General features: G+C 41.9%; 2 protein-coding genes, 1 long non-coding RNA gene and 1 other non-coding gene across 6 annotated transcripts; 2 read left to right on the top strand and 2 right to left on the bottom strand.

The window, feature by feature from the left end:
• Window positions 1-24,383: 24,383 nt before the first annotated feature.
• On the top strand, window positions 24,384-24,490 carry LOC136401862 (U6 spliceosomal RNA). The gene has a single exon (XR_010750788.1). It is a non-coding gene; the product is annotated as a U6 spliceosomal RNA (small nuclear RNA).
• A 3,412-nt stretch (window positions 24,491-27,902) lies between these two features.
• On the bottom strand, window positions 27,903-31,175 carry SLC35D3 (solute carrier family 35 member D3). Its single transcript, XM_066371755.1, has 2 exons — window positions 30,639-31,175; window positions 27,903-29,654 (listed from the first exon to the last, which is right to left on the bottom strand). The coding sequence occupies exons 1-2, from the start codon at window positions 31,075-31,077 to the stop codon at window positions 28,825-28,827; spliced, it is 1,269 nt and encodes a 422-aa protein (XP_066227852.1). The 5' UTR covers window positions 31,078-31,175; the 3' UTR covers window positions 27,903-28,824.
• Window positions 31,176-39,539: 8,364 nt separating this feature from the next.
• Window positions 39,540-121,155, bottom strand: PEX7 (peroxisomal biogenesis factor 7). The gene is made up of 10 exons (XM_066371756.1): window positions 120,919-121,155; window positions 119,303-119,360; window positions 118,293-118,443; window positions 102,350-102,427; window positions 101,858-101,966; window positions 90,668-90,774; window positions 87,548-87,661; window positions 86,045-86,100; window positions 61,142-61,241; window positions 39,540-40,006 (listed from the first exon to the last, which is right to left on the bottom strand). Exons 1-10 carry the CDS (start codon window positions 121,046-121,048, stop codon window positions 39,938-39,940), a joined length of 972 nt encoding a protein of 323 aa, XP_066227853.1. The 5' UTR covers window positions 121,049-121,155; the 3' UTR covers window positions 39,540-39,937.
• Window positions 76,374-79,381, top strand: LOC136397185 (uncharacterized). Of its 3 annotated transcripts, XR_010749849.1 has the most exons (4): window positions 76,374-76,404; window positions 76,458-76,626; window positions 76,680-76,946; window positions 77,470-78,824. It is a non-coding gene; the product is annotated as an uncharacterized lncRNA (long non-coding RNA). The 3 variants fall into 3 exon arrangements; XR_010749850.1 differs by lacking the exons at window positions 76,374-76,404; window positions 76,458-76,626 and adding an exon at window positions 78,949-79,381 and having other exon boundaries at window positions 76,639-76,946; window positions 77,470-78,908; XR_010749851.1 differs by lacking the exons at window positions 76,374-76,404; window positions 76,458-76,626 and having other exon boundaries at window positions 76,639-76,946; window positions 77,470-78,488; window positions 78,592-78,824.
• Window positions 121,156-121,896: the final 741 nt, after the last annotated feature.

The raw sequence follows: 121,896 nt of genomic DNA on the forward strand, positions 1-121,896 counted from the left end.
CTAGTATCCAAAAAGTCATTTTTAGAGAAAATATTAAAAATGTGCAGGGAGGGTTGGGTGCAATAAGTAATTTTGTGAGAAGCCTAGTGAAGACTTGATAAGTCTTCTTCTCATGCCCTGCCTTGGTCCCCTCAGACTGCCTAATCAGAAGTGCCGCAGACTGGGTAGCTTTTTATAAACAGGACACTGACTTCTCACAGCTCTGGAGGCTGGGAAGTCCAAGATCAAAACACCAGCAGATTCAGTGTCTGGTGAAAGCCCGTTTCCTCGTCCACAGACTGAATCTTCTGGCTGTCACCTCACATGGTAGAAGGGGAAAAAGGAAGCTCTCTGGGGTGTCTTTTCTAAGGGCAATATTCCATTTATGAGGGCTGTACCCTAATGGCTTAAACACCTCCCAAAGTTCCTACCTCCTAATACCATCACATCAAACATCAGGTTTCAACATATAAATTCTGGGGGGATACCAACTTTATCCAATCAGAGCACTGCCCACTGTTAGGGTCTACCTATCGGGCCTGGCTCCTCCAACATCCAGTTACCAACACTCAGTGTGGGTCACGTGAGGCAAGTCCCAGGGCTGCACTGAACGCAGAGATGAGCAAACATAATGCTCACTGTTTATCAGCTTAAAATCGAAAAGATATATTTGATTTCTCCTCTTTTCTGATTATTTTCTAACCTCACAACACCAAAACTGATATTTTTGTCTGTTCACAAACAATAATATATTGAGTCACGCCCAGGGTCCCAGAGACACTAATGTTCATTCAACCCTTCTGTGTAAGATAACGTTATTCACTCAAATATTTATTCATTAACAAATATTTTGAAATGCCAGGTGTATGCCCGGCAACAGTGTGGGTGTAGAGGGTACAGTGGAAACAGAGTATTAGAAAGAAATCTCTGTTCTCAAGATTTTGGAGGTTTTTTTGAGGGAAGTGGAATAAAGGAAGTGTCACTCATAATAAATTAGAATCCAAACCCTCAAGGGTTAGGGAGCCAGGGAGGGCCAGCTTCTGCCCTCAGCCAGCGGCACCTTGCACTCCGTTATTATTTTTGTTTACAGATGGTTCTGTACACATTCTCCTGGAGAATGTATAAATTACCTGAGGAAAGCACACCAACCGATAGAAAGTAATTTGAGAACAATATGAGAAAAGTCCATAACTAAGCCTAGGTATGAACGGAGCTGCTGAGAGGTCTGGAAGCGAAGCGTGGTCCGAGGAGCAGGAGAGAGCGGCAGGGAAGGCTCGTCTAAGGAGTGGGGCTTGGGCGAACGTGGGATAAGAACGGACAGGGACGGCCGTGTTCCTGCGAGGACCTCTGCGACCACCTTGCCTCCTCCCAGTATCTCCCCTCTCCGTTATCTTCCCCCTGGTAAATGATGTCTATATCAGCGGCCACAGCAGCAGGTGACTGACCACAGCCGCTGAGGCACTGATGGCTGTGTTTACTGGGGGAAAAGTGTGTGTGTGGGGGGGGGGGGGGGGGAATTTCAGGAAATCTTAACCCTGTAGAGAAAATGAGGCTTTGGGTGAGCAGGGATGAGCAGCAGTTTGCTTGCATAATCACTCTTTCATTCCCATTTTATAAGTAAAACACTCACTAAATATGAAACAACAGTAAATAGTACTCGAAGAGGCTTGCTTTCACTAGGACAAAACAAATCTCCGTAATTGTACGGTAGCTGCTTAGGGATGTTGATTTCCACGAAAGTACAAAACTCCTCAGTGTTGCATGCTCCCCCTACCCCCAGCTCAATAACTGTGTTTTAACTGTGATTTCCCTTCACCACAAGGCCAGGGAATATATATTCCTTTCCTTTTCAGTTAAGTTGCTCGAGCCTTTGATGTGAAATAACAATGAAGAGGCTTCTTAATAAAGATAAGATTAAGTTTCACCATTTGCCTTTGGATTTTAATCTTCTATTCTCTACTTGTATTTCTGAAGGAAAACAGAGGAGGTCAAAAACATAACTGGCACTGATTCTCCTTCAAAGGAACAAAATTTTTGTTTCTGTGAGATTGTTGGGTCCCTGCTCCGCATCAAGTTCATTCTAATGGACACTCCATTTTCTGTTTTACAATTTACATATGAATTCCAAATATTTTGCTTTGATGCATTTCCAAAGAAAGCTTCATGCAGATTGCCTTCTTTTCCCTTTTAAGTGTAATATTAAAACCGCATTTATATACCACTCCTCTAGCCGCCTCATTAAAATTTTAAAGTCATCACCTTTGTTCTATCCACGGAGGTTTATTCGAGGAGGGGGAGGTTAGAACAAGATAAAGGAGATGTTTTCATCAGAGGAAAATTGTTCCAGGATGAAAAAGCTCGCAGGAATATATAATGTGTTTCAGAGGAATCAAGGAGGAAAAAGCCAAGTTTGGGAGGAATCTGATCCTGTGGATGTCAGACCCAAGAGAGAGACTGCTCCCGCCTGACGTGTTTCAGATCGTTTGACACGGTCATGCAAGCAACAGAAAGCTATATGGTTTTTAGTCTTCAGGTAGCGGTGAAATGATAATGTGGGTGGATCAAGGAGGAAAATGAACTCATTTTTCATTTAAATGACTTCTGAGCTAGTTCTAGACCGTGGAGGAGTTGCTAAGCCACACAGCGCCACCCTCCCCACTCCTCCACAGTCACACCAAACTTTTCCACAGACTCACTCTGGCCAACTCATTCACTCAAATTGCATTGATGGAGAAACTGGTCCATGTGGGCATTGTGCTGTGCCCTGGGAAAACAGATGAAAGAACGTATTTCCTGCCTCTAATGCAAATGTCAGACAAGTAGACAAACAACCACAACCGGAATGGGACATGCTCATACTACCGCTGTGAGCAGGATGCTATGAGTCGGGTACCCAGCCCAGCTGGGGATGGGGTGTGGAGAGGGAAGCCTTCCCAGAGGATGCGACAGTTGACTGTGTTTTGAAAGAGAGTCAAATTTTTTCAGAAAAGGGGAGGGACTTTTTTAACAATTCCAGCAGCGTTGTACCAGGATATAAGACATGGAATGGAAAAGTTAAGTTTGAAAAAGAAAGCAGGGACAATCACAAAAGGTTTGTAAGGCTATACTAAGAGTTTGAACTTCATTCTGAAGTATGGGATGACTAGGATTTTTAAGAAGGAAATAATCAGATCCACATTCACAGCATCAGTATTGTACTTAGGGTGTCACCTCCTCTCTTAATAACTCAAATGAGGAAAGCCAATAAGGATAAAAAGCAGGGCAAGAACAATGAGCCAGGAGGACAAAAAAAAAATACATGTGATTCAAGAGTATTTGTAAGAAAGAGACATGCCCAATGTGTTGATGGACAGAACGCCTACAGAGAGAGAGCTAAGGCAACTGCACAGATCATAGCACAGTACGTAGTATATAGTACATAGTACAGATCGTAGCCCAGTACATAGTATACAGATCATAGCACAGTACATAGTATATAGTACATAGTACAGATCATAGCCCAGTACATAGTATATAGTACATAGTACAGATCATAGCACAGTACATAGTGTACAGATCATAGCACAGTACATAGTATATAGTACATAGTACAGATCGTAGCACAGTACGTAGTATATAGTACATAGTACAGATCATAGCACAGTACATAGTATATAGTACATAGTAAAGATCATAGTACAGTTCATAGTATATAGTACATAGTACAGTACATAGTATATAGTACATAGTACAGATCATAGCACAGTACGTAGTATATAGTACATAGTAAAGATCATAGCACAGTACATAGTATATAGTACATAATACAGTACATAGTATATAGTACATAGTACAGTACATAGTATATAGTACATAGTACAGATCATAGCACAGTACATAGTATATAGTACATAGTACAGATCATAGCACAGTACATAGTATATAGTACATAGTACAGATCGTAGCACAGTACATAGTGTACAGATCATAGCACAGTACATAGTATATAGTACATAGTACAGATCGTAGCACAGTACGTAGTATATAGTACATAGTACAGATCATAGCACAGTACATAGTATATAGTACATAGTAAAGATCATAGTACAGTTCATAGTATATAGTACATAGTACAGTACATAGTATATAGTACATAGTACAGATCATAGCACAGTACATATATATAGTACATAGTACAGATCATAGCACAGTACATAGTATATAGTACATAATACAGTACATAGTATATAGTACATAGCACAGTACATAGTATATAGTACATAGTACAGATCATAGCACAGTACATAGTATATAGTACATAGTACAGATCATAGCACAGTACATAGTATATAGTACATAGTACAGATCATAGCACAGTACATAGTATATAGTACATAGTACAGATCATAGCACAGTACATAGTATATAGTACATAGTACAGATCATAGTACAGTACATAGTATATAGTACATAGTACAGATCATAGCACAGTACATAGTATATAGTACATAGTGTACAGATCATAGCACAGTACATAGTATATAAGACATAGTACAGATCATAGCACAGTACATAGTATATAGTACATAGTACAGATCATAGCACAGTACATAGTATATAGTACATAGTACAGATCATAGTATATAGTACATAGTGCAGATCATAGCACAGTACGTAGTATATAATACATAGTGCAGATCATAGTACAGTACATAGTATATAGTACATAGTACAGATCATAGCACAGTACATAGTATATAGTACATAGTAAAGATCATAGCACAGTACATAGTATATAGTACATAGTACAGATCATAGCACAGTACATAGTATATAGTACATAGTACAGATCATAGTATATAGTATATAGTGCAGATCATAGCACAGTACAAAGTATATAGTACATAGTACAGCTCATAGTATATAGTATATAGTGCAGATCATAGCACAGTACAAAGTATATAGTACATAGTACAGATCATAGCACAGTACATAGTATATAGTACATAGTACAGATCATAGTACAATACATAGTATATAGTACATAGTACAGATCATAGCACAGTACATAGTATATAGCACATAGTACAGATCATAGTACAATACATAGTATATAGTACATAGTACAGATCATAGCACAGTACATAGTATATAGCACATAGTACAGATCATAGTACAGTACATAGTATATAGTACATAATACAGTACATAGTATATAGTACATAGTACAGATCATAGCACAGTACATAGTATATAGCACATAGTACAGATCATAGCACAGTACATAGTATATAGTACATAGTACAGATCATAGCCCAGTACATAGTATATAGTACATAGTACAGATCATAGCACAGTACATAGTGTACAGATCATAGCACAGTACATAGTATATAGTACATAGTACAGATCGTAGCACAGTACGTAGTATATAGTACATAGTACAGATCATAGCACAGTACATAGTATATAGTACATAGTAAAGATCATAGTACAGTTCATAGTATATAGTACATAGTACAGTACATAGTATATAGTACATAGTACAGATCATAGCACAGTACATATATATAGTACATAGTACAGATCATAGCACAGTACATAGTATATAGTACATAATACAGTACATAGTATATAGTACATAGCACAGTACATAGTATATAGTACATAGTACAGATCATAGCACAGTACATAGTATATAGTACATAGTACAGATCGTAGCACAGTACGTAGTATATAGTACATAGTACAGATCGTAGCACAGTACATAGTGTACAGATCATAGCACAGTACATAGTATATAGTACATAGTACAGATCGTAGCACAGTACGTAGTATATAGTACATAGTACAGATCATAGCACAGTACATAGTATATAGTACATAGTAAAGATCATAGTACAGTTCATAGTATATAGTACATAGTACAGTACATAGTATATAGTACATAGTACAGATCATAGCACAGTACATATATATAGTACATAGTACAGATCATAGCACAGTACATAGTATATAGTACATAATACAGTACATAGTATATAGTACATAGCACAGTACATAGTATATAGTACATAGTACAGATCATAGCACAGTACATAGTATATAGTACATAGTACAGATCATAGCACAGTACATAGTATATAGTACATAGTACAGATCATAGCACAGTACATAGTATATAGTACATAGTACAGATCATAGCACAGTACATAGTATATAGTACATAGTACAGATCATAGTACAGTACATAGTATATAGTACATAGTACAGATCATAGCACAGTACATAGTATATAGTACATAGTGTACAGATCATAGCACAGTACATAGTATATAAGACATAGTACAGATCATAGCACAGTACATAGTATATAGTACATAGTACAGATCATAGCACAGTACATAGTATATAGTACATAGTACAGATCATAGTATATAGTACATAGTGCAGATCATAGCACAGTACGTAGTATATAATACATAGTGCAGATCATAGTACAGTACATAGTATATAGTACATAGTACAGATCATAGCACAGTACATAGTATATAGTACATAGTAAAGATCATAGCACAGTACATAGTATATAGTACATAGTACAGATCATAGCACAGTACATAGTATATAGTACATAGTGCAGATCATAGTATATAGTATATAGTGCAGATCATAGCACAGTACAAAGTATATAGTACATAGTACAGCTCATAGTATATAGTATATAGTGCAGATCATAGCACAGTACAAAGTATATAGTACATAGTACAGATCATAGCACAGTACATAGTATATAGTACATAGTACAGATCATAGTATATAGTACATAGTATATAAGACATAGTACAGATCATAGCACAGTACATAGTATATAGTACATAGTACAGATCATAGTACAATACATAGTATATAGTACATAGTAGAGATCATAGCACAGTACATAGTATATAGCACATAGTACAGATCATAGTACAGTACATAGTATATAGTACATAATACAGTACATAGTATATAGTACATAGTACAGATCATAGCACAGTACATAGTATATAGCACACAGTATAGATCATAGTACAGTACATAGTATATAGTACATAATACAGTACATAGTATATAGTACATAGTGCAGATCATAGCACAGACGTAGTATATAATACATAGTACAGATCATAGCACAGTACGTAGTATATAATACATAGTGCAGATCATAGTACAGTACATAGTATATAAGACATAGTACAGATCATAGCACAGTACGTAGTATATAGTACATAGTACAGATCATAGCACAGTACGTAGTACATAGTACATAGTACAGATCATAGCACAGTACGTAGTATATAGTGCATAGTACAGATCATAGCACAGTACATAGTATATAGTACATAGTACAGATCATAGCACAGTACATAGTATATAGTACATAGTGCAGATCATAGCACAGTACATAGTATATAGTACATAGTGCAGATCATAGCACAGTACGTAGTATATAGTACATAGTATAGATCATAGCACAGTACATAGTATATAGTACATAGTACAGATCATAGCACAGTACATAGTATATAGTACATAATACAGTACATAGTATATAGTACATAGTACAGTATATAGTATATAGTATATAGTATATAGTATATAGTATATAGTATATAGTACATAGTACAGATCATAGCACAGTACATAGTATATAGTACATAGTACAGATCATAGTACAGTTCAGGGCTCAGGAATAAGGGACCTTCACAGGAGGAGGAAGGGGGGGCAGCAGCAAAGGTGGGAATCGTTCATTGAGCTGAGTTTAATCAGTGGAAATAGCTCATGGGCAATTGCTATAGAGATCTAGAGCTCAAGAAACAGGGCAGGGTAGAAAGAGACATTGGAGTACCATTCAGAAGGTAGAAGAAGTCACAGGTGAGGATGAGATGGTCAAAGAGAGACAAGGATCCCGGTGAACAGCTGCATTGAAGGGGCCCTGAAAAAGAGTCTGAGAAGGAATATGCAGTTGGGCAGAGTGATAACCATACAAGCCACGTAAAAACCAAGGAGAGGGATGTTTTGGAGACAGAGTGATCAAATGCCGCAGGAAAGGAATAACATCAAGCTGAAGGAGGGACTTGGGTTTGAAAGCATGACATCCCAGGTTTAGTGGAGTGGCCTGGGTAGAACCCAGATCTCAGAGACAGGCTAACTGGGAGGAGGGGAGCCAAAACAGCAGTCCAGACTCAAATTTCAAGCGGCTTGGCTTTAAAAGCAAGTATGAAGAAGAGACAGAAAACAGAAAGTCAAAGGAGTGTGTGTGTGTGTGTGTGTGAGAGAGAGAGAGAGAGAGAGAGAGAGAGAGAGAACCTCAAGCTTTGCTTTAACAATGTGCCATCTTTTATTTTCTGCCTGGTGAGAACTCTGGGACTAATCTAATTCAATTCTCAGGTTTGAAATTAAAAAAAAAAAAAAAAAAGATGGTGTGCACGGTGCAGAAATTTTGTAAAACACTTACTTCATGTAAGAAGCTTTGTTTTTTTTTCTCTTTCCTCACCATAGCAGTTTAGCAGTTTTACAACACAAACATTATTAGCTGTCTCCCTTTCAACTGTTGAGGAAACTGAGTCAGAAAGGTTGACTGGTTTACCTCAGCCCATTGTATATAAACAGTAGAGTTGGAGTTTGATTCCAGGTCTATCTGAATCTAAAGCACTGAGGTCCCGGGAGTGAGAGAGGCAGTGCTCTAGTAATTTTACCCCTGGGAGACTGCTGCACTCTCTGTGAAATGAAACCTTTGGACTGCGAGGTGCCAATCACAACGTGCTTACTCTCTCTGGTGCACCATGGCGTCTGAACCTAAGTGTTCCATTGAGGAAGCAAACCATTCAGTAAGCAAGCCATGTGAAAACTCAGCTATTTACCTTCTCGCCACCTTAAATCCCATCAACACACCTGAGCACACAATTCTATTATTTTCAAGCTCTAGTTTAAGTATAGAAGGAGTAGGGTTAGTTTTAGCATCTTAATGGCTGGCTCAGCATAATGAAGGCCCATTACACTAAACACAAATGTCCTTCCTGGGTAATTTCAGAAGAGCTAGTCTGATAAGGCAGTCGTTCTTTATATATTTTTAAATCGTTCTTTATATATTTTTAATGTGAACTTTTAAGTGCTATTTAATATACATTCACTGTAGTGCACACACCCTACGTATTTCGTATTTTACAAGATGGACATCCATGCAACTGGCACCCAGATGGCTGAATCTTTTTAAAATTATTTGTTCTTTGTTTTCACAGTTATAAAGCTTACTTCACGTTGCTGACTAAAGTCTCTATGTTTTGGTTATTCAACTCTCTACCTCACACTGAATTTAGAAGGGCTAGCTAATTATAGATTTAACTGTAAAACACTTTGACAAACTCAAAGTAGTTAGAGAGCTGCTTAAATTGATTATACTGTCACATGGTTGCTACTTAAATTATTTTCACCTGAGAGAATGTCAAACTGTCCTCATTAACAGATCATGAGAGAGATGTGTTTGAAATTTAATTGAATGGAGATTTGTGAATTTTTTAAACTATTGGCAGATTGCAACCTGAAATATTCCTGTCTCAGCTCTCCAAGTCAGCCTCCTTCTTTCCCCATAACTGTTTCTAATTCTTTTTTCTTGTAGCAATGGGAAATTTTGGGTTTGAAAGTAATCGTCACCAAACCTGCATGCATTACAAGTTGGTCATATGATTGGCTGTCACTGTTTCTCAGCCTCAGTTCCTGGTTTCCAAGCATGGTTCATGATGCTTCGCACAGGCCACATTTCAGAGTCTCATCTTATTCTAAGTCATTTCTAATCTGGAGGGGCACGGTTTGAAACGGTTCAAGTGGACTCATCTCAGTGTGGGAGGGGTAAGCAGGCAAGCTACTGGTCTCTTTTGAGGACTGTGTTTCTACCTATGTGAGAGGAAGCAGGAAGGTAGAACTCTCTATGTGATAATCTAGAATGATGGTGAAATCTAAAGAATCCCAGAATGAGAAGCAAGAAAAAAGGTTGAGCCTGACCAGGCAGTGGCGCAGTGGATAGAGCGTCAGACTGGGATGCAGAGGACCCAGGTTTGAGACCCCCGAGGTCGCCAGCTTGAGCGCGGGCTCATCTGGTTTGAGCAAAGCTCACCAGCTTGGACCCAAGGTCGCTGGCTTGAGCAAGGGGTTACTCAGTCTGCTGAAGGCCCGCGGTCAAGGCACATATGAGAAAGCAATCAATGAACAACTAAGGTATCACAATGAAAAACTGATGGTTGATGCTTCTCATCTCTCTCCGTTCCTGTCTGTCTATCCCTATCTATCCCTCTCTCTGACTTTCTATCTGTCCCTGTAAAAAAGAAAAAAGGTTGACTAAAATGCACAATATTTTGGTCCCAGAAAGTCTCTATGTCATTCCACAATGACACAATCCAAAGAATAATAATGTTTCTCGTAACTTGTGAAAAGAGATCTCCTTAATATTACTTGCATTTATTCATGCTTTATGTCCAGTCATTCCAGCATGACTGGGAATTGCTGGAATCATTGGTCTCCTTTCCAATAATTATTTCAATAAACCCAGTCATTTATATCATCTCTGGGAAATGAGTTGTTTTTTCCACTTGTTATCTATCTGAAAGATTTGGCTCACAATCTAGATTTGTACTAGCTGTATGTAGACAGATAGTTCTCATTCCCAAATTATATGCTTCCAATCTTTCAAGCTTAGAGACTCACCAAGGAAGTAGAATTTAACCCATTTTTGGTAGTTACCAACTTTATTCTGCCTTGGAGCAAACGTGTACAGCTTGCAAATTAAAGATCTGTTTTTTGGTTTTTGTTTTGTTGGTTGTTTATTATTATCTTAGATTATTAGGACACATGCCATGTATACATGTCTTATCTTTCCAAGGAGAATGTTAACTCCTTGAGAGCAAAAACTAAGTCTTATATTTCTTTGCATGCCCAAAGTGGCTTACATTATACATGTTATTTGGATGGTTTGTCAAGCTAAAAAGAAAAAGTTTAACAGACCATATTTAAATTTTTATTTGTCATAATAGTTTTAAAAATTCAACAAAATCTTTCCTTTAAAATGTTGCAGACAAATTAGCCATATGGTAAGGTAGAGTATCACTCAGAGATATTAACACCTTTTCTTTGATAATTCTAAAAATAGCTTCAGATGAGGACTGATCATAACCCATCTTAGAAAAGGTAAGACTTTTTCCCCATAAGCAGCTAACAAAACCATCACAATGAGCTAAAAGCTCCCATACAAAATGTTTCAAATTATATTCATATTCTTAGCTTTACCAATTTGTATCGTCTCAAAAATCATCATTTTACTTATCTGACAATGAAAATTATTCTCAGCAAAATGCAACACCCCTCTTAAGCAAATTCATAAGAATGGCATGAATAGAAGGAAATTAAAAAGTTACTTTGGGATGATAGTAATTGAACAATGTAGGGATTCCATTGACCTTCTCAGAGAAGACAGTCTTTATTCCACTTGAACAGTGGTATAATTAAGTATTTCAAATGCAAAATGTGAATATATCTGTTTTGCTAATTAAGATGTCTTTTTAACATAAGTATTTGGCACCTCATTAAATAATTATCTAGTAGGGTATATTGCACTTCTGTGTTGTATATTAAGGGTGTTCAATCAAGAGCAATTTTAGCCTGCTTAGGAATGTTGGTTAATTAAAAGATTTGGAGATTTAAATGGAGTACCTCCAGCTTTGGGAAAATCCTTAAAGTAAAGCCAATAAAAATCACAGCTCCTATTGTTCATCCAGAACTAATAACATGTTCTAGCAGGCATTTGAACGAAGTAATGCGATCAAACAAGCTACTTTTAGAAATTCATCTTTACTGTCCTTGCATAGCTGGACTCTTCCCGCTTGTCCAGTTTTGCTAGTCTCCTATATGCCCAGTAGTTGCGGCCATCGCCACTGCTGTCGCTGCCAGGCAGGTACAGGTAAAGATTTGATTCAGACAGACAGTAAAGAAACGGCGGAGCCAAAAACTGGTGGGCCATGCCTTTATTCTAGCCTCGCAACCGGCTGTCAAGTAAACAGAAACACACAGAGGGCTCCAAAACCCACTCGACATTCTCCGGTTCCACAACCAGGAGAATCTTTTCCAGTTTTTCCTAGAATCAAAGGCCCCTCTAGTCTAAGTCACTTCTGGTTCCCCATCTGCACATCTTCTCCCTCCTCATCTCTGCACAAACTGGCTTCTCCTTCAGCACCCTGCCATCTTAGCTGCTTCTTCTTCAGCACTCTTCCTCCCTGCTCTCACTCTGCAAAAACATGGCCTCCTTCCTCCTCCTTCTTCTTCTCTTCTTAAAACTTTTTGGCGCAAAACCCCTCCTCCAGCAACATTAGCATAACAACGGCCCTTCCCAAGCAGGAAGGTAATTAGCGGTTTCACAGATCACATATCTGGGCAGTGACCATTTTTAACAATAAAAGTGAGAAAAATAAAATAACACAAATTTTACAAACTTATTTGCCGACATCTCCCCAAGGATCTTTTTCCATTCTTGAACCTAAAAACAAAATAAAGGTTTTTTTGTCTCTAATGGTCTAGCTCACATAATAATAATTTGCCCAGGTTTGAGGATAACATAATTTGCAAGTAAGAGATGAATGGCCAACATAAAAAAAAAAAGAGAGAGAGAAGCAGAATTAACTGAATGTCCACAGTATAACTTGGTTTTCGTATTTTGACAGCAACACAATAGCAGGAAATTTAGGGAGGTTTTTCAGTGGGTCATCTCTTTCTCAAGGCCTGCCATTAAAGGGCCAGTGAATCCCTCCATTATGAACGTTTCTCTGATTTGCATGTAAATGCATGTTTGGAATTTAGTTTATTTTTAAAAAACAGTTTCAATACGCCAAAACCTAATTTCAGTGCACCGGAAGAGATTCATGAATTAAGCAAGCACTGACTAAACGCCTACTAGGCACTCGAACAGGGGTCCCCAAACTTTTTACACAGGGGGCCAGTTCACTGTCCCTCAGACCGTTGGAGGGCCGGACTATAAAAAAAACTATGAACAAATCCCTATGCATACTGCACATATCTTATTCTAAAGTAAAAACACCAAAATGGGAACAAGTACAATATTTAAAATAAAGAACAAGTAAATTTAAATCAATAAACTGACCAGTATTTCAATGGGAACTATGGACCTGCTTTTGGCTAATGAGATGGTCAATGTCCAGTTCTGTATTTGTCACTGCTAGCCGTAACAAGTGATATGACGCGCTTCTGGAGCCGTGATGCATGCGTCCCACATCACCGGAAGTAGTACTGTATGTGAGTGACGCCGCGCTTTGCGGCACTGCCACATACAGTACTCCAGGAGCACAGGATGCGGATGCATCCTATGCTCCTCTCACTGACCACCAATGAAAGAGGTGCCCCTTCCGGAAGTGCAGCAGGGGCCAGATAAATGGCCTCAGGGGGCCGCATGCAGCCCGCGGGCCATAGTTTGGGGACCCCTGCACTAGAAATCAGTTATAAGGAACACAAAAGATGAACAAATCCAAGCCCTGTTCCATAGTAAGCTCTGTCTGGTGAAGACACAAACACACAAACAAATAAAACTACAACACAGAGCAAAGTGCTTTAACAGGTGTTGAAGCAGACCCTTCTAGGGTCAGCTTGAGGAAGTGGGACAGGCTCCTCACCTATGGTAACTTCCTACCTAAATAAACTGTTTTGAATATTTCTGTAGAGCAAATCATTTATTTTTTTGTTAGTTTCATTTTCATATATTCAGCTTTAAAAAATTACCAGGGGTGTACTCATCATTCCTAAAACAAAACAAAAAAACAACAACAAAAAAAAAAAACCCTTATTCCTGAAGCTCTTTGATCATTCCAATTTTTAAAGAGAAAAACTGAGGTCACCCTGAATAATAATGGGGACCTGCTGCAAAATGTATGTTCACAGCTTACTGTTCTTCATACAGCTGTTTATCTTCCTGCTAACATAACTGGAGGACTTGCTAATTGAATCTGGTTTCTATTTCAGCAATTAGTCAACTGTCTTCTAAAGCAAAAGACGTCCTTAATTTTTCTTATTGAAACATTAAACTTAAAAATGCTCCTAGTCCCAGGACTTCTATTGGAGTCTTAATTCCTTTAATCATATGTGCTCTTCCCCTTGCCTTTGAGTGGGTGACTACATATTTTCTCTTTATCACTGTGTTTTAATTGGAGGTTCCCTTGGATTTGACTTAGCACTACATATATACCCTGTAGCTCTGTTGCCCCTTCAGTGCATCTTAGATGTCTTCACAGGCACTGGTTCACTTCCAATGCCAGAAAACTCTTCTGTTGTCCTTAAAAAGAACTCCTTTCTTAACAATAAAAAAAACAAACAACTCTGTTAAAAAATGGGCCCTGGCGAGACCTGAAGATGGCAGTGGAGTAGCCAGACGCACAGACACCCAGCTTTCACCACCAAACTGGAATACAAATCAATTTAGGAAAAATCAGCATGAAAAACCAACTCTGGACTACAAGAACAGCTCTCAAAAACCAAGGAGCAAAGAAGAAGCCACAACAAACCTGGTAGAGAGCGCCTGAATCTCCCCTGCTTACAGAAACGGAGGGGGGGGGTGAGGCTGAGAGCCCAGAGGGGATCTCATCCCAGGGAAAAGAGCAGAAAATACTGCTCACAGACACTTGCCTGGCAACCAGGGAGCGAGGTGTGTTGAAAAGACCAGCTTATCTCCCAAGTGGAAAGGAAAAAGAGAGGGACAGACTGTGAGGGGCTAAGAAATGCAAGAGACGATCTAAAAAAAGCTGACTCATCCATGCTGGAGATGGCCATAGCTGGGGGAGGAACTGATCCTTCCCCACAAAACAGTACTGAATTGCTTCCGGATCAGTGATCTCCAGACATCTCTCTAGCTCCAATCAGCGCAACAAGACACAGCTGAAAACAAGAAGTGAGGAGGAGGGGTAGTAACTCAGGTCTCCATGGAGATCTAAGATACACCTTCCCCTTCTGAAGCTAAGAAAACACCCTGCCCCCAGAGAGATTAGTTGGTGGAAGAGACCTTCAGAGTCTCAGGTTACACCCACCACATTCCTGGATATAGTTTCAAGGAAGCCCCCTGCTGAGATCAGTAAACAAGACTATTGCCTGTTAAGAAAACAAACAAATCAAAACTTCAAAGCTGCCCAAATCTGAAAGTGGATTACAAATAATAGCTGATACCAACCCAAGAAGACCTAAAAATAACACAACTGAAAACTGGAGGCAGACAACACCAAGCCTAGACTCAACCAACTCTACAAACAAAACACAGACAATGAGAAGACAAAGAAGTGCAATCCAAATGAAACCTTCAGGAGATGAACTGAGTGATATGGAAATAATCGAACTTTCAGATGCGGAGCTCAAAATAATGATTGTAAGGATGCTTAGGGATCTTAGAACAACAATGGATGGTCATTATGAACACCTAAATAAAGAAATAGCAAGTATAAAAAAGAATCAGTCGGAAATGACAAATACAATATCAGAAATAAAGACCACAATGGAAGGAGTTAAAAAATGGGCCCTGGCCAGTTGGCTCAGCAGTAGAGCATCGGCCCAGTGTGTGGAAGTCTCGGGTTTGATTCCTGGTCAAGGCACACAGGAGAGGAACCCATCTGCTTCTCCACCCTTCTTCCTCTCCTTTCTCTCTAACTCTTTCTTCCTCTTCCGCAGCCAAGGCTCCATTGGAGCAAAGTTGGCCCGGGCACTGAGGATGACTCCATGGCCTTTGCCTCAGGCACTAGAATGGCTCCAGCTGCAATAGAGCAATGCCCCAGATGGGCTGAGCATCACCCCCTGGTGGGCATGCTGGGTGGATCCTGATGGGGCACATGCTGGAGTCTGTCTGACTGTCTCCCTGTGTCTAATTTCAGAAAAATGAAAAAAAAATGGGCCAAAGACCTTAAGAGATACCTCACGAAAGAAGATAAACAAATGGAAAATAAGCACATGAAAAGATGCTCCACATCATATGTCAAAACAGAAATGCAAATTAAAACAACAATGAGATACCTACTAGAATGGATAAAATCTGGAACACGGACAACACCAAATGCTGACAAGGATGTGGAGCAACAGGAACTTTCAAATGTTGCTGGTCAAAATGCAACAATGTACAGTCCCTTTGGAAGACAATTCAGCAGTTTATTACCAAACTAAACATACTCTTACCACACAATCCAGCAATTGGTATTTACCCAGAGAAGTTGAAAACTTGGGTTCACACAAAAACCTACACATAGATTATTATCACCTTGTATTCATAATTGCCAAGACTTGGAAGCAATCAAAATATCCTTAAGTAGGTGAATGGATAAATTGTGTTACATCCAGGCAATGGGATACTATTCAAAACTAAAAAGAAATGAGCTATCAAACCATTAAAAGACATGGAAATTTAAATGCACATTACTAAGTAAAAGAAGACAATCTAAAAATTACATACTGTATGATTTCAACTATAGTATATGATGTTCTGGAAATGGCAAACTATGAAGACAGTAAAATGATCAGTAGTTGCCAGGGGTTGGAGCGGGGATGGGAGGGAAAGGAATAAATAATAAGAGCACAGAGGATAATTGGGGCAATGAAAATACTCTGTATGATACCATAGTGACGGATATATATCATTAGACATTTGTTCACACTCAGAATGTATAATGCCAAAAATGAACCCTAATCTAATCTATGGACTTTGGGTGATGATGACATGTCAATATAGGTTCAGCAACTGGAATAAATGGACCAGCTTGGTGAGAGATAATGACAGTGAGGGGCGGCTATGGCTGTGTGGGGGCAGGGAGAATACAAAAAAATCTCTGTACCTTCCTCTCCGTTTTGCTGTGAACCTAAAACTGCCCTAAAATATAGTTCTGTTTTACAAAGAGGGGACACTTCTCTGTTCTCTGCTCATTCACCCTCTGCTATGGCTCCTTCTTCCCTTGTTCTCTTGTTCACTTTCTTGCTGTGCCTTTCTTTCACTTAGTGTTATCTGTGGATATTGACCGGCTTCTCTAAGATAACTCAGTGCTACCCTAGTAGCTGCTAACTTCTGTCCAGACCCATGTTTCTCCAAACTCTGCATAACGGGCAACACAGGATGTCCTCCTACAGGGCCCCATTAGGGAGAGGGCTGGCTGCCACTGGCCTCAGTCTAGTCATTTCCTATTTATTAGTTATATCGATTACCACCCCCAGAGGGATGACAGAAATCCTGGCTCAGATATTAACTCCCACAATACAGAACAAATTTGTTCATCTGCCAGGAGCTCTTTCAAATGCTGTTCAGAAGATTAAAGAAAGGGCCAGGACAACTTCACCCTTTATTTCTTTGTCTGACCTATTTTCTCCTTCCCTGTCTAGATTGTTAAAAAATGTTCTATGTTATTTTTCAAGACAAGCATCTTAGCCAAAAAACAAAAAAGTTTCTTATGAACATTTTTATTGGATTTAGGCAGAGCAAGTCTCCTGAAATCTGACTGCACAGAGCCCCGGGGCACCCAGGGTGCTGGGCCAAGCTCTCCTCGCTGAGGAGACATCCCAGCAGCCCACACCAAGCATCCTGCCTCTCTGCCTTTGCAGAGACTACACAGCCCCATCCCTTAACCGGCAAATTCAATTTATGGCATTTTATTTTCCAAGAATGGCACTATAGGGAAATCAGGCTAACCTATCAGACCATCTTAAAAGGAGTTTATAATCCAATGTATTTCCAGTTGAATGAGAAAACTGAAGTTGTGCTTTGATTGCAGGACTTGAATTTCTTCGGTCAGTCAATCAGCAAACATTTATTGAGTGCTAGACCACATTCAAGGCACAGTGCTGGGCAAGGGAAAGTAGGAGAGCAGATAAGACAGAGGAATGCTTGCTTTCGTATGGTGAACTGTCCAGCCTCCTGTCTCCCTTTCTGCAATCATCCCTCCATATGGTTATGGAATTAAAGGGGATGGTATTTGTTTACAAAGTCATTCATTAAATGTAAAAGGTAGTGCCATCCTATGATTACAGCAGTGCTCTGGAAGGCTTAAGTAATACTAGGCAAAGTGAATTTCCCTTTGTACCATTGCAGTGACAGTTAAGTGCCTACAGAAATGGCCGCTCACCAAGTCAGTAATAACATTTATAAAATACACTGCAGATTTTGGAAGACAGCCACTAAATGAATTGCAAAATGTAAAACTTTTCCCTATTTGCCTACCCAATTCATCTGAAAATTGAACATTATTCCTTAACAATTTGAACTGAGTTGCTTATTATGGGCTGCTTTAAGGGTAACTTGGCACGGAGATTATTGATGAGAAAGAATGGTAGCCCTCCAGAGAATTGGGCAATCAGTGTGAAAGCACTCCGCACCAGCCAGAAATTCTGAATTTCAGTCATGACCTGTGTTAACTCCCACTCCTCCAAGGCAAGGGTGCCATCCACCAGAGATTTATAATTGGTGGTGTTTTATTAAATCATACAATAGATGAACACCCTATACTCATCATAATTGTATGGAACGCTAAGACCAACAGCACCTCTCATTTATTAAGAGATCTTGATACAAGGAAATACACACACTTGTGCACGCACACACACACACACAATAACACACACACAGAGTCTATATGAAGCCCATTAGCCAAACTTAAAGCAAGAAGTTTAGTTCACTGTCCAGATATCTCTAAATTTGGAACTCTGAATTGAGGTACAAAACCATCAAAGATGATTGGGCTTTCTAAATTTTTCAACCAGGTGTTTTGGCACATTATGTTTACAATCAAAGTTTCTCTTTTCTATCACATCAAAGGAAAAGGTTGCTCCAGAGGCAGAAATGAAACAAACACATTTGGAATTACATCACATGCAGGAAGGGACACAATCAAAGGCCTTTTGCTAATAAGTAATTATTACTTATTTCTGTTGCATCAAGCTTATTTCATGGGTTAGTTTAAGAACATATCACTGACGTGAATCTATTGGTACATTCTTGCAAGCTTCAAAGATCTACTAAACTAGTTTACAATATGGGGGGATTTGAGAAAAATGATGGCTTCTATCCCTTTGTTCTCATGTTCTAAAATCTTTTCTGTAGTGCCCTGACTGGGTACTACAATTGGTCAGATCAGGGGTAGTCAACCTTTTTATACCCATTGCCCACTTTTGTATCTCTGTTAGTGGTAAAATTTTCTAACTGCCCACCGGTTCCACAGTAATGGTGATTTATAAAGTAGGGAAGTAACTTTACTTTATAAAATTTATAAAGCAGAGTTACAGCAAGTTAAAGCATATAATAATAATTACTTACCAAGTACTTTATGTCAGATTTTCACTAAGTTTGGCAGAATAAATCTTTATAAAACAACTTACTATAGTTAAATCTATCTTTTTATTTATACTTTGGTTGCTACACTACCGCCCACCATGAAAGCTGGAATGCCCACTAGTGGGCAGTAGGGACCAGGTTGACTACCACTGGGTCAGATCATTGTCCTGATATGCCAAGGTTTTGAGTTTGATCCCTAGTCAGGGTACGTACAAGAATCAGCCAATAAATGCATAAATAAATGGAACAACAAATCAATGTTTCTCTCTCTCTCCCTGTTCCTCTCTCTCTTTCTAAAATCAATAAAAAAAATATTTTTTAATCTTTTCTGTAGTGAAATAAAAGAAGTAAATGACAAATAGGCATCATTCAGATGGCTTGGGAATGTATTGATTTTGCTCTTTTGAATACAGTTGATATATTAAATCGACTCTCAGAATAAACCACAAACTGATTTTTGAGTTCTAGTATAGAATATTGTAACTCATTGAAATTCTACCAGCTGTTAATGAAATCAGTGAAAAAATTGAATGGCCATAGCTTACTCTTATATAGAGTATATGGTGCTTTCAGCAGTTCTGTAAATTAAAGGCAAAATTATGCAGCCGTACAGGGAGTATGGAGCCCTGGGTATCACTGGTCACAGGCTGAGTGCCAGTCTGGATAAGGAAGAAGAAGAGTAGAAAAAAGAGGGCAGGAAGAAGCCCCTAGTCCCTGTTGCATGTTTTTCAAAATCACTCTTCCTCAGATGAGTGTTTTGGTCTGAATACTGGCTAAGCGACTAAAATACAAAGAGCCCTGAGTACAAAAGCTGAACACACCAAGTGCATTCTGTCTCACGATAGCCTGGAAGCAGGGGTGGGGCTGGAAGGACAGAAAGCCCGATTCACAGCACTCTTCTGTATGTGCTCTGACAGTCCTGAGTGTAGTCCTAGCTGGTCAGCGCCACGTCCACAGGGGAGCCCTGGGACTGGAGAGAGAGGGAAGAAAGGATAACACGTTCCTTTTACTTTCTTTAAAACGGTGTTATTGAGCTATAATTTATACACTGCACAATCCACCCATTTAAAGTGTACAATTCAATGAGCTTTGGTACATTACATTATCAGGGTTTTTTTAATTGGGGTAAAATATATTACTATGAACTGAATGTGTACCCCTAAATTTCTTATGTTGAGGCCTAAACCCCATTGGGCTTTGGGGAGGGAACTGAATTTGGACAAGGTCATGGTGGTGGAGGCCCATATGGGATTGGTGGCCATATAAGGGCAGGAAGAGACCAGAGCTCTCTCTAGGCCATGCAAGGACACAGCTAGAAGGTGACTGTCTTTAAGACAGAAAATGGGTCCTCACCAGAACCCAGCCAAGCTGCCACCCTCATCTTGGACTTCCTGGGTCCAGGCCTATATAAGCCACTTTTACAGCATGTTGTTATAGAAGCCTGAGCAGACTAAAACATATATACTACAACATAAAATTTGCCATTTTAACCATTTTAAGTGTACGATTCAATAGCATTAATTACATTCACAATGTGGGGTAACCATCACTACCATTTCTAAAATGTTTTCATCAACAAATTAGATTCTTTTAAATAAGTGGTATGGGCATTGTCCACATCTGTTCCATTCACCTTCCGCGGGCCACAGCCACCTGCAGGAGACCTGGGAGTGGAGCTGAGGCTGGCAGCCAGGTGCCCAGCGGCGGGACAGGCACTCCAGTACTAAAAGGATGAAGGGAGAAGGAATGCCTAGGAAGACTGCAGTTCCCACCAAAGATATGTATCTAAAAACCCTTTCTTACTCCTATTGGGCATCTATAACAAAATGTCCCAGACTGTGTAGCTTAAAAATAACAGATATTTATGTCTCACAATTCTGGAGGCTGGAAATCCAAGATCAAGGTGCCAGTGCAGCCCAGGGCCAGTGAGGGCCTCTTCCTGGTTTTCAGATGACCGTGTCCTTTTTGTATCCTCACGTGACGGAAAGCAGAAAGAAGAGGCTAGCTTACGGGTCTCATCATATGAAGGCACTTATCCTATTTATGGAGGCTTCATCCTGATGACCTAATTGTCTCTCAAAGGCACCATCTCCAAATACCATTGCATTGGGGGTTAGGATTTCCACATATGAATTTAAAAGGGACAGAAATATTCTAGGCAGTCGTGAAGATGACTGCCCTTTTGTTTTAGAGAACAGTGTTATACCCCTTCCAGTTACTCTTTGAGTAAAATATTGAAAAAATAAGGAACCGAGGGATGGAGTTGGGCTTACATCTACAGTAAAGGTGACTACAAAAAAAGAGGACTGTTCTGAATAGGAAAAGGCCCTGCCCCATAGCAGCAGCCGGGGCCCAAGGAGAAAGGGGCACACTCAGAGACTCCAAGAGCCCGGACGTCTGATGCAGACATTCAGGTGTTCCTCTTCTACACTAATATGCCCTTATAATAGGGAGCGTCAAGCACCCAGTAAATCTTGTCAACAGCACCCCATTGTCAACTATATGTGACATATGCAATACCTTGCATTTCAAAGAGAGTGCAGGAGCAAGTTAGGAAGAGCAGTCTGAGAAAGCACTTTTAGGACAGCAAGAAGCATCAGGCAGGAACCAGCAAATCCACAGAGGCTGAAAACAGGTTAGTGATGATCAGGGCTGGGATTGGGGAGAAACGGACAGTGACTTCTCGTTCATACAAGATTTCCTTTCAAACTTTTAATTTTATTTTTTACTTATTGATTTTAGAGAGAGGAAAGAGCTAGAGAGAGAAAGGAAAGGGAGAGGAATGAGAAGCATCAACATTTAGTAGTAGTAGCTTCTCGTATGTGCCTTGACCAAGCAAGCCCAAGGTCTCCAACTGGCGACCTCAGTGTTCCAGATCAATGCTTTATCTACTGCACCACCACAGATCAGGCAAGATTTCCTTTTGAAATGATGGAAACATTTTAAGTTTAGACAATGGTAATGGGTGCACAATTCTATAACTATATGAAATATATTAAAGATTACTGTGCATCTGAAATGAGTAAATGTTGTGGCATGTAAATTATATTTCAATAAAGCTGTTTATTAAATCAGATCAACACAGCTGCTGGGAGTAAGAAGTACTCAGCAACACTGAGCATGCTCAGTGAATCCTCAGAAACGCTAGTAAAGTTCTGTACTTTCTCAAGTTATTTAAGGTGAAGAAGTAAATTATTTTCTTTGAATACTAAAAGATACTGACCCAAAAGGGTGGATAGTGTGGGGATACTTTTTCTACTGCGCTTGTTCAAGCCGCCTCAACTGTTTTCCAGGTCCCTGAGGGCTCACAAACAGAAAACTATTCAAACATACACATATGTATAGGTTGTTTCTAGAAATAAAGCTGTATCCTTTTCCTCTTTGAGAACAGCAGAAAGGAATGGTGGCTGCAGCCTGGGTCCTCACTGAGCTGCAGAATGAACAAGAACCAGAGCTGCCTATGACTTCATCACCTCCCACCTGTGGTGTCCGACTGAGTGCTTCCTCCAGGAAGCAGACTAGCAGCACGTCAGATCCCAGATCTACAGGTTACCTACCAGCTCTGAGACCAGGGCAAGTTACTTAGCCTCTTCAGACCTCAGTTTACCACTTGTAGGATTGGGATAATATTCATGCCAACCTGTAGGAATGTTCTGATACACATCCATCACCCAGGGTATTTTTTAAATAGATGCGGGACAACGTGAGCTGGCTGTATCTATCTTGAAGTCACGGAGTGAAATTTCTGTTTTCTAGTCTCTAAAAATATGAGTTTGTATGTTCTGCGAATAAATACATGAATTTTTTTTAAATTACGTGAATTAGTATACATAGAAAACCCTGAGAACTGCACATAGCAAGCACTATAATAACAAGCTCTGGGTATTATTATTTGCAGTAGTGTGCAATACATGACATTCCTTCAACAGCTAGTGAATTTCTGAAGCACGAATGAAGGAATCAACTGAGTTGTAAACTGAAGAGAAAGATAATAGGTGAAACTATGGGTTGTTTAAGACCATGGATGATATACACTAGATGGTAATTTGCAGAGACCAAGGAGGGGCATATCTAATCCCTACTTGGGTGCAGGGGAAAAACAGCTTGTGTGTAAAAAATAAAAAACAAACAAAACCCCTCATTTAGTCCTTCACCCCATACCGCTGGCTGAAAACATTACTTATGTTTGTGTCACTTGGGATTCCTTGGGTTGCAGTCAGCAGACATCCCAACTCAAAATGCCTCAAGTAAATAACAACAACAAAAGATTTTGTTCCCTGTAATTGACAGTCTGAGGGAGAATGCTAAGATGAGTGAAAATCAGCTTAATACTAGGGCCATGTGAGGTCACCAGGGCTCAATTTCTCTCTCTCTCCCTCCCTCCCTCGCTGGTCCACCTGTCTGTGTTGTTTCCTTTCTAATACATTTTTCCCCGGTGCCGTATGGCAACGGCACATCTGTCCCACTCCACCTCATCCTCCTAGGTTCAAGTCCAGTAAGAAAATAATACGCAACTTAAGTCTTGTCAGAGTATCATAGCACCTCATTAACTATAACCAGGTCCAATGGTCATGCCTGAACTAATCAAGTTACTAAGCGGAAGAAATGCTTTGGTTGGACTGAATAAAGTCAAACACTGAGGGAACAAGGATAGAGTCAATACCATTTGAACACAAAGACTCAGAAATGGGGAGGGGATGGTTCCCCAAGGAGGAGCTGGGATTGCATTTTACTAGTTGTGCATCCTGCTATTTTATGTTCTACTCTATTCTGTTCACTGGCTCTCTTCTGAACCCTGCGGTTTTATCTTAGGAGCAGGGCAAAGCAGATGCAGAGAAGAGTATATCAGACATGCTTGTTATGTGTGTAAGGGCCGGGGGCTCATGGGCAGAGAATGCCCAGGGGGAGGGTACAGCTTCAGCAGGTGCTGTGATGAAGTCCAGCCTGGCTGACCTGTAAAGGGAACAAGCGATGGAGTCCACAGGTGAGTCAGGTCAGCAGTCATCATTGGAAGGTGACATAAAATTTAGAAGTGTCATAGCAGGTGCTCGCTTTGGCAGCACATATACTAAAATTGGAATGATACAGAGAAGATTAGCATGGCCCCTGCACAAGGATGACACGCAAATTCGTGAAGCGTTCCATATTTTTAAATTGTTTAGCCCTGGCCAGTTGGCTCAGTGGTGGAGCGTCGGCCTGGCGTGCAGAAGTCCCGGGTTCGATTCCCTGCCAGGAGAGGCGCCCATCTGCTTCTCCACCCCTCCCCGTCTCCTTCCTCTCTGTCTCTCTCTTCCCCTCCCGCAGCCAAGGCTCCATTGGAGCAGGGATGGCCCAGGCGCTGGGGATGGCTCTGTGGCCTCTGCCTCGGGCGCTAGAATGGCTCTGGTCGCGGCATAGCGACGCCCAGGATGGGCAGAGCGTCGACCCCTGGTGGGCAGAACGTAGCCCCTGGTGGGCGTGCCGGGTGGATCCCGGTCAGGCGTATGCGGGAGTCTGTCTGACTGTCTCTCCCCGTTTCCGGCTTCAGAAAAATACAAAAATAAAAAAATAAAAAGTGTCATAGCAGGCAGTTGGAACATGGCAAAAGAATATCCACAAGTAGAAAAGATTTCTGTTATGCAGGAGTGAAGTGCCCAAGATAGAGAAAGGGAGATTGATACTAATGACATCCACCATGGCACACCAGTCTCAGTGTGCGTTGACTCTTGCTCACAATGCACTTGAATTCAAAAGTTGCCTACACTTACCCGTGTATATCACCACACTTGAGTGCTGGAGCCGCCAACACCTGACATGAGGTGTGGGCAGGCAGGAGTTACAAGAAGGTCAAGTAGCTTTCGGTGCTTGTATTTTCTTTTGGAAACTTTCTTAGGAATGTCTAGCTTCCCTTCACAACTTTTTTATAGAAATCGAGCTGGCTCTTCAAAAGTCTTCAGCCAGGACCTCTAGTTCCAGCTTCAGCTTGGAAATTGTTATTCCTATTCTTACAAGAAGAAAAAGATAAATTAACTGAAAATAAGCAACTAACTCTTCTAAGACTCATAAGAGAATTGAGATTAAAAGGCAACATATGCCCCTCCCTCACTACCAAATCCGGTAAGCAGGCATATCCAGAAACTTACAGCAAAGACCTTCTTATCGAAACAGAAGCCACTGAAGCCATTCATTGGAATAAACACTCAGATGGAAAATCTGATACATTTCTGAACGCTGACTATGGACTGTCATGAGAGTGAGAAACTCCTGGGGGCACCCACATTTCCACAAGTTGACTTCCAGGAAACCTTGGCGCTCTGGGAAAGGGTCATCACTGTGAGATGTATGTAGAGGGTTCTCCTTAACAAAGACCTACACTCCAGGGGCACTGCCTTCCCAGGGCCTTTCCCCAGCACAAGGGAGGGGCATTTCTACCACTCTAGGCTCCTCTGGTCTTCCTGTCCCATCGGAGGGGAGAAAAAAGAAAGCTAAGAAACACTTGAGAAAGTCACAGCTCAGGGACACAGGCCACTAAAACACTGGGAAGTAGTAAGATTGTAGAACCCTTTCCTCTCCTACTCTCCAGGAAACTAAAAGCTCCGGTATAACGAGTGGATCACAGCTGAAAGAGATGCAGTGTGTCAAACTCTATCTAAGCCAGGGGTCCCCAAACTACGGCCCGCGGGCCACATGCGGCCCCTGAGGCCATTTATCCGGCCCCCGCCACACTTCCGGAAGGGGCACCTCTTTCATAGGTGGTCAGTGGAAGAGCATAGTTCCCATTGAAATACTGGTCAGTTTGTTGATTTAAATTTACTTGTTTGTTATTTTAAATATTGTATTTCTTCCTGTTTTGTTTTTTTACTTTAAAATAAGATATGTGCAGTGTGCATAGGAATTTGTTCATAGTTTTTTTTATAGTCCGGCCCTCCAACGGTCTGAGGGACGGTGAACTGGACCCCTGTGTAAAAAGTTTGGGGACCCCTGATCTAAGCAGTAGTTCCTTTTTTGTTTTTTTAAGTAGGGGGGGAGATAGAGAGCCTGACTCCTTCATACAGCCCAACTGGGATTCACCCAGCAACCTGTCTAGGCCTGAGTCTCTAACCCAGGGGTTTCCAAACTAAGGTGGCCAGCGGGGCTCATGCAGCCCCCTGAGGCCATTTATCTGCCCCCCCACACTTCCGGAAGGGGCACCTCTTTCATCGGTAGTCAGTGAGAGGAGCACATTGACCATCTCATTAGCCAAAAGCAGGCCTATAGTTCCCATTGAAATACTGGTCAGTTTGTTGATTTAAATTTACTTGTTCTTTATTTTAAATATTGTATTTGTTCCCGTTATTTATTTTTTTTTTTTTACTTTAAAATAAGATATGTGCAGTGAGCATAAGGATTTGTTCATAGCTTTTTTATAGTCCGGCCTCCAACGGTCTAAGGGACAGTGAACTGGCCCCCTGTGTAAAAAGTTTGGGGACCCCTGCTCTAACCAATCAACAATCGAGCCACTGGCTGTGGGAGTGGAAGAGGGAGAGAAGGGGGAGAGGGAGGAAGAAAAACAGATGGTCACTTCTCACGTGTGCACTGACCAAAGATCGAACTCGGGACATCCGCCTGCACACCAGGTCAACGCTCTGTCCATTGAGCCAACTGGCCAGGGACAAGAGTTCTTAAAGAAGCCCAATCTTCTTGGTTCTGCTTTTCTGGAAAACTCTAGCTGATCCAGTGCCTGTACTTGTTTGTTGACAGGAAGGAGTTAATCTTTTCTCAACAAATACAAACCCACAGTTTTAACCAAAAGAGATATTTTTCAGTGAAGAACAATTATTCTTTTCATATTCCTGATAATGTTATTAACAAAAATATATATAGATATACTTCAACTTTGCTGCTTTTCATTAATTCTCATTAATTTCATTAATTAACATAATGCTTATTCTAAAAGAAGTCATTGTAACCCTATTCAGCCAGTTCTAACTGGAGTCATATGAGGGAGAGTTTCTACATCATAAATGGCTTGTAGAGGTACCTATAGAAACGATCAATTGCTCCTGAAAACCAGTAAACTGGACCAATCACACCCCACTCCAACTACACTTGCTTACCGTAGGCTTATAGAGTCAAACGGATGGAGCTGCAACTTCATCTTTGTGTCTGCCTTTTTGTTTGTTTGTTTTGATTTTTGGAAAATAAAGAAAAATAGAGGATGTTACCACCTGAGAGTCTCAGGAACATACTGGCAGATAATAAGAGTGCTTTTATTGTCAAGATACCTCTCCTGGATGGGGCTGACAAGGATACTCTACAGTGTCTCAGACTCCACACTAACTGAAGACAGCTGCGGATGGCTCTCATCCTGCAACAAGAGGCCATGTTTCATTTCATCTTATGACTGACAGTTTCCTTGGCTGAAAAAGGAATGTTTTCTGTTGTATTAAACTAAACCACCATGCTAATTTAGGAAGTTCCCAAGGGGGTGGCCCCTACATACCAGATACACAGGGAAGGCAAAGAGGAGCCACCCAGAAGCGATAGAACATAGATGTGTCTTAAATAGCTAACAATGTGTCTTTTTGCAGATAGACTCATACTTTATTTTGACAAATTTAAGATAGAAAAATATCAAGTGACGTAAGCAGTTGCTCTTTTTGTAACATGGTTTGGGATGTGCAATGTGATTTGCAAGGACTAGCTTAACAGGAAGGTTTCACTTGTATTTGGGTTTCTTAATACTGAATTCTATTTCAGCCATTACATTTGCTTGAAAGAATATTGGACACAGTAAAACTGGTTTTTAAAAAGGTCATGGCATTCAGTAATAAATATTATAAAGCAGCGAACCAAAACAACTTTTAAAATATTTTTATAGTAATTACTAAAAGCCAAAGTTAAACTTCATGATTAAAACTAAGAACTCATATTTCAAAATAGCTTTGAAATTTCTTACCAATATATAATAGAATAGTAGAGCACTTTTTTGAAAAAACAAGTGAAGAAAAATTAGAGGACACGTATTTCAGACTATACACAGTAAACATCAATTCAATGTATTTATATGTCTTCTCAATAATATACTCTTTGTCCAGCTGTCCATAAAAAACTGTAGTTCAATCATCAAAAATGTGCCCCTGGGTGTGTAATCCTTGAGCTTATGACATGCTGCCATTACTTCTACACTCCATCTTTGGAAGGGGTGGTTGAGAGACTCAGTACATGCAGATGTTTGCTCATGGTTATAATGTCAAAAAAACAATGTGCTAGGAGTCTGCAGCTGAAACCGCTGTCTTGCTTTGTTAAGCACCTTCACATTCTTTTGTCTTTGTGATGCCTCGGGTAAATGGATGTTTAATAATTCACACTGGTGCTAATTTTGTTGCTGTCCATTTCTGATTCTTTCTTTGCTTCCCGCCCCCACTTCTCAAAGAATAAAACTGAGTGGCCTCTCATTAAAATATGTTATCTCTAACATACAAAATAAGTATATATGTACATATATACATACATGTGCTTCCTTTTCAAGGACTGGGTAACTCCTCATTTTCTATCAGATAATCCTTCTTCATATACTTGGTTCCTCTGACTAACCTCCACACTACCAGGTAAGCATCCTTTAAGGACCTCTTGCTCGCTTCTTCAGGATTGTCTGAGATCTGCCAGCTACCAGCCCCCAGTGAGACTCCTCTGGAGCTGCCCCTTGCATCTTCTCCTCTTTGCTGAGCGGAGCCACTTGCTGCCTTCCCACCTTCTGACCCGCCATTTCCACCCTCCTCAGGCAGCTCCTCCATGACGAAGGGCAGCTGGTTTCCACCTGGCTGCTCCTCCTCTCCCCGGGGCTGTGTCTCCAGGTCCTCATAGTTGCTTTGCTTTCTGGTCTCCAAAAATTTGGCCACACAGTAAATGATGGAACCCAGAGTGTTCACCACGACGCCGGCAATGAACAGAGAGGTGGGCTCCACGTCGCTGAAGGCCACCATGCCCACCGTGATGGTGGCGATGCTCTTCACCACGCCCACGAAGCTGGTGGTCACCGCGGAGTTGATGTAGGTGCAGTGCAGAGTGGTGAAGTTCATGGCGCAGCCGATCAGGACGCAGGCCATGAAGATGCAGACCATCGTCGGGTCCTTCCAGCCCGGGAAGGCCCAGGCTTGGATCGAGTCGGTGGTGGTGAAGGAGAGGACGACTAGCAGCGGGGTGGCGGAGACGGCGATGACGTACTGCGCGGTGAGCGGCCCGTGCTCTGTGTCCGCGCTCGCCTTCTGGATGAGCACCAGGTAGGCGGCATGCACCAGCACCGCCAGCACCCCGGTTACGTAGCCCATGGGGTCGCCAGTCAGGTCTCCGGCTCCTGTTGCGCACAAGGACCGCAAAACCAGGACAGGAAAGAAAAAGAGAAGATACCAGGTTGGCGTGGGTAGCGGCCCACTGGGGAGACGCCTCGGGTTGGACAGTAGACGGGGTTCCTACCCCAGCTCTGCCCACCGGTATGAAACGGTCAGTCAGTGCCCACTGCGAGGCAGGACAGGCGCCCTCCCAGCCACATCCCCGGGGCACCCTGTCTACCTCTGTCCAGGACAGAGGCCCGGCAGAGCGCAGGTGCCCTCGGGGTGGGCACCGTGGCTTCTGGAGCTGGCATGGAGATCACCCAGGGGCCTGGTATCCTTGCCCCCTCCGTGGGGTGCCAGAAGGGGAAGGGGTCCCTAACTAGTAGCTACTAACCCCGGCAAGCTAGGCGCGGGGCGAAAACCGACTCCCCTTACCCCCCAAATGTTTCCCATTCCCACTGGCTCCCATCTCACTCAATGGACCAAATCCACGTGTCTCCAACCAGCCCCTTCTGCCTCTGACCCGCAGCCCCCGCGCGGCGCGGGAGACCTAAACCTAGCCCTAGCGGCCCAAGCGTCACTCCCATCGCCCCCTCCCCCAACTCCAGCCCCGCGTGACCCACAGAAGTTAAGGCGGCCTCCTTCCGGCGTGGTCTGGGGATTCCACCCCCCCCCCCCCCGGCTCCGGTGGCTCTCCCACTCCTCCCGAGGAAGGAAGGGGAGAGGGGGGACGGGGCTGGCGGGGAGAACGGCACAGGGCGCGGCGGGGGAGGGGGTCGAAAGCAGGGATGGGGTGGGGTGGGGGGGCCCGCCGGAGGAGGCCGGAGAGCTGGGGGAGCCTCCTCTGGGTCTCAGAAGTCGCGTTTTCGAGCCGAGCGACCACATTCAAAGCTCTCCTTCTGTGTGTCTCAGTCTCCCCACCTGGAAGTGAGGACGTTGCACGAGCCACCCCTGCGGTCTCTGCCCGTGGGCGGGGGTGGGCTGGGGGCGGCGGGGGTCCCGCTCACCTGCCAGGGCGGCGCCGCAGGTGGTGATGAGCACGGCCGCCAGCACTCCGGGCGAAGGCGCGCCGTTCTTGAGCACCAGGACGCCGATGAGCATGGTGACCAGGGGCAGGCAGCGCTTGAAGACCACGTACATGGGCAGGCTGAGGCCGCGCAGAGACCAGAGCGTGAGGCTGGACTGCAGCGTGGAGAGCACGGCGACCCCCGCGAAGGAGCGCGCCAGGCTCAGGCCGAAGGGCGGCACGGCGATGAGCCCCAGGCGCCGCAGCAGCTCCAGGCTCAGCGCCGCCGTGGAGCTGGTCAGGCACTGCACCAGCGTCAGGAAGGAGAACTGGTAGCGGCTGATGAGGAACTTGAGCAGGATGTTGAGGGAGCCCGAGAAGACCCCGTGCGCGATGGCCACCGAGATGCCCAGCAAGCGGCCCCGGCACAGCTGCCGCATCGCGCCGGCCGCGCCACACCCGGCGGCGGAGGAGCTCCGGGAACCTGCGGGAGGAGAGCGAGGAGGAGAGCCGCGAGGAGCGGGGCGAGGGCGGCGGGGGTGCCCGCCCCACGCCGCGGGCGAAGGGCAGGGGGCGCCGGCTCAGCGGCGGAGGGCGGCTCCGGCCGGGCTTCCGCGCGGCTCGGCGGCTCCGCGTCCGACTGCCCCGCAGCTCCGGGGAAGCAGTGGCGGGGGCGGGAGACTCCGAAAAGTGGCAGGGCTGGGGGGGGGGGGCCGGTCTGAGAGGAGTGGCGGGAATCCTAGCGACGGCGATTTGTAAGTAGGTGACGAGCTGCGGTGGGCTGTGTCCTGCGCGGTCTCACCGTCAGGAAGAGCGCTGGAGCGGGCGCCCGGGCAGCTGCTGCCGGCGGGACCAGACCAGTGCCCCTCCGGCCCCGGCGCCCCCCCGGGCGGGCTCTCGAGGCGCGCGAACCCCCTCTCCGCCCTCGCTGCCAGCTACTCCGGCTGCCCCTTCCTCCCGGCTCCGAGCTCAGAGAACCAGGTTGGGAGATCCTGGGCGCAGCTAAAGGAGGTTTTAGAAACAGCGCCCAAGGGTCGAGCACCGTTTATTAGCTGCAACAAGTGACTGCGCCTCGGCTCCCCGCCTCCCCTCCTGCGCCGCCTGGGCTTTAACCACTCCCCGCACAACCGCGGGTCCTAGTCCAGGTGCGGGTCGGGGAGCGGGAAACGTGGGTGTCAGCAGACTGCGGAGGGAGCTCCCTGATGCTCTCGATTCGGGCGCTGACGCCCAGACACGGAAGGAAAACCCACGGCCCCAGGACACCGTCCCCGCGTGCCATAGGGCGCGAAGGCTGGCGGGATCCTGGCCGGGGCCCCGCGCACCCGGTCCACGCGCTTTTCGTGGGGGCGGGGGCTGGAATTACGCGCGCGGCTCTGGGGTATCTTCCGGGCGCGCAGTGGCCTCGAGTGGCTGTGGAGCCCGGGGACGAGGGCGGGGGCACGTGTTCCCAGGGAGGCAACGATGTGAAATGAGCGAAAGAGCTCGTCCCTACAGCGAGCAGTCTCTAGGTTCCAGAGGAGCGCCAGAGCGCCCGTGCCCCGGGGTGGGCGGGGAGAGGCCGGTCGCGTCTGTGTGGGGGTGGGGAGAGAGGGCGTGTGTGTGGTAGGGACAGGAACTGGTACCGAGACCGAGCTGAGACTTAGGTGTAGCTTTCTCTGGGTCCCCGGAGCGTACCCCAACCTGTGGCCCGTGGTGAGACGCTTTGGTGAGCAGGACAACCCCTACCTCCTACCTTCCGGGCCCGGGCACCTCTGTGCCCCGCAAGACTTGTGAACTGCTTACTTCTCATTTGGCTAAGAAAAAAAAAATTCTTTTCTACAGTGCAAAACTTTTATGATCCTTTTATCTAGAATTTTGTTCCCTAGAAAGTAACGCTCAGATCCCTAAACTCAGCACTAAACAAGTTCGCTCAGCCGACATCACTTAAGAGCCAGACACAGTTTTGTTTTCACGCTGGTTAAAAATGATGGACTTGGTCGGAGATTGGGTGTGAGGCAGAAAGCTCCGAGATCGCTGTGCTCCACCTCTCCTTTCGTTCACCTCTCTCCTCCACACACCCCCACCGGCATCCCAACCTCCTAACCTTTAAATGCTGCACCACATTGCCCTAATACACACAAGCCATTTCTCTTGGTTCTTTCGCTTCCTCCTCCATATTTCCACCTCTATGCGGAACGCGGCACTTCCAGCCCAGATGGAAGCTGCGATTATTACCGCAGCAGAAAAATGACAGTTTTCATCTGGGATTGGCAGCATCACTGCTGTCCTTCCTTTGGGCCACCTCACTGCTGTCCTTCCTTTGGGATATATATATATATATATATATATATATATATATATATATATATATGCTGGGAGCTCACTTTGGTGACAGAAAGCTTGATCTCAACCAAACCTCCTCTAGTGCCTGTGCTGAGTGCCCAGTAGGGAACCTCGCCCCCCCCCCCCCACAGGTGGGCATTCAAGAAAATGTTTGCCAATGGTCCACTATGCCAGCTTTCCAGGAAAAAACTGGAAAGCATTATACCAAAACCCGTACTTCTGGTGCCCTGTGGAACTTTTGATTTTTGTTGCTAAAAGTTCTGGTTACCCATTCGCTGTTTCAAGGACTCTGTGTTTTTCCAGTGTTGATGTTCTTTCTTTAGGAAATAATGAAGTCTGAAGCAACAGTTCAAAGTGTGTGTGTGTGTGTGTGTGTGTGTGTGTGTGTGTGTGTGTGTGTGTGTGTGTTATAAGCACACATTCAAAGTACACTCAGATAAAAAAAAAAGCTCTCTGGAAATTAACTTTTTAAAGCCATCAGCAAATAACATCTCTGCTTCCGGGGACCACTGCAATTAAAGGATGGTTACTTTAAGCCATATTAGGTGAATATAATAAAGAATTGTCTGCACAGACCCAGTTTTGGAATGATTCATTTCTGCCAGCAATTATAATTGCTTCCATTTGTGATATGAACATTAGGTAAAAGATTTGGGGCTGATTCAGCTATCTTACCTTTCTCATTTAGGCAAGAATATTTAGCTTAATATTTGAAACCTACATTGACATGAAACAGAGTACATTTTCTCTACTTTATTGCATATAATTCTTTTCCATTAGGGCTTTCATTTTCTTTAAAAATAAATTAACACCATCTCCCACACCAGTTGCTAGATAAACTCCCAAAGAAAAATGAGATATAAGACTACTGTGTTTGGCAAGGATAATTGAACAAGAATGTAGATCTGAAATGAAGGTCAAAAAGCTATTTGGTGGACTGGTATCAAGGCATCAAGGGTCTAGATTCCAGTTTGATTATCTTTGGAGCTACTCAATAAATATTGATGGCTTTAGATAAATTCATTCATTGAATAAACATACAGAGCCAGTATTTTGTGCTGTGCAGTCTGGTAGCCGCAGAAGATTCCAAGATGAGCACTCCGCTTAGTCCTCAGGATCCACGGGTGGAGCAGAGGCCACACGGCAATGCTCCTGCGACCCAGGGTCTTGTGGCAGGAACAGGAGAGAACAAGGAAGGCAATCAAGTCAGCTTGACGGTATCACAGAACCACAGAAGCCTTCCTGCAGAAGGAAATACGGTCTTACTTCATTAGGTTTAATTATAAAAATAATAACTCATACATTATATAAAAGAAAAACAAATTTTATAAGTAAGTGAACATGCTATTTTCAATATTCCCCACCCCCAACTCCATACCCCTGCTACGCGGAGCTGGCTACTGTTCAGTTTGGTGTGAACCATTCAGTTTTCCTGTTGAAAAAAATAAAATTAAAATATAATAGACATGTGTCTGTTAATATGCTATTTTTAAAAGCATATTGCGGTAACTATCCCTCAAGTTAGTCTCCGAAGATCTCCCCCACTTCTGGATATTCACAGCCTTGGGTAACCCCTCGCCCGTTGTACAGGGTCAGTCTGTGTAACCAACAGCAGAAGAGATGGTGTCACTCCTGAGATTGGGTAATGAAAGACTGAGGCTTCCAGCTTGGATTTTCTTTTTTTCTTGTATCACTCAGTCTGGGAGAAGCCAGATGCCACGTTGTAGGGGCACTCAGCCTATTGAGGTTCCCACACAGCGGGTATCTGAGGCCTGAGGCCTGCTGCCAACCAAGTGAGTGACTTTGGAAGCTGATCCTTTACCCCGGTAGAGCTTCAGATGTCTGTAGACCCAGGTGACAGCTTATCTGCAATGTCACAAAGAAACTTTAGCCAGAACAACTCAGCTGTGCCACTACTGAATTCCTGACCTGTAGAAACTGCAAAGATAGCTTTGTTTTAAGCTGCTAAATTTTGGAGTGATTTGTTACAGAGAAGTAGATAATACACATATCAATAGCAATGTTATCTTTTCATGTTAGGCCACATAGTTCTACTTTATTCTTTTAAGTGACTGCTCTATAGTATAACCTTTCTTCTATTGACAGATGCTAGATTTTACCAAACAATGATGTAGTGAATATCCTTGGACATTTGGACTTACTACTTCTGTAATTACTTGTGGGGGTGAGGGGGGGAGAGAGGAAGGGCAGGAGAAGGCAGCACGGGCAGGGAACCCTAAAAATGGAACTGTTGGGTCAACAGAGAATTTTAAACCTTATACAGTATATCAAATTGTCTTGCAGAAAAGTATATGCCAGTGCTTTTACTTAAACCACAATTGGATATTATTACTATTTTATGTTTGCCAAACTGATAAGCAAAAATGGGGTTTCATTTTAATTTCCCTTTCTTTGTCATCAATAAGACAAAGTCTGAATATCTCTTTGAAGTATATTAAACATTTGCACTTCTACATCTGTGATTCGTCTGTTGATAAAAGTGGACAAACTTTTATGTTTGCTGATCTTCTTAGTGATTTTGAAGAGCTCTGTATTAATTCTGGATGACCATTTATTATATATGCTGCAAATCTATCCTTCCAATATGTCTTCTTTTAGCTTTGCTAATGACATATTTTACTATTTTAATTTTTGGACATTATCAATCTTTTTCTTTAGTTATTTCACACGACTTTCAAATAATGGGTAATAATTTGCCAAACCAAGAGCCATTTGGTGTGAGCCCTTCAGTTTTGCATACTACACACACACACACACACACACACACACACACATCCCCTTTAAAAAAATAAAATTACAGTACATATATGTCTCTTAATATGCTATTTTTAGGCACATGGACCAGCTTGAGCAAAGAGAGAAACGAAACGTGCATTAAGGACATGGGGAGTTTGGGAGCACACTGGTGTGTGACAATGTGGGCAGAAGCAATCCTGCAGAGAAGGGCGGGAGCTCACCCCAAAGGACCTTGGCTGTCTACTTAATGAGCTTCAACTTTTTCTTTTTTTTTTTTTTTCATTTTTCTGAAGCTGGAAACAGGGAGAGACAGTCAGACAGACTCCCGCATGCGCCCGACCGGGATCCACCCGGCACGCCCACCAGGGGCGACGCTCTGCCCACCAGGGGGCGATGCTCTGCCCATCCTGGGCATCGCCATATTGCGACCAGAGCCACTCTAGCGCCTGGGGCAGAGGCCACAGAGCCATCCCCAGCGCCCGGGCCATCTTTGCTCCAATGGAGCCTTGGCTGCGGGAGGGGAAGAGAGAGACAGAGAGGAAAGCGCGGCGGAGGGGTGGAGAAGCAAATGGGCACTTCTCCTGTGTGCCCTGGCCGGGAATCAAACCCGGGTCCTCCGCACGCTAGGCCGACGCTCTACCGCTGAGCCAACCGGCCAGGGCTCAACTTTTTCTCATAGGCAAGCCTATCAGCAGACAAAGGTTTGACACTGAAATTGGCGTAATCAGATTGCATTTTAGATCTGTTTCCAGCAGCTGTGTTAAAGAGGGTGGCTCAGAGGGGACAGAACGAGAAACAGATGTGTCACGTAGGAAGCTGCAGTGAGAAAAACTAATGATGGCTTGAACTGGGGCAGTGGTGGTGGGACGGAGGGTGGGAGACAGAATGAAACAAAAGGGACAGGACTGGACTTAGTGGCCCATCTGATGTGCCTCGGAGAAGTGCGAAAAAGGGTAGGAACACAGATGGCACTTAGACCTTGAGGGCCCCGGTGGACAGTATTGGCAATAAAAGAAAAAGCATGTGCAGAAGCACGTTTAGTGAGTAAGATGAGTTTGGTTAGAAAAACATGAGTGCAAAGGCTTGTGGGAGACTCAGGTGGAGAAGACAGGAAGTGACCCGTTAAATAAGAAACTAATGAGTCCCTTTTTGGAGGAGCCAAATCATATCTAAGATGTGCAGATAGAAAGTGCCAAAGGAGGTGACAGACTTTGTGAGAGTCACTCCAGACTAGGAAACTCAATTTTGTCAGTTCTCTCAAAAATGATCAGGATCTAGCCACCAGGGAGTTCCACGTCTTTACTATATATTTCCCAGTGGGCCCATTTCTGCTATCCTGAGGCCATGTGGCAGGCCCACGGGCTTGGATCCAGTCATAGCAGATTTCAAATTCCAGCTCCGCACTTCCTGAGTATTACGACTCCTGAGAGCCTTCGTTTCCTTGTCTGGAGAACCGGGAGGGCTTCCTTGCAGGGAGGTTATAAAGAGTAACAGGACATCTCACAAAGCACACAGGCCACAAGAGATGTTCTGTGACCTGTGTCCCCTTCTCCTGCACTGACTCTTCAGTGCTGTGCTATCCCTGCAGGCGCAGAAGGAACCCAGGGAGGCAGACAGGGCAAAAGCTAAGAGCTCAGTGGCCAGGAGACAAATGCACTTTCCCAGCTTGGAGGCAATAACTCTTGCCCTCTTAAAAATCAGAGGCGTCTCGGCTTGTGAACTGCCAAGAACTCCAAAACCTTGCCCATTCTCTTTTTTGGAGAGAATCTAGCTCCTTTTCTTCTAGTTTTCCAATCTTATCTCTAAGGAACCCACTGGATAAATGTTCTCCCATGCTCATTTATACTAAGAGACTCCAAGAACCTGAGTTAAATATGATGAAGTCAGTATTCTAAATATCTATTACATCCCCAAAATAGAGGGAAAAAATTAATCAAGAAAAGGCATCAGCTTCTAAATCACAAATATTTGTCTCAAAAGATACATGGTAGGTTATTTTAATAAAATCTCTTGCATGCTAAAAGGAAAATAAGTAATTTCAATTAATTATAAGTATGATCTGGGTTAGGTATTTTTGCAGGTCTATTATAAATTCTGCTGATACAGAGAACACCCACTGTGAACCTGCTTTTATTGAACTGCACTTGGTGTGATGCCATTAGTTCTTGTGGAGGGAAGCAACAAGAAACAGCTCTATGAATCTCATCGCCGTGACAGCTCTAAGGATATGTTTGAGCTCCTTCTTCCTTACAATATATTCATGATAAGCAGTGTCCTCTTTATGGGGCTTCTCGAAAACAATTAGCATTGATTTGTCTAAGCACTAAAAAGAGTTGTACTTTCCCTGACTCCAGTCATTCATTTAACCAATATTTATCCAGCATCTTCTATGTGCTAGGCATGATGCTAAGGCCAAGCCCAGGCCTGGGACAGTTCTTGCCCTCAGGCCTTCGATAGTTAGTTGCATACTTGACCAGGCTTCCCATTCATGCTGCCAGGAGCCACCGTCTAGCACTCTGAGACATAGATCTTCAAGTTCTACTCCCGGGGCCTCTTTGTCTCCCTTTGTTTTATCTTTTATGTGATCTTGGGTTTTTTTGGTTTTCTTTGTGTTTTTTTTTTAATTTTATAAGCGGTCTTAATTGTTTCCTGGAACAAGTAAACAAAGAAATATATAAATTAGACAGTATACATGTATTTTAAATTATGTATTTTTGTTCTAAATACTATATTTTGCTCTGTAAAAATTCTCAAAAACTTGTTCAAAATTTAATGACAGTTTTTGCCAGTTATGACACATTTTATTTTAACGTTATATAAAGGTTATGCAAAGTTGTTTGCTTTACTAATTTTTCCCTTTTAACCTACATTTTTACAGCTCAACACCTGGAAATTTTTTGAGGAGACTTGGGGAGGTAGTGAGGAAGGTTTATAGCATTGTTTAGGGCTCATTTCAAGGATAACTGATTGAAACCATAGTAGGACCTAAGACTTTTGCTCAGTAACCAGTTTTGTTTGTTTCTGTTTTTGTTGTTGTTTAACATTTGAGAGTAGGAAAGTAGGGAAGAGAAAAATATAGGGTCGGTCATGCATACAATATCTAAAAATATTTGAATAACTTTTTTTTTTTTGTATTTTTCTGAAGCTGGAAACGGGGAGAGACAGTCAGACTCCTGCATGCGCCCAACCGGGATCCACCCGGCACGCCCACCAGGGGCGGTGCTCTGCCCACCAGGGGGCGATGCTCTGCCCCTCCAGGGCATCGCTCTGCCATGACCAGAGCCACTCTAGCGCCTGGGGCAGAGGCCAAGGAGCCATCCCCAGCGCCCGGGCCATCTTTGCTCCAATGGAGCCTTGGCTGCGGGAGGGGAAGAGAGAGACAGAGAGGAAGGAGGGGGGCGGTGGAGAAGCAAATGGGTGCTTCTCCTGTGTGCCCTGGCTGGAAATCGAACCCGGGTTCCCCACACGCCAGGCCGACGCTCTACTGCTGAGCCAACCAGCCAGGGCTTGAATAACTTTTAAAAAAAGTAAGCTCAATTCGTAGCAGTGCATGGCTTCAAGCATGGTGACAGTCCTCAAGAGAACCATTCAGTCTATGTGCCAAGTACATAGTAGACATACAATAAATAACTGTTAAATAAATTTAATCTGTACTAGAGCCCTGTTACTAAATCAAAGATATACTTGCATTATATATAGTATTTATTTATTTATTTATTTATTTATATATACACACACATACACACACACACACACACACACACACACACACATACTACGTTAGAAAAACGCGATCCTGCTGGGGTTGTCATAAAACAGTAAGTGATCAAGAGATGCAGTTTATTTTGATTTTTATCAATAGCAGTGATTATATTTTACATCAAAAATTACAAAAATGAAATATATCACTATCTATATAATGTATGGATCTCACATATTTTCATCCATTTTATAGTACAGAGGTTACATTTTAATAGATAATATAAGATACACCATAATATCAATATTCCTTAAAATTTAAAAAAATATGGCTTAGGTATCAGGCTTAAATGGTGATCCAAAGTCTTCATCAGCTGTCTCAAACCTGATTCAAGGTAAATTGTTAAAATTTGATATCTAAATAGCATATAAAGGCATAATGACTATGTTATCAATAGTTAATTTATTTCCTGTTAAGTAGTTCTTTAGCCAATATTCTTTGCTTCTGACCAGAGTTATGTCTCAAGCAGGCACAGTAAGACAAACAGGATCATAGATCTTTATCGTTTCGTCCCAAGCACAGTCAGCCACCTAGAAAACAAAAAGAGAAAACATAATTTATAGAAATTCAAATCTGAGTACCAAAGTCTGAGTCACTTGGAGTGTAACAGACCATTGCTAGTAAACCTATCCTTAAATAGGAAGAACACAGAGGATGTCTTTGATAAAGGTCCATTTTCCCTAAGACATACTTCAGGGCTTGTTTCCAATTGACTAACATTGCCTATAAGAATTTTCTCCTCCCCTGCTCTACCCCACTCCAGAGCTACCTAATTCTCTGTGCCTTCTGAGATAACTGTTGGAAAGATGTACTACTCCCTGGTGAATAAAGGTACCATGAGAGGTAGTGTGAGGACGAAACAGAGATCAAGTACAGCTCCTGACATCAAAGAGTAGCCCATTCAAGACTTAAAGTGAAAAATGCTCTAATAGAGACTTTTCTAGGGAGAAATATATAAATCCAAGTGTGAAGTCAGAAGCCTTCACAAATGCTATGGCATTCTCACTGGCTCTCTTTGGGGCAGACATCAGAGACAAGGACATTCAGGTTAAAAAGCCCATGAGGAAACAAAGTCTATGGTACTCAGAACTGTATGTTAAAAGCTTAGTGGGTGTAGCATTGTGTCAGGGTGTAAGTTTGATAAATAAAATTAATTATATTTCTATACACTAGCAGGAAAAAAGTTTTTAATAAATTTTTAAATCCATGTACAATAGCACCAAATAACAAAATACTTAGTAAAATACATTTAACAAAAGATATGCAAATTGTCCACATTAAAAACTAAAACATTGTGGATAGAAATTAAAGAAGAAATATGGGGAAATATATATATATCTGTATCTATCATGCTTATGGTTTCAATATTAAGAAATTAATTCTCCCCCAGATCATTTAAAATGCATAATCATAGTAGGCTTCTTAATGAAAATGAATGGGGTGATTTTAAAGTTTATGTAGAATGCAGAGGACCTAGAATAGCCAGAAGAATCCTGGACAATAACAAGAAAATTATACTAGCTACACTACCCATCTCAAGACTAACTGTAGTAATCAAGACAGTGCAAGTTGATATAAGGACACACAAGTAGATCAAAGGAACAGAATGGAATTCAGGAATAAACCCCACACTTAAACAACTGCTTTTCAACAAATGTACCAAAACAAGTCTTTTCAACAAATGTACCAAACAAGGAAAAAAAGTCTTTTCGAGAAAAGGTTCTAGAATTGGATATCTGTATGGAAGAAAATGAACCTCAACTCCAACTTCACACCTAAACAAAAGTTAATTTGAGGTGGATGGGCCATAGTCCTAAATATATATATAAGCTAAAGGTACAAAGCTTTTAGAAGAAAACTTAGGAGAATATATTCTCAATATGAAGGCATATAAAATTTTCTTACACAGGACACAGAAAGGTACAACCAAAAATTATGATAACTCAGATTCAATCAAAAATAAAACTCTTATAAGCATCTTAGAAGAAAACATAGGCAGTAAGCTCTCCGACATCTCTTACAGCAATATATTTGCTGATTTATCTTCATGCGCAAGGGAAATAAAGGACAGGATGAACAAATGGGACTATATCAAACTAAAAGGCTTTTGCACAGCAAAAACAATAAGGACAGAATAAAAAGGCAACCCACACAATGGAAGAACATATTCAACAATACGACTGATAAGGGGTTAATAACCAAAATTTGTAAAGAACTTGTAAAACTCAACACCAGGAAGACAAACAATCCAATCAAAAAATGGGCAAAAGAAATGAACAGACACTTCTCCAAAGAGGACATACATATGGCCATTAGGCATATGAAAAAATGCTCAACATCACTAATCATTAGAGAAATGCAAATTAAAACCACAATGAGATGTCACCTCACACCAGTCAGAATGGTGCTCATCAACAAACAACACAGAATAAGTGCTGGCGAGGATGTGGAGAAAAGGGAACCCTCCTGCACTGCTGATGAGAATGCAGACTGGTGCAGCTACTGTGGAAAACAGTATGGAGATTCCTCAAAAAATTAAAAACGGAACTGCCTTTTGATCCAGCTATCCCACTTTGAGGAATATACCCCAAGAACACCATAGCACTGTTTCAAAAGGAGAAATGCACCCCCATGTTTATAGCAGCATTGTTTACAATAGCAAAGATCTGAAAACAGCCCAAGTGTCCGTCAGTGAATGAGTGGATTAAAAAGCAGTGGTACATATATACAATGGAATTCTATGGGGCCACGAAATATAAGGAAATCTTACCTTTTGCGAAAACATGGATGGATATGGAAATTATTATGATAAGTGAAATAAGCCAGGCAGAAAAAGAAAAATATCATATGACCTCACTCATTTGAGGAATCCAATGAACAAGGTGAACTGAGGAACGGAATTGAGACAGAGGAGAGATCAAAGGGACCAGAGGAAAAGAGGACAGAGGGAAAGGAGATGATAGGATGGGATAAACCTGAAGGGAAGGGGGGGAGGGAGCTATGGGGATGGGGGCAAGGGAGATGTTGAGGGGAATACGGGGGAGGGGGGAAGCATTCGGGGTGACACTAGAATCTATGTAAACACAGTAAATTAAAATCAATAAAACTCTTCCTCATCAAAATCCATTACTGAAAAGATGAACAGGCAAACCACAGATTAGGAGAAAATATTTACAAAACATACATCTGACAAAGAACTTGTATCTACACTATAGGAAGAATTACTATAATTCAATAATCAAAAGACAACACAATTATAAATGGACAAAAGACTTTATTACCAGATAAACCAAGATACACAAATGACCAATAAGCACATGAAAAAATGTTCAACATCATCAGGCATCAGGGAAATGCAAATAAAAACCACAATGAGATACTACTACATGCTCATGAGAATGGCTGAACTTAAAGATAGACAATGTCAAATGCGAGCAGAGAGATCAGCTATATTGCTCATACACTGCTGGTACAACCACTTTGGAAAACTGGCCATTTCTTTTAAGGTTAAATATATACCAATCCTTAGACCCAACAAACATGAAAAGCATGTTTATGAAACAGTATATACAAGAAAGTTCACAGTAACTTCATTCACAATAGCACAAAATTAGAAACAACCTATAGTGTAAGCCCTGACAGCTGGCTTTTCTACTGGTAATGTCAAGTGCCTGACAAGCTTTGATGAGAAAGCTTCCATTTCAAAGAGGTATGTGCTCTCAACAAAGGCTATCTCAAATAAAGACACTGCCAGCCACACAGCTAGATATGTGTAACCCCTGAAGTGCCTTGTCTATTTTAGGTACTATAAGTAATAAGCTCTTTCACTTATTGCTGAAGCGCATACTGCAACCATAATTAAAAACCACTAGGTCGGTCAGGTCACACACTGGTTTAGAAAGGGAAGACCTCTGTGGGAAGCTCCCACAAGCCCAGGTGGGTGCCCCCAGGCGTTTCTAGCCGATCACACTGATCACATTGCTGTTCCGAGGCTGCGACTGGCACAAAACACAACCAAAATGTCCCTTGACAAAAGAATGGGTAACAAATTGTAATAAATTCGTACGACAGAATGCTGCTCAGCAATACAACAAAGGGAACTTCTGATCAGCTCAACAATACAGATGAATCTCAGGTAATGAGCTGAAGTGCAAGAAGCCAGAAACAAAAGAGTACATACAAGAGATTCCATTCTGTAAGTTCTAAAACAGACAAAACTAATCTCGGGTTAAAAAAAATAGGAGAGAGAGAGAGTGTGTTTCCAGCTGGAGGTTAGGTGGGAACGGGGAGGGACCGGAAAAGAGAAAGGGAATTTTGGAGGGAGACACAAATGTCTTCTACTGCGATGGGATATAGATCACACAGGTGTATCTGTCAAACATCTATCTAAGATTCGTACATTTCAAAGTTTGTAAACTTTACCTTAAAATAGTAAGAACAATAATGACAATAAAAATAATTGAACAAGGGGTGGGAAGGGAGTAGAGGAATAAATATAACAAGAATATTATCATTGTTGAAGCTGAATAATTGACATCTGTAACCCTATTATGCTTACTTTAACACATTTCAAATATTCCACCATAAAAAAGAAGGAAAAATGTAAACAGTAACATGAAGCAGCAAGAGAGTAATTTTGGCCAAAGTCATTTGCACTCTATTTCCCACCTCTTCATGGTTACAAAGGCCGAAAGTTATACAAGGAAACCTGCCATATCCGTCAGTCTAATATCTGCCTGTCACTGACTGTGAATACAAGAATAAATCAGAATATATTAGCTCTTATGATCTATCAATAATATTTTAGACCAGAATCTAAGCTAGATAAAACAGTAGAGACCATTTAGTCAAAAAAAATTTTAATTAAATGTATTGAGGTTACATTGGTTAATAATATTTTATAAATTTCAAGTGTATAACATATGCATATCCTTTCATGCGCCCGCCCACCCAGAGTCTAGTTTCCTTTCATTACCATATATTTGACCCCCTTTATGCATTTTGCCCTCCCCTGCTGCCCCATCTTCTCTGGTAATTTAAGCATTAAAAACCAGACACTTCAATAGTTGGTTGCTATCTATGTCTTTATTTCTCACTGCATCAGGCTCACACTCAAAGCCAGGCACCCTATTCATGCCTCTGAACTCTTGTCCTTCTACTGAGCTCCTCCCTGAATAACCTCTCTGCTCCCTCTGAGCTCCTCTCCCTCTGCTTCTAGTCCTTGTCCTGCCTAGAGATGATGCCTTCCTTTTAAAGAATCAGCCTAAACTTCCCTTCCTCCAAGAAGTCATTCACAGTACCCATAATACTCAGCTGCACTTACTTACTGGCATGTGTGTCTCAGCTCTTTGAGGGCCTGGACTATGTATTCCTATAACATAACACTGTCTCAATAGATATTAGCTCACAGAACATATTTTATAGATGAAGACCTCAGAGATTAACTTTTTCTCACATTTACACTAGAGTAGCAGCATTGGAACCAGAAGCTAAATCTGTTGACTCTATCCTCTAGAAATAGTGCCTCATAGACAGCAAACTAACATCTGTTACTGGTCTAATCCTGCAGTTAGGATTATATCCTGAGGTGCTAAGGTTTTCTACCTTGGGGCACGAAGATCATTATATTAAGCTATCCCTGTTTCACATGTGTGTTTTTTCAAGGGCTGGGCCTCTCTATATTGTCATCTGTTATAGAGAAGAGAATCAGAGAAGACTTAGGTTTCTAATATAAAATATCCATAAATTATGTTTCAGAATCCTTATTCAGCACTGTTCAATCCAGCTTCTTATTTAATCAGAACTGATAACTAACAAATGTCAAGGACACTGAGTGAGTAAATGTTCATAAACCTACACTTAATTGGTAATACAAGAAAGAACTAAAACTGCAACGATACAGAACTGTGAATGGAGAGTCAAATGAATGCAAATAATATTTCTCCATTTACTAATTAATTAAACTCCATCTACTTCTAAAAGTTTTTAAAAGTTTACAATAAAAATAATAAGGTTAGAAAAAAGTTCTTTACTGAAACTAACGAAGAGGCTCAGCTTCTCCAAGGTAGGCACCGTGGAGACGGCCTGGGAAGCAAAGACGACTGTGGTCCCCAGGGGGTCTGGGGGTGGGGCAGGACTCTCACCAATGACCATTGCCACCCTGTCACCCTGGCGGTGGCCTGGGAAGCAAGAACGACTGTGGTCCCCAGGGGGCCTGGGGGTAGGGCAGGACTCTCACCAATGACCATCGCCACCCTGTCACCCCGGCGGTGGCCTGGGAAGCAAGAACGACTGTGGTCCCCAGGGGGTCTGGGGGAGGGGCAGGACTCTCACCACTACCATCGCCACCCTGTCACCCCGGTGGTGTCTGGAGACACTGCTTCCCACTTCATTCTGTGACTAAGAGCAAACACAGGGCTCTTTTTCCATGTCCCCCTTTACACACCTGAGAACAGCCTAAAAGGCACTGGGAAAAAGACTTTGTTAAAAATAAGGGTTAACAACAACAAATTAAAAAAAATAAATTTAATTTAAAAATAAAAAATAAATAAAAACATAAAAAAAAGAATAAGGCTTAACAAAAAGACCACACACACTGAAAAAATATGTGTCAAGTGAATGACATGAAAACAATCTGCCTTACAGGATGAGACCCACTCATTCCTTAGCTTGTCAAACACAGAAAGGACTCTCACTTAGCTCCCACCCTGCTTCTTCAGGACAAAAGCCATCTTTCCCTCCCATGCCCAGGAATACACTCCTGGCCATGAAGACTGCTTCAAGGCCAGACTCAGGATAGCGATAATAGGATATCTCCCTTCTCATCTACCGAAGATCCTCTTTCTCAGTTTCAGTCTCCTCCATGAGGACTCACTTCTTTGTCCATTACCTTGCTGTCAGGAAAAACTGTAAAAGATTGCAATCAGCAAAAAAATTGCAGGGGTGCTCTTTCAGTGGAAGGCGGGCTTTGTCCTAGGGCCCCACAGGGTTACCTGATTCTAGGGGTCTATGCCTTTCACTGTCTTTGACTGGATTATTTTACAACTCTGAAAGCTATAGAAAACTGATAGTAATCAAATGATTCTCATCCATTAAAGTTGCAAATGAGTGTTGTCCTATGAAGATGCAGCTGATGTCTCCCTTGCTGCCCATGAGATGATTCCGAACATTACATTTTATTGCCCCATGGATATTCACCAGTTTTGTACATAGTACTGAATTCATTTCAGCACTCAGTGACTACCTGTTCTTTGGTTCCTTTGAGCTAGTTGTAAAATCTTTCATGAGTTGCATAAAGTTTTTGACACATGTTCATGCTATATTTGTATGAGTCATGATTGCCATTTTGAAAATTATCCTTTAACATGGCCACATACAGGAATATAGCTTATTTGCTTAACAATTATTTTTCTGGAACATAATAACCCTTGCTTTCTCATAGGAGATAGCACAGTAACAGAAAAGCCATTTCACTAAAAGAACAAACATGACATGTGGGGAAGGGACAAGTAATTATATTGGAAAGAGACTAAGAATAATGGCTAAAATTTGACATGAAATTGAGCTTTACACCTCCGGGCAGCAAAGGTAAAAAGGCAAACAAACAATGATATAAGATATGTACATGTCATAATCAATCTGCCGTTTCATCAGCAGAGATCAAGTTTTTCCCAGTACTTGACTATGAGAGAAATATATAGTATTTCTCCATTACGAAAATTATTCAATGCAAAAAGAGTGGTTTTACAAAAGAAATGTAGTCATTCATCAGATGACTAATTTGGAAATAAACAGCTCAACCCTCAAATAACCAAAAGCATAGAATTAAACCGTAGCTCCCTGGTGGCACTTCTATAGGGCAGAGATTCTCAAGCTTTATCGGGCATTAGAATCACCTTTAGACACAGATGGGCTTAAGACACAGATGACTGGTCCCCATTGTTCTCAAAGAAGGGTCCTCGGATCCGCTTCATGGACATCACAGCCTGGGGTCTGTAAACCAGGGTTCACAGGTGGGCTTCAGAAAGTCCATGAATGCAACATTTTGTGTGTATTTATCATTGTTGGAGGAGGGGAGAGAAAAAATCAAACATTTCCTTCGGATTCTCAACCCCTGACCCAAAAAGTTAATCCAGGGGTTTCTCTGCTGAGCATTATAATCACCTAGGGGACATTCTAATATGCAGCCAGAACTGAGACCCTCTGGTGTTTATCAATTTTCTTAATTGGACTTTTGTCATGTGCACTGTCCTGGAGTTCTTTGGGAGTATGTTATGTGTAACAATTTTTGTTGTTGACCGAAAAGAAATTCAAAATTTAAGAGGATTCAAGTGTTCTTCTTAAGGAAGGAAGGATTCTCTTCCTTTTCTGAGGAGAAAAACAAGATTAATTTGCCACTATTAAAATGTGGTAGGAAGATAGCAAATTGGGAGGAGGATTAGAAAAAAGAAGAAATGTGACTGGACTGTCTTAAAGAAAAACACTAGCTCTGCCTAAAACATTTCTAAAGCAAAAATGTATGCAGCTTCCAGATCCTATTCTTCATATGCCAATATCAGGAATTTCTAATTAAACACCTGAAAAATTTCTGTTATTCACTTGAATTACAGTTAATAGCAATATTTTTATTTTAACCTTGTTGAGGTTTAAACGGGGTGAAATGGTCTATAGATTAATCCAGAGAGCCAAACAAAGAAAAATACAGATTTGAAAAAAAAATCTGATCCAAATGGAGCAAAGCTCTCAGGCATCAGAGCTGAGCACATTCTAGCATTTGCCCAATAAATGGCTCTATGCTGTATGAAAACAAAGAAGAAAAGGAAAGCATGCTGGTGATACAGTTTCTGTTTTCTACCAACATACACATAATGGATGTAAATGTTTTTGTACAACAAAACCTGAATAGGACCTTTTTGAGAATCAGTGATTATATATCTTGATCAAATCTGTATTTGTTGTTTTGTATATAGCAAACTTTTAGTAAATGCTTATTGAATGAATTAATAAATTAATGATCCCATATATAAGCAATGGTTTTCCTCTTCCAAAGCTTTTGTTGAGTAGAGCCTGACAGGTGGTAAAGTGCACTTAGCCAGGTGTAAGGTCAGAAATCTGGGTAAAGACAAGTTTCGTAGGATTTGGGAGATTTTTGAGTGTCATGAATATTATGTAGAGAAGTTTCACAGTGAGCTTTCTTTTATGTCCCAGGAGCTGTTAGTCAAATATTTCTTTATATTGCAAAGCTACCTAAAACATAATTCATATATATACATACTTATATTCATCCATTTATTCAACAAATATTTATTGAGCACCTCCTCTCTGTCAGAAGTATGCTGAGGATACTACAGTAACCAGGATGGCCCAGATTTCTGTCCCCACAGATCTGAAGGCCAGCAGAAAGATGGGTAAGTAACAGACACCTACCATGTAGAGTGATATGGACAATGACTGGGGAACCATGGGGTCCAGCCGATGAATAACCAAACATGGAGGAAAGTGCATGCTTCTAAGAGAAACTATTGCCTAAACTGTGGCTTACAGGAGGAGTATGCCTTAGCCAGAGGGTGTTTGTTGTTACTGTTAGTGGGGTGGGGGCATGATGGAGAGAAGGGAAGTATTCCAGGCAGTGAAAAATAAGGATAAAGGAAGAACTAAAATTTCTATCTTTAAGGCAACTAAATTGCATTATACCTCCTCTGATAAAATTCTTCATCTTTTGAGAGAGGCCTTCTTCTAACTCCTGTCTGACTCCCATCTCAGGTTTCTTGGAGGCTGGCTGCCAAAGCCTATCATGTTTGACCCACTTCCCTCACCCTGAGTGTGCACGGGGACACCGCAGTGGGAGCCTCCGGGCTCTGCCTCCTCTGCCCAAGGGTTTTCCAGTGGAGATTTTCTTTCTTAACCTGCAAGCCCCCACTGCAGCACATTTCATCCCTAGGCCTTTTAAATTTCCCTTAATCTGAGATCAAAGTGAAAATCTTCTCTTTAAAACTCAATCAAAATTATCGACATTATAGGAAAAATTTTTTGTCACACTGTTGTATTCCTTTACTGAATTAAAACTTGAAGATAGAATTAATCTTCATTATATTTTTAAAAGCTTCTATCTTCTAGGGTAGAGAAAATTAAACTAATAGGGTAAGATTTCATATAAGTTCTATTTTTAGTTATTTCATTTTCACTTTTAACAGCAAAAGAGATATTTCTAAGTTTCAGAATAAGCACACTAATTTTTCTGCTACTGTCCTAATATGACAATTTCTTTAAATTATATAATAAAGCATTCTTGAAAAACTGAATAAAAATTTATTATATATCAAAACTGTCTATCAATTTCTAAATAGAGTTACAGCATATACATCATGACATTGTCACATGTGATATGCTTGAGAAAAAATGTATTAAACAAATATTTCAGCATTTCCTATGTGCAAAAGTATTAGACTAGATCCTACAGTAGACACAAGGATATTAAAGAAACAAATCCAATCAATAAGTTGTTTATAATAAAACTTTATCTTTAGTGGATCAGATAAGACTTGTCTAACAGCCTCAACAATAATGGTCCTAGAAATGTAAATTCTGGAAAAGGAAACATCATAGGCAGAAGTGGGGGAGAGCAAGAAAAACAGTGGCAAAAACATGGAGATGACAAATAATAAAATATAACTAGTATGTAATAGGATTGCATAGGATGGTGCAAAATATAATTAGAAAACAATGCAGATTATACTGAAACTGGAAAGCAAGATTAAGAGTCCAGACTCTACCCTAAAGGTAATGGCTGCCCCTTTCAGGTTTCTGAGATGACACGAGAACAACAATTTGATTGTATAGATTTGTAAATTCAAACTTTTATGTAACTAGTATGGTTAATGGTCACAGTTGGTAAAGAGCATCATAAGAGTGGCTGACCATGAGTTTGTAATATTCGTATTAGGTGAGAAAGACCTAAAAAATGGTAGCAATGAGAAGGAAAATATGTATTCTATAGCTGAACATGTCTGTTAATTTACTCTACTCTTTTTTAAAGGTTCCTTTGTAAACATATAATTTCTTTATTTGTACCTGCACATTTAAAAATGTTTTATTCCTCTATGTGTCCTACACACACACACATACAAACACAGACAACAACACACAAGGTTGTTGCCATGTAAAGGTAACTATTCCCATTTGATTTTCTGATGACTGCTGGTATATACATAGTATTCATTTTTGTATATTTATTTTTACTAATCATATTGAGCTCTTTTATTATTTTTAATAGGGTTAAAGTTGGTATTTTTGAATTAAAACATTTGACAATCATATAAGTATAAATAACCAAAATTTCCTATATTTAAAATATTTATATTCTATTTTGTTTTCTCCTATTACTAATTGTCTATAATTTTTAGAACCATATTGATTAACAGTGGTACTAATATTAATTCTTGTTCCTGATGTCTTTAACAGGGCCAATGACTAACAAAATTAGATGTGCATTATGAAAAGCTCTCCCATGAAGTAGTGTTGAAAATCAGTGGAATGATGGAAACACCTTAGAGATCAGTGCAGTGATCCCTAGCAGAAGTACTAAATAAATGCTTATCTAAAGTCTTGGAGCCAGAAGAACAGGGTCTAGATTTCAGAGATACTGGTAAGAAAGAATTTATAAGCAACTTAATGTCCAGTGACTTTAGGGATGCAGAAAGACAAAGAAACTAGAATGACTTCCCAGGAGGTCTCTGATCAGACCTAAGTATACAATTAACTGACCAAGTTAGAAATATTGAAAGAAAAACAAGACACCCATTCAGATCACACAGTAAAGGCAATTTGATAAATGGGTCAAGCATCGTTAGCACATTATCAAATGACAGATTCAAGGGGAAGTTGCAGTATCTAATAATAGAAGACAAAAGAACCTCAAGGAAAGTTCTAGATGTCTAATAATAAAAGAGAAACAGAAGTTACTGGCCAGGAAATTGGTAGTGGCTTCAAATGAGCTTTGAAAGTAGAGGAAAGAACTAACTGAAGATCAGAAAAGCAGTGGATGTGGAAGCCAGTGATAAAATTAGGAACCTACTGGAAAGGGGGAGAAATAGAGATAGAGCATAAATATTTTGAGGGAATAGAAATGGAAGACAGTCATCCTCGGCTATTTTTAAAGTAAAGCACGAGGCAAAGGCAAATGTCCAGAGCGTTAATGATACTGTAGAAGGCTGAGAAAAAATACTGTGGAGAATGGACTAGAAAATCAAAAAGACTTTAAAGGTGAGTTGAGTAGGATCAAGAGCCCAAATATAGTTTTTTTGAAAAGTAGTTCATAGTGTGCCAAGTCAACAGTTTTGCTTGGGTTTTAGAAGCAATTCTCCATAGTCTAGAAGAGAAATGAGGAAGCAGTGGGTGATTCGGGAAGGCGAGCTCAGAGCTAAAGGCACCAGAGGCTCGGGGCCGATCGCTCTGGAAGCTCTCACTGCAAGGGCTGTCCAGGCCCTGCCCAGGGCAGCAGACACGGGCTCCGCACATCCATCCTAGGACACACCCTGACCCTGCAGGGCCGGGCCTGGGGAACGTCTCACGGCTCGGGGAAAACAAGCACTTGTGATATCATTTTAAGCTAAATATTATACAATTATGAAAGCATCAGAGAGGAAACAACAGACTCCTGCCTGAGGACAGTGGAAGCTTCTGGCATGTGTTCTTTCCAGCCCTGTGTGACGGGTACAGAAAATGCCACGTCAGGTAAAAAGTGCCCAGGACACAGATATCCTAACTACCCACAATGCTAGTCCTCTTCTAAAATCTCACTTTCCAACCATACACTGAGAAATTGAAAGTATTTTACCCATTGTCAACCTCTAACCTGTGATCTAAGATTGTGAGAATAGGGAGTTGAATCAAAACATAAGCTGAATTTTAAATGATGAATATTTTTACTAAAACACCAACAAAGCTAAAGATACCCCTTTCTCGTGTTTATTTTATTGATTTTAGAGATAGAAGAAGGGAGAAAGAGAGAGACAGGAACATCAATCTGTTCCTGTATGTGCCCTGACTGGGGATTAAATAGGCAACCTCTGTGCTTCAGGACAATGCTCCAACTAACTGAGCTATCAGGCCAGGGCAAGCCAAAGATACTTTAAAAAACATATCTAAAGCCTGACCAGGCGGTGGTGCAGTAGATAAAACACTGACCTGGGATGCTGAGAATCCAGGTTCGAAACTCTGAGGTCACCGGCTTCAGTGCAGGGATCATAGACATGACCCCATGGTTGCTGGCTTGAAGCCCAAGGTCGCTGGCTCGAGCTCAAGGTCACTGATTTGAGCAAGGGGTCACTGGCTCTGCTGGAGCTCCCCGGTCAAGACACATATGAGAAAGCAATCAATGAACAATTAAGGTGCCGCAATTATGAGTTGATGCTTCTCATCTCTCTCCCTTTCTGTCTGTCTGTCCCCCCTAAAAACAAAAACATCTAGAGAACTAGTTTAAAGCAGAATCAAATCTATGCATCTTCTACCAAACAAAATGAAAATATACAAAATTTCTTCTACTCCCTTTAAGGATGGACAGACTAGGACCATTCATAAAAGATTATGTTTACCAAGTACTTGAGGAATCCCAGAAGAAAAATTCTTATGTGTAGTGTAACTACAACTATGAAAAACAGGCACACAAACAGAGTAGTTACCTTTAGGGAGAAGCGAGGAGTAAGATTTGGGAGGAAGCATGAGGGGGCCCCTGGGATGCCGGCAGTATGTTCTGTATCTTAACTGAGTGGTGGGTACATGGGCATGGGCACTTCTTGATAATTCATTGAGCTCTACACTTAAAACATGTAGTACATTTTTCAATATGAGTATTACATGTTAATTAAAAAGATTCTTTAAGAGGGACTGAAAAGAAATACTAATATGGTATAACAGAGATTCCTTATGGAGTGCTGGGAATCTTTTTTTCTTTCTTTTATATGTAATTACCCATTTCATCATGGGAAAAAAGATAAATTTTATTAAACATAGAGAAGTAATATCTTGGAATGAACTAATAATTTCTATTTTAAAAGAGAAGTAACTATGCCCCAAAAGGAATGTGTAACAATTTGTAGACCCAGATCCAGCTCACAAATACTAGGCTTAATATCAATGAGCAGTTGAGAGAGCAGGCTCGATACTGCGGAGCACAAAGGCAAGAATTCTAAAAATACATTAGTGCAGGAAACCCCAATTATACAAAGTGGGTATATTATAGGCCGAGAATCATAGACCTAAAAAACAGAAAAACGGTATCTAATTTAGAAATAACAAGGATAAGAGAGAAAAGGGAAATGCCAGGACTGTACAAATCATGATCAAAGGGGGGAAAAATCAAAGAAAACATTTTTGAAGTGAAAGATAACGTCCACCTTGTTAACAAGAGGGCATAGAGAATTTCTCAGCAATTATTCTTAAAGAACGACCCCAGACACTTATTCATCAAGTTTTAAACCTTTAAAGGCAAGATCTTACATTCTGTCAAGAAGAAAAGAGGTATAATAGAAGAATGCTTTGGATCTCATCTTTCAGATCTCTAAGAAGGGAGAAGCTAACAAGAAAAAAAGAATTACTGAGTTCATATAAGAACTCAGATAAATTTTCTTATAAGACAGATAATATATTAAGAAGCCCTAAAGTAACATCATTAAAGTTGTACAGCTGTTCATATCAGCACAAGAGACAACACAGTTTGAAACCAGATTGAAAGATACTTACTTTCTAAAAGGTATGAGAGAAAGATATCTTATCAGGGAATAAACTATGAAAAGGTGAAATAAATTAACATGCAATCAGTAAACTTGGCCACAAACTGTGAAAATAAAGGATAAATATGTCAAAAATAAATTAAACTACTAACTATACCGACAAAAAGTTAATATGGTAAAATTTTAAATGGCTACAAATTCTTTGTGGCTACTCCATCAAGATGTGGAGTTTCTCACTCTTTGAATCTGACAGGCCTGTGACTTGCTTTGTAACAAAAGGGATATTGTGTGGCTTCCAAGGCTTGGCCTGAAGACACCTTGCAGCTTCTACTCTCACCCCCTTGGAAATCTACAACTCTAAGTGAAGCAGCCTGGACTCACCTGAAGACACCTGGTTCAGAAGACAATCAGTGCTATACCCTAGACATGTGAGTGAGGCCATATTAGAACATCCAACTCGTTAAGCCACCAGGTGACTCGAGCCACATGAGTGACCTCAGGTGAGAATAAAAGAACTACTCAGCTTAGCCCAGCCCAAATTACTCACCCACAGAATTGTGGGTAAAAGAAATTGTTAAGTCACTAACTTGTGGGGGAGTTTATTATATAGCAATAGATAATTGAAATAAAGTAAGGTGAGAGAAAATTAGGAAGATGAACCAAGAATTGACTCTTATCTCCCTTAGAAAAAAGATTAATGTTTCTTGGTAAAAATATAAATTATTAATATAAACAATACAACTGTTTGTGTTAAAATATGTTAATGTTAGGTATGTGAAAAACAATTGTTTGAATTAATCATCTTAGAAAGGAAAGAAAGTTTATAAAGTCCAAAACAGAATATAAATAAAAAGAAGAAAAATAATAAACTTTTAATGACAAATTACAGGGAGAAGTATAGTATTAACTCATCACTGAAAATATTATACACAAAGTAACCAAATCCTAGGATTTAAGAAAAAATACCAAAAATGTTCTTTTTCAAATACTCAATCCTGTAGGTCACAAAATCTTGACTTGGTGACTTTGTCAAAGTCTCATATATTTATGATTTTACTGTCTTTTAATTTGGATGTTTAGACCACTTACATTTACTATAATTGTTGAAATGGTTCAATTTAAAGGTTTCCACATATAAAATTATATCATCTGAGAATAGAGATAATTTTACTTTTTCCTTTTCAAAATACCTTTTATTTCTTTTTCTTGACTAATTGCTCTGGCCAGGACTTCCAATACTATGTGGAATAGAAGTGGTGAAAGCAAACTTCCTTGTCTTATTCCTGATCTTAGAAAAAAAATCTTTCAGTCTTTCATCATTGAGTATAATTTGAGCTGTGGGGTTTTTTTACATGCCCTTTACTATTAGTGGGAATGAGAGAAAATATTTGCAAGTTACATATCTGATGAGAAGATAACATCCAAAATCTATAAAGAACTAGTCTAACTCAGCAAATAAACAAACACCCCAAAACAAAAAACCAAACAAAATCCGATTAAAAAATAGGCAAAAGATCTGAAGTCATATTTCCAAAGAATACACACATATAGTCAATAGGTACATGAAAAGATGCTTGATATCATTAATCATAAGGGAAATGCAAATCAAATCACAATAAGGTATCATCTTATACCTGTTAGAATGGCTACCAGCAAACAAACAAAACAAAACAAAAAAACAAGAAATAACAAGTGTTGGCAAGGATGTAGAGAAAAGGGAACTCTTGTGTACTGTTGGTGAGAATGTAAAGAAGTAACAGCCACTATGGAAAATAGTACGGCGCTTCCTCGAAAAATTAAAAATAGACTACCATATGATCCAGCAGTTCTACTTTTGGGTATTTATTTGAAGAAACCAAAAATACTAATTTGAAAATATACATCTAACCCCATGTTCACTGCAGCATTATTTACAATAGCCAAGATATGGTAACAACTAAGAGTCCTTCAATGGATGAATGGATAAAGAAAATGTGATATGTGTGTGTGGTGTGTGTGTGCGTGTAAATTAAAACATTATTCAGCCATATAAGGAAGAAAATATTGCCATTTGTGATAACATGGGTGGACCTTGAGGACATTATACTAAGTAAAATAAGTCAGAGAAAGAAAGACAAATACTATATGATCTCACTTATATGTGGAATCGAAAACAAAGGAACAAAAACAAGCCCACAGAAACAGAGAAGGAATTGATGGTTCCCAGACATGGAGGGCTGGGGGTAGGCAAAATGAGTGGAGAGGGTCCAAAGGTAGAAACTTCCAGCTAATAAAATAAACTTTCAGTTAATAAAATAAACATCCAGTTAATAAAATATATGCCGTAAGGATGTAATATATAGCATGCTGATTATAATTAATCACACTGTATTGCTTTTTTGAAAGTTGCTAATAGAGTGTATCTTAAAAGTCCTCACAAGAAAAAAGAAAACTTTTTTGTAGCTATGTCTAATGATGGATGTTAACTAGACTTACTGTGATCATTTCACAATATTACAAATATTGAACCATTATCTTGCACAACTGAAACTAATTTGTCAATTATACTACAATAAAAATCTATTTCTATCATTCTGCTTTTAAATCTCCAATAGCTTCATAATGCAATTATAAGCAAATCAAACACAGTAGGGTCTACAAGGCCCTACCATCTGACCCCTACCTACCTGCTCTCACTCTTCCCCTCATTCACCAGCCTCTAGGCACACTGGCCTTCTCTCTGTCACTTAATCAAACCAAACCCATTACAATTTCAAAAACCTGACATTTGTTGTTTCCCTTGTGAAAAATATTCTTCCCTTAGATGTTTAGATGGCTAGCTCCCTATCACTATTCAGTTTTGCATCTCAAATTTTCCTTCCTCAGAGAGCCTTCCCAGACCATTCAAGCAGAAACAGCCCTTCCCCCATCTTCTCTATAAAATTGCTCCAGTTCCAAACAGCATTTACTACTTTATGAAATCATCTTATTTTTTACTTGTTTATTATTTGATTTCTCCCACAATAGTAAGCTCTGTGAGATCAAGAATATAGTCTGTTTTGCTCACTGCGTTTTTCTTAGTACTTAAAACAATGCCCAGCACTTAGTAGGCACCTGAAAAATATGTATTTATAAATAATATGATACATATCATAAATAAATGAGTGAATGCAGATTTCCCCAAAGCATCATTTGCTTCCCTCTGTTTTAACATCTATCACATTACACTGTAATATCTTGCCCCACACAGCTATAATATATATTCAATAAATACAACAGAATGAATGAATCAATGAGTATCAAGAATAGTAAAATAGTGACTATGTAATAATACTTTGAAAAGATTTAAAAATACATTCATAGTAAAAAATTCATTAAATAATAACTCTCCAAAATTTCATTTGTATGAAATAGCAAAAAATTATACATAGAAAACTAACACTGAAACAAAATTTAGTCAATAGTCTCAGCACTCCATTTTTAAAAATATGACAACAAATATATTTTCTAATTCAAATGTTGAATAATATAAATGAGGATGAAATAATTTCTTTCATTTTCAAGCACTATCCATGCACCCTCCCATCACAGGGTCTATAACATACTGTTACTTTTACCTGTTTATGCTCTATCTTCCTTCTGTCTCTTCATATAGTTAACACCTACAGATCTCAGATGATCCTCACTTTCTTACAAATTTCTTAATAGGTCAACTATCTATTCTGATTACAAACTCTTGAGGAACAACATACTTCTCCCTCAGAGGCTTGTCACAACCGTCATTTATATTCATTCGTGAAATTATACTGTTCACAAAAATTAGGGGATATTTTATATCTTCATACTCATTTTAAAATATCCCCTAATTTTTATGAGCAGTATATTTGATATAATAGTAGACTGAATACTTTATGAAGGTAGAGCCCATGGTAATTTTCATTCTCCACTGAATCCCCAGGGCCTAGTACAAGTTATGGCATATGATAATGTCTGTGGAAAGAATAAATGAAGGAGAGGGAGTGATCCTATTTCTAAGGTCCCTCTAATCCCGAGATTCTGTCCCACCTGAAGTAACTCAGTGGAGACTTCCTGCACAGTTGAACTGTACATTATGCCATTGAACCTGCTGCTTACTTAAAGCTTGAAACCCCTGCTTCTCCACTCCTATTTGCTCTCAATAGCAACTATTTTTTTAGGACACATGGAATTTGGTTGTTGAACTGAAAGAGATGGATGACCGTCACCAGACTACACACAAAATTCTTGACCTTGTAATAAATTACCTTATTATTTAAGGATGCATAAAATCTAATTACTAATCCCCTGCAAACAGGTTGTTTTTAAAAAGGTGGTGTATGTGTAGAGGATTTAGAAAGCATTTGGCCCCTCTCAGACCTGGGTGGGGACAGCAAGGTGGCACATGCGCTGCCCCAGGCCACAGTCTGGGCTCGTGGAATACAGGTTAACAGGAACATATGAGAGCGAAACGTTTTTCTAGGGTTCTTTGTTTGGTATTGCCATGTTTCAATAGGTACAGCTTAAAAAAATTTCTTTTAACTAGGAGAGCAAACAGGTATGAATATTTTATTTAAAACCATCTATAATAGATTTGTCAGGGGAAAAAACTAGCTCATTTGAAGCACATTGCATTGTATTTACATTCAGGATAATGCCATTTCACCCATCACTCTTTCAGTTTCTTCTCAGCTGCTATTTAGTCATTTTTAAACGATTATTTTAATGTCAACGAGACTATTTCAATGTCTAATGAGAATATTTTAAACTCAGAATTTTGTCTTAACTCCTAAAATATCAAACAGAAAAACTATGTATTCATTTAAATTTAAGAACACAGCCTGACCAGGTGGTGGCACCATGAATAGAGTGGACCTGGAATGCTGAGGACGCAGGTTCAAAACTCCGAGGTCGTGCCTGACCAGGAGGCGGCACAGTGGTGGAGCGTCAGACAGGGATGTGGAGGACCCAGGTTCCAGACACCGAGGTCACCAGCTTGAGCGTGGGCTCATCTGGTTTGAGCAAGGCTCACCAGCTTGAGCCCAAGGTCACTGGCTCGAGCAAGGGGTCACTTGGTCTGCTGTAGCCCCTCGGTCAAGGCACTTATGAGAAATCAATCAATGAACAACTAAGGAGCTGCAACAAAGAGATGTTTCTCATCTCTCTCCCTTCCTGTCTGTCTGTCCCTATCTGTCCCTCTCTATGACTCTCTCTGTCTCTGCCACAAAAAAACAAAACAAACAAAAAACCTCGAGGTCACCAGCTTGAGCACAAGCTCACCAGCTTGAACACAGGGTCGCCAGCTCCAGCTTGACCGTGGGATCAAAGACATGACCCCATGGTTGCTGGCTTGAGCCCAAGGTCACTGGCTTGGCTGGAGCCCCCAGTTAAGACACATGAGAAAGCAATCAATGAACAACACAAGTGCTGCAACTACGAGTTAATATTTTTCATCTCTCTCCTTTCTGGTCTTTATGCGTCTGTCTGTGTCTCTCTCTCTCGCTAAAAAAAAATTTTTTTTTTGTACTTTCTGAAGTTGGAAACGGGGAGGCAGTCAGACAGACTCCCACATTCGCCCAACCAGGATCCACCCGGCATGCCCATCAGGGGGCAATGCTCTGCCCACCAAAGGGCGATGCTCTGCCCATCTGAGGCGTTGCTCTGTTGCAACCAGAGCCATTCTAGCACCTGAGGCAGAGGCCATGGAGCCATCCTCAGCGCCTGGGCCAACTTTGCTCCAATGAAGCCTTGGCTGTGGGAGGGGAAGAGAGAGACAGAGAGGAAGGAGAGGGGGAGGGGTGGAGAAGCAGATGGGTGCTTCTCCTGTGTGCCCTGGCCGGGAATCGAACCCGGGACTCCTGCACGCCAGGCCAATGCTCTACCACTGAGCCATCCAGCCAGGGCCAAAAAAAACTTTTTTTTAATTAAGAACACAGTAATGAAAAATGGGGTCTGTTTTTTTTTCTGACTTCTAAAATTTGTCATAAGAAATTGTCATAAAAGCATAATTTCTAAGTCACTCTCTAGAATTTCCACATATTACATTGTTTCATTGATATGTTAGTGTTTTCACATAATCTGTTATAAAGTGCCTTATCATTCAACATATTCTAGCATTTCTGAGCTGAGTTTCCAAAACCAAAATAGTTAAAAAGAATAAACCTAAATATTTAAACCCTCAAGTCCTCAGAGAACAAAAAGTGGGACATATAAAGTTCATTAATTAAAACAGCAGCCATTCTCCTTTTCTTTGTCCCTGTTCTGAAGCCGCCCTTTCAACATGGGGTGCGGAGATGAGGGGGACAGTCCTGAGGGGAAATGACTTGCCCTTCATCTTACTCCTTGTGGGACAGCTGAATCAAGGACCACACACTCTGGAGTCCCACCAAACTCTGGGGACAACCCTTTCCCATTCCACTCTTCTCTTGTCACCCTTTCCACTGGGAGGGGTGTACCCAAAGCCTTCACCGTTTAAGGCACAGTACTTTGGGGGATGACTCTTTCCTCCCAGGGAAGTCAGTCTTCCAAGAGGAGAGAGGTATGTCAGGTTTCTAGATACCTTTCCTTCCCTAGTATTTCTAATGCCTTAGTATCTTAGTATTGGTTTTTTTTAATTTTTATTTATTCATTGTATAAAGTGGGGAGAGAGAGAGAAGGGGGCAGGAGTAGGAAGCATCAACTCCTTTATGTGCCTTGACCAGGCAAGCCAGGGTTTCAAACCAGTGACCTCAGCATTCCAGGTCAACGCTTTATCCACTGCGCCACCACAGGTCAGGCAACCTTAACATTTCAAATACTGCAAAGAGATAAGAATGATTAAGTAAAGGTACTTTGCTCTTCCCTAAAGGCAACACTTTTGTTCATGAAAATAACACATGACACATACAGAGACATCTGTGAACTGAATGGGAAGAAAAAACATCAGGAGATCGCAAGCCATACCTGAGTAGGACTCTGAAGACTGAAATCTAAACCACATGTAAACTCCGTATGGTGATCTACTATTTCAAGTAGAGGGTCAGGCCTCGAAAAGTTCCAGAATCTGTGAATATAAATTAAAAAAAAATTAATTTAAGTGCTAAAACTACCAAAAATTTTAACTAAGAAAAACAGATATTTAACATAGCAAAGATTTTTATCAAAATAGGTTTAACCAATTCATAGATGCATGGTCTCCTTACTGATCTACATTTTTTAAAATCTTAGAAAAAATGTACTCTATTCTATTACATTAAAAAATGAAATTATTAATCAAGCTACTCTTGTAAACAATCATTATATTCCCATTAGTATACCTTCAAGTGTGAAACTTAGCAAGTTTTAGTGAATTTTTTTTATATTACACAAAGACATTTGGATGAGAGACACTAAGCTTTTGTAGCTATTTCTAGAAGCACTTGTTGCTGTAACATGAGGATATTAGAATAAATGCACTCTAATATTTTATGATTTTAAATACTATTTCATTTTTCAATGACTGACATGAGAAGACCTTGAGTTTAATTTACATTTCAACAGCAATTCAAATTCTTTAAAAAGAATCTGTTCTCTTAAGAAAACATCTCTATAATTCTGAAACTTCCTTTCTTTTCTTTTTTTTTTTGTTTGCTTTTGAGGCACAGTCTTTCTTATACATTCAATGTAATTTCTAGAGTCAAGAAAAACTGAAATGTGTTTTCCTGGGCCAATATTAAGTAACCTATTTATCCTCTGTAGACAATGATTGGTAATATTTACCATTATATATCTGATTTCTACTGTTGGGGACTTGAACCTTATTTTCAACCCACAAAATATACGATAGTACTTTATTTATAAAGCTTTACCTGCTTATCATGGAACACAGTGAAGGGTTAGCAGATCTCTTTGAAAGAGAGTAAATACACAAAACCAACAATCAGTTTGTTTAACCTGGTGGTATTATTTTCCTAATAAATACAGAGTTGGCCTTATTAAGTTTGAAAAGGACTGTTGCTATGGATAATCTACCTTGTGGTACCAGAGAGACAATGAATAAACAGCTCATTTATCAGATTACTGAAATCTCTAAAATATTTAAGGGAGATAATTTGACTTTTGAAAATGTGCATGTTCAAACAAGTGAAGGAGCAGGTCCTTCTCAGAAATCGTAACAGTGGTCTCCACTGTCTCTGCATGTTTGTGCCTTCGGGTCTAGAGACAGTGAATTTTACTGCAATCTAATTTTCTAGATCTTAATAATGTTTATATAAGCAAAAGTAAATATGTAATTGTATAATTTCATTTCTAAAACATGGTTATACAATGATTTGAAATATCTGAAGCAACAATCAAATGATTTTGTATATGCCCACTATATTCCAAAAAAAAAATTTCAAAATGGTTTTTTAAAATATCTATTTTTAAAAACATATGGAAATACGGGGAAAAAACAAGTAAAAGGAAAAGTAAAGGTAGGAGAGTCGATTCAAACCGGCAATACTTATAAATACTTATAAAGTTGTATACACTTGACAGGGGAGGACCTCTCAAGATGCTAAGCTTTCCAGTGGCCAAAGGGCAAAGGGAGACACAGTCGGGCCCTAAATTCAGTGTCTACAATCAAATTGCCCTTGGAACTCTCGGAAGGAAATCCACCCCCAGGAGGCCGTGGAGAAGCCCAATGCTTACCTATGGAGAGCATCCTGAACGTTTCTTACGGAAACACCGAGATGCTGCCTCAAGAGCATCACCCATGAGCCACGGGCATCACCCCAAAGTGCAGGCTGGTAGACTCACTCTATGGGAAGGTCAACTTAATCCAGGGATTCAGCTCTCTGACTTCACTTGGGATTTAGATTTTCTTTTGGTAAAATGGATTGGCTAAATGCTCTTTAGACAAACCATAAAAACTGGTTTCCTTCAGCACTGTTTAAGGACAATGAAAAGCAACAAGGATTCGTTCACATTCCCGTCCAGTTCCTGGAATGCACCTTTTGTTGTTATTTTCTTATTTGAGCCAGTTAAGGATAAGGATAAGGACAAGACAGGCAGGCCTTATAAGAATTAAGATGCTTAATAAGGGCACATGTGAAAACATCCAATTTTAGCTGGAAATTGTAATAAGGGAAGTCACACATGCAGGAGGGCAGAGAGCAAATTCAAAAAGTCAATTTGAATTTGCTCTGATACATGATTACTGGGCACTCATGGCCCCATGCAGTTCAACACCATAGTCACACAGTCATAATTTTAACCTGGGAAAAACTATGAATATTTATTTGGATTTTGCAAAGAATCTATCAAATAAAATATATGCTAAAATCCTACAAATACTACTTGGTGAAGGAAAGGGTAATCCAGTGACTGGCACACAAGCACTATTGGCTATTGTTCCATTTCACAGCTCGGACATGCAATATACAAAGTATATATTCTGGTGCAAAAATTATGGGGTTAATTTGCAGCACAATAGCTGACTGGGTACCAACATTCTTCCTGAAAACAGTTAAGCTTGCCAGATAAACTACAAAAACAAACAACTGCCACAAAACTTCATAAAAGCATCCATGAGGAACACTCATGTAAAAACTAAGCGACGCCTCGAACCCAGGGCAGTACGTGGGTCAAGGAAGACGGCTTTTGCACTGGAGGATTTGCAAAAGAGGGAGAATCTAAGCTTCAATTTTCTTAATCTCAAGGGGATCAGGAACCAGTAAAATAAGAAAAAATTAATATTAATAACTTTAAAACACCTTTCTGCGAACTAAAATAGCTTATCAAAAATATCAAGTTCAATACAGTAAATTGCACAAGCTAAGTAGCTGAGAAAACCGAAAGTTAAGTAACGTGTCTATAAACTATACTTTTAAATTGCTAATGGTTTCTTAATAACAAAAGAAATGTATTTCTTTCTTCATTTGCACTCCTTAATGGCAACCGCTATTAACAGTGTGATGTATCTAGTTCCAGATTTTTCTATGGATCACCATTCCAGTTCCACCAGGAGGGCTGAGCTACAAGGAGGAAGTAACAGGAAGGAAGTGGGTGTTTCACGAGGTTTTCTCCCATTTGCAATTAGGGAATTGGCAAGGTCTCTCTTTGCAATCTTCTTCTGGACTCAAGGGTCCAGTAAGGTCTATATACCTGAGGGCCTTTGTGCGCTTATCACACAAGTAAAATGAGCGCCTTTTTATTGGGAGAAGTCAGGCTACATATATCATTATGTAGACAAATAAGGCACATTATTTTTAAGTGAGATGGTTTTCTGGTCCAGCATATATACTATGTGGTGCCTTTTTGTCTCTTTGCTGATGAAATCACTGACTATTTAAGCTCTATTATGGGAAGTAAATAAACTTTCCATGATTAAAAATATTATAGACTGTAGGAACATTTTTCATGTAAATTGGAGAGGGAGAAAGAAAAAAATTCATCACAGTGCAATGTCTTAGTTGAATCCCTTTTTGCATTCTGACTCCACATGCCTTTAGCAAAACAGGTGTGTAGCACTGTGTTAGATAAAACATCAAAACTATTTCAAGAACAAAGCTAAGGTTACTTTTTTATTTTACTAAAATGTAATTTTAAATTTCTACATTAACACTTTTAAATTTTAGCTAACAGATGAATTCACTGGAAGGTTTAAAATATTTCTCAAAGGTCTCCCTTTTTCTCTCCTGTTCTCAACTGAACAGTCAGTAATTCTTCATAAGGCTTTCCTAACTACAAGAAGATGGGGGGAAAGTCTGACTACTTTTCAATAGCTTACAGGTACATTAATTTTAGTTGTTTTTTTTTTTAATTTTTAAGCAAATTGCGACATTACAATTCCCTCTATTTGCATTGCTCGGGTGTGCAGCATTCTCTAGTGATGAGCAAAAAATGTCATGACAGCTTATTATCTCACTTAATTACTCATCCACTCAACAATCTATGAGTCCTAAAGCATGCCAGGAATTGTGCAAGGCACCAGAAGCAAGAGACACATGGCCAGCCCGCCTGCAGCTCCCAGTTCAGTGGAATAAACAGACATTTAAAAAACAAAAAACAAACAAATAAAAATACCCCACAGCCCTGGCTGGATGCTGGGTTAGTTAGAGCTTCTCCCAGAAGCGCAGAGGTTGCCGGTTCGATCCCCAGTCAGGACACATACAGGAACGGATTCATGTACCTGTCCCTCTCTCTCTCTCCCCTACTTCCTCTCTCCCTAAAGTCAATTAAAATATTTTTAACCCACAAAAACAAGTGTAACTGCAATTGACAAGTGCACCAAAAGACAACCCAGGATGATGTAGGAATTCCTTCCTGAGGAAGTGACACTGAGTTGAAATCTGAAGGTTAAGGAGCTTGCCAGCAGCGTGTCGTGTCCCTGTCAGCAAGGAGCCTGAATGGCATGTGACTGAGAGGGTCTGTGAGACTTGGGCAGGGGCGGGACAGTACTACACAAGGCCAACAGGACTGATCACACAGGTCTTATAGGAGTGAAGAATTTGGGATTTTTCTCTTAAGAGGGAACACATACACACAACATAGAGTTTTAAGCAAGAGGTTTATATACTTAGTTTGCCTCCTTAAAAAACATTTTTAAATACACATTTTTTTATTTTAGAATAGTTTCAAATTTGTAGAAAAACAGTGAAGATAGTATAGAGAATCCCCCTATAGTACGATCCCATGTAGTATGGTCAGCTTTGCCTTTACGACATCTCTGGCCCCCGAGAGAAGAATGGACTCGCGGACTCAGCACTGGGCGTGAGCCCAGTAGTCTGACAGGGATGACAATAGTGTGGATTTAAGGTAGTAACAGTGGTGATCAGGACAGGGTGATGGATTAGAGATACATTTAGGCAGAAAAATTAAGAGGACAAACAAAATCAAGATTATTAATGGAAGAGAAAATGCCAAGAATTATTCCCATGTTCCTGGCTTCTATCATAGTACTTGTAATACATCCATGCATTTCTTTATTCACTGTTTATTCATTTATCTATTTTCCTCTAAAAGCCACTAAGTTCCTTAAATTCAGGGACTGTATTCTATTCTTCTTTGTATTTCTTGCATGTAAAAAACTATCTGACAGATAGCCTGACCTGTGGTGGCGCAGTGGATAAAGCGTCGACCTGGAAATGCTGAAGTCGCCAGTTTGAAACCCTGGGCTTGCCTGGTCAAGGCACATATGGGAGTTGGTGCTTCCAGCTCCTCCCCCCCTTCTCTCTCTCTGTCTCTCCTCTCTCTCTCTCCCTCTGTCTCTCCTCTCCTCTCTAAAATGAATAAATTTTTTAAAAAATTAAAAAAAAAAACTATCTGACACATGAACATTACAAGAATGTTCCATGAATGAGTAATCAAAAAAGTTAAGTATATTAAGGACAAGATAAATAAATAATAAAGACCAACCTCACAAGTAAGGTCACTTTTAATCACCTTTAGATATGGTTCCCAAATGATGGACAAAGACTTATTATATCAGATATTCAGAAAATACAAATCCCTCAGCTTTGCTAAAATTTTTTTCCTAAAAAGTTCTGATTGAGTAGATCAGTATGGAATCCAGAAATCTCCTTCCAGGAAATGTTGGTGCTCAACCATCTAGGTTTGGGAATACCATCTAAAATAGTACTTCTCAACCTTACAGATTAGATAAATTCCCATTAGAAACAATTGTGATTTCATGAAGGGGAGAGGAAGGAAAGGGGCAATGGCTCTCAACCTTGACTACACTGAAATCAACTGAGAAACTTTCAAAAATACTGATATGTGGCCCTGGCCAGCTGGCTCAACAGTAGAGCATCAGCCCAGCATGTGGATATCCTGGGTTCGATTCCCACCAGGGCACACAGGAGAAGCTCCCATCTGCTTCTCCACCCTTCCTTCTCTCCTTTCTCTCTATCTCTCTCTTCCCCTCCCTCAGCCAAGGCTCCATTGGAGCAAAGTTGGCCCAGGCACTGAGGATGGCTCCATGTCTTCTGCCCCAAGTGTTAGAATGGCTCTGGTTGCAACAGAGCAACGCCCCAGATAGGCAGAGCATCGCCCCCTAGTGAGCTTGCTGGGTGGATCCCAGTCGGGTGCATGTGGGAGTCTGTCTCTCTGCCTCTCTGCTTCTCACTTCAGAAAAATTAAAAATAAATAAATAAATAAATAAAAATACTGATGTGTGAGTGCTCTTAAGAAATTCTAATCAGCCTGGAGTATGTCATGGGTATTGGGAAGTACCAACATTCTACGGTGACCGTAATCTGCAGCCAAGGTTGAGAACCTCTGATCTGGGTGGAGGGCATTCCCCATCACTGATCTAGACCAGCAGTTTCCAAACTTCTGTTTGCATCAGAATCACCTGAAGAGATTGCTAAAAATGAATACAGACATCTGGAACACGGCACAAGAACTTATTTTAGAAATAAGTTCCCAGGGGCTGCTCATGTTGCTAGTCCTAGGGCCACACTTTCAGAACCACTGAACCAGGCAGTTGCTACTGTTAAGAACTTATTACTACCCTGTGGCTCTAACCACTAGTGAAGGCCAAATTTTGGGACAAGACCAAATTAGAAGCAAAAGAGATAGGCAAATATTTTCACAAGAACAATAACTCTATTATTTCATATAATTTGATGAACTTAACAGACTAGGATAAAAGGCTGCTAAACAAACAACAGGACAATATCGGTGTTAGCTCCAGCTCCCCAATAATGAAGAACAAAATGAGCCAAATCTGAGGTGTTCACTGTACCCAATCCATCCTCGGCAAGACAGACTTTGACAGTTTGCACGGTCTTTCCCGTTACCTTATACTGCTTTTGCTCAGCACAATAACTTTCAAGGTAGATACAAAGGGTACACAGTATCCCACACTTCTCTTCAGCTTCGCTTTCAACAGATTTAGTTACCCGCAGTCAACCGTGGTCAGAAAATATTACATGGAAAATACCAGAAATAAACGATCCATACATTTTAAATTGTGTGCCCTTCTGAGTGATGAATTCTCACACCTTCCCCACTCTACCCCACTTGGGATGTGAACCATCCCTTTGTCCAATGTATCTACACAGAATACACTCGCCACCCATTAGTCATTTAGTAGCCCTCTGGGTTATCAGACTGACTGTCACTGTATCATAGTTGCTTGTATTCAAGTGACCCTTATTTTACTTAATAATAGCCCCAAAGTGCAAGAGTAGTAATGATGGCAATTTGGATATACCAAAAAAGAAGCCATAAAGTGCTTTCTTTGAGTAAAAAGATACCTATGCAGAGGAAAAAAACATAGTTAATATACAAGGTTCGGTACTATCTGTGGTTTCAGGCATCCACTGGGGTCTTGGAATGTATTCCCAATGGTTAAGGAAGGGGCTCCTGTAATTAGTCTCATTTCAGAAATGAGGAGAATATACTCAATGGAATATGCCACCCATGCGACATAGCTAATAAATGGCAGCCCGAAAGCACAGACTCCACTGGCATCATGTCCGGTTCCTTTTCTACTGAAAGATGCTGCCATTCACCTTTTCTCTAGATCTGGGCCAAGCCAGGGAATCTGGAATCTGGACAGGCAGGATCTGGGATTCTTCAGATAGTTTTGATTAACAACTTGAAAGTTCAAATGGACCTGAACCAAGTCAGGCTTCCCCCCCCACACTCCTCAAACTACATAGAAAATTCCATAAGCTAAAGTCCATGCCAACATTGCATTAGTGTGCTAACTTACATTCAAAACCAATCCCCTAAGGAACTTATGAATAGAATAAGTCTGCACTCCTGTGGCAAGGAGTTCAGAAATCATTCTTTCTCTCTTCTAATATATTTTTTATATGCACTTACTGCATTGTCTCATCCACTTTCTTATCTCCTTTTAACTTAGGTCCTGCTCAACTGATAGGCTCTTTTTATAACCTCAGAGATTCCCACCCTTTAAAAGTGAATCCTCTCTGAGTAAAACATGTGAGATCATGGGCTTATTACTTTATCAACTGTATTGCTTTTGGAGGGGACTAAAAATAAACATTGTAGACAAGCAAAATTTTGTAAAGAGCTATACTTTCACTCATTAACTCAAAAATATTTATTGAGAACTAAGACTCATTTATATGCATGATTGGGTTAGAGAGTTGTTTGGTTTTTGTTTCTGGAACTGGAAATAACAACACAATTTAAAACAGATAAACACTAACTGCCTGATAAATGAAGAATACAGGATTAATTTTGAAGAATTATTGAACAACTTTCAAAGATGACTTTTAGAACACTCGGCCACAAATATCCAGAAACTGTGCCATATTTACAAACTTTCAAGGTTAACTATGATACAATTCTATACTTAAGCTTCTCTAGCAAAATGAATTATTTATAATATTTCAATTAAAATGTTAATTAAATCAGTGTTGTAGAAGGGATGACTCTATTCATCACAATAAGCATTAAGTCTGAGAAGCACATTCCACAAAGCCTAGAGAACTCTGACAAATTAAAGAAAACCATTAGCTGACAGAAGGCTTATTCTGAAGCAGTGGTCAGCAAACTGTGGCTCACGAGCCACATGCGGCTCTTTGTCCCCTTGAGTGTGGCTCAAAGGCCAGCTTAGGAGTACCCTAATTAAGTTAATAACAATGTACCTACCTATATAATTTAAGTTTAAAAAATTTGGCTCTCAAAAGAAATTTTAATCATTGTAATGTTGATATTTGGCTCTCTTGACTGATGAGTTTGCCAACCAGTGTTCTGGGGGGATGGATGGCTGGGACCCACAGGGATGCAGGATGTCGTACTTTGAGGGATGTCACATCGCAACAAAAAGAAAAGAAAAAAGAAAAACCCCCATAGTGTGGTTTGCTGCTCACTGGCACAAAATGAAGAACAATGAAATGATTTTGCAATCCAGTTCCCAAGAAATATATGATTAGAAAACAAAACGGTAAGAACTTGACTCATAAAATTGTATCATTATCTCAGGGATAAGAATAGTCTATGAACACCTGAATTATAACTGACATCCAAACGTGGCTACGTAGAGCAAAAGATCATTCCACAGAAGTTCAGGCGGTGATGGGATCGGACGAGGTTGCAGCAGAACCTCGTTTGCCACCTAAATGTAGAAGAACATTACACTTATAGCAGCCGCCTGCCGTGCTTTGGTCTTTATTAGCAATGTCACCATGAAATACGTAATGTCCTCATCTCTGCAGCTGAGCATTTATGAATACACCCACTCAGGATGTCAGGTTGTGGAATGTGGGCACACTGTACAAGGACCTCTTATTAACAACTCTGCTCATCAGAGGATGGACACAGCGGTAGGGGTGCAGGGGGGAAGAGGACAGACATTGACAAAGGAGGACAGAGAAAAAGAGTCAGAGAGAAGACTAAATAAGCCTGCTTTTTTCCTGAGGACTGGATGGGAAAGCCTGGGGGGGAGGGGGAGAAGACAGTCAGTCTACAGAAAGACGAGGAATGATGAAGCAGGCTTTCAGTACGTTCCCTGGGCCCTGCTACACGACTGCCCTGGAACTTGTAGGGTGCCCACAGCCCGAGAAACATCTTCCCTTTCTCATTTAAGACGGCTTCTGTTTCAAATGTGAGCGTGCACACATGTGCACATACACGTGCATGCACACACACTTCCTAAAAGATACAGTGGAGAAAGATAAGGGACCCTGCTGAATCTTATTTAAGATAAAATAGGTGAATAATTATTGTTTTTATTCTCTGTATGGTTCATTCCGTTAGGTCAAATCTTGAAGAATTCAGTATTACAGTATTTACTTAGTGTTGCCACATTACCTAGGCTGCAGTTTCAGGACAGACCTCCAAGGTGAATGATTTGTCCCTGAGTTCGTAAGGGACAGAGCAGACTACTAACAACTGCCAGGTAATATCCTGTAAATCTAGGCTCCCTATGCATGCACATATCTAGGAGAGGGGAACTCTGAGGTTCTGCTTGATTACCTTCTTAGGAACTACAAGTGCACAGGTCTGTGTCCACCACTGCTACAAGACGTGTAACCAAGGACGCAGCTTCGCGCCACACCCGTCCTTCACCCTGGAGGCAATCACTTTAAATGCTTTAGCCATTTTCCTGATTTTTGACTCTATATTTCTAAATAATATACTCAGAGTAACTCACTGCATATGTTCATTTTCAGATATTAACTTTTACTTCCTACTGTGGAAGACGAGTCAAAGCAATATCTGCATTAGAAAATATATACAACAAAATCCACAGTTGCCTTACCAAAGCTGTACAACAGAATTTTTTTTAAAAAAATTATGATGCAAATAAACTGACAAACTCCATAAATGTTCTGTTGGGACTAATCAGCACAATTCAAAGTTCAAAGCAGTGACTTAAACTGCATTAACCTAAGGCTTAACATTCCTCTCTCCTTTTAGATCTATTTCCTCACGTGCTTGCCTTAGGCTGTGAATCAGACAGATTTGGTTTGATTCTTAAAGAACACTGTTAGTACTGAATAAGTCTGAAAATGTTCTGCAATAATAAATCAAGGTACTTCAAATCAAAAGTCTTATAGATTTCTTTATAATGAATGTATGTTGTCTCATTTTCTAGGAAATTATTTTCATTTTCACCTGGCATTTAACTTGCAAAATTATGCTTCACTTCATCAAAAGATCTTTCCAGTATGACAATAATCATCACAAGAATTTTCTAATTTAAACAAGTCAAATGGAAAAACTCTTTTGGAACATATGAAAAAACCCCAGCATATCAACAAAGTCAGGAATTGCTACTTCATACATACAAATATCTTGAAAATTAGGTATATGAAGCTCATAGAGATTTATCAGTAAATCACATGTTACAATTAGTTGTAGAAATAAAAGAATATCTATCTATATAACTTTACTTAATCAGGATATTGATACAATGGTTCCAAATGTGTTAAACAGGAAAATGTTGCAATCTAGGCAGTACTGACTTCAATAATCAAACAGCAAGTTTTCTCCTTGAAAAATACCAGTTTCTTATCCCAACAGAACTTTCTACTTCAAATTTAGTTTTATTAATAACTACTTTAAACACAAAGTGAAAGCCATATTAAAATATAACTGTTTGGAAGCTTTTATAGTCAGTGACCAAAGGGTATCATAATTTTTCATATAATTTAAATTCACTTACACTTATAAACAAATATGTTTAGTATATCCATGTCCCAGATGCTAGGGACAAAACAATGAGACAGACAAGTCCTACCATGTAATCAGGCAATGTGTTTTATTAACACAAAACATAGTCAGTAATAAAATATTCTTATAAAAATTAAATTAATATGTGAATGCAAATACTCTCATTCTTAAAAGAAAACTAAAGACAACTACATTAAGATGCTTTCCTAATATCCGTGGTGAAGTCTGGTAACCCTTGGCCACAAAGCAAAAAATGTGATAAAAGCTACCAACACATATATATATCTAAGATATCTGAAAGGCACAGAATATTAAATTGCTCTTTGATCATTTTAAGAATTCATAGTTCCTGCAAATGTTAGTATCATATCATTACTCACATAATTTCTTGTGATTTGATGAACAAATGTAAGGGAATTAAAAACACTATCTTAAAAGGTGAGGTAAAATGATCATTTGAAGCTGCATATAAGCACACCTTCGGCCACATTTCTTATCTATTTACTTTGACTGGCCTTTCTTTGTGAGGAAGGGGAAGCAGGTAGAGTTGAAATGAAAGGGTTGAGACAGAGTACATATTCAGCTATACTCTCTGTTTACTTTGCCTGACCTTTTTTTATGGGGAAGGGGAAGAAAGAGAACTATGTGCTCATGGAAATCTCTGTTAATAAACATAAGGCTCGAGTCCATCAACCATACCTAAGTTAAGACACTTACTATATAAAGACAAATCCCACGAGAGTAAATGTGACAAAGATAAGAGGTACTTCTGTATCTGCTGCTTGGTTAAGATTCCATGTCGACTACAATCCAATTCAAAACCATTTTCCTGCTTATGCAATATAATAAAGCTATTTCTCTTGTTTTACAATTAAACAATATATTAGCAAACTTATTAGAAAGTATTAGTAAGAAATATTTTCAGTGTCTTATTTTACAGAGCAAATATAGCTTATGGTTTTTATTTTGAAAATTACTAACCCACAAAAAAATTCAAAGAATATAATGAACACCCATATACTCTTTATCTAGATTTTATCAATTGTTAAAACTTTGCCAATTTCCTTTAACTTTCTCTCTCTACACATACACATACAAAATAAAATTATTGTAAATAAATTGCAGCCCTGGCCGGTTGGCTCAGAGGTAGAGCATCAGTCCAGCATGTGGAAGTCCCAGGTTCAATTCCCAGCCAGGGCACACAGGAGAAGCACCTATCTGCTTCTCCATTCTCCCACACCCCTATCTTTCTCTCTCTCTCTTTCCCCTCCCACAACCATTTTATCCTTATCAATTTATGAAAATTAGAGCTTCAGATATCTGAGAAGTATTTGCTACAATGTGGAAGAGACCAAATGTTGCTCTTCCTAATGAAAAAACATAATTACAGCAGCTTTTACTTTCTTTTGGCTGTCATACCTACCTGGTTTTCTGATTTCTGACTGTGTTTATTAAATGATCTACTTGGTAGGAAACCAAAAACACGCATTGAGAACTGAAATAATGCTTATGCATGGTTGGCAGGGCAAAAGTGCCTCAGCAGAAAAAAAGAAACTGAATAGGGAGTTTATCAGGAGCATATGCTAAAATCTATTGTGAAATATCTGTAGAAGAATAGAAATAATTTACTATGAAATATTTTAGATTTAGTCTTTCCGAGTAAAGTTCAGAAAGAATCAATGTGTAGTCTTATAAAATATTTTGTCTATCAGCTGTAAAGAGTTCTAATTATTTTATAAAGTGAAGTTTTTATTTAATTGAAACCATTCTAAATAATTTCAAATGTTATGTTGAATATTACTTTTAAGATCTGATTAATTATTCAATGAAACATAATGATCTACATACAGGTTAAGAACATAAAGCCTTTTCTCTATTAGATATGAATATATATCCACATAAAAAATATGAACCTGACATTTCATAATACTAAAATATCCATCATATCATCAGTTTAAATAATTACCACCATATAAAGTATATTAAAATGAAATTATAAGAGCTTAAGAGACTAAACAAAATTAAAAATGGGGAAGTAAGTGAAAATATATTTGAAGAGCTATATAACAAAAACTAGCCATCCAAAATCTAGAGGTGATAGCTGTATAATTACCAATACTAAAAATTAAACAGTTTACTGCTGTCTCATGTTTTAAATCTTTTTCTTTTTGTTAAAATGGCTTTGCTGGCACTCAAACTATCATCAGTCCAATGAGATTTTAATTTCTTCAGAGGATTAATCTAACCCACATCACATGGGATAAAAATCTGCCAAAAACGCACCTTTTCTGACCTTTCCAATGAGTGGTCACCACACACAGATAACGGGAGACTTAAACTCACACAAGACATCAGAACAATTCAAGTCATTCTGAATACGTTTTGAGAGTTAGAAATATGCATACATATAATATATATATTCAAAAATACATATATAAAAAACTTTAAATAGTTTTGTTTTCCTTTTCCATTTATTTTTTAATTGTGTATTTTTTTTTTACTTTTATTTATTCATTTTAGAGAGGAGAGAGAGAGAGAGAGAGGACAGAGAGACGGGGGGAGGAGCTGGAAGCATCAACTCCCATATGTGCCTTGACCAGGCATGCCCAGGGTTTTGAACCAGCAACCTCAGCATTTCCAGGTCGACGCTTTATCCACTGCGCCACCACAGGTCAGGCTCCATTTATTTTTGATAAGTCTTTTTCATCCTATATTGAAATACACAATTATTTTTCCCATGACGCAATTTGATTTAAGTTTTTTACTTCATATTGGGAAAATGTTTACCAATTTTGCAGAAAAAAATATTCCAGGTTTCAGGCTTGATTAGGGACAATATTCCAATTAATGAGACAAATAATGCAGATAAATAGGCAAGTCCAGCAGTGGGAAGGAAGGGATGTCAAAGAATTCAGTGGGAGAAGCCTGGTTAGACACTCCGGTGCCTACGGCCCACACACAGCTGAATATGCAGGCCTGAAGTTCTCAGGACGGGTCAGAGCCAGAAGGAGAAGGTTGGGAATCATCACTTGGAATACGTATGTCAACGAGCACTAAGCCAAAAACTACCAGGTTTAAGGGGAAGAGCGGGGGCTTCCATGGTGGAGCATAAAGTCAGGAGAGAATGAGAAAAACGAAGAAGACAAGGATGAAATCCCTGGGAAAGGGAATTTCAGGAAGGAAGGACTGACCTACAGTATAAACACAGCAGCGACAAGGACCAGCTCAAGTGCTGACGGTGGGCTGGAGCTGCTATCACTGCAGTCCCTGTGGCTTTGCCAGAGCAGTTTCAGTAAAGACAGAGCCTGGCGCCAGCTGTGCGTTTAGGGGTAAATGGACATGAGCCTTAAGTACTGAGGCTGGAAGTCTTCAGGACCTACAAAACACTGCAGAGCTGAAAACAAAAACTAATTTTAATTAAATATATGTGAATTAACAGTATTAATTGACAAAGTTCATATTAAGTATTTCATTCCATCTGAAAACAAAGTCTAGGTTAGAGATTTCAATTTTGCAAAAATTCCTAAGTGAGCATAATGATTGCCAAGAAAACACAGTGATAAATGAGTCATTCATTGCCAGATCGTTTCAAAAGCAAAAGTATAACAATCTTGTCAACATCATTAGCCCCACTTAATCAGGACTGTGGGTCCATTTTATAGATTCAAATAGTATGGGATGCGACCTCCCAAGGTAAGTGTTAGATTCAAGGAGTACTGACATGCTGGGGCTGCCAAGAGTGTACAAGGTCCCTGTGACGCTGAGAACAAAGAGTTCAACAACATCCTGCATTGAGTCAGAGACCCTTATCAGAAATTTATGTTTGAAATTCTCCACTGAGTAATACCCCCCCCCTGTAACTGCGCACGACCTCCCTAGCCAATGACTAACAGCCACATCAGCTTCTGTATGATGCTTGCTCATCCTAGACAGCCACCCTATAAAAAGGAGCCATTTTAGAAGCTCGGGGCTGCAGTCCCTGTGCAGGTTTGGGGGGCTGCAGTCCCTGCGCAGTTTGTTGGCTGCAGTCCCTGTGCAGGTTTGGGGGGCTGCAGTCCCTGCGTAGTTTGTTGGCTGCGCAGGTTTGGGGGGCTGCAGTCCCTGTGCAGGTTTGGGGGGCGGCAGTGCTCCCTTGCATGGGTTGCCTGCAGTCCCTGTGCAGGTTTGGGGGGCTGCAGTCCCTGCGCAGTTTGTTGGCTGCGCAGGTTTGGTTGGCTGCAGTGCTCCAGTCTCTTCGGAGGCGTGGGTTGCCTGCAGTCCCTGCTCAGGTTTGGGGGGCTGCAGTGCTCCAGTCTCTTCGGAGGCGTGGGTTGCCTGCAGTCCCTGCGCAGGTTTGGGGGAGCTGCAGTGTTCCCCTGTGTGGATTACCTGCATCCCTGTGCAGGTTTGGAGGGCTGCAGTGCTCCCTTGCATGGGTTGCCTGCAGTCCCTGTGCAGGTCTGCAATAAAACCTATAAAATTCACTTTGTGTCTGCTGTGGCCTATCTCGCTGGGATGTAACAGATGGAGGCCCCCAGTGAGATTGGCCGTGTAAGACCCCTCCTCACGGAGTGGGCTGCAGCAGACATTGGTAGCTGGCCAGCCTCCGGCAGTTGCCATTTGGAAACTGAATTTGGCTGATTTGAAACCTTTGGAGTCTTGAGACTGTTTAGTAAATAAGCTTCCTCTTTGAATATTTGGAAACAGAGCTCTGGTTAGAAAAGGGTGTAATGGAGCAGGCGGGACGCCACCTGATTTCTCCTCACCCAGTCGGGGAACGCAGGACGCTGCCTTCTCCCTTTGGTTTTGGTTTAGAAGTTTTGTTTGTTTTGTGTGCATATTTGGTTTGTTTGTCTGCTACTAGAATGGCCAACTTAAGAGCAGACTGGCCAAACCAAGGATTGCTAGATCCATAGAAAACATAGAGAATCTAGCATACTATCACCAGCACCCACCTGCAGGCAGGTGGCATGGTCAGTATGCAGCCAGCATAGTAGCAGAGGTAGAGAAAGAAAAGGCAGCCAGGCTGCAGCTGGCTGCAGGAGAAGCGGCAGGCTCCCCTCACAGTTTCAGGCACTTGCCCCTCCTCCTTGGGCACCGGCTCAAGGGCTGAGCCACTGCTTAGTCAGGCAAAAGATAGCAGTGCAGTAAGCTAGAGGTTATCTGTTGTTGTATTCCCAATTTTGCTCTCTTAGTCAAGCCCCTCAGTGAGATCTTCTGAGCATGGCTTTTAAGGTCTATAATGACCAAGGAAGTAACAGAAAAGGCAAATAAGGCCCAAAAGAAGTCAGGAAATACCAACTTTTGGCTCCAGCGCCCTAAGGCGCTTCATAGCATGTCATCAAGGTCCTGCTCCAGAGTGGAAAGAAAGGTCATTGAACTGAAGCCTGCCAGGCTTCCCGGTCCCACCGGTTGACACACCTGTGCTGTGGAAAGAGGGACATGAGAAGGTAAGCTGCCCCCTTGCTCCATGGAGGGAGGGTTCAGTCTCTTCTAGCCCTGCTCCAGCTACCTGTGACCTGACCTTGCCCAGCGTGCTGGGAATTGCCACTGAAGGCCTAAGGACATCGTTCAGGAGCCTAAGGTATTTCTTCCAAGTAGCAGATAAGCTAATCTCATTTCTTGTAAACACAAGGGCCATCTACTATGCCTTGCTTGAATATTTAAGTTTTATTTATCCCTCAAAGATCTCTACTGTGGGTATTGACAGTCTGGTTTTATTGCTTTATGTTTAGTGTATCCTTTATTTCTCTTATCTCAATGCCCCATGCCTATTATAGGCTGGGACCTGCTGCTAATTCCAGCTAGAAGCAGTGGTCACTAGGACTTAAACTCTAACTGCAAAGTGTAGAAATGTAACACCCTTTCCCTAAGTACTTACAGGTTTTATAGGTTACTCAGAAAACTGTTCAAAGACTGTCCAAGAGGCACTTCTAGCAGTACACCACCCAAGGACTGACTCCCACGTAGACGGGTTCAGACACCATGATCCTGACAACTCCCACTACTGCCAAGATAGAAGGCATACCCGCCTGGGTCGACCGCAGCCGGCTAAAGCTTGCAGTCCCAGCAGAGACACCTTTGTGGACAGCGAAGACTGACCCTGCCAACCCTTGTAAGCTGACCCTGAGAAGGACAGCATGCCCTGCTTCAGCCACAAACCAGAAGTTAACTGGTCCACGCGTGGAGACTTTGGGGAGGGAGGGAAACTAAGGTAAAGGAAAGCCAAGTAAGTCATCTTAAGGTTTGATGCATGTACTGCTATGAGTCATACAGAAAGGGGGTGTAGGTCCCTTGGCTGAGAGAGAAGCTACAAGGTAAATGAAAGTTATGTATGTGCTCATAGCTACCACTATAGAATAATCTGTGAATATTGGTCATGTGTCCAATAGGCTACTTATAAAAAGGACACCTCCAAAAAGCAATCTTTAAAAGAGGATTACTTAGTACTAACTTAGTCCTTGCTGAAGGTTAAGGTTTTTAGGAATTAAGAATTCTAATAAATTAGAAAGGAATTGTATAGTTTTGATAATAGAAAGTATAAGGTGTAGAGGTACTTTTGAAAAGGAAAGGAAAAAGCAAGTTGTTATGAAGGCCAGTTATTCCTAGATAAGAAAGTGCATAAAAGTTGAAGGTTTATGTAAGTTGCAGAAGGTTTGTGTAAGTTGCAGAAGGTTTGTGTAAGTTGCAGAAGGTTTGTGCAAGTTGTAAGAAGTTAGTACAGAGAAGAAAAATACAAGGCAGAAAGAAATTAGTCCGTAAAGCTTGTAGTACTAAGGGCACACTATCAGCGTGCCAGCACATACTAGGGAGGACCCCTGACCCAATTAGCTTATAGCTACAGCTAAAGTAGAAAATTCTCATGAGCCCCAGCCTTATACCATTCTCCCCACTGATGAAGAATCAAGGATTTGATTTATGCCCAGAAGAGATGGGGGAATGTTAGATTCAAGGAGTACTGACATGCTGGGGCTGCCAAGAGTGTACAAGGTCCCTGTGACGCTGAGAACAAAGAGTTCAGCAACATCCTGCATTGAGTCAGAGACCCTTATCAGAAGTTTATGTTTGAAATTCTCCACTGAGTAATACCCCCCCCTGTAACTGCGCACGACCTCCCTAGCCAATGACTAACAGCCACATCAGCTTCTGTATGATGCTTGCTCATCCTAGACAGCCACCCTATAAAAAGGAGCCATTTTAGAAGCTCGGGGCTGCAGTCCCTGTGCAGGTTTGGGGGGCTGCAGTCCAGGCGCAGTTTGTTGGCTGCAGTCCCTGTGCAGGTTTGGGGGGCTGCAGTCCCTGCGTAGTTTGTTGGCTGCGCAGGTTTGGGGGGCTGCAGTCCCTGTGCAGGTTTGGGGGGCTGCAGTCCCTGCGCAGTTTGTTGGCTGCGCAGGTTTGGTTGGCTGCAGTGCTCCAGTCTCTTCGGAGGCGTGGGTTGCCTGCAGTCCCTGCTCAGGTTTGGGGGAGCTGCAGTGTTCCCCTGTGTGGGTTACCTGCATCCCTGTGCAGGTTTGGAGGGCTGCAGTGCTCCCTTGCATGGGTTGCCTGCAGTCCCTGTGCAGGTCTGCAATAAAACCTATAAAATTTACTTTGCGTCTGCTGTAGTCTATCTCCTGGGATGTAACAGATGGAGGCTCCAGTGAGATTGGCCGTGGCCTATCTCGCTGGGATGTAACAGTAAGCACCCTAGGACCGCAATGGCCCTAAAATGGCCCTGGAGAATGAAGATTACGGGATACTACAAGCTAGGCCAGGAAGGAAAGAGATAGGTAACAGGGTGGTTAAAGGAAAACACACGATGAAGGAAGAAGTTACAGGCTGAAAGTCAACAGAGTCGGAGACAGATAGTACAGAAGGTAGAAGAGGTCATTCTGTTGAGAAGAGGAAACAGGAATGCATGAGATGAAGAGCATTTATGTCAAAGGTAATAAAGGAGAAACAGATGCAGATACAGATGTACAGATTTAGATAAACTGACCTGTGGTGGCGCAATAGATAAAGTATCAACCTGGAACGCTGAGGTCGTCGGTTCGAAACCCTGGGCTTGCCTAGTCAAGGCACATATAGGAGTTGATGCTTCCTGCTCCCCCCCCCCCATTTCTCTCTCTCTCTCTCTCTCTCTCTCTCTCTCTCTTTTCTCTTAAAATGATAAAAAAAAATTTTTAAGATAAATTTGCAGGCCTGCAGCAGAAATTGAGATAATTTGAGCTTGAGCCGCACTTTTTTTTTAAGAGAAAAATAAGGTCCTTTTACTTAAAGTGCAGGGAATAGGGTTGAGAAGAGAAGCAAAGGTTGGGAACAGTGAAGAATTAGCACAGTATTTCAAGTATGTCCTCTTACATAATTCTTATAATTACCTCATGAGCTTGTGAGGACAAATACACTAATCCCATTTTACATATAAAAAACCCTGCACTCTAAATTATACAGGAAAATTGCTTATTAGAATGTCTTTTTCAGCTATATGTTGAATATTTCATACTATTTCATTATAATTTATTTTTCCAAATGTTCGCAAATTCACTTTGGTCTTGTAGCATGTAACAGATCCATGATCTAAGTCATTCCTCTCTGCAGAAGCATAAACATCGACCCCCGTTCTGCAGTCTTGCTCAGGAGTCAGGAAAGAAGCAAAGACTAATACTTAAAAGTGGAGAGAAAAATAAGACTATGAACCACAAACTGAAATCATCCGAGCATGGTTAGGGACCTATAAGATTTTATAGTAGGGTAGTCCTGAGACAAATCTACATTTTAAAAAGTAAGGCTTTTTCTTTTTGTTTGTTTGTTTTGCCTGACCTGTAGTGGCACAGGGAAGAAAGCATCCACTTAGAATGCTGAGGTCACTGGTTCAAGGCCCCAGGCTTGCCTTGTCCAGGCACATATGAGAGTTGATGCTTCCTGCTCCTCCCCCTTCTCTCTCTCTCTCTCTCTCTCTCTCTCTCTCTCTCTCTCTCTCTCTCCCTCCCTCCCTCTTTCTCTCCCCTCTCTAAAAGAAATAAATAAAATGTAAAAAGAAAAGTAAGGCATTTTTCCTAACTCAGTTCAAGGATATTAAAATATATAAATAAAACAGGGAGTAGTCAGTGGGATTAAGATAATAATGATAATCCTGCAAAGAAAGGATCAGCAGTCACTAGGTCTCCGCATTTAATCAGAAACAGAACAGCGAAATGGTTTAACATGTCCCTTAATTAATGGGCTTCAAAAATCAGAAAGACCCAATTAAAATGTTCAAGGACATGAAAAAGGAGATCATGAGAAGCTCAACGGCCCGTCTCAGTTGGGCAAGTCTCTGCTGATCACCAGAAGGTCCTTGAAATGCAAGCACTAGATTCTATATCCAGAAACCCCTTTGGAGCACACAAGTGATGCTCTATAAGAGAGAATATGGAAAGGTCCCTGTCCCTCCTGCTCAGCCTGCCTGGAGCAGATACTATTAACGGCCATCTACACGTGGTTAATCCCTTTGCACCAGTTCCTGTGACACATTGCACACTCTGGGTCTCCTCCTGTTTTAGCTGGGCTGTTGTCTTCCTTTCAACATTCTTTCCTGAACATATTATCATTTTGCTCTTCTTTCACTAAACTTATCTACCTTTGATTTATTTACTCTTACAGACTGAATTATCAGTAATTTAATGGCCTTCTGTTGGGCAGATAAAATGTATTATGCTCACTTTGTTAAAGATGACGCTGCCCACGTGGAGGCCGTTGCCCAGGTGATATTAATGTGTGTTGGGGGCTGGCTGTGGGCAGGCAGAATCCTTGTAACCTGGGGCTTGGTTTTGGGATTAAGCCTTTCCCACCCCTTTTGATGTGGGGTGGTACAATCCCATCATGTCCCAGATAGGTGACTTTGTATTAGAGACTTCCCTATTTTGTATATTGGATTAAAGGTTTGGATTTCTACACTATAAAATAGGGGCAGAATGGGAGCTTGCGCTCTTGGTTCCTGAGATTAGTATTAGAGAGCAGAGAGCAGAGAAAGGCCACATGGAAGAGGCCAGGAGAAGCAGCCAAGATGGCAGAGTGTTGAGTGAGAAGCCAGTTAGTGCAGAGTTTGTGCAGGGAGAAGGAAGGAGATGGGGAACAGAGGTGAATAAGTCTGGTGAGCTAGAAACCTTTGATTCTAGAAAACTAGGATAAGTCAGTAGCTTTGTGAGCACTGAATGAGTGGGTTTTGGAGCCCAGTGTGTGTTTTTACTTGCCCGCCGGGTGCAAGCTAGAATTAAAGCTAATGGCCCACCAGTTCTTGGTTCCGTTGTTTCTTTACGGACTGTCCAAATCCAATGCGAACCTGCATGGGCCAGGTGGCCGCTTTGATGGCAGCCCTGGCTACTGGCTTTACACCTTCAAATCCACATGTAGAGCCCTAACCTCCAACCAATAATCTAGGTCCACAGTTTTAATGTAGAAACATTTGGGGTGAATGGTGAACAACTGATAACTTTTCTGCAATGTTTAACTCCCAAGCTAAAAGTTCTATGACCACTCTTTACTATTTTATATAGACTATTAAAAGAAAAACAAAAAACCTGTTATGATATTGTTTTAATTGTAACCTAGAAGCCTCAGTATGATTGTTCCCAGTTTGTCTCCCTGCTTCTATTAGATCAGACAAAAAGAAAAAAAAAAAAATTAGGGCATGTAATTTCTCTCAAGATACTGTAATTTATTCTATTAGAAATACAGTCTACATAAACAAGGTTATATAGCTTCTCCCATATCAAATACTGGCTCAGAAGTAAAGAAGAGAGAAATCCTGAGTAGTTGAGGCAATGAGATCAACAAAAAAACAATTCAAATTATACAAAACTCAGGCCTTCAACACATCCAACTTATAATTACATGGAAAAAGGAAAAGCAAACTGGAATACCAATGAGCTATCTTCCACCTCCCGGCAACAAGACTCTCTGAACAGTGAGGGCAGCTGAGGAAAAACCCAACTGAACAGAGAAGAGAGGAACAGAGACACATAAATTCTTCACCTATTAAAAAAATAAAACACTACTATAAAATTAAATTGGATAAGATAATTCAAACAATTTACCTGACAAAAGATTTGCCTCCAGAAAACAAACAGCAAAGTAGAAGAAAACTAGAATGTAACATTCTAAACCAACTTGAATACCTTTAAACAAGCATTTGGAAACAGAAAAACAAAAACAAACAAACAAAAAACCCACCTTCACTTCATCAGTGTGGTATAAGAACAGATTTCTCAGGAGGGGCTGGTCCCCAGAAAGACCAGGGGATTAGAGGGCTAGAACTTTCAACTCCAACCTCTAACCTCCAGGGAAGGGCGGGGAGCTGAAAATTAAGCTCTGTTAAAACTCTTGAATAATAAGATTAGATGAGCTTCAAGGTTGGTGAACACAGCCACATGCTGGGAGGGTGGCTCACCCAGTTCCATGGGACAGCAGCTCCGCATTTGGGACCTTTACCGACCTCTCCCTATGTGCCGCTTTATCTGTCTATCCTTATCCTTCAGAACATCTTTTAAAGTAAACTGGTAAATGTAAAAGCCATCCTAAAAAATGATCACATTTGAGAAGTTCATGGGGACCTACAGCTACAGTCTATAGGTGGTAGGTCAGAAGTGACAGCTTGTGATTGGCATCTACAGTGGGGCAGTCTTGTGGAACTGAGCCCTTAACCTGTAGGATCTGATGTTATCTCCAGATAGATGTTATCAGGGCTGTTAAATTTGCAAAATACCCAGTTGTGTCGACAGAGAACTGGAAGACTGTTTGGTGGGAAAACGCTGCAAACATCTGGTCTCAGAATATTGACAGTAGAGGACAAAAATAGAGTTTCCCCCTTACAATCAGGAATTCAGAAACAAAGAAAAGAAGTGAGATAGAGCTGAATGAACACAACAAAGAAATAAAAGAAAAAAGGCAAAATCATATCAGAAATGAAGACAAAATGATATGGTGCCTAAAAATACCTTTACAGGAAGCATAATAAGGCCACTGAAGACAGCAGAAAAACAACCAAGAGACTGAAAGTGAAATTAAAAATAAAAGTAAAAAGTAGGCCCTGGCCGGTTGGCTCAGCAGTAGAGCGTCGGCCTGGCGTGCGGGGGACCTGGGTTCAATTCCCAGCCAGGGCACATAGGAGAAGCACCCATTTGCTTCTCCACTCCCCACCCCCCCTCCTTCCTCTCTGTCTCTCTCTTCCCCTCCCGCAGCCAAGGCTCCATTGGAGCAAAGATGGCCCGGGTGCTGGGGATGGCTCCTTGGCCTCTGCCCCAGGCGCTAGAGTGGCTCTGGTCGCAGCAGAGCGACGCCCCGGAGGGGCAGAGCATCGCCCCCTGGTGGGCAGAGCGTCGCCCCTGGTGGGCGTACCGGGTGGATCCCAGTTGGGCGCATGTGGGAGTCTGTCTGACTGTCTCACCCTGTTTCCAGCTTCAGAAAAATACAAAAAAAAAAAAAAAAAAAGTAAAAAGTATCAGAGAGAAAGCATTTGATATAGAAGATAGGTAAAAGAGATTCAGTTTATGTAAGAGCCCCTATAAAAGATAAAACAATAAAACAATGGCCTGACCAGACGGTGGTGTAGTGGGTAGAGCATTGGACTGGGACTCAGAGTACCCAAGTTCGAAACCCCAAGGTTGCCGGCTTGAGTGTGGGCTCATCCAGCTTAGCATGGGCTCATGAGCTTGAGCACAGTGTTGCTGACTTGAGCATGGGATCACAGACATAACCCCATGGTCGCTGACTTGAGCCCAAAGGTCACTGGCTTGCAGCCCAAGGTCACTAGCTTGAGCAAGGGGTCACTTATTCTGCTGTAGCCCCCTGGTCAAGGCACATATGAGAAAGCAATCAATGAATAACTAAGATGCTGCAACAAAGACTTGATACTTCCCATCTCCCTTCCTGTCTGTCTGTCCCTATCTGTCCCTCTCTCTGTCTCTCTGTTTCTGTCGCAAAAATAAAAAAAGATAAAGCAATGGGTAAGAACTAATATTTCAAATTATAATCCAAAAAGTCTTTCTGAAAATAAAAGAAGACCTGAGGCTACATCACTTAAAGAACAGGCTGTATTAACCTGCAGCAGGCAAATGGAACTGTAACAATCAGAGTTGCCAGGAAAAAGGATCAAATAATTTACAAGAACAAGAGCACTAACTGCTACCGAAATTCTCAAAAACAACACAAAATGAAACAAAAACGAGGAAGCATTTTGAAAAACTGCAGGAAAGAAATGTATATTTAGGAGTTTATATTCAGTTAAGCTATCCTTTGAGTATCAAGGTTACAGAGAAACAGTTTTAAACGTGCAAGGGCTCCTAATCATCAGCCCTTCTCGAATCTACTAGCAGAAAAACTTCACCAAACCCAGAGAAGATGGGGAAATGTCAGCAAAAAATATTGATGATGAGCATTTAACATGTTTAGTTATGTATCTAAAAGCAAAACAAAGGTAGAATAAGAGTAGACTTATTTCTATTATTCTATCGTAGGACAGTGTTATATGTTATATGCTGCATGTTCTGACAAAGTACAATAGAAATAAAACAACTCAAAATGTGACGGAGGAGAGGAACAAAAGAAACTCAAGTAAATGCATTGGTTATATATGCAATCGATAGAAGTTAAAATAAATACCATTCAAAACTCACAAACCAGTGACAAACTTGCAAATGTGCCTAGCTCACACTTTTTCATATTAGTAGACAAATATATTGTTTTTCTTAAAAGTAGCAAAAATGAAAATGCTACTTGGTATTTCAAAATGAAACTTATCAAAAAATACTGTACCTTACAGTAAAGTCATAGGAGCAAGAGGCCAGTACAGAAGAATGAAATGGTGAAAACTACAAAACAAAAACAATTTTTGAAGTTAGCTATAATTATAACGTGGTCATTCCCGTGAACATTGAAATAAATTATAGGCAAGGTTGTTGCTTTAAATTATGCTTTCCTGAACCCTATATACTTTAATTCAAGGCAAAAATATTTAAGATTTCTTTTTTTTACATTCTCCAAAGAAAATCAAGCTTTTGAGAACTTATTTAGAATAAAATATTCCCAAAGTGTGGCTATTTTGGAAAAATTAAATACAATTTCATGTTGGCTATCAAAAATGACTTCTAAAAATAAATATAGGGGATTTAAGTATGTGATGGTACAAACATAAATGTATTATATCTTGCCAATTTTATAAATACATGCTATGATAGCTATAAGCACAAGTGTCGAATAAATATTTAAATGTTAAGTAAAATATCTTAAATATCATAGCTAATGAGAAATGTTATGAAGGACAAAACCTGAAAATTTAAGACAGTATCTTTTAAATAAGTAATATACAACATATTTTCATAAGCTGCCCTTTGCAATTACATTTCTTTAGTGTTTTTCTTACCAGTACTTTAATAGTTATATACACATAATAACTATATTTGCAAACTTTTTAGTTTGCAAAACACTTTCACTACAGTACCCTATTTCATTCTCAAAAGCATTGTGAAAAAAATTGAATATTTTCAACTACTAAATCTGTGTGCTATAAAAAAAGAGCACTGTGTCTCATACATTAAGTTGCAAGCAATAAAATTTAAAATACTAGTTTAATTGAAATTAAAATTTTTTGAAATAGAAATAACATAAGTGTCTTATTGAAAAGATCAATAAGGTACTTTTTACCCTTAAAGCAAAAAAGAATGAAATTCAGAGATGTGACTTAATAAGATGTTTTCCACAGTGACTTAGCAAAACCTACCTAAATAACAGCTGGGAAACTAAATTACAGTTCTTATAAGCAGACAGATTTCCTAGGAGCAGCAGAAAAAAGTTATCTCATCCTCTGCTGTTTACAGAATGGAAAATTTTCTATACCCCAAATGTTTGTGAACATTCATATATATTTTCATGTTAGGGAAAATAAGAAATGAACCATTTCTCCAATGAGTTTCAACAAAGTAAAGAGTCCTTCCCTCCGAATGGAAAATTATGAAGAATATAATACTAAAAGTAATTACTATAGTTAAGAAAAAACATTAAAAGAAATAGTAGACTGGGGATGACAATGAAAATAAAACATTTTTATTTAACTGTAAGAATAAATTAGCTACATTGTCCCAATTCATTCAATAACTCAAATATTTTACCCAATTTTAGCTTTTAATGTTCATTAACTGGATAACAAAAATACGCATAAAAAGGAATCAATAACCTCAATCTATAAGCATCTTTTATATATATTTCACTGATGATATTCATATTTTATTCTATGTATTAAGAAAAAAAGATGAAACTAACTTTCACTCTCCTGATAGCATAGCTATGACCAAGAAGTTCAAACGCTGGTTGTCGAACATTCCTCAGGTCCCAGCCTCTCAAGCTACAATCAACTGCCCCCGTCACCAGCAAATGCTGAAAACAAAGCAGAGAAAAGTAAAATGTGACATCTTTCCAATTAGGCAGTGCCCAGGCTTTCTTACTAGAAAAAATACCTATTTCTTGATAATTATTTAATCTGAACCCAGGAGTCATTCTTGAGAAATTATATAACAAGTATAGAAAGGAATCAAAATATACATTATAAAAGCAAAAATTAGTATGACTTGAGAGAAAGGAACTCCATATGCTTTATGTATGCGATGGAATACTACACACCACAGAAAAAAGGCATACTCCCAAATAGCACTGTGGGTTTCCCAATCCCCCTTTAGTATATTTCTTTTTTTTAAGATTTTATTTATTCATTATAGAAAAGAGAGAGAGAGAGAGAGAGAGAGAGAGAGAGAGAGAGAAGGGGGAGAGGAGCAGGAAGCATCAACTCCCATATGTGCCTTGACCAGGCAAGCCCAGGGTTTTGAACCGGCAACCTCAGCGTTTCCAGGTTGACGCTTTATCCACTGCACCACCACAGGTCAGGCCCTTTAGTAATATTAACAAATAAAGAATGGATTAAAAATTGTATCTGACAAATGAGCCAACCTTTCTCTTAAGCATGCTCTGAGGTTTTACCAGGCATTAAAAAGCAAAAAGCCTGTTAATTTAGGAACATTTGAAAGAGCAATGGGTAAATTAAATCTTTATATTATATATTTTTCTGAATATAAATCTGTCACTGTTCCCAACTCCCAAAGGCCATGTTTTAATGTAATATCTAATCATAACTGAAAATCTATGCAAATAACAGTGAGTCTCCTTATCCAGTCAGGTTTGCAACCTCTGTTCTCTACAGCCCAAGTGTATCCAGGGTTTCTGGCTGAATGGGCCAAGTTCTGGGTTCACACTCAGCCCCATTCCACGCCAACCAGAGCAGCAGAATTTGTTGGGCTTCAGTACAGGCTCGGTTAAAGATGAGTTTCAGTGATTTAAAAAAATGTTTTAAATCACTCTAAATATATACTGGCATCTTTTTGAGAATTCCCAAATATATAGTCCACAATTATATTTCCTATACAGAAAATGCATTATGATGAGAGAAGATGAACTACAGCTATCAGCATTAAAATTTTTATTTCAATCAAGTATGATTATTAAATAGGTACTATATTTTCTTTTAATCTATTTTATTTCTTTTTACTTAAAATACTTTACTAATGTAATGTTCTTTTAATTTTCATTCATTAATTTAAAACTGGGAAAAAATAAAGCATATATTTTACTTCTTTGTCACAGTCAATAGACCATTTCAGATACATAAATATCTATATACAGTATATCAATCAATGTATTTTTGATCCATTGATATTTCTAATTCATATGCTTCTGTGGTTAATTGAAGATTTGCAAAAAGTTACAAATGGACATTGCTACCTTCTTTTTTTTTTTTTTTTTTTTTTTTTTTTTGTCTTTTTCTGAAGTTGGAAACAGGGAGGCAGTCAGACTCCCACATATGCCCGACTGGGATCCACCCGGCATGCCCACCAGGGGGTGATGCTCTGCCCAGCTGGGGCGTTGCTCTGTTGCAACCAGAGCCATTCTAGCACTTGAGGCAGAGGCCACAGAGCCATCCTCAGTGCCCGGGCCAACTTTGCTCCAATGGAGCCTTGGCTGTGGGAGGGGAAGAGAGAGACAGAGAGGAAGGAGAGGGGGAGGGGTGGAGAAGCAGATGGGTGCTTCTCCTGTGTACCCTGGCCAGGAATCGAACCCAGGACTCCTGCATGCCAGGCCGATGCTCTACCACTGAGCCAACCAGCTAGGGCCACTGCTACCTTCTAGAAGCATGAAGCTTGGTTAGGTGTATAAGGGGAGCTAACACAGAAGATTTTAAAAACTGATAGACTGTGGCCCTGGCTGGTTGGCTCAGCGGTAGAGCATCAGCCTGGTGTGCGGGGGACCCGGGTTCGATTCCCGGCCAGGGCACATAGGAGAAGCGCCCATTTGCTTCTCCACCCCCACCTCCTTCCTCTCTGTCTCTCTCTTCCCCTCCTGCAGCCAAGGCTCCATTGGAGTAAAGATGGCCCGGGCGCTGGGGATGGCTCCTTGGCCTCTGCCCCAGGCGCTAGAGTGGCTCTGGTCGCGACAGAGCGACGCCCCAGAGGGGCAGAGCATCGCCCCCTGGTGGGCACAGCGTCCCCCCTGGTGGGTGTGCCGGGTGGATCCCAGTCGGGCGCATGCGGGAGTCTGTCTGACTGTCTCTCCCCGTTTCCAGCTTCAGAAAAATACAAAAAAAAACAAAAACAAAACTGATAGACTGTTAAATCAAAAATAAATCTAGCCTGACCAGGCAGTGGCACAGTGTTATAAAGCATCAGCCTAGGATGCCGAGGACCCACGTTAGAAACCCTGAGGTCACTGGCTTGAGCTTGGGATTGTAGACATGACCCCATGGATGCTGGCTTGAGCCCAAGGTTGCTGGCTTGAGCAAGGGGTCACTCATTCTGCTGTAACCCCCGCCCCCCCATCAAGGCACATGAGAAAGCAATCAGTGAACAACTAAGATGCCACAGCTATGAGTTCATGCTTTTCATTTCTCTCCCTTCCTGTCTGTCTATCCCTGTCTGTTCCCCCCACCTCTCTCTCTCTCTCTCATTAATAAAGAAAAAAAATTTTTTAAATAAATCTACAAATAGTTCAGCCTGATTAGCAAAGTGAACAAGAATAAAAAAAAAAATGACACAAATTGGCAGGGTTAAGAGCATCAAAGAAAAAAAATCACATAAATTACAAGGCAGTTTCCCAAACATACAAGTAAGACTGCACTGTTGAACTTGGAGAATTTCTGTTTCTTATTCTGCCTGTTTTGTGCACTTAAACCCAATTAACACTGGTGCAGGTCACTCACAATCATCCATTACAGATGAAAGTGGCTGAATTCAACTTAATGGTCCATAAACACTACCCAAGTCCACACAAACAAAGACAAAACAAAATCTAGAACATTGCAACACGGGGGAGGGCGCGGCAGGTCAGGACAGAGAATACCTCATTGTATTTACACCAGTCACAACTCAAAATTTCTGCCTGATGTGCTGGAACCACAATTCTGACTCCTGCTGTCTTCACGTCCCAAATTCTCAGCGTCTGATCACCTGGTGAAAGAGAAAGACTTGATCACTTTCTATCACAGCACCAAAGTGCTCAGTGACAGGTACTATGATGATAAATCACAGGAAACACACAGCCTTCGCTGACAGGATACTGCCATCTGTAGATCATACACACATACACATTGTTTTCATCTCTACTCAAAGTGATGAACTACAAAAAATAGCACACCATGACAATGTTTTCTAGATCTAACTCAAATTGGGAAAATCTGATTCTCACACTAAGAAAAGCACCACGGTGACTAAACCCACATCTGGTGTGTTTTTCTTTAGGTACTAAAGACCCTGAAAATCCTCGCTTCTAATAGTTAGTCCCTTGTACCAGTATATTCTATAAGAAACAAAACAATAATAATTTTACTATTAAATGGAGGCAAAGATTATCAAGCCAAAACAGAAAAATTTTAAATCTTAACCTTTACGTTTAGCGCATTTTCATTGGCCAGTCAGAGGGATTATATTTTTCCTCCTTGGAAAGAAACAAGTTGAAAAAATTTAAGAATTATACTTTGTATTATTACAAAATTGGTTTACATTGCTTAGCTGTACAAAGTCACCCCTGGTTAAATGTCTTATATGCTGTTTGCCTTGAATTTTTGTAAACTATGAAGAAACAACAAAATGATCAGATGAATAAGACCCAGTAAATATACCTCAAAAGTAAATTACAATTACTGATCATGGGAAAAAGCTAGTTCATTTTGATGACTGGAATGTGGTCTATGGCGTGGTGGCAGACATGGTCTTGAATGTCATCAGTGGTTGTGTGACGCCGCACAAGTTATACAACATCTAAAAATAGTTCCTCACGGCTAAAAAGAAAACAGAATGCCTACATACAGAGTTGTACAAGAAATTAGTGTAATAAAGTTTCTGTAAAGCACCTAGCATGCCTCCTAGCACAAAGTCGATATTTTAACATATGGTAAATAAAAGCACTACATTTTATAATTATTCTTTAATTACCTACATATATTTCCCTTTATTTCAAATTCTTTTTATTTTATTTTATTTATTCAATCTAGAGAGGTGGGGTGGGGCGAGAGTGAAAGAGAGAGAGAGAGAGAGAGAGAGAGAGAGAGAGACAAGGGGGGAGGAGCAAGAAGCATCAACTTCCATATGTGCCTTGACCAGGCAAGCCTAGAGTTTTGAACCAGAAACCTCAGCTTTCCAGGTCGACGTTTTATCCATTGCACCACCACAGGTCAGACTATTTCAAATTCTAAATCAGGTAATTTAGCTATTTTGTATAATATTTTTCTGATTTCCTTCGATGTTGCTTAAGAAAGATAGCATTAAACTGCTGATGGTAATGAAATGTAGGGGTCAAGTATGGAAGGAAACTGGAGCTCCAGAGCATGGTTCTAATCCAGTTCACTCGTTTGGTAGTTGTTGACAGGACTTTGGGTGATGGGTATACAACATAATCAGCAGTTGAAATGCTATAGAAATGTTTACCTGAAACCTATGTACTACCACTGATCAATGTCACCTTGTTAAAAGTTAATTTTCTAAAAAAAAAAAAAAAAAAAAAAAGAATATTGAGTAGGAGATTAAGTAGTAATGTTATTCTAGCAACAATATGAATGACCTCCACAAATAATGTTGAGCAAAAGAAACCAGACACAAAAGTATAAAAACAGGCAACATTAATCTATTCTATTAGAAGGCAGCACAGGGGTCAGCCCAGGGCATGGGGGGCGGTAATGACTGGAAGGATGTGAGGAGGGCCTCTGGAAGCATTCTGTTTCTTGATCTGGTTGCTGGCACACAGATGTGTTCACTGTAAAACTTCAATGCCTTACACACTGAAGATTATGCACTGTTCTGCAGGTATGGGCATTATACTCCAATAAAAGACCAAACAAAACTACAACCAAGGCTGGGTGGTTGGTTATTCTAAACTTCACTGGAACAATATTTTGGTTGCTACCTTGCTCAAGCAACATGGCCTGTCCCCTCTTTCAGTTAATTCAAAGGGCACAAAAAGTGAGAATTGCTCGGCAGGAGTTAAGAAGTCCACTTCCTTGACAGTCACTCCTGATGCACCCATTTGGCATTTCATCCTCATCACTCTGATTTCCAGGTAGAAGAGGGACCTTCTGGCCAAATGGCACAATGACTCTCTCACCTCTTTGAGCGACCCGGACATCTGTATTTGTGGTTTTTTAAATAGTATTTTCCAGATATCTGGCCTTTCACTGTGAGCCTGGTTGTTCGTCGGGGCCATGTGACAGTGCTATAGACTCACCTGAATTACCAGCGTCTCTGATCAGTTGCAGACCTGCCTCAGGCAGCAGAACCAATGAATTTAAATGCACAATGCTGAATAGGAAGTGCTGGCTGCTACTATTTCTAATTTCAAGTTGTAGCAAGTAAGAGGAAGCTGGGTAAAAAGAATGAGTGTAAATCATGAGTCTGAAACTGTGAAGTGACCTGAGTAGCAAAAGGATGCTTATTGGGCCCAAATAATTTAATTTCATTGAAATACCAGATGCCTATCAGATGTCATATGACTTTTTCTTAGAGTAGAATGAGGTTTTTTTTAAACTACTGGACCCAAAACATACACACATGGCTATCATTTATGTAATTATACAGGGTCTGTAATAATAGTAACTTAGTTTTCATGGTTCACAAGAAAGTTTATTTCACATTAATCCTCTTTCTGTAAAGAGCTCAAATATTTCTCCCTTCTAGCTCATATAATTTAGAAATATGAATTCTGTACTAATACAACTACTATGAATTAGACAAAATGCAATGTCCTTAGAGAACACTGCTATGGAGGATCAATCTAGATCTAACTCTCTAAGAACTCCCCTTCTCTGGCCTGTCATAACTTAGCCAATGATAAATTTAGTTCTAGATTTGCATATACCACACCACTTTGAAAGTTACTAAATTCTTGAAGTAATCTTTTTAAATGAACTTACTGTATAGTACACAGGTCCACTGTTTGATTTCCATCAAAGCCCTCAGAGTTATACTCATCCCTGAATGAGCAGCTATTTGAGTGAATACTGGCCCCCTAGCATGTATCCATCTACTCCACCTAACCAGGAGTCACTCTTTCCATTCTCGATGTACACAGTTTGGGTACCACTCTCCTATTTCCCGTTCCCAACTGCAGGAGCTAAGCCTGGCCCAAGCCAACCAACACATTACACACCCCTCTCCAGGCATGGTGCTTAGTTGTGGAACATCCACAGAAGACCCTTCAAAGCCAATGAAAGAAAAGGGAACTTTCCTAAACGTCTAAGAACTTCTCACTTTTTCCTACACACAAAAACCAGAAAGGATTGAGGGGTTAAAACTACTGCCATCTTGCTATCACGTGGTACCTGATACTGAAACCAATTCAACAGAAAACACAAGGGCAAGAACATCCTTTGACCCCTATAACTAGCCACGTCTCTACAAAGCCAGTTCTAATTCTGTACTTTTAAACTATGGGAGCAAATAAATTATCTTCTTCCTTAAAGCGATTTGAATCAGAATTTCTTTCAATTTCAACTAAGTCCTGGTTGAAATGACCATTATTTATTTTCATTTCTAATATAATACATGAAAGTCATGTCATTGAACAGATGGTCTCTTTTTCTATTAAAGCAAATGATCACTCTGTTGATTAAAGACTGTTTTTATACACTATTTATTTACAACAAACAAGTATTTTTAAAAGTTAAGCTTTATGATTATATTGCTAATTCTCTACACATAACTAATCCTTTTCTGTTATTCAGTCTCACACTGAACGCTCTCTGTGTGATATCCAGAGTCAACATTATGTATACCATGCTACACAAAAGGCCAATGAAAGACGAGGTGTGTGTGACTCAGCCCAAATAACAGGCTAGTATACACAATTCTACCTCATACTTAAATAAACGCAGCTGTATTAGTTCATGATTTTGTCAATGTCAGCTTTTACATTTGGTCATGGACATATAAGAATACTGATTAAAATCAAATTAAGACAATTTTAGAACTTAAAATATAAGTGAACAAAATTATATATGAATATAAAGTAAAGGAATTTTTAAAAATCTATCAGTAGTTCCAAGAGTTTTACTGATACTTTTCCAAATATGTAAGATACAACTCATGATTAATTCCAGTTCATTATGAATGATGCCAACCAGAGGTCCCCGCGGACACGGCTTCCCTGTTGCACTAGAAGGGAAGCATGTTTCAGTTCACTGAAGGTGAATCTATTCTATACCCCTAACTCCATCCAGGGTTTGAAATGCCTCCTTTCGGAGGACCCGGGTTCGATTCCCGGCCAGGGCACACAGGAGAAGCGCCCATTTGCTTCTCCACCCCTCCGCCGCACTTTCCTCTCTGTCTCTCTCTTCCCCTCCCGCAGCCAAGGCTCCATTGGAGCAAAGATGGCCCGGGCGCTGAGGATGGCTCTGTGGCCTCTGCCTCAGGCGCTAGAGTGGCTCTGGTCGCAACATGGCGACGCCCAGGATGGGCAGAGCATCGCCCCCTGGTGGGCAGAGCGTCGCCCCTGGTGGGCGTGCCGGGTGGATCCCGGTCGGGCGCATGCGGGAGTCTGTCTGACTGTCTCTCCCTGTTTCCAGCTTCAGAAAAATGAAAAAAAAAAAAAAAAAAAAAAAAAAAGAAAAGAAATGCCTCCTTTGAAACTGTAGGATGCAAGGCCAACAGGCATGCCTACTAGAAGAAAATGAGGCTAATGTCAACCTGGTTCACATCTTCATGAGAATTTTAATTTAATTGTACTAAAAGTCTCTGTGTTAGGGCTTTTCACTGAGAATAAAATTATAAAATTATAACCATTACACTGACCTTTGGTCATCTTACAGATGTGATTCACTATAAACATGAAACTCATTAGATTTATACCAAATTAAAAAGCATAAAAGATGATGAACTCAAGTTATACATGCAGGTTAAAGAGTTAATTCAAATTAAATGCATCAACATTGCTATCATTTATATAATACACACCTGGCCATATGGTTAGCTGCATAACAGAAAGGTAAAAGATCAAAGAGGAAATTTAGGCTTAGAAAAAAAAATGTGACAAGAGAAAACATATTATTCGTTCCATCCCAAAAGCCTTGGTAGTTTTTAAAAGATTCATGTCAGATTATGAATTAAAAACTATGACAATTTATAAGTCTAAAAAAATATTAGTGATAATTTTGTAAGTTGACAGAGTGTACCATCTTTATTCCAGAAAACAATGCTATTCATTTTAATCAGCAAACAAAAAAAATTTTTTTAATTAACTGCACCTCTATACACAGAAGTTACTATTATTCACTATTACCTGAGATTCAAAAAAATTACTTAATCTAAATGGACATACCTGTCTGTACACAATTTACCAGAAGGTTTTCACTCCTGAGTGTCCTCATTCTAATAATGCTTATAGAATTCAGGGACATTAAGTCATTTTGAATTTTTAGAATTAAAACTAATAAACAAAAGACAAATACCGTAAGATCTCATTTACATGTGGAATTAATAAAAATATATAGATGCAAAGAACAGATTGGTGGCTGTGAGAGGTGGGGGTGAGGTAACTAGGCTTTTGTGGGGGAAGGAGATCACCAAGTTCTACCTTCCTGTTATAAAACAAGTAAATCCTGTGAATATAATATATAGCGTGGTAACTATGGTTAATACGGTATTATTTATTTGAAAATTGCTGAGAGTAGATCTTAAAATTTTCATAAGAAGAAAAATTTATAGATTTAGCATGGTGATCATTTCAATATGTATATCCAAATATTGAATAATATTGTGGCACACCTGAAATTAATACAGGGTGGGGCAAAACTAGGTTTACAGTTGTGAGTATGTGAAACACAGAGTTTATTCTTATATTATTTATTAATTATTGTATTAGTTTCCATACAAACAAACATAAACCTTCTTTTGCCCCACATTGTATAACATTATATGTCAATTATATCTCAATACTAAAACAAATGAAAAGGATTTCTGTGACATTATATTTCTTATGAAAGCCACTTAACATAATTTGACAACTTTAGGCATTAACATGTAGTTTATTAGCAAGAAAGGAACAATTATCCTACCAATTGTCTATCTTTGGATGCTGGATAATTAAACCAGGAGACAATACCAGAAGCACTCTACCTGTTCCTGCAGCTATTGTCTTCTGCCCTCCCTTAGACAACCAAAAGAGTTTCCTTTTTTTGTGTGTGTGTATTTTTCTGAAGTTGGAAACGGAGGCAGTCAAGACAGACTCCTGCATGCGCCCGACCGGGATCCACCCGGCACACCTACCAGGGGGCGATGCTCTGCCCATCTGGGGCGTCACTCTGTTGCAACCAGAGCTATTCTAGCGCCTGAGGCAGAAGCTACAGAGCCATCCTCAGTGCCCAGGCCAACTTTGCTCCAATGCAGCCTTGGCTGCGGGAGAGGAAGAGAGAGACAGAGAGGAAGGAGAGGGGGAGGGGTGGAGAAGCAGGTGGGTGCTTCTCCTGTGTGCCCTGGCCAGGAATCGAACCTGGGACTCCTGCACACCAGGCCGACACTCTACCACTGAGCCAACCGGCCAGGGCCTAAGAGTTTCCATTTCTTTATCTTCCCGCAAGGCTCTATACCAGCAAACATTTCCTATGAAGGACTCATCTGTATTTTTGGCTTTCAGGACTATTTGTTGTCATCACTACTCAACTCTGCCACTACAGTGTGAAAGCAGCCAAAATATGATGTGAATGAATGGGCATGGCTGTGTTCCAATAAAATTTTATTTACTAAAAACTGTCAGTGGGTAGTTTTAATCTGAGTGCAGTACATCTGACCCTTGAACAACAAACTCAGGAATTAGAGGTGCCCACTATTCTGCAGTTGAAAATCTATGTACAGCTTATAACTCCTCCTGAAAAGCTTAATCATAGTTGTCTTACAGTATCCGCAGGGGGGGGGTGTCCGTTGCAGAACCCCCACCCCCCAGAACACCAAACTCCTTGGAAGCTCAAGTCCTTTATATAAAATGGCGTAGAACAATGCACACAGTCAACCTCTGCATTTGCGGATTCCCAACTGCAAATCGAAAATACTTGTTTGCCAGCCTGTGCTCTACTCAGTTTTCTTTTTTCTTTTTTTTTTTTCCTGTATTTTTCTGAAGCCGGAAACGGGGAGAGACAGTCAGACAGACTCCCGCATGCGCCCGACCGGGATCCACCCGGCACACCCACCAGGGGCGACGCTCTGTTGCGACCAGAGCCACTCTAGCGCCTGAGGCAGAGGCCAACGAGCCATCCCCAGCGCCCAGGCCATCTTTGCTCCAGTGGAGCCTCGGCTGCAGGAGGGGAAGAGAGAGACAGAGAGGAAGGAGAGGGGGAGGGGTGGAGAAGCAGATGGGCGCTTCTCCCGTGTGCCCTGGCCGGGAATCGAACCCGAGACTTCTGCACGCCAGGCCGACGCTCTACCACTGAGCCAACCAGCCAGGGCCTACTCAGTTTTCTTTTAATTAGTCTCTCCTATGTGCTCTGATTTGCTGCAATGGCTTTCATTGTTTATGAGCCAATGACACAATTTTTATTCACAAGGCCAAACTTCTCAACTCCAAACTGAATCTGCTCACTGACAGCCCCACATGTGTGAGCCACAGGCTCGACGTGTTCTAATTCAAAACTCAAGATCTCTGCCAAGCACATTTCTTATCTCGATTGACATTACCATCCACGAATTTGTTCTTGCCAGGAATCTAAGACTTATTGTTTATTCTTCTCTCTCATCTCTTCCACACCTTACAAAATCGTCTTTAGATATATACCACTTAAATCGCCTGCTTTGTTCCATCCCTTCTGCCATAGTCCTTGCACATGCTTTCCTGTCTCTCCCAACTCTCCCTGCACCCTCTCTTGCTCACCTCCAAACTATTTTCAAAGTGACAGCCGGAGTGAGAGTTTTTAGTGCAAGCCTAACCACACCACTCCCTTGCTTACACCTCTTCAATACTTTCTCACTGTCCATAGGACAAAATCCAGAATGTTGAACTCGGCCCACAAGGCATGATCTGGTCCCTGTCTGCTATCCCGGCCTCACCTTTACTACCCTTCCCCCTTGAGCAAGAGCCTGCCTGGCTTTCTCTCAGTCATTCAAATTGAGCATCCTGTTCTCCACGCCTGCGGAGTTCTCTCTCTACCAGGCAAGGCCTCCCGCTTTTCACTGAGCCAGCTCCTAGTCATCCTAAATGAAAGCCAGACACCTACAAAGCAAAAAGTTGATAGTTTCAAATACTAACAAAAATGAAGCGTTTTTACAATAAGAAATAAACTAAAGAGGTTAAAAGATAGGCCACAAAACAGAGGATGTACAGAGCTCATACATCAAGACAGAAAAACAACAAACATCCCTCAGCAGAAATGAGCCAAAGACATGAACACACAACTACCCCAACTAACTGACATATGAAAGGTCCTCACTCTCCTTAGTAATCAAATATGCAAATCAAAACCACAATTACATATTTTTCATGCATCAAACTGACAAACATTTAAAAGATTGAGAAGGTGCATCTGCTTATCTTCTGCTTTGAAATAAACATATTTACAGATGATTAGTGTCATACAAATGATACTTATGTGTACAATATAACACTGAACTCCCCAAATCATCTAATTCTTCATATTGGAATACTAGGAGCAGCCACGAGCTTACCCGTCCTGTTACGCGGCTGATGAGGCCGGGGAAGAGGCTCAGGGGGCAGCCTACAAGAGCGACTCCGCCCTTGCCTATGCTAAGTGCTGCTCACTTTGGTTTGATTTCTACATTTTTTTACAGCTTTAATGGCACTCAATAGATGACACAAATTATCTAAAAGAAAAATAAAGCAATATATATTAAAGTGTCAGAGCTTTTAGGAAGGAAATATATTTAGAAAACCTTTTTAGCCAAATGTATACTGGTAGTAGATCAAAAGAAATATGTTGCACCTCTTTTTCTTTTTAAATTTTTTAATTTAATAAATTTAAATATATAATATAAATGCATATATAATTCATAATTTATATTTGATGGATATTCTTTTCTATCAAGTTTATTCAAAACTATTGTCTAACTCTTTCTGAATGATGGTGTAATTTACCCAATTTGCTATATAATACTGGAATAAGGTTACTAAGTAATTTCCACAATCAAAAAGTGTTTTTATTAAAACAATGTTTTCAATGGGGAAAAATAATTTGGGAATCTGGGACAGGAGATTTCCTGACTCACAGTTACAAAATTATTTTCCTATACAATTTCAACAACAACAAAGATTTTATAGTTATAAGCATATAAAACCTATCATCACTGCTTGACCAGGCGGTGGCGCAGTGGATAGAGCATCAGACTGGGATGCCAAGGACCAAGGTTCGAGACCCTGAGGTCGCCAGCTTGAGTACGAGCTCATCTGCTTTGAGCAAAGCTCACCAGGTTGGACCCAAGGTCGCTGGCTCAAGCAAGGAGTTACTCAGTCTGCTGAAGGCCCCCGGTCAAGGCACATATGAGAAAGCAATCAATGAACAACTAAGGTGTTGCAATGCACAACGAAAAACTAATGATTGATGCTTCTCATCTCTCTGTTCTTGTCTGTCTGTCCCTGTCAATCCCTCTCTCTGACTCTCTCTCTGTCTCTGTAAAAAAAAACAAAAAAAAAAAACCTATCATCACTAAGCAAAGTTAGCCTTTGAAAGTATCTGAATTCTTCTTCAAGAATATTCCCCATTTATATTTTTAAAAAATTGTATCAAATATTCTAGGATAAGCAAAAGAATTTTTATGAAGGAATACAAGAAAATGTTAACAATGGGGGGAGGGAGGCTTTTACTTTTTATTTGGCATGTTTCTGTGTTGTCTGAATTTTCTTACTAATTCATGATTAGAATAGGATTATATCTGGGACACCATTTTGTTTTTTCTTTATAAATTTATTTTTTGAAAGTTATAAAAATAAAAAATAAATGTGATGATCTTACTTTGTCAATCACCACAAATATTTATGATTAATTTGCTACACATTCTTATAAGTGTTACTCTGACTTAGCAACCTTTGTTCTGATAAACAAACCAAAGACGAAAGCATTTAAGCAAAGCAGCTCAGAGGAAACAGCTAGACTGGTTCCTTCAATGCCTTTCACTGAGGCTCCCTCACTGTGGAGAACAACTCTCTCCTCTTGGCCATGTGTGGAGGGGGCGCTGCACTCTCTGTCGCAGCTTCTTCCCCGGTCACCGTCTGGGAGGACCCTGCCACTGAACTTGCTCAGGTAAAATCAGGACAGCAGAAGAGAGACAGGCTAGACTGGAGGGAAAACAAGGTAAAGGATGAACGTACAAGAGCTGTGAGGGCAGAGGTGAAGGAGTGTGGGAAGAATAAGGCTCTTGGCCAGGGAAAAGGCGCCCCCGGGCAGCTAGAAACGAGTGCGGACCAATAGCAACAGCCACCTGGAGGTGATAATGCCACTTTACATGGCACTGCAGAGTGGCCGAGCAGTCAGTGTGTCTCGACAACTGACATATAAGTTAGACTGTCCAGGCTTTATATGCTTTAGGAATTAGTCTACAAAACAAATTTGTAAATCTTTATGCAAACAGTACAAAGTGTAATTATTAGATTCTTTAAAAAGATTTTTCTCAAATAGAGACAAAAGTATCTACTTTACCATAGAACTGCTGACATAAATCAGAAGTAACATCAGAAAACAGATTATACCAGAACACATCCTTGCTATGGCTAAACAGCAATGACTTACAGAGGGTATCCCTAAAAGGAAGGTAAACATCCACGAAAGGAGAGACTGATGCCAAAGCCCTCACTTGCTCTTTGTCCTGCACCTCTTACCTCACCGAAAAGGAATATGTTATAGCAAACGGTTAGAATCATTAAAAAGTAATTCAGGCCTAATTCATGTCTAGAGCTTGGTATAGAATGAAAGTCTACAGAGCACAAAGAATTCTGTTCTGGGGTTGTTTTGTTTTTCTCGGAATAGACGGTACACAGCGCCACCTACTGGGGAAAGTAAGACTACCATTCACTACAAGTGAGACTTTTGGTAAATACCAAATTATTTACCTGAGGCTGAAGCAAAGCAACCAGGGATATGAGGAGACCAGATTGTGCTATAAATGAAACTCTCATGGCCTCTAAAGGTGCACAAAGACTTTCCAACAGTTGGGTCCCACTACAAATAAATGAAAAGATAATTATTAACAGAAGAAAATTAAAAGGTATGCTTCTATATGTATAATATATAAAAACATAGGTATATATTTATATATACACACATGATATACATACATTTCTCAAGGAATTTTTTTAATGTCTATATTTGCATAAAGCAAGATGGCATTTAAGGGACCAAAATAATCAATGCTGAGCTAATCATTGGTGTACAGCTTAAAGATTAGAAAACTTTAAATTCTATTACATGCTTTAATATATTTTTTGGAAATAAAATTAGCTATACAATTTAAAAGCTTCAGAAAATATTCTAGAAAAGGAAAAAGTCAGTGGAAGCTTTGGTTATGGGAATGTTTGTTTTTAAATACCGTGACGCCGACATACCAGTTTGACGGTCTTATCCCATGAACCAGACACCATAAGTTGTTCGCCTCTGGTTTGGCTCCAATCAACACTGTATACCTAAGAACATTTAAAAAGGTCATTTAGAAAGCATCAAGTTCAATATTATACTGCATCTTCTTATAACAGAAATAGCCAATTAGAACTAATTTACTTCGTGGAAACATGAAGTGCTACAAATCTTAACATGTGTCTGCGAAGTGGTAAGTCACTGCGTCCACTTCTCCATCCTTATTCCTTACCGATCCTACTTTAACAGATTCTACAGAATATTTCCAAATCTTCTTCACTAAAATAAATCAGACATATTTTTAACCTACCAAAAAAATCACTGTTTGCAACACCCTGAAGAAATGTCAGAGCAGATTAAAGAGTCATCTAAAAAAGCTTGCTGGGTCAAACATTTATCAGAAAGCATTAAAATTCCACTCCTCACTATCTGGCCTTTCTTAGGAAAGCGCATAGGAACAAGGTGATCCTTTCAGACCTCTGGGTAAACAGCCTTAGAGACCCAGTGCTGCTGCTCTAATCTGTGCGTTGCCGCTGGCTCTTGGTTCTTGGTGAACCATTTCAAATGAACTATTCGGAAACTTAGGGAAATATTTTTCATTCTGTCATTTTATACAACAGATTATATACAGATCACTACTATAAGCTAAGTTCAACAAAATATGTGCACAATGATACTTAATGAAAGCAGTCCTGACATGGATCTGAGTCTACATCATTAAATGTGATCAGCAGGTTACTGTGAATCTAAAAACTCGAACTACCACATCTGTGTAAGAAGCACGAGTGTCTGGGGCTTGTAGAGGTTTACGTCTGGGTTATCTGTTCTCAGCCGCCTACTGCTAAGCTGAGTCACATTGGAGCCTGATTAAAAACAAAAAAATCAGTAAAGTATTGCTGTCTTTTCCTAAAACTAACACTTTGTTAACCAGATTTTTGCATTAATTTTGATTTTTCTTACTGCCTTAAGAGATTATTTCTTTTGACTTCCAAGCTTTTGGGGTGCTCCCTTCAATCACGTACTCAAGGTGAGTGCCTCAGCGAGCTGCCCTAGTCCTGGCCCCGCAGCTGCCCACATCCATGCGAAAGAGGGAAAAGCAGTCGGAATACTACAGACATGGCAATCCCGTAACAGAGAGCAGCTCGCACAGTAAACAGAAGGGGCGGCACAAGCTGAAGACTCTATAGCCATCTGCTAGTATGGGTGGAAAAGATAGGTTTGGCAGCAATCACTGAAGATGTTGAGAGCTGAGGAGTTTGATTTTACCCTCTAGGCCAGGGCTCAGCAAGTTTCTCCTGTCAAGGGCCAAATAAATATTTTATGCTTTCTGGACCATTTGATCTCTGTAGCAACGACTAAACTCAGTCATGTAGAGCACAAGAGTAGCCATAGATGATACTTAATGAATGGGCCTGACTGTGCTCCAATAAAACTCTACATCAAACCAGACAGGGTTGGGTTTGGCCTTGGCCCGGGCATAGTAGGTTGCCAATCTTTGCTCTGGGCTGTGTCCATTCAGAATAACCACAGAAGCAAACCTTTATTGAGCACCTACTGCATGCAGGATGTTGTCATAAACACTTTGTGTATTTTATTTCATTTAATCTTTACTTCTATGAAGTAGATACTATGCCACGGCCCAGAGAGGTTCAAATTCCCGAAGCTGATAAGTAGCAGAGCTGAAATCTGAGTATGGATGGCCCAACTGCACAGCCCAGTCTCAGACCCCTCACCAGGCGGTCCCTACAGCACACTGCTCAGGGCCCAACTGCACAGCCCACCCTCAGACCCCTCGCCGGGCGGTCCCTACAGCACACTGCTCAGGGCCCAACTGCACAGCCCACCCTCAGTCCCCTCGCCGGGCAGTCCCTACAGCACACTGCTCAGGGCCCAACTGCACAGCCCACCCTCAGTCCCCTCACTGGGCGGTCCCTACAGCACACTGCTCAGGGCCCAACTGCACAGCCCACCCTCAGTCCCCTCACCAGGCGGTCCCTACAGCACACTGCTCAGGGCCCAACTGCACAGCCCACCCTCAGGCCCCTCGCCGGGCGGTCCCTACAGCACACTGCTCAGGGCCCAACTGCACAGCCCACCCTCAGGCCCCTCACCAGGCGGTCCCTACAGCACACTGCTCAGGGCCCAACTGCACAGCCCACCCTCAGACCCCTCACTGGGCGGTCCCTACAGCACACTGCTCAGGGCCCAACTGCACAGCCCACCCTCAGACCCCTCGCCGGGTGGTCCCTACAGCACACTGCTCAGGGCCCAACTGCACAGCCCACCCTCAGACCCCTCACTGGGCGGTCCCTACAGCACACTGCTCAGGGCCCAACTGCACAGCCCACCCTCAGACCCCTCACTGGGCGGTCCCTACAGCACACTGCTCAGGGCCCAACTGCACAGCCCAGTCTCAGACCCCTCGCCGGGCGGTCCCTACAGCACACTGCACAGCCCAGCCTCAGTCCCCTCGCCGGGTGGTCCCTACAGCACACTGCTCAGGGCCCAACTGCACAGCCCACCCTCAGACCCCTCACTGGGCGGTCCCTACAGCACACTGCTCAGGGCCCAACTGCACAGCCCACCCTCAGTCCCCTCACCAGGCGGTCCCTACAGCACACTGCTCAGGGCCCAACTGCACAGCCCACCCTCAGTCCCCTCGCCGGGCGGTCCCTACAGCACACTGCTCAGGGCCCAACTGCACAGCCCACCCTCAGGCCCCTCACCAGGCGGTCCCTACAGCACACTGCTCAGGGCCCAACTGCACAGCCCACCCTCAGTCCCCTCGTCGGGTGGTCCCTACAGCACACTGCTCAGGGCCCAACTGCACAGCCCAGCCTCAGTCCCCTCGCCGGGTGGTCCCTACAGCACACTGCTCAGGGCCCAACTGCACAGCCCACCCTCAGTCCCCTCGCCGGGCGGTCCCTACAGCACACTGCTCAGGGCCCAACTGCACAGCCCACCCTCAGTCCCCTCGCCGGGTGGTCCCTACAGCACACTGCTCAGGGCCCAACTGCACAGCCCAGTCTCAGACTCCTCGCCGGGCGGTCCCTACAGCACACTGCACAGCCCAGCCTCAGTCCCCTCGCCGGGTGGTCCCTACAGCACACTGCTCAGGGCCCAACTGCACAGCCCACCCTCAGACCCCTCGCCGGGTGGTCCCTACAGCACACTGCTCAGGGCCCAACTGCACAGCCCACCCTCAGACCCCTCACTGGGTGGTCCCTACAGCACACTGCTCAGGGCCCAACTGCACAGCCCACCCTCAGTCCCCTCACTGGGCGGTCCCTACAGCACACTGCTCAGGGCCCAACTGCACAGCCCAGCCTCAGTCCCCTCGCCGGGCGGTCCCTACAGCACACTGCTCAGGGCCCAACTGCACAGCCCACCCTCAGGCCCCTCACCAGGCGGTCCCTACAGCACACTGCTCAGGGCCCAACTGCACAGCCCACCCTCAGACCCCTCGCCGGGCGGTCCCTACAGCACACTGCTCAGGGCCCAACTGCACAGCCCACCCTCAGACCCCTCGCCGGGCGGTCCCTACAGCACACTGCTCAGGGCCCAACTGCACAGCCCACCCTCAGTCCCCTCGCCGGGCGGTCCCTACAGCACACTGCTCAGGGCCCAACTGCACAGCCCAGTCTCAGACCCCTCGCCGGGCGGTCCCTACAGCACACTGCTCAGGGCCCAACTGCACAGCCCACCCTCAGTCCCCTCACCGGGCGGTCCCTACAGCACACTGCTCAGGGCCCAACTGCACAGCCCACCCTCAGGCCCCTCGCCGGGCGGTCCCTACAGCACACTGCTCAGGGCCCAACTGCACAGCCCACCCTCAGGCCCCTCACCAGGCGGTCCCTACAGCACACTGCTCAGGGCCCAACTGCACAGCCCACCCTCAGACCCCTCACTGGGCGGTCCCTACAGCACACTGCTCAGGGCCCAACTGCACAGCCCACCCTCAGACCCCTCGCCGGGTGGTCCCTACAGCACACTGCTCAGGGCCCAACTGCACAGCCCACCCTCAGACCCCTCACTGGGCGGTCCCTACAGCACACTGCTCAGGGCCCAACTGCACAGCCCACCCTCAGACCCCTCACTGGGCGGTCCCTACAGCACACTGCTCAGGGCCCAACTGCACAGCCCAGTCTCAGACCCCTCGCCGGGCGGTCCCTACAGCACACTGCACAGCCCAGCCTCAGTCCCCTCGCCGGGTGGTCCCTACAGCACACTGCTCAGGGCCCAACTGCACAGCCCACCCTCAGACCCCTCACTGGGCGGTCCCTACAGCACACTGCTCAGGGCCCAACTGCACAGCCCACCCTCAGTCCCCTCACCAGGCGGTCCCTACAGCACACTGCTCAGGGCCCAACTGCACAGCCCACCCTCAGTCCCCTCGCCGGGCGGTCCCTACAGCACACTGCTCAGGGCCCAACTGCACAGCCCACCCTCAGGCCCCTCACCAGGCGGTCCCTACAGCACACTGCTCAGGGCCCAACTGCACAGCCCACCCTCAGTCCCCTCGCCGGGTGGTCCCTACAGCACACTGCTCAGGGCCCAACTGCACAGCCCAGCCTCAGTCCCCTCGCCGGGCGGTCCCTACAGCACACTGCTCAGGGCCCAACTGCACAGCCCAGCCTCAGTCCCCTCGCCGGGCGGTCCCTACAGCACACTGCTCAGGGCCCAACTGCACAGCCCACCCTCAGTCCCCTCGCCGGGCGGTCCCTACAGCACACTGCTCAGGGCCCAACTGCACAGCCCACCCTCAGTCCCCTCGCCGGGCGGTCCCTACAGCACACTGCTCAGGGCCCAACTGCACAGCCCACCCTCAGTCCCCTCGCCGGGTGGTCCCTACAGCACACTGCTCAGGGCCCAACTGCACAGCCCAGTCTCAGACCCCTCGCCGGGCGGTCCCTACAGCACACTGCACAGCCCACCCTCAGTCCCCTCGCCGGGTGGTCCCTACAGCACACTGCTCAGGGCCCAACTGCACAGCCCACCCTCAGTCCCCTCGCCGGGCGGTCCCTACAGCACACTGCACAGCCCAGCCTCAGTCCCCTCGCCGGGTGGTCCCTACAGCACACTGCTCAGGGCCCAACTGCACAGCCCAGTCTCAGACCCCTCGCCGGGCGGTCCCTACAGCACACTGCACAGGGCCCAACTGCACAGCCCACCCTCAGTCCCCTCGCCGGGCGGTCCCTACAGCACACTGCTCAGGGCCCAACTGCACAGCCCAGTCTCAGACCCCTCGCCGGGTGGTCCCTACAGCACACTGCTCAGGGCCCAACTGCACAGCCCAGCCTCAGTCCCCTCACCGGGCAGTCCCTACAGCACACTGCTCAGGGCCCAACTGCACAGCCCAGTCTCAGACCCCTCGCCGGGCGGTCCCTACAGCACACTGCTCAGGGCCCAACTGCACAGCCCACCCTCAGTCCCCTTGCCGGGCGGTCCCTACAGCACACTGCTTCAGGGCCCAACTGCACAGCCCACCCTCAGTCCCCTCGCCGGGCGGTCCCTACAGCACACTGCTCAGGGCCCAACTGCACAGCCCAGCCTCAGTCCCCTCACCAGGCGGTCCCTACAGCACACTGCTCAGGGCCCAACTGCACAGCCCAGTCTCAGACCCCTCGCCGGGCGGTCCCTACAGCACACTGCTCAGGGCCCAACTGCACAGCCCACCCTCGGGCCCCTCGCCGGGCGGTCCCTACAGCACACTGCTCAGGGCCCAACTGCACAGCCCACCCTCAGACCCCTCGCCGGGCAGTCCCTACAGCACACTGCTCAGGGCCCAACTGCACAGCCCAGTCTCAGACCCCTCGCCGGGCGGTCCCTACAGCACACTGCTTCAGGGCCCAACTGCACAGCCCACCCTCAGTCCCCTCGCCGGGCGGTCCCTACAGCACACTGCTTCAGGGCCCAACTGCACAGCCCACTCTCAGTCCCCTCGCCGGGCGGTCCCTACAGCACACTGCTCAGGGCCCAACTGCACAGCCCAGCCTCAGTCCCCTCACCAGGCGGTCCCTACAGCACACTGCTCAGGGCCCAACTGCACAGCCCAGTCTCAGACCCCTCGCCGGGCGGTCCCTACAGCACACTGCTCAGGGCCCAACTGCACAGCCCACCCTCAGTCCCCTCGCCGGGCGGTCCCTACAGCACACTGCTCAGGGCCCAACTGCACAGCCCACCCTCAGACCCCTCGCCGGGCAGTCCCTACAGCACACTGCTCAGGGCCCAACTGCACAGCCCACCCTCAGTCCCCTCGCCGGGCGGTCCCTACAGCACACTGCTCAGGGCCCAACTGCACAGCCCAGCCTCAGTCCCCTCGCCGGGCGGTCCCTACAGCACACTGCTCAGGGCCCAACTGCACAGCCCACCCTCAGACCCCTCGCCGGGCGGTCCCTACAGCACACTGCTCAGGGCCCAACTGCACAGCCCAGTCTCAGACCCCTCGCCGGGCGGTCCCTACAGCACACTGCACAGGGCCCAACTGCACAGCCCACCCTCAGTCCCCTCGCCGGGCGGTCCCTACAGCACACTGCTCAGGGCCCAACTGCACAGCCCAGTCTCAGACCCCTCGCCGGGTGGTCCCTACAGCACACTGCTCAGGGCCCAACTGCACAGCCCAGCCTCAGTCCCCTCACCGGGCAGTCCCTACAGCACACTGCTCAGGGCCCAACTGCACAGCCCAGTCTCAGACCCCTCGCCGGGCAGTCCCTACAGCACACTGCTTCAGGGCCCAACTGCACAGCCCACCCTCAGTCCCCTCGCCGGGCGGTCCCTACAGCACACTGCTCAGGGCCCAACTGCACAGCCCAGCCTCAGTCCCCTCACCAGGCGGTCCCTACAGCACACTGCTCAGGGCCCAACTGCACAGCCCAGTCTCAGACCCCTCGCCGGGCGGTCCCTACAGCACACTGCTCAGGGCCCAACTGCACAGCCCACTCTCAGTCCCCTCACCGGGCGGTCCCTACAGCACAGTGCTCAGGGCCCAACTGCACAGCCCACCCTCAGGCCCCTCGCCGGGCGGTCCCTACAGCACACTGCTCAGGGCCCAACTGCACAGCCCAGTCTCAGACCCCTCGCCGGGTGGTCCCTACAGCACACTGCTCAGGGCCCAACTGCACAGCCCAGCCTCAGTCCCCTCACCAGGCAGTCCCTACAGCACACTGCTCAGGGCCCAACTGCACAGCCCAGTCTCAGACCCCTCGCCGGGCAGTCCCTACAGCACACTGCTTCAGGGCCCAACTGCACAGCCCACCCTCAGTCCCCTCGCCAGGCGGTCCCTACAGCACACTGCTTCAGGGCCCAACTGCACAGCCCACTCTCAGTCCCCTCGCCGGGCAGTCCCTACAGCACACTGCTCAGGGCCCAACTGCACAGCCCAGCCTCAGTCCCCTCACCAGGCGGTCCCTACAGCACACTGCTCAGGGCCCAACTGCACAGCCCACCCTCAGACCCCTCACCGGGCGGTCCCTACAGCACACTGCTCAGGGCCCAACTGCACAGCCCAGTCTCAGACCCCTCGCCGGGCGGTCCCTACAGCACACTGCTCAGGGCCCAACTGCACAGCCCACCCTCGGGCCCCTCGCCGGGCGGTCCCTACAGCACACTGCTCAAGGGCACTGCTGAACTGGAACTTCTTGGTGACCTGGAGCTGCATAAAGTGCTGCCCTTGTTGGTATCACCCTTCATTGCAGCTACATTTGGGCCCATACTTATTTCACTTTGTTTTCATGAATTATACATATCCAAGAACTTAACGTCCCAGTCCACCTGGTGAACTCCTGCTCACATGTCAAGTCTTAGCCCCAGTAAGTCCCTCATGAAATCAGCCTCCCTGGACAAGGTCCTCAGTGACTTAGGCGCTTCCTCCTATGCATTCCAACAGCATCTTGTACCTACTTCGGACTCAGCATCTACCGCATTTTACTAAAATTCATGTTAAATACCTGCCATGCCTGTTCGATGGAAGACTCCTCCCAAGCAAAATCATATGATTCCATCTTATACATCTATGCTCACTGCAGTATGACTCAATGTGAATTAAAATAATTAAATCAGCTAAATTTTTCTTCCACAACCCGTAACTCTGCTAGTTACAAAGAGCTATTGTTTTCATTGTAACACGTAACCGAATAATACTAAAAGCTGACATCATGAGCTCACGTTCTACTCCCTCCACACATTTCCAGTGTGATGCAGGACCTGAAACCTCATGACTCCTCGCCTCTTAAAAGTACAGGAGCCAGGCCCTGGCTGGTTGGCTCAGCGGTAGAGCATCAGCCTAGCGTGCGGAGGAACTGGGTTTGATTCCCGGCCAGGGCACACAGGAGAAGCGCCCATTTGCTTCTCCACCCCTCCGCCACACCTTCCTCTCTGTCTCTCTCTTCCCCTCCCACAGCCAAGGCTCCATTGGAGCAAAGATGGCCCGGGCGCTGGGGATGGCTCTGTGGCCTCTGCCTCAGGCGCTAGAATGGCTCTGGTCGCAACATGGCGACGCCCAGGATGAGCAGAGCATCGCCCCCTGGTGGGCAGAGCGTCGCCCCATGGTGGGCGTGCCGGGTCGATCCCGGTCGGGCGCATGTGGGAGTCTCTCTGACTGTCTCTCCCTGTTTCCAGCTTCAGAAAAATGCAAAAAAAAAAAAAAAAAAAAAAAAAAAGTACAGGAGCCTCCACAGGCTCAGTGAGACCCAGCCTTAATGAGGAGAAAAGACAGGAGGTAGGAAAACTATGCTGACCGCAGTGTCCTGCCAGCTGTCCTATGTGACACGCAATAGCATGGCAAGCATTAGGGCTCTAGGACAAAACTGAGGCTAGGACACACATGATGAGGCAAAAAATGGAATAATAAAGAAGGAAGCAAAGATGACTCAATCAACAAATACTTCATTTGTCTTACTATGTTTAAAATATTAGGACAAAGGAAATAACTAACAGTACAAATCAGGATATTGTGTTTAAAAAAAGAAAACAAACTCTAGACATACATACAAAAGGGGCGATGGGGTGGAAGCTTCAGCTTGCTCCCCAGAGAGCTGGCTTCAAGCAGGGTTTTGGGGCCGGCTGCAATGTTAACAGCAGGAAGCAGAGGTGCACACGCTGACCAGAAACTCCACTAAAGACACATGTGGGCACGGAAAGCACCAAGAGATTAGGACTAGTGAATGCTGCGCGATAACACCAAGGTTCTGTGCCTGGGCACTGTCAGCGATGGGGCGCTAACAAACTGGAAGACGGAGGAAGGAAGATAAGGTTTAACTTTAGATACACTGGGTTTGAGGGGACAGCAAGATGGTCAAGGGGAAATGTCTAATAAGAATGGGGTTTCTGCATTAACCTCGAGCTCTGGAAAAAGTTTATAGCCTTAAGGATGTTTGAGAGACAGCCAAAAAGGGATGGTAGGATTCCATTACCCCAACCTTAAGTTAATTCACCAATCTATTTAATATTTATAAAACATCTGCAATATACAAGGCACAGACAAGACAAAGTCCCAGCCCTCATGCACCTTATATTTTAGCAGAGAAAAACAGGCAGTAAATAAATAAGTATATAATTTCAGGTTGTGATTTCTAAAAATTACAAAGCAAAATACAGCAAATAAGGACACTAGAGCACAATGATAAGAGCAGGAGATCACTTCTTAATAGTGGTCAGAAAAGACCTCTCTGAACAAAGAAGTCTATGAAGTAAAAGACAGAACTGTGCAGATTTGAGAAGAGCAGCTTTCCTTAGAAGAACAGAAGACCTGGAAGCAGCAAACAAGTGTGTCAAACAGGAAGGACAAGATCCCAAAGAGCCACAGTTATGAGTTTAGATGTAATTTCTCTTAAGAGACTAAAACCATCAGCCATAAACTACCAGCTAGACTGTAGCACCCTTCTAACTGCTCTCCCCATCCATTCTTGATCACCTCTCATCCATTATCTACACTGTATAAAAAATAACCATTATGAGACACAAATGAATGTTGCTCCCTGCAGAAAGCCATTAGGTCGCTTCATACTATGTGGCCCCTGCAATTTACAGTCCTTACTGGACACTGAGAGTCATCCATGCTGTTGCTTACTACCCAAAAATCAAAATCATGTAAAACTACGCATGACTTAGGGATGCGTACATACGTAGTAAACTAAAAGGAAATACATATGTAAGTCGAAAATTCAGAATAGCAGTTGCCCCAAGGAAGAAGGAAGGAGGAAAAAAACAGGACCAGAAATTAGGAAATAGAAGGACAGAGTCAGTAACAAGGGCTCCATGGTATCAATGAGGTTTTATTTTTTCAGCTAGATGATTAATATATGTGTTCATTATATTTTTTTACATTTCATATGGTTTTTTGGGGGGGGGTTTTGTGACAGAGACAGAGAGAGTCAGAAAGAGGGACAGACAGGAAGGGAAGGAGATGAGAAACATCAATTCTTCATTGGGGCTCCTTAGTTGTTCATTGATTGATTTCTCATAGGTGCCTTGACTGTGGCGCTACAGCAGACAGAGTGACCCCTTGCTCAAGCCAGCAACCTTGGGCTCAAGCTGGTGAGTCTTTCTTAAACCCGATGAGCCTGCGCTCAAGCTGGCAACCTCGGGGTCTCGAACCCGGGACCTCCACTTCCCAGTCCGATGCTCTATCCACTGCGCCACTGCCTGGTCAGGCTCATATGTATTTTTATATGCATGAAATATTTCACAGTAAATTATTTTAACTTGTCAATGTCTTTCCACTCACTGGTCATTTCTTTTTTTTTATTTCTTTTTTGAGGATGGCATTGGCTCTTTTTTTTTTTTTATTGAATTTTATGATTAACTGCTCTGAGCACACAGGCTCAATACTTCCCCTGCGAGCACGCACTTTCCTTTGCCCCTAACCCTGTTCTCTGACCTCTGCACCTGAATAGTCAATTCCTCCTCTCCTGTCAGACTCAAGCATGCCCTTCGGGTCCCTTCTGCAGACATGATCCGTCCTTCTCATAGCACTCTGTACATTCACTGCACTGACCATATTATAACTAAACAACAGCAGCCTAACCGTCTCTCCCACAGAGGGGCAAGGACTCCAGAGGGGCAAGGACTCTAGAAGGGCAAGGACCCCGCCTGACTTGTTAATCCTCCCCACCAAGGCCTCGTAGAGTCCTCTGTAGACAGTAGAGTCAATCCAAGTTTTTGGAATGAATGAAGGAGCAGAGAAACATCTGGATGGAAAGTACAGCTCGCACTGGTCCACTCTCCCATGTCTCCCCTGTTCCCAATTTCCCCTCCTGCACCACTCCGACGGTGGACATGGCAAATGGACAAATTAACTATAAAAAAGAAGAAAAATACATAGTTATGCTTTAAAAGCCCAGTTCTCAAAAGGCTTATCTTATGAAATTACTCTTGGCAGTGTTGAAGAAAATTAACTGAAAAACTGCAAAAAGAAAAAAAAAACCCACTGGACAAATATTTTATGCTGCTTTATGAAATCGAAACCTCATCAAAACCACAGTTTGAGAGGACAAGTTTTATTGCTGAAACCAATTCCCAAAGAGCTCATTTTTAATCTACTGTACAGTATTGCCCTTTTTAAGTTGGCCTATTTAATTAAAAATCATCAAAGAAAAACTATGTCTGAACTGTTCATACTTTCTGTATCAGTACAAAGGAAAGAAACACTGACTTTTAATTACTGAGTGATTAGAAGAAGCTACATATTTCTTTTAACACGAAATGAATTTTTTAATTTTTCACGACAGAAAAACTTTAATGTCATAAAAGTACAGAAAGCAGCATAATAAATCCCTAGGTATCCATTATATATATACCTTCTGTCTTGTTTTTTTTCTTCTTCTTCTTTTCCAAGTGAGAATAGGGGAGATAGAGAAACAGACTCCCACGTGAGCCCCAAAAAGCATCCACCCAGCAACCCCAATCTGAGGCCAATGCTCTACCCATCTGGGGCCATGCTCACAACTGAGCTATTTTTAGCACCTGAGGTGGAGGCTGCAGAGAGCCATCCTCAATGCCCCAAGGCTGACGTGCTCAAATCAATCGAGCCATGGCTGCAGGAGGGGAAAAGAGAGAGAGACAGAGACACAAAGAAGGCAGAGAGAGAGGGGTAAAGAAGCAGATGGTCACTTCTCCTGTGTGCCCTGACCGGGATTCCAACCCAGGACATCCACACACCAGGCCGATGCTCTACCACTGAGCCAACTGGCCAGGGCCTTGCCTGTCTTGTTTTATCCCATTACTGACTAATTGCTGGAGTATTTTAACAGTAGACAATTTCACTCATAAATACTTCAGTAGATAAGAAGGGTTTTCTTTTCTACATAAGCACAGGCCATTTTTCCACCTAACACAACGAAGAAAAGTTCCATACCATCTAATACTAAGTCCATATTCATATTTCCCCAATGTCTTTTTAAAGTTAATTTGAACCAGGATCCAAACAAAATCCATATTTTACACTTAGGTATTATGTCTCTGAAGTCTCTTCTAATCTAGGAAAGCCCTCCCGCCCCACCTTGCTTCTCCTGTCCCCCTCTCCCCATGACATTTATTAAATTATTTTTTATTACTAAATTCAATGGCGTAACATTGGTTAATAGAATTGTATGGGTTTCAGGGTATCTCTACGGTACATGATCAGTGTACTGCATTGTGTGCCCATCACCCAAAGCCAAACCATCTTCCGTCACCATGTATTGGCCCCCTCTACCTCCCTTTACCCCCCTCAGCCTCTTCCCTCTGGTAACCACCATACCACGTCTATGACAAGGATGCCCACTTTCACCACTTTTATTCAACAGTTGTGAAAGTCCTAGCCAGAGCAATCAAGTAAGAGAAAGAAATAAAAGGCACCCATATTGAGAAAGAAGGATTTGTACAATAATACTATCACTTTTTGTAGATGACATGATTCTGTATGTAGAAAACTTCAAAGACTCCACCAAAAAACTATATTAGGGACAATACACAAATACAGTAAAGACATTTCTTTCTTGAAGAAACAAAGTTAATGGTCTTATAGAATATCCTACATTCTGGATTTGGCTAATTATTTCCACATGGTGGTGTTTAACTTTTTCTTTTATACTTCTTAATTCCTTTAGATTGAAGTTAGATCTAGAGGCTTGATTAGATTCAGTTCAATCTTTTTATTTTTTTAGCTTCCTATTACATTGGAAGTGGTATAATTTCTGGATGATCCACTTTTAGTGATACTAAAATTGTTCAGAAGATATATCTGTCTTAAATTAATGGTTTTAGTATCCATGTATAACCTTACCTAGAGTCCTTATTTCATTAAAGGCTACTAAATGGTGACTTTTCTAACTCTGTTATTCCTACTGCATTTATTAGCTAGAATTCTGTTATAAGAAATTTTCCACATCAGCTGTTTAATTACTCCACAATAAAATTCATACAGGAAAGGCAGGGTAAATGCTTTGATTCTTTTCCTTGATTCATCAATATTCAGAATAAGTTAGTTATCCTGTTAATCTTCAATGGTGACCAGTTGGGGTTATTTTAACAAGGAGTGAAAATACACACACAAGGGTGTCTCTCTGTATATAGTGTTTCAATCCATTGCTGTCATTTCTTCTGATGTTTCTATTGTCCCAACACTGGTCAGCGAGAGCTCCCTCAGATGGTCTCTTCTAAACTTTTGACATGATCCCAGTGGCCTTCCACAACTTTCTGACACAAGATGTCTTAGATTCATCTTGTATGCTTCCTCTCTCGTCCTGGAATCAATTATTTCTCCAAAGATCCCTTTTCTTTTTAGTGGGAAAGAGTATTTAGAGGCCATAATTTGGGCACTAAGAATATTCACTGGCACTAGTTGTCACTGCATATAGGTCTTTAGTGTCTAAAGAACTAAGAAATGTATACATTTTTAGGCAGAGAAAAATAAACAAGTCTATATGGTTATTTCCTATTCAATTTTAAGATTAAATGTCTTATTCAACTTTTTATTCTCATATCACTTCTCTCTTACATTGAAACTTTTTTCTAATGACCTAATTATTGTTATGCTTTATCCTATAATATATGTGTGAGAGTTTCAAAATAACAATACTAATTTTTCTGAATGCAGTTAGAAACTTTTTTTGTAATTCTTTCTGTTTATCAGAAATATCCCATTAGGTATGTACAATTAAATAGTATGTTTTTAAATTTACTTGAAATAATTATATCAACCTTAGTTATGTATGGCTCCAATTTGATATATTACTAGATTCATTTGTTTGTTTGCAAATTTTAGCGATAACTTCTTTCTTTTTATTTACATATTTCAATTGCTCCAATGTCAAAACTATAATGCAAGCTGCATTTGGAGAAATCTTGTTTCCATCCTAGTTCCCTCTCTCCTGCCTCCTTCCCCAACCCCTTTCAAAGGTAATCATTGTTATTAGCTTTCAAATTGTCTTTCCATTGCTTATTTTTTGTTAAATATATAAAGTATACATTTATAACATGTGTTCTATAAATATATTTAAATACATATGCTTATATTCTTCCTGGTCTTAAATAAAATGTAAATTCTATATATATTTAATTAGCTATGCCAGTAATTCCTTCATAGGATATCAGCTTGTACTTAAACTAAAAAGTATTTCTAGTTTTATATGATTGAAAATTATGAAATAAGATTACATAATTCTCCTACATATGTTTCCTAATAGATTCTAAAATCGGGGATGTAGGGTTCTGATTCCTAGGTATGATTAACTCATCAACTTGCTTTAGAGACAGGCATAGAGCAAGTGTCTTTTGAGACAGTGAGAGCTGCACTGACCATATGACAAAAGACCACAAATACAGTAGCAGTTGTCATGCATGAAAGTCATTCTCTACTCGAACATATTCCATTACAGTTTCCATCTATTTAAAACTATTGTTGCCTGACCTGTGGTGGCGCAGTGGATAAAGTGTCGACCTGGAAATGCTGAGGTCGCCGGTTCAAAACCCTGGGCTTGCCTGGTCAAGGCACATATGGGAGTTGATGCTTCCTGCTCCTCCCCCCTTCTATCTCTCTCTTTCTCTCCTCTCTCTCTCCTTTCTAAAATGAATAAATAAAATAAAAATAAAATTTAAAAAAAATAAAAAAATAAAAAAAAAAAAATAAAACTATTGTTTTCTCTTCTTTACAAAAAAGCTTTAAAGCTTTGAGGTTAAAGGGACTGTGAGTTACCACTCTGCAAGGTGAATCAAATCACTCCTTTTATTAAATATTTTTTAAAATCTACCTTTTGAATCTACAACCCCCAAAATATTAGACAATACACATATCAAGGTCATTAGAATTGAATGCCACTGTTGCATACTGGATTCATCTGGAATTCTTTATATAATATCATACTAATGACTGGCTCCAACTCCAGACACTATGACCTGGGCATGAAGATTTTTAGAAGCTCATTAGGTGATTCTAATATATAACACAGTTTGGGAACCACTCAGTTAAGGCAATCATTTGTTGACTCTTGTTCATTTCAAATACCTAAGTTATAGTTTATTCCTACTTAACGTCTGAAAGGGTGGTCTAAGTGAAAATCCCTAGGAATCCTACCGAAGACCTAACAGCAATGCCGTGATGTCTCTGTGAAAACTCCCCCTACCTCAACCTGGAGACAGAGTATGGCCGCCCTATTCCTACAGCACAAGGAGAGCTATGGCCTCACCAGAGGGAGTGGTGCACCCACACGTGCTACTCCTGGCGGCACTTTTACTGACTAATGAGAAGCCTGACCTTTTCTTCTTTTCCAGCACTTCAGGCTAAGAGGTAGTGTATGTTTGAATAATCAAACAAAAAATTCTGTCTCCCATGTACAACAAACACTAAGGCTTAAACTTCCTGTTCCCTGAGGGCATTTCCCCATGTTTGCATCCAAGTGCGTTTCATCCATAGAAAACTCACAATCCCAGAAAGAGTACCTCCTGAGTGTGTTCCTTGTAGACCTGCAGTGGCCCCGCGGCTTTGGCGGTGTCCCAGAGCTGCAGCGAGCCGTCCCCACTACAGGTGACCAGGATATGCTCATTGTTCTCGCTCCAGGTCACGTCAAACAAACCATCATTCCAGTCAAAACTACACCAGGAAAAATTAAAGAAAAAAAAATCTAGTTACATAGGCAGTTGGACATAAAAGAATAATGTTAGTTTTTTTTTAAGATAATCACATTTTAACACATAATATCTCACCTGGTCTTCACAACTATGAGAAATAAGTAGAACAGGCGCTTGTCATATGCAGAAACAGGTTCAGAGAAGTTAAAAGAATAGCCCAACTCACACAGCTAGAAGACTGCAAAGCTGGATTAAAATAGGCCTCCCCACTAGAAATCCAGCACTATTTACAAGAGGGCATGCTGCCATTCTTGGGTGCTCACTGTTTTTTGTGGTTCAGGGGTGGGCCCAGCAAGCATTTTAAAATCCTAATTTAGAGCAATCATTTCAACTTTTCCCATAAATCTTTCACTGGAGCTATGAGCAGGTAGCTATTTTCTGACAGCACCTCCTTTCCCTTGTCTACCTTTGACTGCTCGGATGGAGGTGTTGAGTCAGTCATCAAGACAAGACATGCACGGAGAGCAAGCGAAAGAGGCACTAGCTAATCTACGAAATGGAAATTAGCTCCTGAACGAGTAAAGCTAAACTACGGTACCAAAACAACAAAGATAAAAATGCCACACAGCGCAATACCGAGTTTATCTTTTTTATGTTTAAGTTTTATAATTTCTAAATGGACACTAAGAAACCAGAGCTTTAGAACAAAAATCACAATCAAATTTAATTGCAAAAATAAGTTCTGTACTATGCAAATGCTGAATTATGGCAAATTTAAAAAGTAAAAAACTATGGCTAAAAAAGATTCAAAATCTAATTCTATTAAGGCTTCTATAGCAAAAGAGAATACATATAAGTTAATACCTAGAGAACCACTTTACCTTCTAAAAAGCCTAAGCCCAGACTCATTTTGATCCAATATTAGCAGGGTTCCACAGCCTAAGGAGAAAAAAAAATTGAGGTCATGCCGTTGAACCTGTCAGGGGACCATCTAAGGTCAAGGAGGAGGGATCAAGCCCTGAGTACCTAATTTTACTACCACGAATTTCTCCCTCTATTTGTTGAGGCCATGTATACAAAATGATCAGATTGTGTTCTCCATCTCTTCCCATATTGTGTTTCAATCATTCAACACTGAACTTACCATCTCACCTCTACGTGAAATCCAGACAGCCCGAACAGAGAAGATATTTAAGTTCATATTCTGTGGCCAGGCAGGTGCCAGGCACACAAACTTCCCAGATAGCTGTTATCATCCTCATTTACAGGTTACAAACCTCAAGGTTACAGACCCCTGGGACTCGGCTCCTACTACATCACATTGCCTTGCCAAGAAATCTAAAATGAGTTCAACATGGGATTTAAAAACAAAATTCTTGGTCAAATTTACCACATACTTGGTGGTAAAGTGTTGAACACAATGTATCAGTTATCTACCAAAGATGAATTATTTTACTAAGGGATCAGCATATTTTAAAAGTTATATTTGCTACAGGAATTGGGGGTGGGGGGGCTCTTTTATAATCAACATGTGTTTGTTTTTTAATACCAACTCCTTTAAAGTTTTTGTAGAGGTTTTAATTCAAAATATCACAAACTCATGGGTCTTCAACATAACTGGTGGGCAATTATTGTATATCTCAATGTGACAGCAACACGAAGTAATGATGAAAATATAATAAAGCAAATATTTCTCTCCCTCTGAGTTTTAGAAATCACGTTATTTTTCCAGCTGTAGGACCAAACAAAAACTACTACTGAAAGCTGGCATTATGTAGTGACTTGTTTCAGAGATCTTCAGTGTGTAAATAATAGCTAGGATATGAATGAAAAGAAGAAAGATTAGAATGGAACCCTCCTTCTCAACCTAGTCCAGGACAAACAATGATCTTAAACCCCAAACAAGTGCTTGCAGTTATACTATTTATATGTATTCCTCCTAGGACAACACGGTGAGGGCAGAACTGGATACATCTCATTATGGCGATTGCGAGGAGACTCCAAGCGTCAGTTCAGGGGCACTCGATTTCCACTGACAGCCCAAATGCTGACTGTGGGGAACGTGGACGAGCTAACAGGTTCCGGTGTGACCTGAGGAAGGTCTTACAAGTGCTGTGGACGTGTCGGACCGGTCGGAGGGGCCAAACAGGCTAAACTCTCTCTAGGGCGGTGTTTACTTTGGGGGGACAAAAGGAAGGGGGTAGGGGGTCAGATGGCAGTGGAATCGGAACGCTCTTAAGGACACGGGCCCCTAGGCGTCTTCCACATGCTACTTCTGCATACGGTGAAACGCAGAAAGAAACTGACACTGTCTGCAGACCAAGTCCCCACGCTGGACAAAGGAGGGAGCGGGACCGATCGGTTCCTCTGCTCCCCCTGGCGTTCAGCTGCGGCGCTGTCTACTGTCGGAGGTGCTTTCCGCCCCCCGGGGGAAGCCGGCCTTGAACTTGGCTGGAACCCGCCCCCGACCCGACGGCGCGGCCCGGCCCGGCCTCACCCGCGATTCCGTAGTGCTGCGCGGCGGCGCAGGCCAGGCGGCCGGGCAGGTACGGGGAGAACTCGGCGGCGTAGCCGTGGCGGCCCGGCACCCGCAGCGTCCGTACCGAGCCGCCCTGCGCCGCGCTCATCCCGCCTGCCGCCTCCGCACCTCGCCGCCCCCGGGCCCGACCCGCTGGGAGTCGGTGCGGACTAGCCCGGAGAAGTTAGAGACCCAGAAGACGAGGCGGAAGAAAGGACACCCGGTGCCCTGAATTCTGGCTTTCTATTGGTCCGCAAATGAAAGGGCATTGACTCCAGCGGAATTCATTTTTGTTTTGGGCAAAACAAACTGGTTTGGGCCACACATAATGAACTATGTAGCTATATAACAGGGCAGTGTGGGTTAGGTGGGAATTCTGACAACTTTTGTTTTTGCATATTATATTAATTCGTTGAACTTTTGAAAGACTGGCATCAGGAAATATATCTAATGATTACAAAACTGCAGCAAACTCTGAAATCATGCGGCGAGTCCAGAAGGCGATTGAGTGCTGTGTTGCCCAAGATAACTTGAAACAACATGAAGTCAGGCAGGAATGAAGCTAAGGAAAACTATATAATAAGCAACTAACTTTTTTTTTTAATTTCTTTTTATTTATTCATTTTTAGAGAGGAGAGAGAGGAGAGAGACAGAGAGAGAGAAGGGGGGAGGAGCTGGAAGCATCAACTCCCATATGTGCCTTGACCAGGCAAGCCCAGGGTTTCGAACCGGCAACCTCAGCATTTCCAGGAATAAGCAACTAACTTAAAAAAAAAGTCCCTCAGATACCGGGCTAATTAAGAAAAACAAAGACTTATTCATTCATTCCCTCGTTCAAACATTTACTAACCATACACTACGTGGAGAGTAACCATATATAATTTATCTGCCAAACAAGACACTTTTGAGAGTGAAAAAGGGTGCAGTTAGTAAATAAGCCAGGTGAACAGGCTCACA

This window comes from Saccopteryx leptura, chromosome 3, assembly GCF_036850995.1.
Source record: "Saccopteryx leptura isolate mSacLep1 chromosome 3, mSacLep1_pri_phased_curated, whole genome shotgun sequence".
Taxonomy (NCBI): Eukaryota; Metazoa; Chordata; class Mammalia; order Chiroptera; family Emballonuridae; genus Saccopteryx; species Saccopteryx leptura.

Excerpts from the sequence above, each read along its gene's own strand:
- SLC35D3 (XM_066371755.1), bottom strand. The coding sequence starts at position 31,077 with ATGCGGCAGCTGTGCCGGGGCCGCTTGCTGGGCATCTCGGTGGCCATC. Across the intron at positions 29,655-30,638 it reads CTGCGGCGCCGCCCTGGCAG|GAGCCGGAGACCTGACTGGC; the intron begins GTGAGCGGGACC and ends TGTGCGCAACAG.
- PEX7 (XM_066371756.1), bottom strand. The coding sequence starts at position 121,048 with ATGAGCGCGGCGCAGGGCGGCTCGGTACGGACGCTGCGGGTGCCGGGC. Across the intron at positions 102,428-118,292 it reads ACAAGGAACACACTCAGGAG|GTATACAGTGTTGATTGGAG; the intron begins GTACTCTTTCTG and ends AAATGTTCTTAG. Across the intron at positions 90,775-101,857 it reads TTGCTTTGCTTCAGCCTCAG|GTGATCAGACGCTGAGAATT; the intron begins GTAAATAATTTG and ends CTCTTTCACCAG.